The sequence below is a fragment of the Clupea harengus genome, chromosome 6, assembly GCF_900700415.2.
Source record: "Clupea harengus chromosome 6, Ch_v2.0.2, whole genome shotgun sequence".
Lineage (NCBI taxonomy): Eukaryota > Metazoa > Chordata > Actinopteri > Clupeiformes > Clupeidae > Clupea > Clupea harengus.
In genome coordinates, this window is record NC_045157.1 from 24,874,016 (window position 1) to 25,018,194 (window position 144,179).

The 144,179-nt window shown below is 41.2% G+C and overlaps 4 protein-coding genes, 1 long non-coding RNA gene, 3 other non-coding genes and 1 pseudogene across 10 annotated transcripts; 2 read left to right on the plus strand and 7 right to left on the minus strand.

The window, feature by feature from the left end:
- Positions 1–26,434: 26,434 nt before the first annotated feature.
- LOC105888979 lies at positions 26,435–39,962 on the minus strand (annotated as a pseudogene).
- A 10,908-nt stretch (positions 39,963–50,870) lies between these two features.
- Positions 50,871–55,290, minus strand: LOC105888980 (butyrophilin-like protein 2). Its single transcript, XM_042707938.1, has 4 exons — positions 53,666–55,290; positions 53,365–53,454; positions 51,359–51,454; positions 50,871–50,875 (listed from the first exon to the last, which is right to left on the minus strand). The coding sequence occupies exons 1-4, from the start codon at positions 54,006–54,008 to the stop codon at positions 50,871–50,873; spliced, it is 534 nt and encodes a 177-aa protein (XP_042563872.1). The 5' UTR covers positions 54,009–55,290.
- Positions 55,291–59,544: 4,254 nt separating this feature from the next.
- Positions 59,545–72,379, minus strand: LOC105888981 (the record flags this gene model as incomplete). The annotated part of the gene is made up of 16 exons (XM_031568633.2): positions 59,545–60,341; positions 60,434–60,476; positions 60,610–60,625; positions 60,728–60,826; positions 60,935–61,027; positions 62,119–62,211; positions 62,447–62,542; positions 63,197–63,310; positions 63,540–63,590; positions 64,015–64,131; positions 64,483–64,557; positions 65,056–65,148; positions 69,770–69,859; positions 70,223–70,312; positions 71,022–71,375; positions 72,031–72,379. Coding segments are annotated over 16 exons (1,881 nt in total), but the record flags the coding sequence as incomplete, so codon positions are not given.
- Positions 72,380–79,263, minus strand: LOC116220722. The gene is made up of 3 exons (XR_004163814.2): positions 79,063–79,263; positions 73,854–73,982; positions 72,380–72,709 (listed from the first exon to the last, which is right to left on the minus strand). It is a non-coding gene; the product is annotated as an uncharacterized LOC116220722 (long non-coding RNA).
- On the minus strand, positions 75,531–75,601 carry trnag-gcc. Its single transcript has one exon. It is a non-coding gene; the product is annotated as a tRNA-Gly (tRNA).
- trnag-gcc lies at positions 76,085–76,155 on the minus strand. The gene has a single exon. It is a non-coding gene; the product is annotated as a tRNA-Gly (tRNA).
- trnag-gcc lies at positions 76,638–76,708 on the minus strand. The gene has a single exon. It is a non-coding gene; the product is annotated as a tRNA-Gly (tRNA).
- Positions 79,264–93,206: 13,943 nt separating the features above from the next.
- Positions 93,207–104,187, plus strand: zgc:153993 (uncharacterized protein LOC767645 homolog). Its single transcript, XM_012814805.3, has 6 exons — positions 93,207–93,697; positions 95,258–95,306; positions 95,419–95,580; positions 96,849–96,981; positions 98,504–98,608; positions 103,245–104,187. The coding sequence occupies exons 1-6, from the start codon at positions 93,631–93,633 to the stop codon at positions 103,341–103,343; spliced, it is 615 nt and encodes a 204-aa protein (XP_012670259.1). The 5' UTR covers positions 93,207–93,630; the 3' UTR covers positions 103,344–104,187.
- Positions 104,188–119,211: 15,024 nt separating this feature from the next.
- On the plus strand, positions 119,212–124,341 carry fgf19 (fibroblast growth factor 19). Of its 3 annotated transcripts, none has more exons than XM_031569526.1 (4): positions 119,212–119,293; positions 122,184–122,296; positions 122,606–122,709; positions 123,187–124,341. In XM_031569526.1, the coding sequence occupies exons 1-4, from the start codon at positions 119,265–119,267 to the stop codon at positions 123,514–123,516; spliced, it is 576 nt and encodes a 191-aa protein (XP_031425386.1). In that variant the 5' UTR covers positions 119,212–119,264; the 3' UTR covers positions 123,517–124,341. The 3 variants fall into 3 exon arrangements, with proteins under 3 accessions (XP_031425386.1, XP_031425385.1, XP_012670272.1); XM_031569525.1 differs by having other exon boundaries at positions 119,244–119,293; positions 121,652–122,296; XM_012814818.2 differs by lacking the exon at positions 119,212–119,293 and having other exon boundaries at positions 120,490–122,296.
- Positions 124,342–144,179: the final 19,838 nt, after the last annotated feature.

Sequence of the window (144,179 nt, forward strand, 5' to 3'; positions counted from 1 at the left end):
AAAGGCATTTATATGTTTATGATTGTGTGATTCATTGGGATGTGCATGTGGGCTATAGTGGTTCACGTTGCTGTACTCACAATTTCGGAACAGCGGGCTGTCGGAAAAATGGGCTTTCGGAACATTGCCATGGAACCTTGGTCAGGTAATTGCCGAGTGACAGCTGATTTGACAGTACTGCTGTTGTTTTAAGCAAATAAAATGTGGATCTCCTTATACATGTTTAAGGAGGGGTTGTAAAGGTGCTCATATCTTCGGACCTCTTCTGTTATGTTTGTTCATAATCAACAAGAATAAGCTTGTGAGACAGTCTGCAGGATATTCATTAAAAACCGTGTCATTAGTATGAACAGTTGAGGCAACTTATCCCTCTTTCGTCTTCCGGGTCACGACCTGGCAGGGAGAGAGGGAGCATGCGCAAAGACGCAAAGTCCAGTTCCTTATCCAATTCACCGTTACATGCCGCAATAGTCGAACTATCAACTGGATCGGATCGAGTTATCCAGGGGTGTTAGTCCGACTATGTGCGGTCCGACTACGATCCGACTAAGGTGCTTACATGAAACGGATAATGCGATTTCAGTCCGACTAAGGCAGTTATTCGAATCCATGTAACCACAGTCATAATGTATAAACACTGTTTATAATGTTAGTGTTGAGTGTAACACGGTGATTTTAGCATAACAATTAGAAATTATAAGATTGCCCTCTTTACAACTACCACCATGGATAGCTTGCTCATCGATTGTAAGCAAGTGACTACGGCTAACATGTTAAATTAGATAATCTCGATGATGACAACAGCGCCAGCTTGCTTATTTTACCATATCATAACAGTCTCAATTTTGGACATTTATCTACCTAACGTTAGCTAGGCTAGCTTGTAGGGAACGTTACCTCATCTGTGAAAAGCAAGCTAACATTGGCCAAGTCAACGCCACAACTTACTTTCGTATCACTGTCACCAGTTGGAGGTTTCCCAAATAAATCAGAGATTTTTAAATATTTTGATGCACCTTCCTCCAGAAATCTTTTCTTTTTCTCTCTGAGCTTTTAAGCTCCACCTTTACGTTTTGGTGGCGATGACATGCTCTCACTCTCAAAAACAACTTTGTCTGCGAGCGAGTGACGCAAGTGTTGAGTAGGCAAGGCAAGGCAACGCAACTTTATTTATTTATTTATTTATAAACGCAGTTCAGAAGAATTTAAGAAGGAATTTCTTCTGAACTCCACTAACGATGTTTTAGGGCATTCATGAAAGTTTTCTCATCTGGGATTCGTTCTGAATTTAGACCAGAATTTCAGAACGCAAAATAACACTGGCCCAGGATTTTCTTAAATGCAATTCCTCAAAAAAACTACCAGATGCCCCACGGGGCCGCTCCGTGTTAGAAGGGCTAAGGGCTCGCTGCACACGTCACTACGGTTGCGTTCCCTTATAAGGAGCTGTATGCAAATCCCGGGGCACGAGAACGTGCGTTCAATTTAATCCTCATCCTCAATCCGCACAGCTGAGAACACTTTGGCTGTGTAAGAACCCATTTCAGGCGTTCATGAATCAGGTGGAGATCTTTTCTTACGTTGGTTTTCCGAAGTCCGTAAGAACATTCAGAAGACACTTAGGCACCATGAGTGTGAATACAGATCGCGAGGAGTAGTATACATTTCAGTCAGGGATTTTGCACTGCTAGAGGTGTAAGAGTAAATTATACGTGTTCTGTGAAGTCAAGAACATAGTTGGTGGTGCCCAGAGGGAGGGCCATTTGGTAATGGAAGTGGGCCGGTATTTTGGACCATCCCAACCCCGTTGGCTCAGCGGGGATTCCCCCGGTATCCCCGATGGCCAGTCAGCCCCTGGGGTGCACCATCGAATCTCTGAGTCTGTAAAAAAAAAAAGAGAGAAGAAATGTTTAGGCTGGCTCTGTCCTCTGTAGAATCATATAAACAGAAGCACCCACCCACCCCTATATCATCAAGAAGCAGAACACAAAATTAGAGGATGTGTATAACTCACTTTTCCCTCCATGGAAATCCCCTGTTGTGCAGCACCGACGCTCCACCGGGGACTGTGCTCTCACCTGTCCTGTTTACCCTGTACACATCAGACTTCACCTACAACACGGAGTCGTGCCACATCCAGAAGTTCTCTGATGACTCTGCTGTTGTGGGATGTATCAGGGATGGACAGGAGGGTGAGTACAGGAGCCTGGTGGACAACTTTGTGCAGTGGTGTAAGCATAACCACCTGTAGCTGAATGCCACCAAGACCAAGGAGATGGTGATGGATTTTAGGAGGTCTCAGCCTCCTCTGCTACCAGTCTCCATCGAGGGTGTCAGTGTGGAGGTGGTCAACACCTACAAGTACATAGGAGTTCATCTGGACAATAAACTGGACTGGTCAGCCAACATAGATGCCATTGTGACGACCCTGCCTCTTTTGGTTGCTGGGCTGGCGGTTTGTCTGTCTGTGTGTTTGTCTTGCAGATGCCCAGCAGGTGTGTTCAGCTCATCAGTGGATTGGGAACACCTGGGACCGGGACTATAAGAGCACATCCCACTGATTCCAAAGGAGATTGAAGGAGATTCTGACAGAGCTTCAGACAGAGATTCGGAGAGAGACAAGGCTCTGCTCGTGCCATGTTCATCTTTGCGTACTTTTCACAATACAACACTCCACTTACTGACCTAGCATGCAGGCATACACGCTAACGCTTACTGACTCACTGACTGCCACACCTCACCGTAGCTTGGGCTGTTAGTGTCCTGGCTAACTGTAATAAATCCTTAGTGTTTTGGCTTTTAAACTCTGTGAACGTCTGTTATTTGTCATGTCTGTGAGCCGGACATGACAAATTGGGGGCTCGTCCTGTTTGAATTCGGAAGTTAGTTTGGTGGTGCAAGTTAGCTGGTTGTCTAGTTTTGGCTGGGCAGGATTTGGAATACTGTTTGACCTAAGGAAGGTAAGTTGATGCGCTTGTGTAATGGTGTTGGAGCTAAATGCTATTTTCCCCCTGTTAGGCACAGCAGCGTTGCTCCTTTGAGTTTCGCTGGTTTGTTTTTTTGTGTAGTGTTGGGGTGAAAGCGGTTAGAGCTTTTGTCTCGGGAGCATGTCCGTGGTGGTGGGGTTGTTGCCAGTAACTGGTCGCTTCCTCAGGCCAGCGGTCACTAGTGCATAAATACCCACCGCGAGTAACCTCATGAAGACCAGGGTTGGAGTTAGGTAGTATTTTGTAAGCAGATAGAGGGGACGCTCTTGTTTGCCGTGTTACAGCCAGCGTGTTGACTACTGTGTTCCAATGGTCTGGGGTTTTAAGAAAAAAAAGGGGGAAGTGTGCATCGCAGGGCGCCCTGCGTTGCCGGTGGAAGGAGTTCTCCCCCTCGGTCAGTGGCAGTGACGGAGAGGGAAGAGCCTCACGTTTGTGACTCAGGCATGTTAGTGTGTAAATTAGTGTGTAAGAGTGTCTGTGCATCAGGCAAGTAAGGCAGTGTCTGTGTATCAGGCCTGCTGGGGTGTAAGAGTGTCTGTGCATCAGGCAAGTAAGGTAGTGTCTGTGTATCAGGCCTTCTGGGGTGTAAGAGTGTCTGTGCATCAGGCAAGTAAGGTAGTGTCTGTATCAGGCCTGCTGGGGTGTAAGAGTGTCTGTGCATTAGGCAGGTGGGTGTGAAAAGTAGTGTCTGGGATTCAGGCATGTTAGGTTGACTCAGGGCCCTGTTGTGTAGTGCCTGAGTCTGGGCGGGTTTGTGTCATTTTAAAACTGTGTGGTATTAACCTCTCATCTTCCTTATGCAGCTAAAATGAGCCCAAGGTTGAGGGGGAGTGTTGCTTGCAGGTGGTATGTTCCTTTTAAAAATTGTTTGTTTCTCGGGGTTCCTGTTAGGACCCCGTTCTTATGGGGGAGGGTGTGACGACCCTGCCTCTTTTGGTTGCTGGGCTGGCGGTTTGTCTGTCTGTGTGTTTGTCTTGCAGATGCCCAGCAGGTGTGTTCAGCTCATCAGTGGATTGGGAACACCTGGGACCGGGACTATAAGAGCACATCCCACTGATTCCAAAGGAGATTGAAGGAGATTCTGACAGAGCTTCAGACAGAGATTCGGAGAGAGACAAGGCTCTGCTCGTGCCATGTTCATCTTTGCGTACTTTTCACAATACAACACTCCACTTACTGACCTAGCATGCAGGCATACACGCTAACGCTTACTGACTCACTGACTGCCACACCTCACCGTAGCTTGGGCTGTTAGTGTCCTGGCTAACTGTAATAAATCCTTAGTGTTTTGGCTTTTAAACTCTGTGAACGTCTGTTATTTGTCATGTCTGTGAGCCGGACATGACACCATCTATAAGAAGGGTCAGAGCCGGCTCTACTTCCTGAGGAGGCTGAGGTCCTTCAATGTCTGCAACAAACTCCTGCGCATGTTTTACCAGTCTGTTGTTGCCAGTGTCCTTTTTTATGCTGTGGTTTGCTGGGGAGGCAGCATGAAGAAGAGGGATGCAGGGCGACTAGACAGGCTGGTGAGAAAGGCAGGAGCTGTTGTTGGCACGGAACTGGACTGCCTAACATCAGTGGCGGAGAAAAAGACCCTGAGTAGGCTGCTGACCATCTTGGACAATGACCACCACCCACTACATAGTACTTTTAACGGACAGAGGAGCATATTCAGTGGCAGACTCCTGTCACTGTCATGCTCATCGGACAGGCTGAGGAAGTCCTTTGTCCCCAGGGCAATACAGCTTTAGAACGCCACGCAGAAGGGGAGGGGGAGGGAGATGGACTTCTCTGCATGAGTCTACCTCAGTCTCCCCTCCTCTTCTCATCTCATCTCATTATATTCCATCCCACTGTCCATCTTTTTACTGGCTATACTAGCACATGACGATACTTTGCACAGACTGTACTATTTATATCACTTTGCACTATCCTCACACACACAAGCACAAGTACACTTTGCACTATCCACACAAGCACATGAACACTATCTCTCTGCACTCTTTGCACTACTTTCCTCGTGGACATCAACACTGACACAATCAATGCACACTGTAATATCTGTATAATATCTGTATACACCCCACTCCCTGTGAACATGTTCTCCCTATGTGTATTGTCTTTCTACTGTGATTTGTGGATGTATGTTTGTGAGTTAAGTTAAGTGTATAAACTACTGGATGACCTAAATTTCCCTCGGGATTAATAAAGTATCCATCCATCCATCCATCCATCCATCCATCCATCCATCCATCCAAACCATTCAAATCAGACATCCTTAGGAAAAGGGTTGGGCAACACAGATTAAAAGAGAGAAGAAACCAACCGAACTACTGTAGTGCCAAGGTGTACCCACACAGATCAACAATTCCGAGAGGAAAGGAGATATCCAAGGACATCAGGAAGAAGGTACTGACAGCCCATCAGTCTGGGGAAAGCTATAAGACCATCTCCAAAAGATTCCAGCTCCATCCTTCCACTGTAAGACAAATCATTTACAAATGGAGGGTTTTCAACATGAAAACTCTGCCTAGAAGTGGACGCCCATCAAGACCATCACCAAGAAGCACCAAAAGAATAATAAATCAGGTAAAAGCCAACCCGGACATCACCTCTAAAGTGTTGCGGACCTCTCTGGCAGCATCTGGAGTAAATGTACATGCGTCTACAATTAACAACACTAATTCCATGTTTCATGTAGTTTTTTGGCTACTCACACAATTCCCTCTAAACAAGTACATGCAATTGATAAACATAAACCTGACATTTCACATATGGAAAACTGGTGATGATAAAATAGAAAAATCATGGTAAAACAATGGAAAACTCTAAACTGCTCAAGGGGTTCACATACTTTCAAGCAGCACTGTATATGTATAGTCTTTCCTGTGGCAGCAGACGGATTGTGCATGCAAACTCTTGTAAAAAGTGTGGCCAGTTCTCCATTGCTGTGACTGGACACCGCCATTTCATGGCAGAGTGTATTGCCCTCTCTCGGAATCCATGCCAAAAGACAAATGGTTAGAGGAAATGAGGAAGCAGAAATGATAGTGTCAAGTGTGTTGTGCCACGAACTGAAGCTGTATTGTATTGTAAATAGTAAAAGATATCGTTTATTACATTTTGATTAATTAATCTGTTTTCTGTAAATAGTTGTGTGTAAAATGAATGTTTAAAAATGTTTCTGTTTTAATTAAATCTTTCAAAAATATTTATTTGCTTCTTTTCTCTATAAACAAACAAAGCTGGAGTACAAATGTCAAAGTGGGTGTTTTTAATGCCAATGTGTATTAAAACAGCACACCAATAATATTGCTAATAATATGACAGCGCACACCAATAATATGTTATTAACAAGTTCAGAAAAAATTATAAAACACTATGAAACAGATACAAATAAAAGAAAAGATCTGCATGCAATGAGCCCTTGGCAGTGGACATTCTGGTCCTTCAGGTATGTGGGAGAAGAATACAATAATTAGTACACATAAAGAATAAGAATATATGTGTATGAGATATATGTATATTGTTACGTGCTGGCTCAATGCACAAAACATAAAGGGGCCACGCAGAATGTATGATAATAATAATAATACGTTATTTAATAATGGTTACAGATATATATTATCTATTAATTATAAGCAAAACGTGTGGTGATTGTCAGTGTTGTGAATAGGAACCAAAGATGCAATGTAAAGTCAATTCAAGAGTAATTCAAAACAAACAACGACGATAATCCAAAATCCAACGATCCAAAACCAACTATCCAAAACCAACGAGTACTCCAAATCCAATCTCTATCAACGATAACGAAATGCCGGGAATCCAAAGCTCTCCCGACTGCCATCTGATTAGGGCTTTTGTAGCCCATCCAATCATGGGGTACACCTGTTTCCAATCACCTGTTGTAATGACAGAGACAGAACCGGCATGCAATTGTCATGGGGCGGGGCCTAGACCCGCCAGGGTCGTAACAATATATAAACTACATTTTCCTGTGTGTTCAGACAGCTAGAAATGCATTTATCAAATAAATATGGATGCAAAACAACCACTTGTTTCCTTTCCCCCCTCAGATCGGCGTATGTTCCCCAGCTTACATGCTTGCAGTAGGACTCACAGCCATTGAATTAATGTGTTTGAGAAGGGGACTTCTCCCCCTCATTCATTAATATGCCAATCTTTTTACATTTTGTCAATAGTGGGTGGTATATAGAAGCTATTTACCTAATTTCAAACAAATCAGCTGTAAGATGTCGCTACAAGTTACACCATGTTTCCCTCTGTTCCGCTGACATGGTTTGGTTTGATATCTTCAGAATTAATTCTGAATTTAAATCTTTAAATCATTGAAAATCATTCTATCTTTCACTACTTGGGGCAGTTTGCATGTTGTGTTTGGAGTCCGATGACCGCTGCTTGCAGATATTTTTTAATAGATGATAATGTATACCCCTGTCCTTTGCTTGCACAGGTGGTCAAATAGTGTTACTGATTCACACACCCTTTTAGTATACAGCTGACACAAGATAGTTACTTAAACTTTTGGAAACATAGGGATCTTTCCTATTTAGTGCTGTTTCAGTAAATAACCTTGGTTTATTTTAAGATTTTTAAGAATATAACCTTTATTTAACCAGAGGTTTAAAGACTGCTTTCTCTTTTTTTGAGGGAGACCTGGCCAAGATGGCATGCCATTTCGCTACATGAGTTTTAGAAATATCTTTGTCATCATGATCAATACTTTCCTGAAAAACCTGTTGTATGCAATTTGACACGTGTTGGATTATCCATGCACTGTAGGCAGTAGTGGGTCTTTGAATGTTATACCAAAAGGGTTGTCTTCATTGTAGTAGCGCCAAGTGTTTGGCAGAGATATCTGGCAATTTTGAGAAAGTTACTGTAAGAATAACATTTCTAGTGTTACTAATATTTCAATATAAACATTTACTGTATTGAAGCCACTTATAATTACTTAATATTTCATACTTCCATTGTCTTTGGATTGCAATTCATGATTCATACTGACCGAAAGATCATATCTCAGCAACTATTTGATGACATGAAACTTGGTATATGGATTCAGGACACCTTCCTGAGGTGGTGCAAAAATGTTACATCATTGGACCACTTGGAGCTCATTTTAGTTTTTGCCTACAACAAGGTAGGTTGTAAAAAGATTTTTGAAAAAGAAGCATCAACCCACATTTTTTTAATATTCCAAAATGTTCCATATGCAATGAACAATCAAACAGAATCAATGAGATCATTACATTACATCAATACAAGGCCTAATGTATGAAAAATGATTAAACAAACCTATTATATGGCAACGACAGTACGAGCGTTCTGATTGGCTAATGCGTAGTCATGCCACCTGCGTATTGCCCTCCTCAGCTGGCAATACGGAATTGCGTCCGATGAAAATTTAAAAATGAGCGAAAGCGATCAGTCTGAGTTTTACTATCCAGACGGAAATGAAAACATTAACAGCCAGGAGGAAATTCTGAAGTTTATAAAATAGCAGAAAAGTGTAAACACTGAGAAAAAAAACGACAAGGGACCTGAAAACATTTAAACGGTACTTACAGTCAATCAACAAGGGTCAAATAGAAACGGTTAACCTACAAGTTCCCGAGCTTGACCATTTGCTGGCAACGTTTTTCAAGGACGTCCACAAGGTAAATGGCGAAGAGCAATGTATAAAAAAAAATATTTTAAAAACATAATTTACGCATAGGCGGAGATCCCGGGGGGGGGGACAGGGGGGACGTGTCCCCTCCTACCCTCCCAACAGTCATTGTAAATACAAATAAATAATTTTGAATAATATAGTAATTAGGGTGACCAGACGTCCTCTTCTACCCGGACATGTCCGTTCTTTTTGAGACCTAAAAAAATGCGTCCGGCAGGGATTCCAAAATCGGCCGTGGATTTTGCCTTGTCGGATATTTGTGTTCCTCTGTGTATTTTAAAAATGAGTTATTACGTCCCTGCATGGGAAAAAGATGGCAAAACTCCGTCGCAGGGGGAGGGGGCGGGGTCATCTGCAATTTTCCTGTGCCCCCCCCCCCCCCCCAGGAATTACTCTCTGAAAGTTGACCATGTATTGTCCCCCCCTACAACGAAATGGGATATCCGCCCCTGAATATACGTAAATGACTACGCCTCCTTCCCCAATGAACACTTGAACTTAAAACAAACAAAAAAATTATTCAGACAGAGATCACATTTTGAAAGTACTTTGATTTCAGTCATCACTGTAACAGAAACTGTTAATAGCCTGTAATGCTCCACTTATTACATCATTACAGCTCCACATCACACTGCTCACTTCAACACTGCTCAAAACTTTGTTCAACTCCTACTGATGATTAAGGCAAGTATGACAAGTGACCAGCAAGTGACAATTTGACTGCCTGAATTCAGAGACATTACTAACCTCAAGGCTGCTCAGGTCAGATCTGTTGTCCACTAAGATTTTTTTCTGTTCCTTACTGTACGACTGCAGTTTGGGCTTGTTGGCCATAAATGTGTTAGTTATTCTGATTCTGAAGGTGGGACACTTTCACTGATGTCTTTTCCCAGAAGTGGTGAGCTCTCTTGTGCTGAACTGTCTCTTGGCTTTGTGAAGGCTGTTTGTACAACTCTTTGTCCATGATTCAGCAATGAATCATTCCCACTTCTAATTGTTTCACATGATTGTGTGTTTATGTGTACATCCACTGAAAGTGGTGACCCAGTAGTATGTCTATCTGTATCAGCATTTACTTAAACTTTACAGTTTTCTTCAGCCCTTTCTGGATTTGTGTCAGGGAAGTGTGAATCATTCTTTCCAACTTGTCAAGGTGAATTTGTGTCTATATCTTCTGGGACATTTCCAATGGAATGTATTTCTGTCTCTGCTTCAGGAGGAGGTTCTGGTGGACTGTTTAACATAAATGGCATCACAAACACAAATTAAACACCACCTCATGACTGGGCACTAAACAATTATTCCTCAATAAGATGGCATCACGGACATAAAAATACATGTGCACACCACCAGATGACAGGAGGAAATCATTCCTCAACAATAATGACATTTTATTTTTACAAGATTCACCCAACTTTCCTAGCATTCCTGCAGTAGAGAAAACTGTTGAAAGAATTCTTCAAATTAAAACCTAATGCTTATTGAATACTCAAGTAATTAAGATCCATAAGGTAACACGTGACTATATTTGTCAGTTTATGACCAATGCATTTCCCAAAACACTGGTTAAGCATAGTAGTGTGGGTAGTACCTGTGGCGTGTCTGATCCAGCAGGTGGAGGAGCAGACTGACTTAACATCTCATGAAGTTCAGATGGTTCAGCACCATCCTTCAAAAACTGTTAAGGGAAGAGTACTGTCATTTGATCATTCAGTACTGCAGTAATCATGTACTTAAGAAGTTTGACAAAGGTTGGAAAATTACACTAGTAAATACAATCTGCAACAAACAATGCCAGAATAATAGAAGATCAATTATGCAGATATAGAACGTTTACCACGCAATAACGAGAAAGTTGTAATGGACTTTCCTGTTCCTGTAAAAGCTGTTAGTTTAGCGCTCATAGACACGAAATTTCATTATCTTCCAACTCATTAGTTTCAGTATTTCAAGAAAGCAGTTGATGCAGAATCTGATATACATGTATGGAACATAATGTTACACAGAAACACAAATGAACATAGATAAAAAAAATGCAGTATGACAAACCTTTAGCCAACGTCGACAACCATATCTCTGAATTATTGCTACTTCTTGCTTAATTCTAGGGAAAGTAATCATGACAATAATAAAAATGACGGTAATGATACATGCCTGTGATGAGACCACCATTCATTTATTTTGTAATTTTCAACACAAAGATAAATCAGAAAAAAGGTACATACCGATTACGCCTTATTGTCCCTATATTTCATAAACGAAACAGTTATTTAATGTCATCCACAAAACCTTTATATCATAGTTATGCCAGGTTATTATTATTATTTTTTTTGATCAAATCTTTATTGATAATATAAAAGTAGAGATACAAAAAAAGTGCAGGTTTTACATTTTAGATCAATACAAAAACATACACAAAACAGAAACAGGACAGTTATCCCCACCCCTCCACCCCTCCACCCCTCACCCCCCCACCCCCCACCCCATGGCGACCCCCGTCCCACCCCAGGCCCTGGTCTCTCTCCCTCCAAAAAAAAAAAATAAGATAAATAAAAAGAATATATATATATATCAATATAAAGTATGATTACCTTCACTTAAGTATACTAATGCTGCACTCTTTCTTTAACCAAAGTGTAAGCTGCGTCCCATGCACGTGAAGTTTTCTGACTAGCTCCATGGACACGGGCCACAGATCTCTCCATCATAACTATGTCTAGGAAAGAGTTGGCCCACTGCTGCCATGATAAAGTGTGAGGCGGCTGCCATCGCAAGGCCAACATTTTCTTTGCTGCAGTGAGACTAGCCCATAGTATGCGCCTCTGCTGTAAAGTAAGTTCCAAGGAAGAGTCATCATTAAGTAAAAGTAAGGTTGGTGACAGTGGAATACTTACTTCAAGCATATCACTTAAAGTGGAGCATATATGTCTCCAAAAGGCAAACACATGAGGGCATTCCCAAAACATATGTAAGAAAGTCCCTGAAGCATTCAATGTACATAGGTCACAATTAGGAGATGTGATGATTTTCATTGCATGACGTTTTCTAGGAGTAAGATACATCCTGTGTATAAATTTAAAATGTATTAATTGGTTATTGCCAGGTTATTTTGTTAATTATAATTATACTCACAGTAAGCATGGCTCCATAGAGCTATCCAGCTTAAGACAAAGACACATTCAAATGGTAGAAGTATGACACGGAGGTCTGTCAAAGTCCCTCGTCCTTTTCCTAAAATGAACAGAACAACCAGCTTTACCACCCTCAGTAATAATATTATCATATGACGACTTATTTTATATAATATTTTCTAAGGGGCCAGGGTACACTAAGTATGCAAAAGGTCAATGTATGCTGCAGTATGCCTTTGGTAATTGTGGGGCCACTGCAGCAGATTTATTACTTTAGTAGTAATGATCTATGACTCAATATTACTGTTTGATTTTACTAACCATGCTGTTTTAACTTCATAATTAACTTGAATGTAACATGTACACAGTTTATATCAAAATATAGTTAATAAGTTAACTTGCCAATTCGTTTTCTATAGAATATAGTGAAAAAGAAGTGTCACTTGTACAAATTTATAAAATGTATGTGTTAAGATAACAGCTCTGACTGACAAGTCAAATTGTATGTTTTAATGGGACTACTTACGTGATTTCAGTATTAGTTCTGTTGCCAGGGTAATAGCATTTACTGCAACTACTCCAAAAGCTCCATACATGTAGAGAATAGTCTTAGGGGTTTCTTTGACAAATACAAAATCATTATTAACTTAACTTACAAGAGAGCACACAAGTTTTAATTACATAAGAGTTGTTATGAGAGAGTGCAAGCTATTTTGGATTACTGTTAGAGTACCTGATTCTACACATGCGGTGTTGTTCTGGTATGTTTGAATGTAGCATGAAAGGGTAAACTTTGACATGTGCACCAGCCAGTTTGAATAAATGATTAAAAAATGCAAGAAAGTTGGCGCGACTTCACGCGCTCACTCCATTACGTGCTTACAATGCGATTTTCTTGCGGTAGAACTGAAAACACTTAAACCACCATGATCACTGTTCACCAGTTTATTATTACCATCCATGGCATGTACTGCGGTATCCAGTATGTCATGCCCCATTTACTCCCTGTTTCCATATATAACCCTGGTTAATTCAAACATACATAGTTATATTGTGTGGACTGTTTGTCTAGTTTTTGTGAGTACTTTCAGTACGATTTGACTTTTGATTTATGTTTATTTTGTGTACATGTTTGGGGTCATTGGAGAGAATTCCAAGGTAAAATAAATAATGAACTATTTTTCACCGACTCTAGTTAGCCCACATCCTGACTTTGTCCCTCACAGGGTATGGAGGCAAAAAACATAACGAGAACCCTAAACAACCAACTACTGGTCAAATTAAGTATGGCAGTGTTCTTACAGCATAGTAGCCTGGAACTAACATAGTTGGTTATGAGATTATAACTTTTGTTAGTTAACATACTGATGGGACGCGGCACACCTACGGTGTGTTTTACGATCTAGTTTCACTTTCGGTCCTACCCCGAAGTAGCCTACAAAGTAAAAGGGGACACAAGGGTCTCTTTGGGGGCCGGGACTCAATGTTTTGTCAATGTGATCGGGGGCCTGGGTTAGGGTTGAGGGAACCGCTGTTTTATGTGTAACTGAAGGGCATGACGCCATGCTGTCCATGCTTTTTACAGTCATTGACTCAAACGTCTCGGTTACTTACGTAACCTCGGTTCCTTAAGCAGGAACCAGATATAACAGAATGGTACATGACGTCAGTCATGGACCCAAATCGAAGCATTTATCCATTCACGCCTGAAAGGCCGCGATTCGTCTGCGCTTTCTCCTGAGCCCGCCCCCTCAGGAGTCTATAAATTCACCAGCGCAACACGAATATATCCTTGGAAAGAAAACTGAGCAAGAAGTATCAAACCAAGGCAACACTGTACACGCTAAACTTGTTATATCTGGTTCCTGCTTAAGGAACCGAGGTTACGTAAGTAACCGAGACGTTCCTTATCGCAGTTCACTGCGATATAACAGAATGGGACCCTATATATTCCCGCGTGATAGTACAGTGGCAGCCAATCACACACACCAACTTTTTTCAAGCCTTTGCCCTCCTAGAGGTTCATACGGCAGCTGGCGGTGAACATTTTACAGGGCATCCTTTAACATAGGCGTCAGAGATCAGTGATCCCACGCCTGTAGGAAACAACCCTGGAATGGTTCATTTGCAACGTAACATGTAGACACTAATGAACACATACATCATTACATCGTTCTCAGGCCAGGGGATTCAGAGATCGCCTGCCTGCAGAACTCCTTGTAAGAAACTAAGTTATACCTAGGCGACAAGGATCAGTGATCCCTCGCCTGTAGGAAACAACCCTGGAATGGTTCATTTGCAACGTAACATGTAGACACTAATGAACACATCCATCATTATATCGTTCTCAGGCCAGGGGATTCAGAGATCGCCTGCCTGTAGAACACCTTGTAAAACTAAGTTCAGCCACATCTAACATATAGAATCTAATGAAAGTGTGGCGAGAACTCCAGCTTGCAGCTTTGCAAATATCTTCCACTGAGACACCCTTTAGTAAGGCCCAGGAAGACGAGACCCCCCGCGTAGAGTGCGCATGCAACTTCTCCGGGGGATCTAAAGACAGCTCTTATAAGACAACACGATAGCCTCTACTATCCAACGGGAGAGGCTCGGTTTTGATAGAGGTCTGCCTTTTGCACGTGCACCAAAGCACACAAATAGCTGATCTGATTGTCTGAAAGCTCCAGTGCGCTCTACATAACAGCGGAGAGCGTGTACTGGACAGAGCTTATTCAAACGTTCCTCCTCTGCTGACGCAAAAGGAGGAGGCGAGAAAACTGCTAATTCAATCACCTGATTGCGGAATGGGGTTGCCACCACTTTAGGTGTGTAAGCAGCATTAGGTCGCATAACCACTCTGTCACCAGCGATCGAGAACTGAAGGCACGATGGGCTGACGGACAGGGCTTGCATGTCACCAACGCACTTTGCTGACGTTAACGGCAGCAGCGCGGTCTTTAAAGAGACAAACTTTATGTCCACCGTCTCCAGGGGCTCGAATGGAGGCCCTGCGAGAGCACGTAACACAACCAGCAGATCCCAAGAGGGTATGAGGTGCCTCTCTGGCACCCTGAGCCGTCTCACCCCCGCCATAAAGCGTGATGCTAGTGGGTGACTGCCAGGAGAACTGCCATTAATGCCTGCGTGGCAGGCTGAAATGGCTGCCAGGTACACCTTGAGAGTGGAAGCCGCCTTCCCCTCATCAAACAACTGCTGTAGGAATTCTAGTATAACGCCCAGCGCACAGTTAATGGGGTCATGCTGACGCGCAGCGCACCACCGTTCAAAACTGCGCCACTTCAGCGTATACAGAGTCCGTGTCGACACCGCTCGGGCACTCTGTATCGTAGCCACCACCGCGTCCGATAAGCCTGACGATATGAGCCTGCACCTTTCAGGTGCCAGGCCCTGAGACGCCACGGCTCCGGATGGGGATGCCACACTGTCCTGTGCGCCTGCGTTAGGAGTAGGGTTGGGTACCGAGAACCGGTACCAATATGGAACCGGTTCCAATACAACCGGTACCTACCCGGACCGAAATGCAACGCAGATTTCGGTGCTTCATTTCGGTGCCTGAGCCAATTGAAAACGGTTGCTAGGCAGATTCCGCGGGGCACATGTAAAACTGCCCCAGCTCCCACTGTAAACTTTGTCCTGTGTCGCTCACGCTCATTGGTGTTTTCATAGCAACAGTCTTATGACAGTGAAGAGCATGCAGCATTTCACAGAGCAAGCACAAACAGAACTAGCCATCAACCTTTTAACAGAGAAAATACCGAAAGGTAAACGGTCAAAAGTGTGGCTGTATTTTGCACCAAAATATTCAAACATCGCGACGTGCAGCAAATGCAACAAAACAATTGCGTGAAAAGAGTGGAGAGAAGGCAAAGCGTCAACGGCAGATCAGCAACCGAAGACTGAAAAATAAACGGAGATGACAGCTATACTTAACCTACGGTAGTCTCTTAAAGGGGCAGTACACATTTTCTCGTACTCAGTGTGTTCAAGTAACAAGATTAACTATAAACAAGATAGAAAAGATAGGTATAAACAAATCATAAAATGGTGAAATTTCATGAAATAAATGCAAACAAAATAATACATTTTTGACTCCAAAGGCAAATATGCTCATATTTTTGCAAAAAAAGTTTGAAGCCAAGTGTTTTGTATGTATTTATATTTATAATATACTTTAAACAGTTAATATATTGTTCAATTTGAAGAAAAAAAATTGAATTGAACAAAAGAATTGCTGAAGTATTGAAGCTGTAGTGTGTGTACAGAGTGTGTGTGTGTGTTTTGTATTTATTTGTATTTATTTAAGTATAGTCTAAACTTTTGTTAACAGTTCATATATTATTTAAGTTTTAAGTTAAAAGGTGTTTTGTATTTATTTATATATATAATCTACTTTAAACAGTTCATATATTTGGCAATAAAGCCTTTCTTAAATGTCGTCAATCGTAAACATTTTTTTATTTTTGATAAAAGTATCGGTTCCGGCACCGTTTAGGCACCGGTATCGTTTTAAAAGTATCGGTTATGTACCGGTATCGGATAAAAACCAAACGATACCCATCCCTAGTTAGGAGGTCTCTCCGTAGAGGCAGCTCCCAGGGCTGTTGCACTGACATATTGAATAGATCCGCTGCCCACGGCTGGTTGGGCCAGTGGGGGGCTATCAATAACAATTCTCTGCCCTCGTCCGCTACTCTGCGCAGCACCTGCTGGAGGAGCGGAACCGGGGGAAAAGTGTATAGGCGTAGGTCTGGCCACTGGTGGCCCAGCGCGTCTACGCCCAGTGGGGGGTTGTCGCCCTCTAGCGAGAACCAGAGAGGGCAGCAGGTGTTCTGCCTGTTTGCAAACAGGTCCACCTGCGCCCTGAAAAAACGCATCCAGATCTGCTCTATCACCCGAGGGTGTAGACACCAGTCTGCTGCTTGAGGGTCGCCCCTCGACAACATGTCCGCACCGTAGTTGAGCTGACCTGGAATATGAACTGCCCTGAGGAAACGGACGTGAGCCGCTGCCCACAGGAGCAGGCGAGTCGCCCGGAGGGCACTCCGCCTTGACGGTTTATATACGCCAGACCACTCACTCTGGGCAGAAAGTGTCGTAGAGCCAGGACTACTGTCCGCAGTTCTAACACATTTATATGAGACGCGGCCTCTGTCGCAGACCACTGGGAGCGCGATTGCGGCCGATGCCATCATTCCCAACAGGCGTTGGCAGCACAGCGACGAGACTGACTGTCCTAGTCGGAACTGGTGCACACATGTTTTGATGGCATTTATTCATTCTCGAGACAGCCTGACCTCCATAGAGGTGGAGTCTAGAACCATGCCTAGGAAATGCGTAGTCTGGCTTAGGCACAGAACGCTTTTTTCCTTGTCTATTACAAAGCCTAGCCGATGCAGGTGTGCCACCACTAGATGGCAGTCTTGCACCGCTGTTGCTCTTGAATGAGAGCAACGAACCAATCGCCCAAATAATGGAATAAACGTAACTGCGTTGTCGTAATGGGGCGATGGCTGCATCCACGCACTTTATGAAAACCCTCGGTGCAAAGCCAGGCCGAATGGGAGTGCGTGGAACTGGTATGCTATTCCTCCGAACGCAAACCTCAGAAATCTCTGATCTCTGGGGTTGTTCGGGGCATGGAAGTAAGCATCTTTTAAGTCTATCGTGATGAATTAATCGTTTGGTCTTATGAACTGCACTAGCCGACGTGGGGTCAGCATTCTGAACCTTAGCGGCATGAGTGCTTTGTTCAATACACGTAGATCTAATATTGGCCTTTTTGGGGACAGGAAGTAACGGCTGTAGAAGCCTGAAGCTGCCTCCTCGGGAGGCACTACACTTATTGCTTCTTTTTTTTTTTGGAGCAGGGAGTCTATTTCATTTGTAGGAAATGAGACTGTCCCCGCTGCACCTGATTGAGCCACCCCTCCGAATGTCGGAGAGGGGCTTGTTTTGGGTAGCCGTGGCGACGCAGTGCCCTACCGAGGCCACGCAACGGCGGTGGCGGACGCCCCTGTTCCTGGCGTGCCCGCAGTCGGGGTAAGCCTGCCTGGACGTATTTTTAAATGAGAAAGAAAGTTAATGTCACGAGCACACTATCACACAACTGAATGTTGGGTAGCAAAAGCTAGCAGGCTAGTCAGAAACTGAGCCAGCTAACCAGCTAGGATAGCGACTAGTCGAATCTTGTAGCGCTCTGAGCTAGTGAGGGCAAAAAACCTGATTAGTTCACCAACTCGTAATGAGCAATAGGCACACAAAACTCTGACCAGGTAGCGTAGAGGATATACTCGGAGCTGGGGCTTCGTCCTGCGAAGTTTTCAAAGAGGATAGATTTGTGTTGCGCTGGTGAATTTATAGACTTATGAGAGGGCGGGCTCAGGAGAAAGCGCAGACGAATTGCGGCCTTTCAGGCGTGAATGGATAAATGCTTCGATTTGGGTCTATGACTGACGTCATGTACCATTCTGTTATATCGCAGTGAACTGCGATAAGGAACCCATAGTGATGTAAACACGGCACACCAGACACTGAGCATGTGTGTGAGTCCTGGAAACCTTGAACCTCACTACTAATTTAATGAGGCCATGGAATACTTTGTAGCTTGACAACCTGAATAAATACTGGCCATGAAGTTGTAATTAATGTATTTAATGACCCTAAGACCTCTGTTCTTCAGTTATATGACAGTTCCTATGTTAATTTTCCCTTTGTTGAAGGCTGACAGAGAGAGAAGAAAACTGTACCAGGTAAAGAGGGCGGAATAGAGTCAAGTAATATTGACAGAGCCAGGAGTTGGAGCAGCACAGTCACAGACAGCAATCCAGCCCGCTCTGGAGATAACAGGGATATCCAACAGCAACATTACAAGAGGCCATTCTCATTTCCTCATTGACAACTGATCCAAAAATTATAACATAAGTAATAACATGTAGTTACAGATATAACTCAAAATAAGTATTTTGTACTTTTAGGAGTTCTGGCCTAAATGCTACTCACCTTCATTTCTTTCCAGACTTTGATCAAAGAAGTAGAAAACTACAACACTCAAGATGAGACGCCTGAGGGCATACCAGCCCAACCAAAACAATTCAAACAATGCTAAAAAAAGATGTTTGTTTTAGTAGACATGCACATGAGTGGATAAGAACATAAAATGACACCTACCTGGCCATGACATTCCTCGACACATGTCTGTATATTCTTGTGTAAAACTAGCAGGACACTATTATTTCAGTATTAATATTTGATTTAAAATGAAGTTATTAAATAATATTATTTTAAATTACACTTAACTCGAAACAAAGTATTCATTTTGGTAAAGCTTGACTGAAAAGGATTATAATTGTGAGTGGTGACACAATGTTATTATTAATGTGAGCATAATATTTACCTGATTTCTTCATAAAAGGATATTTTTTGGTAACAATGTGAAGTAAAAACCAGCTGAATACAGGAATTACTACGATTCCAGCTAACATGCTTATGTAAGCACCTGCAAATGAGGAAAACAGTTTTGAGGGTTATTTGATGTTCTCTTGCATGACGTGTATTTGTTTTTACAGAAGTCAGAAAAGGAAAACATAAATATTATTACAAAAGGTACACATACTCCCACTGAATGTGAAAGACAGGAAAGACACAGTGAAGAAGTATAGAAGGTCCACACATTCTAGGACCTCCCACGGTGAATTGAAAACCCTCCCTGAAAATGCATATGAAACAGGTTACTTTTTTGATGTGTCTCATCATTATAACACAAAAACATCAACTTCCAATAATTACATTTTTACAGCACCAGAGATATTCTCTATGAACAGTTCCGTTATCTGTGTGTGAGCATGTGAGAATTTTTTTTTTCATACCTTCCTTCAAAATCATTCTACCCATGAGTAATGATGATAATCCATACGCCACACCGATGACCATCATGACCAATTCTTTATCTACAGCAATCCAAATACTATATGCGGTGACTGGAATGAAGAGGGACATTCAAATAAAGGACGTAAGTGATTTGTACCTACGATTTTAACAGCTATCACTGTGGGAGTCACTAACTGATAACTAACTGATGACACACTGGGCAGGGTTTTAGGCAACATGGCTGTAAAAGCTAAGAAAGTGAGGAATGGATTTTGCATAGCAAATGAGTCAATCTTATTGTGTACAGTTTAGCAGTAAATACAAGAGAGGATGTCAAGTTCTCAGTCTCCTGTCAAAATGTGAGACATGTGAAGGCCACCGATATGAGGGTACATTTCAGTCAGAATTATCTATAGTGTGCAGCAAAAAAAAACAGCATTTCTTTTAAGCAGCAGTGGTAAAAATACTCAATGATTAACCCTAGAGTATGATGATCTGTGCTCTTAATCATCTTTGGCCTCAGATCAGAGTCAGAATCAGAATTCTTTTAATGGCCAAGTATATTTACATATACAGGAAATTATCTTGGTGGTTGGTGCATAGGACATAAAACACATAACAAAAAAAATAGCAAAAACAAGAATAAAAGACAAATGTTTTACAAGATAGACTATTAAATAATAATAAATAATGTATTACCATTTGAATAAATACTGTTGAGGGTTAGGGTTAGGCATAGGCCATTACATTTTTATAGGTTGAATGAAGAAACAAAGGGAAAGTGACCGAACGCAACAACGCAACAAATCCACTACATTCAGACTGATGACCTACAGTAAACAACGCCCCATCTTCTCATCCATACTTTGTGTGTGTGTGTGTGCGTTTGCTGAGATCTGTATGTGAGTATGTGAGAAGGTGAATTTCCTCCCCCTTCTCACTGGTCGTAATGGAATAGTGCTTGAGACCATGGACACACACACACACACACACACGCCTAGTTAGGCATTTCACTAGCCACCTGTCCTTATTGCCTTCTGCATTAAGTGATGGCATGAGGGGTGTTGGATGTAAAGTGTGTTATGCATGTATGTCAATAATATGTATGGTGTGTGTAAATAGTGTAATCTGTGGTTTTGGGTGCATTACTTAACATGGTGGTGGGCTTATGTATATGTTAAATCTCACTTACTATGTTGTGTATACACTGTAAACCCAAACAGTTCTACTAACTTATTAACATTATGTATTCAGTACTTAAAACCTGGTATTTAGTTGACCCAACTTTAAATGTATTAGTTTTCTGACAAGTGAAGACGTTTTAATTGTATTGGAATGTATTTGTTTGAGTAAACATTGCCTGATAACTCATATCTTTTTAGTTTCATTCAAACGTGACGTCTGACGTCATCAACGTCGTTGCAGGACTAGTTCAGAACAGAACCAGAGATCTTGTGATGAGAGACGGAGACAGCAGACTTAATAATTGTATAGTATCAGTTAGACTTCTATAAGCATGTTCCTCCTGTAGAAGAGGAGTCGACCAACTTCGTAGGGTGACCATATTTGTGTGAAAAAGAGGACACTTCGTCGCGGGGAGGAGCGTGGTAGTGTGTAGCATACAGGTGACCCCGCCCCCTCCCCCTGCGACGGAATTTTGACATCTTTTCCACATGCAGATGTCATGTGCTGTTGTAAACGATGGAACTAGTGGAAGCGGCACGGTGCTCAGTGTTGCCAGATTGGAAATGGTAAAGTATCGTATTAAATGCTCAAAATGATCGTCTTTGGAGGATAATTATCGTGCATCTGGCAACACTGAGAGGCCGGTCGACCAATGACAGTTCTCGCTACAGTCAGAGCTTGTGCTAGAAGGTGGAACGTAAGGGAGATACCCTTTCCTAAACTTGTAAGGGCGTAAAAACTAGTTTGTGAAGGACCCAGAGAAACACAAATATCCGACGAGGCAAAATCGCGGACGATTTTGCAATCACTGCCGGACGCATGTCCAGGTAAAAGAGGACGTCTGGTCACCCCACCAAAGGAGATATTTTAGTAATCCTGTCGCTGCTAAGCGTCCTTATCTAGTAAGTAAACAGTGTTTTTTAGGTGTTTGTTGCGACAAAATTGCGGGAACAAGTGAAATTGCGATAAGAAGTGGCGAATTTCCCTCTTTGTAATTATTACTGAGTAATCACGTTTTGGCTGTCAAGTAGCAAGTTCAGTTGCACGACTGTTGGCACTGGCGGCTAGGAAGCTAAAGAGCTAAAGAGCTAGTTAGTGGGTTATTTCCCCCCAAATATGTTCATGTGCAAAGTAAACAACAATCAATTGTTTATGTTGAAAACAACTCATGTTCTACAGAAACACCATATAATTTATATCAGCATGCTAATGTTATATGTAACTTTTTAGCAGCTAGCTAGCTTCTATGTGTTTTAATGGATCTGATGGATAAAAGTGTTAGCGGCAAGCTAACAATAATGGTCGAGAACTTCAGTTAAGACCTACAATATTCTTTTTGCCCTGACAGCATTCGTGTTGCATATAAACAACAAACCGATTTGATGTAGACATATAAGAAGAGGAGTCAACCAAAGGAGATATTTTTGTGTACAGGCAGAAGGCATCACGGCAAGACAGCAGAGGTGCTACAGGTGATCCTCGAGGCTTATGACCTTCAGGTATGTCTAGGATTAACTGCACAACAGTGATCACATTTTGTTTGTTACTGAAACTTTAATATTAGTTGATACTATGTATTATTAATTGCCAGTTTTTTTTGTGTTTCCATTGAAACTCTCCTGGTAATTGTATTGATGGTGTTTTGCAGGAGGAAGAGGAGCCAGATTTTGATGATGCTCCTGTTGCTCTCCTTACATCGGGTCCCGACCCCTTCAGCTGCGAGAACATCTTTGAATTGGGTGCAGAGGATTTCGGAGGCATTTATGTTGTTGTTTGGCCTGACATATGCTTTCAATTTAGAATATCCCCAAAAAACTCACAGAACCTTTTTATGTGTCTGGATGACAACAAACCTCTGAAACCGTCCTTACTCACCTTAAAAAATTATTTGTTGAAATAAACGATTTGTTGTTGACTTTTTAACTTTGTAACGCTGTTCTTTAAAGCTTTGATGTAATCTTTTATTTTGTCAGTTGTTTTACAAGAAATATAAATGATGTGATACCTCTTAAGTTTTTCTCATCTCAATATGTGGTCAATGATTGAAAATAAGTAGTGCTCACTTGAAAAAAGTTAGCTATTTAAGTATTACCTACTCATAATAATCAAGCGGAGTTAACTTAAAAAAGTAAGCTTATTAATTACTAAGAATAATTAAGTTGAACTCTTTCACCAATATTAAGTGGTATTTTAAGGCTTAAAACTTAATTTTATTTAGTGTTGAGTGAAAATAATTTAGTACATAGAGATTAAAAGATTTAAGTATAAAAATATTTGAATATAAGTTCATAGAACCTAAAAATTATGAAAACGATAACAAAATAAATCAGTATAGCCGATGTATCATTTTTGGCCGGCGATCAAAGACGCGTTGCAGCGCCGTTTCGGACAGCGGGTGTTCACCGACGACGCACGGGAGAAGCTGGCCAACCGCTTCAGGAAGGAAGGAGAGAGCCTCGGGGCCTTCGCCGCTGACCTGAGGTTCTACACACGGCGAGGATATTCCACCTTTGCGGATGCCGAGCAGGAGGTGCTCACACTGCAGGCGTTTGTGCGAGGTCTGCGCCCAGAACGGCTCCGAGAGCACATTCGCCTGAACTTTCCTCACTCCCTGGCTACGGCGCTGGACGAAGCAGAGCGAGTGGAACATGTCCTCTGCGTCTCAAGACATCAGATACGGCAGGCGGACGTGACCGGGGAGATCGATGAGGACGAAGTGGTGACACGACAGGCAGCGGCGACCGACGCACATCGATACCCCAGACGGAGCCCCGGACAGCAGAGGAGGCGAGACGACGGCTGCTACCGATGCGGGGAACCTGGGCATGTGGCACGCCAATGCTTGGCGCCGGCACCACGGATCGCACCTCAGCAGCCGGCGTTAAACTGATAGAGGGTGGCCTAATGGGAGGATCGCCACCCTCGTCTATCACCATAGTTGGTCCGCGGACGCAGCGCCAGCCACAGACAACGAGTGGGAGGTCTTCGACAGACAACAGCTGCAGCAGATGCAAGAGCAAGACCCTGTCCTCACCAGGCTCCGTTCTTGGGTGGGAGAGGGGCAGCGTCCACCGTGGTCTGCTGTTTCCGCTCTGGATCCAGAGACCAAAACACTGTACTCGCAGTGGCCCAACTTCACCATCAGAGAAGGGCTGCTGTATCGCCGCTGGCAAAAACCATCTGGACAGCGCGAGACACTACAGCTGCTGGTGCCTCCCTGTGTGCGTGGCCAGGTGCTACGGATGAACCACGGCGCGGTGGGGACAGGACACTTTGGCATTTCAAAGACATTACACCGACTCCGGTCACGGTTCTACTGGCCGGGTTGCCGCCTCGACACAGAGCAATACGTGCATTGCTGTGACGCCTGCACAGCCAGGAAAGGGCCCGGGCGGCGGTCCCATGCCCCACTACAGCAATACCAGGTCGGGGCACCCATGGAACGAGTCGGCGTGGACTTCCTCGGACCTTTTCCCGTCACTGAGCGGAATAACCGCTACATCCTGGTGGCAATGGACTACTTCACCAAGTGGCCCGAGGCGTACGCCACTTCCGACCAGAGTGCCGCAACAACAGCAAAGTTCCTGGTGAATGAGATGTTCTCTCGATTCGGCGCCCCGGAGGAGCTGCACAGCGACCAGGGGAGGAACTTCGAGGCAGAGGTGTTCCAGGACGTCTGTCGGTTGCTGGGGGTAAAGAAAACACGGACTACACCACTACACCCCCAGAGCGATGGATTAGTGGAACGCTTCAACAAGACGCTGGCGGAGCAGTTGACCATCACCGGCAATCGACAGGCGGATTGGGACCTCCACATCCCCATGGTCCTGTGGGCGTACAGGAGCGCAGTCCAGGAAAGCACCGGATGCACACCCGCTGCCTTGATGTTCGGCCACGAGCTCCGGACGCCTGTGGATCTGGCGTTCGGACCACCCCCAGAGCCAGCGGTCGAGGGCGCAGCAGGACTGAGTTACTACTACCGGCTGCGCGATCAACTCCGGAAAGCGCATGAGCTCAACCGGGAGGCGCTGCACACGGCGGGTACACGGCAGAAGCACGCCTATGACAACCGCTCTACTGGACAAAACTTTGCCACTGGCGACCAGGTGTGGGTTTACTCCCCGCAGCGGAAAAGAGGTATGTGTCCAAAGTTGTCTAGCAAGTGGATAGGGCCATGTGTTGTGTTAGATAAGCTGTCGGATGTGGTGTACCGGGTGCAGCTAACAGGGCGTAGAAGAACTGTAGTCCTTCACCGTGACCGCCTAGCACCCTACCGGCCTTTAGCTCGCCTCAGTGGGGAAATAGAGACTGTGGGGGAATCGTCCACTGGGACTGTAACACCTCCGCCTGCAATGAGGACGCCATCGAACCACTCAGGGCGTACCCGCAGGGCCCCTGCTCGTCTTCAGGACTTTGTAATGCAGGCTTGGGTTCATGAGGACATGTAACCCGCCTGGAGGGGGCTATGTAGCGTAGCTCGGATTCCGCTACACGGACTGGTGTTGTTGTTATGCCGCGGTGTATTGTGGGAGTACTACACCGCAGCTGTTAGCTTAGCCACAGTGCTATCTGTTGTCTGTGTCCCATTGTTGTGTGTGTGGTTGATGTAGAATTGTTCCTGTTCTGTATTGATGTGTTTTGTATATATGACTGAAGTGTCAACCGTGTTTATGTGTTATAGATGTTGTGAATATAATCCTGTGTATTTAGTGTTAATCTTTGTACGAGTATGAATGAGTGTTCGAGAACCAGTAAAAAGTTCTAAAACCATTCAAACGTCTCGAGCCCATTCTTATCTTCGCCACAGTACATATATTATTATTATTTTTAAGTACTCTGAACTTGTTCAGGTTTACAGTGTAGGTGTATAGGACTAATGTGGGAAGGGCTTCACCCACTACACTGGTTGAGTCCAACAGGGTTGATAGGACCAATTAGGCTTATTAAAAGGGTGCCTCATTCCTTGATTGGGGGTGGGAAAGAAGGAATACTTACCTGATGCGAGGTGAAGTAAATACTGAGAATACTGTTGGAATACTGTTTAACTAGTTGACTAGTTTTGAGTACAGATTTATGTTTGTTTGTTTTGTATATATGTTTGGGGCTATTGGAGAAATTCCCCCAGCAAAATAAATAACAATATATATTTCTAAAGAAAGTATCATCTCATGCATGGTGTTTTTTCCATCTTCACCACTAACTCCAGTAGCATACCCCCCAAAACGTGGGATGACTGCCTCGGTCCCTCACAGAGAACCAAAGTTCTACCAAATGAAGCTGCCATATTGAGTAAAACCAGATCCTCTCCACCCACCAGTTTTTCATCAAGTCTTTGCTAATTCACCCTGACAACAGAACTAATTCAACTTCACACCTGACTGGCCAACCACATTATTCTTAAACAGTTTATCCTTTGATAGCTATGAATTATAATATGGATAGTGTTAGACATCCATCGAGTTTCAAAATATACTACGTACCAATTTTTTTTCAGGTGTCTTTCTGTTTCAGCAATTAATGTGAGGTGCATGTAGTTTAAACTGGCTTCATCAGACTGCTGCAGCTCTTGTGTATGAAAGTGTTACCTCACTGTGGTTGGATTTTCTCCCCCTATCATGTCGTGGAACTTCATACACAACAATGATCACAAACGTTTTTAAGATGATGTGAGATCCCTTTGTCACAAATACTTCACAGAAAAATTCTGAATATTTACCATAATACAAAATGCTGAGAACAATGAAGTACTCAAAGTGAAATGATCTCTTGATGATGGCCTTGATCATTTCTGTAGAAGCAACACATTAGGTTAATGTCAGATGTACCACTATAAAACATTAAAGCCAAGAGAATGATTTCAGAAAAATAATTTAGAAAGGAAATTTACTACATATCCCAAGACAAGACTAGTACCACATCATCCTTTACACCAAGAATAAGAGTGTAATTTATATATTAGATAGTGGGCCCTATCTTACAAAGAGCAGAGCAACGCCTTTGCTACAGTCAGACTGGAGCACGTGGTTTAAACTTTTTGAAATCAGTGAGGCTTGGTGGAATCCTGCAGAAAAGCATTCTTTCTTACTGGCAAATCCACTGTTATAATATCAGTCCAGCAATATGCAAGCACATCTGGATTTTAAAGGAAATGGGAGATGGCACTTTGATTGGTTTATTGCATGTTATGCCCAAAACACACCCTTGATTAATTAAGAAATTAAAAGCAACCTCTTTGAACCATGCGCCTGGTGCAGAAACTATTTATTTCTCCTGTGAAAGTAGCAAAAGTGGATTTGAACACAGCCTAAATGCACTAGCGCCACAAGTTTCAGGTGCGCTTAGATCGTTAGATAAAAATCCTAGTGAGTTTGAAACTAATAATCAGATGTGAATATTTCCTTAAAAATCACAATGTTTGATATGATTTTTTGTAATCTCCTGCATAGTGTAACATGACTGGTCTACATGTATTGTAAAGGAAAGTCTTGGTAAATCTTAATCATCAAAATTTTAAACTGTGAAATCAGGGATAGCTGCAGGGGACTGGTTCCTGTCTGTGATGTAAATTTGAGTAGGATGTTCCGAGTATCTAAAACTATGCACAATTTGCTGCTGAATTGTCAACACCAACCAACCACACAAAAAACGATGATAATAATATTGGTGCAGATAGGCATCCTGTGCTGGAATGGTTAAAGAATAAATGTCAACACTGAAGGCAAACTTACATAGGGTGGCGATTTCTGATGATTCAACTGATCATGTCCATTCTATACTTTTACTGTGCTGTCACACTATTATATTAGTGTTATTATACTATTATATTTTATTTTATGGTTAAGATATGGCCTAGAAAATGTAGGTTCCAAATATAATACTGAAGCCTTTGCTTCATCATTCTCAAACCTGGGAGTCCTTCCTGGTATAGATTAGTCTTGAACAGCAAATTGAAGCGAATCAGGTTGAGAGCTGAGCAGGTAACCACTTCAGTCCGGAATCCTACAACGGCAAGACATGAGAAAACAAAACATACAGCAGTAAAATTCAAATCATCTACCAACCACCAAATGAGTGGGGGCAAGTGAGTATTATAACGGTAAATACTTCTTTGATAATTTGACAACACTTACCCTCAATAACGCCCCATAACACAAATGCCGTGAACATAAGGACACTTGGACCAAAGACCATCACATAGTGCATCAAGGCTCTTTGGCTTATGTCTGTAGACAAGAAAATACTAATTGTTTATGTTGTTACTAAACCAGACCTTGTATGGCATCTTTTGTTAAACAGTTAAAGTTTTGCTTAGCTGCGTAAAAAAAAGTTTAAGCATGAGTTCAGCTGATATGCTTTTAAAACCATTATTATGATACTTAGACCATATAATGATACAAGAATGCCACTTGAAATGCCACTATTAACAAAGTTAGATCCATGCAAATATTCATATGCTATAACTGGTAAATGTTTTTATATCTATTTTATAACTATTCAACAGTCAACATCACATTCGTCAACAAATGTAAGATTGTTCTTCAATAATAAAGAATATAACTTTTAAACTTGTCATTGTTCGTTACTGTTGTCAATCTATTCAGTAGGAATCTTTGGTCTAAAACAGACCAGGGCAAAACAGGATAGGATAAAGGATAAAGAGCCTCATTTACATAAATTTGTGAGGGCAGCGCAATCAGCGCCTTCGCCAAACCGCATACAGCGCACAACGTGTTTGGTTCACGAGGTTACAGCAAACTTATACACAGTACAAGGCAGAAATACACTGCCTTCGGAGAAAAATGCTATCTGGCAGACTATTACAAGTAAAATCAATGAGTTGTCATCTACTCCCATCTTTTTGCGGCGAACACCCACTTTCCCTTATACCCTCCCATTAATGCATATGTATTAGACGAGAAGCGCAACTTCCCTCTATCCGCTTCAGCAGCGGGCAATCTGCAATTTTACCCAAGTGCACTGCGTTTGACTCTAAACATGCAGACCTGCCCTACCACACATTTATCAGATGGCTCAGCATGGGCAAAGAACTCAAGAATGTGGGACTTGAAGGGCCACATGTATCAAAGGTGCACACTAAAATCATGCTGAGCTCTTTTCTACAGATGAAACGGTGTTTGTAAAAAGATGCTTGTCGGGAAAACATGTGTACCTCTGCACATGCTCTCAAGGTGGTGTATGCATTTGTATTTTGCAGATTGGCAACACCAAGTGGAACTAACGATGATGCAAGCGGGCTAAACAGTCCGTGTATCACTGCGGTCAGGAATTCTCATGAATGTTTGTTTATTGTGTCTATAACGCCCTAACTGAACTGTCAGTAGCTGTCATGTCAATTGTATGGGAAGGGATGACCTTGTTGACTTGAAGGTATATTTGACAGTGCGGTGGACAGTATTAAAATGTGTTTCACAGCAATGCCAGGTTTTCCCAATATAATTGGTGTGATTAACTGTGATCATATTGAAGTACAGGCACCAAGAGAGGATGATCAATTTGTTCAACGAGAAACCTTCCATTAAATCAATATCCCAATTATTTCAGTCCACCACGGCCTCAGCTCTTACTCCAGGCATTGCAGGTGGCACAAGCACATCCCCACCTCATAGTGACCTACTAACAGATGGTGCTACAAGTGTGCTTCGCTCAAGCCTTGACACTGTTGCACCACTAAAAAAGACAATAAGAAAACAGAAAAGACTTGCCCCATGGTACACTGCCCAGACTCATGCACTTAAATTAATTACTCAAAAACTAGAAAGACAATGGCACTCCTTCAGACTTGAGGTATTTCATCTGGCATGGAAGGATAACTTTGGATATAGCTTGTAAGCTATAAAAAGGTACTTTCCGATGCAAAACCAACCTATTCTTCATTGACTGAAAATAATAAAAACAACCCAAGGTTTCTCTTTAACAACATCTAAAAGAAAAAGCACAATATATAATCAAACATTCTGTACCTATAACCTGTGGCAGTAACGATTTTATTACCTTTTTCAAAACCAACATTTTAACAATAAGAGAAAAAATTCAGTGTCCTTCCCCTCCGTGACCCTGATGATGTACATGTTAATAAGACCTATATATATAAGGTGTGTCTTGACCCATTTTGGGAATGGACGTTGGAAAATGTGTTACTCAGGTAGGCTCTGGTTGGATTTGGACGTGGTTCAGACAAAATCTGATTGGGTTCCAAAAGAAAAAAAGACAGACATTATGTGAACACTACATAAACTTACCTTTGATGTTCAAAAGGATCAAAGCAGAAACAAGTGCCACTATAATGGAAGAACAGCACAATATTAACACCCATCGTTCCATAGAGAAGAGACCTATGAAGAAGAAAAAATGGTTGAATCATAGCTATGTCAATTAATAACCATAGCTACCTATCTTTTTTCATATACGCTTTAGGTATTGTCTTGTAGAAACTGGGGCTTAAATGAACAGCTCTAGGTGACATTTTGGATTATCCTCATTTGTAGGCACAATTTGAACAAAAACTCTTCTACTAGAAAACTGAAAGTTGTAATTACACTTTCAGAGCCGGATGTACACTAATACTTGTCTAGACACATCCATGGTGAAATGTGTCCTGAATTATGGTGGAATGATTACAGCATTAACATTTTTAATGTCTAAACCAATCCAAACACCTCCTAAAGACAGGATGCTAAAAGTCCACAGATGTCAAGTAGTTAGGGGTGTGGCTTAGAATAAAAGTCTTTTGGCCTTTGTGAGAGGTGCTGCAGTAACGCCTGACCCCATGAGACTAGGCTGTCATAGACAAGGCACCAAATTACTGACAGCAACACATGAAGTCTATTTGCATACCGCAGAGTGTGGGAGTGACACACAGAATTTTGTATGCAGCAGATTTAAAATGAAAATCCCTATGAGAGAATGAATGTGGTTTTGGAAACAAAGATGACACACACCCATGGCAGTTAAATAACTGCTTGAGAAACCCTGCATTTGATTATGTTCATTAAAATGCACGTGTATGTCGTCTCTGTATAGTCCGTAGACCCATTATAACTCTAAGATATGTCTGTTGCTATCCCTCCACTACCAGCAAAAAATATCAGACTACAAGGGAAGTCACTTAGCTTAATGCATCACCAATTTCATAAGGTGAGCTGAAGCTAACAATAGCTAGCTTTACCAATCAGGGATTGCAAGTGTTCTCACAAGGATTGATAGCCACAATCTGGTAAATAAAATATATCAGAAGTTTTAGGTGCTAGAGCAGTAACGTTAAGATTACGAGTTGTCTGTAACCATGAATACCACTCTAGAGTCCCTTGTGTTGAGTGAGGCAAGTCACACGATGTAGTTCATTCTTTTTCTGCTTTAGCATAACGGTAGTTATGTTTCAATAGACCGACTTTTTATGCCTTCATTGTGAAAACGCATTCATTTTTCCATAGGGATTTTTCCATGCTGAACTTTTTGACAGACAGACAGACACCAATCAGTCAAGATTTGGAGAGTAAGCTTCAGCCAGTTAGCCAGACATCTTTTAAAAACATTGGACGATGGGTGCTCACTTCCAGCACCATTTCTAAAAAAAAGTCTATAAGGCACCACATAACATATGACAACAGGCACTAAAAGACAGTGTGCCGTCCATGCGGATTGGTGGATGTTGAAAACTGATGACAGTCACAAAGCCATTTCCAGGTGAAATGAGGAATGTTGTCAACATGCACGCATGAGGAGGCTCGTGCCAGAGGGCAGTTTTCAAGCCAGAAACATCCAGCAATTCACACTTTTGAGGCCATCTGTAACGTGGCGCTTAATTGGCTTTTCGTAGAAATGGTGGCGGAAGTGAGCACCCATTTGACAACATTTAAAAAAATGTCGGCAGTCAATTTGGTACTTCCATGGCGGAAGTAGCTAGCCTAGCATCGGCCATTGAAATGAAAGGGGGTGGTAATTCCTCACTCTCCAGGTCTATATAATATCTCCATAATAGGCATACCCATACTTGCTCAAATGTGTAGGCTGAATGTTGGCAATACTGTTGAGTTTTAGAAATTTTTTTGTGTGTGATGAACTCCTACCCTGCAGCATAACAGTAGTGTTTGCTGATAGAAGACCACTGAAGGCTTTACAGATGTACTCTCCTTTGTCTTCAGTCCTGACATCCTTCAGTCGCAGTGAGAAGTCGCCTTTGGGGATCTCTGAAGTGAAAAACTCTGTTCTGCCTTGGTAACTTGAATCTCCTGGATAAGTTTCATTGTCTTGAAAAAGCAGAACTAGCATGTGGCTTTCATCTGAGTCAACCTTGAACCAGGACACCTCTTCAGGAGGAATATCCACAAGAATCCACAAAGCAGTTCAGAATGACCTCTTCACCTGCATAGGCAGACACAGCATGGTCTGCTCCTGTCAACACCAAGCGCTCTGAAAAAAAAACAATTAAACATATTTATTCATTTTAAAATGATGAACTAAATAAGGGCAACTACCAGCTATAGGAAACTTAAACGACTATGAATGTTGAACTTGAACATCTAGACACAGGGCTCCAGACTCCTAGTTTCACTGTAGAAATGCTAGGTAGACGTAGCTTTGGCAAGCAGGCAAGCCACCGCTTGCAGATCAACCCCCTATTTTATCAGTCAGCTTTTATCACTTAATCACTTTTTTTATTCCATTTGTAAAATTTCTTGATCAAACTTTCCTATGTTCATCTTTCCAGCCACCACAGGAATCAACTGCGCAACACCACTGCTTTACCTTCAGATATTTCACTGCAAAATTATTCATTGTAAGAGGGTCAAATCAATTCCATTTAGTTTTTCTTCAAACATTGCTCTTTCACAGAAGCTTCTCACAGTCTGAGAAGGGGTTACAAAACTACTATTTAACTAATTAATACAGCAAAGAAAAACAAAAATACTTCTGCTAAACATATAAAGTGTCTGATCGTGTAGTGGAATTAATCATTAAGGCAAACCGACAAAGGCACACAGAGCTCCAAACAGGAACATCCTGAGGCATTCAGTAGGAATATAGAGAAATACTGATTCAAATAGAAAAATACAAATGAGAATTTTCATACCTGCAAAATTATTCAGTGTGAGAGTCAAATCAATTGAATTGAGTTATTCTCAAACACTTCTGTTTATACCTTATTTTGGCCTATTTACTTCACTACAGTTTAACACAAGCTGTCATATTAGGAAGAAAATCAAATTGTCACCAGTCCTACCCATTAGATATCACTCCCTCAATCAACTTGTGCGAAAGGAACACCTGTTTTTATATATTATATAAAAAATCTACTGCTACACTAGCCAATATCTTGTGATGTAAAGGTTCGAAGTTTACAAAATTGCGCATGTTTTTTAGATGCACGCCACATTTTGTGAACTTTTGTCCTCCGGGGGCTGCTACAACTGACACATTTCAGTATCTCAAGAACAGCATAAGAAAGATATGTGCTTATAGTTGGCTACATTATTTTGTCAGGAGGGGGCGCTGCGACTGACACATTTCAATATCTTTCAGGAACTTCTTAAACCAAAAGTGGGAAATTTGGTATGCTTATACTTGGCTTGATTTGCTCACATCTCTTAAATTTCTCTGTAAGCTCATTAATAATTAATTGCATATAGAAGGCATTTACCAAATTTCAAACAAATCAGTCATAAGATGTTGCTACAAGATGTTACACCATGGTTTCCTCTTTTCCTCTGACATGGTTTGGTCTATCTTCAGAACTCATTTTTACTTTAAATTCTTAAGGAATATTTACAAAATCATACAAACTTTTGCTACTGCATGTGCTTGGAGCCCAATGACTGCTGTTTGGCTATTTTGTATTGATGATCATGTATTCCCCTGTCCTGTGCTTGCATAAGCAGTCATATATTGTTACCGCTGCACACCCTATAAGTGTACAACTGACACAATCACAAACATAGTTCCTTACATTTTTAGAAGCCTATGGATCTTTCCTATTTAGTGCTGTTTCAGTAAACAACCTTGGTTTATTTATTAAAAACATTGGTGGCGTCTGAAATACAGTATATGGCAGTCAAAATATGGGAAAGGTAAGTAACTTCACATTGCTTTATAACCACCATTCACTGTGTCTTCACAGAACGCTGAACCATTTACTTAAGGTCGGAGTATTTTGCCATTCTTGGGACTGGAGGCTGTTTGTTATATTGGTTTTGTTGTGTTGCCCATACAGCGACTACTTTTGGCCTATTCTGACACTTAGCAGTCCATATTATACCATGCATATTGTTGACACCATTCACAGTAATTGTTGCAGTCATATGCACAGATTACATTGTTGAGTTCACTGCAGCCAAGGTTCTATTTGAACGCAAAGTTTATTTATAATAATTAGTGCTGTCAGTTTAACGGGTTATTAACGGTGTTGACGCAAACCCATTTTAACGGCATACATTTTTTATCGCGAGATTAACGCGAGTTTTTTTTTTTTTTTTTTTTAGATTAACATTCTTTTTGGCCTCGCAAACTGTGTAGTAGGCTAACGTTACGGTTTGAGTGAATGGTGAGCGCGATACGGCAAAATGGATGATAAAAAGCTTCTGAATGGAAAATTTACTTTTAAAAGTGGTGTTGTGCAAAAGAAGCGAGCTTCACTGTTGTCTGAAAATGTCAACAGGCAGCTGGCTGAAAGCAAAGAAGTAGTAGGCTTACCTTTTATTGGTAACCTAACTGTTAGGGTTCATTGTTTCTGAAATAAGAGGCCTGACTGCTATGTTCCCAGCAAACTTGGAAAAAAGAAAATATTAAGCCATGGTTTAACTGCACTATACGTTAAAAACGATACGATTTTGCATATTTTTAGTACCGATACTTCGTTAAAAAAGCACGCAATCAGAGCGCACTCACTGTTCCGCTCCCTGACAGGCTGCCTGCACACATTGACTGCAGGGGAGCTGTTGCCGACCATACTCGGCTTGTAGAGAAAAGAGGCCAGAAGTGAGATCTGGAAATACTTTGGGTACGAAGCAGACACCGAAGGAAAACCCATCGACATACACAGACCCGTCTGTAAAACCTGCTTCAAATCCAATTAGGCAAAGGGAGGGAACACGTTGAATATGGCTAAGCACCTATCATACAGACACCCCGAACTTTTCAGAGAGTTCAAAGAACGACAGGTTAGCAAATGTGATTATAACCATGAACACCCCCAAGCTCACCCATATACAGCCTAACACGAGTAGCCTTACTAGGGTGACCAGACGTCCTCTTTTACCCGGACGCATTTAGGTCTCGAAAAGAGGACATGTCCGGGTAAAAGAGGACGTCTGCTTTGTCTTGTGTTGTACTTGCTTGATGTTTGACTGTGTTATGAAAGTTGTAAACAAAGTAAGGAGATTTCAACAGGTTTGGCGAAGTTTAGCCGCTAGCAAGACATCTCGTTAGCGATGTTAGCAAGCTTGTTATAACACGCTTGTACATGCGTCGGAACCCGACGGGGCCCGACGGGTCGGGCCAGGTTCGGACAAATATTTAGAAATTATAATCGGGCTCGGGTCGGGCTCGGACACATCAGCGCGATAAGGCATTGAACATTCCATATTTAACATATCTTAATAAATAGTGAAGTCAACGTGTCTTTCACATGATGCAGAAGTTCGTTTTTGAGAATAAAATAAATCACATTTAGGATAACAGCCTTCTTCCCATGGCGGGAATTTGTTTATGTCCTAGCTGTGACAACGCCATTACAGGTGGCAAAATGGCATCACGGTCATCTGGAGAGTTTAAAACGATACTAAACGAAGCTCAACATTTGGGATTACTAGCAACAAAGAGAGGGGAAATCCTGATGTCAGAATTGACTTTGACACACAATGAAACAAGGAAAAGCTGTGCCTCAATTCTTTCAAATGCTGCTTAGATACTTTGCCTACACTCATCACTGCTCTCTGGCACATTACCTAAGTCCCTAAAAACAGCTGTTATAATGCCCCTACTTAAAAAGAATAATCTAGATGCTTCCATACAAAACAATTACTGGCTCATATCCAATCTACCATTTCTTGGCAAATTCATTGAAAACATCGTTTTTCATCAACTAACCACTACTTAACATCCAATGGCTATTTTAACAACTTTCAGTCAGGTTTCCCTGCTAATCACAGCACTGAAACAGCTCTCATTAAGGTTTTAAATGACATAAGCCTATCGTTAAAAACAATAAGGTTTCTTATTATAGCTATGTCGATGACACTGACATTTACTTAGCCCTTTCACCTTAAGATTATGGTCCTCTAGAATCTCTTTGTCAATGCAATGACCAATTTAACAGCAATTGATTGCAATCTCAGTTTTAACAACCATGTCAAAGCAATAACTTTAAGCTTTTTACCATCTCAAAAACTTTGAGGCCTTATGTCAAAACATGATTTAGAAAAACTCATTTATCTCCAGCAGGGCTCACTACTGCAATAGTCTTTTCATAGGCCTTCCTAAAAAGACTATGAACTTCCCCCCACATTTGACCCACATCAGTTTGCATACAGAGCAAACAGGTCCATGGAAGATGCCATCGCCATAGCCCTTCACACCGCACAGAGCCGCCTGGAACAACAGGGAACCTATGAAAGAATGCTCTTCATAGACTACAGCTCAACAGTCAGTACAATCATCCCAGACATACTAGTCAGCAAACTAGCTGCACTAGGCCTCTCCCCCTCCATCTGCACCTGGACAAATAACTTCCTCACAAACGGCCCACAGACTGTGAAACTCGGCTCCCAACTCTCCTCCACCATCACACTCAGCACTGGCTCTCCACAAGGCTGTGTGCTGAGCCAGTGCCGCTGCTAGCCATTTTGGTGCCCTAAGCATAACTCCTTTATGATGCCCCATGCCATTTTATTCAAACGAAAAAGGAAAATCTACTTTGTAAACACAGTACACAAAACAGCCAAAACATACATACACACAAGTATTGGGATGTGCAAAATCTTCTTAGAAATTAAATAGTCATCCATAAATACAAACTTAAAAGCAGAAGTATACAAGTAAGCAATCTTCTCCAATAAAGCAAAGACTTAGAAGCGTCATTCCATGTCAAGTGGGCTCCCACTCGACCGTCTCAGATTTGGCTGAAAAAAAATTCAAGGTTCTTCATACACTTCTTAATAGGTATAGTCCCAAATATTAGCTCTCTACTCCCAATAGTTTTGTCACAAAGGATGTTTTAGGGGTGAGGGGGTGCTCTACGCTCTGTTGCAGCATCTTTGAAGGCCTGTGGAAAGCTCAATGTTAAAGCTAAAGACTTGACATTATACACAGATTTTATACACAAACGCAGTTTAAGCTCTGTGTTATAAACTTACCTTTTGTTACCATTTGAATATGCGTCCATAGGCCATTGAGGGGCGTGTACAAAAATCCCATATTTTCAAAAAAATATTTTGAGAAAACGAGGCAGAACACCATCACCAATTTCTGATATGTTAAGAACAAATATCTAATCTTTCCAAAAGAAAATTGTTTCATGTTGGTAAATGCTGTAATTTTTTTTGCTATAGCATGCCAAAAATTGCACAAAATGTGTTTTCATCCATTTTCAAGCTTTAATATCTTCCAGACCATTCCTCACATAGGGGCAGTTTTTTATAGCTTTAACATTGAGCTTCCCACAGGCCTTCACAGATGCTGCAACAAAGTGTAGAGTAAAATTTGGAAAGTTTGAAGGAGCTAGCTTAAATACTTTTTCTAGTAATAGCAAGGGGCTCTTCAGAAAACGCTGCTAAAAAAGCGTCTTAGGTACAGGCACCCCCTCCCCCCTAAAATATCTTTTTGTGACAAAACCATTGGGAGTAGGGAGCTAATATTTGGGACTATACCTATTAAGAAGTGTATGAACGACCTTGAATTTTTTCAGCCAAATCTGAGACGGTCGAGTGGGGAAATGTCCTTAAATTGGTACGTTTGGCGTGGAATGACTCATATTTGAGTGTGCCAACATTAGCAATAACGTCAGCTAGTTCGAGGTGTATGCATAGGCTAACCATTAAATTAGCAGCACATTTCCCGTATTTAACAATGATTAAACATGGACTTACCTGAAAGTGATGCACGGGCATCATCTCGCAGTTTCAGACTCCTGTTGCCTTTTTGAGGCCATTTCGAAAAGTTCACCTAGCCTACTGTCAAAGTTCGTCATGCCACTGAGATAGGAAAGGGCACCAGCGGCGAGCTTGGGAAGTTGAGGGTGTATATGGGGGGGGGGTTGGGGGGGGCACCATCGTAACTTTTTTTGAGCAATTAAATATATCTCTTGTTCTGCCTGTTTTGTGATATAGATGCCTAAAAGGTGCCTAATATTTCTATACTGAAATAATATCAGATTATAATTATTATAACTATGATGATTTTTCAGTTGCCTATTTTTTGGTGCCCCCTCAGGACTTGGTGCCCTACGCACAGTGCGCGTTATGGGAGCGGCGGCACTGTGCTGAGCCCACTACTCTACTGCTTGTACACATATGACTGTACTCCTACCACCCCACTAACACAATCATCAAATTTGCTGATGACACTACGATGATCGGATTCATCTCAGGAGACGATGAATCAGCTTACAGAGATGAGACAAAGAAACTGGCAATGTGGTACTCAGACAACAATCTGTCACTGAACACTACAAAAACAAAGGAACTCATACTAGACTACAGGTGGTGGAGTGTAGACCTGGCCCCACTCCACATCAGTGGGGTCTGTGTGGAGAAGGTCCACACCTTCAAGTTATTGGTTATTGGGAGCTCACATATCAGATTAACTCTCCTGGTCTGCCAACACCTCAGCAATAGTCAAGAAGGCACAGCAACATTCCTCTCAATGAAAAACGTCTCCTTGAAGCGTATAACAAACTGCCAAAAATGGGTCGACGAGATGCGAAACCTGGTGTTCCTGTGCTTGTGTAGTCTACTCAAACAACGAGAAACAGTCGTAGCTGCTAGTGATAGAGACAGAAAATGGATGCGCACCCGTGGTTGAAGCTGACCTCAACAAGTGGATTGACAATATTAAAGCGATTTAAAAAGAGAGAACACGTTGTGTTCAAGAAACTGCACGGAGAGGCTAGCTGCTGAGGCACACAGGGTGCCATGCGATGAATGCTATATGAGTCTTTATCTTTTCAGATTGTTTGAATATAAGACAATATCGTGTAACCTTTGAGAGATATTTTAGCTAAGCATGGGCTATATAGAAATGTAAGAATAATATCCCTTTGTAAATCAACTTGTTTCCATTGAATACATTCACACAGGAAAACAATCTATCGGAAGGTATACATCATATGTCTGAATGTCTGGGTCTTTGAAATGCAATGTTTTAGTTATTTATCGGTATTGAATTGTTGTCCTCACTGACTGACAGAAAATTGCAATGAGGAGGTTGATAACAATATGGTTAATATTTGTGTGCATACAACACTATGCTACATGTCAAAACAATCCTCTTTTATTAACAGCTCAGGTTGTAAAATCTCGCTTCATGTGTAACCGCAAATCATAAAAAGTATAAGATTGTTTTTACTCACCAATTTCAATTTCAACTGCAATTTCATCGGTTTCCTCCTTTCTGTAAACGCCGCAACTGTAAATTCCAACATCGTCACTTGTAACATTGCGAAGAAGTATAGAATAGTTCCCTTCGGCAATCTCCCTCGTTCTAAAAAAGTGCGCTCTGTCCCTGTATGCATCGCTCTGTGATTCTGGTCTGCTTTGTCCTTCTTGAAACAGGTGAACAAGTTCCTTTGAGTCCGCCCTTCTCCATTCCACCTCCAGCTCATCAAGAGGTAAGGGGGTCTCCACAGAACAAGGAAGCTGCAAAACACCTCCTGGTTGGGCAACCAGGGGACTGATGGGGCCCCGTAATATCAATCCTATTAGCAATAATACAAATATTAGTTTGGTGATTAGTCAATTATAGAAAATGAAATTGTTGGTAGATGACATGGTAAAGAGACGTATAACCTGTCAGCATACCTTCGGAGAAGACGAGAATGGCGGCACTCAAAATACCTCTGAAAGACATTTTTTGTCGCAGCCCCAGTATTCACACCGATCGGATCTAGTAGCCTGCTATGGCAATGACACCAAACAATGAATCCGACAAAACAGCTACATGTGAGCATTTATTTTCAACAATTCCGTCCTGTAGTATAGTGTCGAAGGTGCTAGATCAAAAAACCATTTGGCTGCAATTACTTTCGCTTTCGTATTTCAACAGAATCATGTGACTGAACAGGCGGCGCCAACTGAGAATCACTGAGGCGATCACCTACAGTTGATTTGCTAAAGGGGCAACCAGCGTAATCCTAGAGGAGTAGCCTATTTTCCTGACCCATGTTATTAGCTTTGTTTTTAATTTGCACAAAGGCAACAGTAGTCAAATGTTAGTAATATTACCACATAAGCTTGGTAACCTTAAGGGTGGCAGACAAAAATGTGATCGCAGAAAATTACTTGATAGTCTTTCAGAATGTAAGGCAAAATCCATAAAGTAACATGAAAGTTTTTACAGATAACTGGGTGTATCTGGGAGTTTGCTATCGTGTGACGAGTCACACAATCCCAGATTCTCCTGGATATGTACCAGGAGAGCGGGGAGTCATTACTTGCACTGGTGAAATATCCTCTGGGGGTGCTTGCTTTTGCATTTCACACCTTTGGGCCACCAAGTATTCTTCAATTGGTCAAAAGTCTTACCTCGGATTGGTGGCACAATGTCTTGCCCCTCCTTATAAACCCTAACCCCATTGGTCAGACAGTAGTTGTTTATTATTATTATTATTATTATTATTATTATTATTATTATTATTATTAATAATAATAATAAACTATGTATTATTATTATTGCTGTTGTGTTCTTATGTAGGTTATAGTGATTGTCTAACAAATAGGAAAAAATACACAAATGCTGTTATTAGAAATGAATGAAATACAGTTAAATAGCAATTATTAGACATATAAACTAATAATGTAAAGCACTGTACAAATACACATGGCATATGATATAATGTAATACAACATAATGTAATATAACATAACAACATGGCTTTTAGTGGGCATAAAGGAATCACTTGTGAGCATTGTCAAGAAGGACCCAGCTCTGGTCTCCATTGCAAATCTATCCACATTAACACATGCATGGTAATTCACAAGGTAACATCAACATCAGATCTGCTGTTACTGTCCTCCATAGGGTAGCCTCTTCCTTTGATTGTAGACCAACTTTCACCGTATGAACATGCAAAACATGAGGCAAAGACAATTTGGACCACTGAAAAAAATAGAATGGCGAATATGCCTAAGATTGAAAATATCATAATGCTTTCATAGAAAGTCTTGAGAGAGCGAGAAAAAAAGGTTTTATTTATTATGTAACTTGAAACAGGACATTGAACAAATATATGGTTTAAGTTTAGGACATCAGACATATTCACCAACAAGAATAGACCTGAAACTCACCTTTTATAACGTAAGCATCCACATCCACAAACTGTTCAGTAGCCTAGTGTTGTTACAGCCTTTTCCTGTGGGGAAGATGCACTGGGGAGAATAAAGGAAGATTGATTAGAGGATCATTTAGATTTAGAATTCAAGTTACTATTATGAAACAATCATGATGATATGCATACAAATCCCCATTAGCCAAGCATACCTTGTCATACCTGGTGTTTACATCTGAGTGTCGTGGCTCTGAGCTGATGTTTTATTCTGAGAGGATAGTGAGGATACATGGGATTAGGTTTAGTAATGTACTTTAATATTATACCATGACCAACACGTATTAGCAAGGTTATCCATGTTAACTGAATTACAAAGACTTACTTTCTCTTTTCTCTATCCCTAAAGAAGATGTTATGTAAATTACACATAATTTAAGGTGATGAAAATATTACTAATACCATTAAATATTACACAGCTGATAGAATTATATAATTATATTCTATATAGCCTACATGGCGCCTGTACTTACAGTGGTGACCCAAAAACAGACACATTCACATGGCAGGACAATAACCTGCAGATCACTTAACATCCGTGCACCTGTCCCTGAAGTTGAATTATAACAGTACAGTACACAATCAGTACAAAAACAGTACATAATCAGCATCCATACTTCTACATTAATTCAAGTTATATTTCATTATTATAATTTCTGAATGATTAATTCTGTTGTCAGTGCAGCTGCATTGAACACTGGAAGGGCAGCAGCTTCAAATGTTTGGTCAGTCTTCGTCAATCTCACACCAAATAAGCCTTGGACCTTTGCAACCTTGAAAACCTAACGCAGTTAGCTTGTAATAAATTACACTGTCCAATGTATATTATGCACAATATTTGCCTTTCATTTTATTTGATTACACATACTCCACATTCAAAGCTTAGAAAACAATGTATATAGGCTAAAAACGTGAGCAGTATTTCAGCAGAAGTTATTTAGCATGCACCTATGGAAAGAACACAGTTCTGTGGAGGATGTGCAACCATTTTGAGTTTAGAGTTTGCAGATTGAGGCAGGCAGACATTCTAAATAATTAATCTTAAGCATTTCGAGTAGAAAACATACACAAGAGAAGTGATTTGCACCATCTGCAATATGTCCATAAAACATCTGGGACTGTAAAAAGACACACTATTTATTTAACTGTTAGCAAGGTTGACAATGTAGACCAAAAACAAGTATATCACATTTTAGGCTAAGTGCAGGTCATATTAGTAAAAGTATATTGATAATGATGTTGATGTTGTAAAGCACAGGATGCTAATTATGCTCTTTGAAGTATTTCCTGGTGTTGTTCAAGAAGGTGTTGTTCAAGTTGCTTCTGTACTCATTAGGCATCCAAAAATGCTTGGAAAAAATGCAAAGCAGTTGTAGCTCAAACTGGTCATTCTTGAGGCCGTGTATTAGTACTGGCTAGTCCCACTAGGAGGAGCTCCAGAGTCTGTTCCGTGACCATGGCATGACCACGGCATGGCTTCTGTGACTGGCCATGCCTCTGGTGAGCTCCAGGGCCTGTTCCTTGACAAGCTTTGAGAGCAGAAAATATAAAACAGTTGTTAAAACGGTTGTCTGTTGAGACGGGGGATGGAAAGATTCACCTGCTGTCCTTCCTGAGGCTTCTCCTGTAGAGACCACACAACATCACACGCTTGTTTGGGAGAGCTCAACTCACATACAGGTGGTCCCGTATGGAAAAAGTCTGTAAAATTCATATATGTTCATTTTTATATAGTATATACAATAACAGTTTGTTAACACACATAATTATGGCCCCTTTGATATACAGTAACATAGAAAAAATATATGTTTTATATATGATCTACGTTGCATGTTGAAGGCCATTTTGCCATTTTAGTATGAAATGTAGTATTGTACAAGTGATTAACATACAAGTGTGATTCTGACATGTTTTACAGACCTTTTCCATATGGGGTAACAGGAAGTATTCTCTGCTGTTTTGTCTTGCACTTTTTAGCAGTGATGTCATCTGATGTAGTGATGACAGGTCATGCACACGTTTTAGTGTTATTCAAATACACCCAGCCTTGCTGATTTTACTTTACTTTGACATGAAACATATATAGCTCTATCTCTTATTTAATGGTATAAATAAATTGTATCCAATGTTGTATGTGCAGTTAATCTGATACGCCTCTGTTAGTTCTTACTGATGGAGAGCCATGATCCATTAGCAAGGAGACAGAGTGTCCATTTCCTCAGCTGAAGGTATGTCCTACAAAGAAAAGCGTTCACTGTGAACCTCTCATTAATAATAACTTACGTCATTAATGACTTGTAAAATCAATCAAAATCTGTACAGGTTGAAATGCATCCAACCTGTTGCACATGTCCTCCATTCTGGATCTCAGAACAAGCTCCTCCCCTAAGTGGAATAAGCAGAGCCAAGTCATAATGATAATTATAGAAGGACATTAATACAATGACAAAACCTCAATTTAAACATAAAACCAGGTGAAATGTACAGCCACTGCTACAGCGAACAAACAAACAAACAAATAAAAACAGACAATGTTTCTCTCTTACCTGCCTCTCCTGCATGCCCCTATATGGTACAGTGAAATGAAACAGTTATTTCAAAGAGCAGGGAATGTATACAATTACAAGGTGTAAACAAGCACTCAAACATAACACGTGAACAATAATTAGGACTTACAGTAGTTGTAGATCAGCAGGAAAAACCAACCAGAAACAAAGAAGCATTCGAATGGCAGAATCACCAATCTCAGATCTGACATCATTGATCTTTTTCCATGTCCTAGTTAAACAGTCACAATTAATGCAGATTTCACAAAGACATCCTATTCAAATCTCTTCTTTGGTTTCATTCTTTATAGGATTGACTGACTGCTCTGAATGCAAATACACCCATGATGTGTACACATACGTGCTTTGAATATTAGTTCTCCCATCAGGGCCATGGCATTCACAACACACGGGACTGCAGCTCCAAATCCATAAACAATCAGGTGTGGCATTTCTGTAATTCAACAAAACCATGGTACTCAGTCACTGACCCTAAAGTGGCAAACAGGAGCCCAAATGCACCTTCTGTGTTCACGGTCTTTCTGACTTTATTTCATTAATTGTTCATTTGGCAGAGGATAGGAAAGTGTTCACAAATACAGAAAACTATCCATTATTAGTATGCGTACCTTGGAGATTGCTAGGATGCTCCAACAGAGAAAGAGCACTTAGCATTTTGAGGATTGTTGTCACAACCATAATTCCAGCACGCTCAGTGGGAAATATCTCTGAAATCAATAAATAATGTTTAAAATACGAGATGGGAGCCTAGTTAAATTATAGTTACTTTAAAGTGGTAGTAACTGTGCTAAAAAAAGACCTTACTTTCAACAGCATCCTGAACTTGACTTATACAGTATAGATATGAGATGATATATACAGGAACCAATATGGCCATGGTGGCTGTCCAACACACATCTGGGAACACAGAAGAGATTATTAATGTTTCACATCTTCACAGATGCATTTGTGTAAATAATGTCTGAGGTAACATCACAATATCCAAAACGGTGCTGATTTTGTATTTTGTTATTTGTCTTTGACCTCTGATCATATCAATTAAAGCTGGGATGGCAGCCATACTGGTGGACCTTGAACCAGTCCTTTGAGCACATCTGCGCTGTGCTACACTGAATCTGGGCCATAATACACATCCATGCCCTGTGAAACACCCATTCAGGCAGCAGGATACAAACATGTTGAAGACACGCTTATAAATTCCCCCACTACCTCACACATGGGATTGAGCCCCATCAATGTAGTACAACTGATCCAGTGTACCTCCCATCACTCTCAGTGAAGCTAAATCTCTTCTGAGGAGAGGACCTGGTTTCACTCCATGCATTGACTGATGATGGCATAGGTCAGTGTTTCCCAAACTTTGTACAGTCCCTTACCCCTCCAGACATTCAATCTCCAGCTACGTTTTTAACCATTTATCCATTTTCGTGGAGCAACTGGAATGAGCTCCCGCTTCTCTACACAGGGCATCAGCGAGTGGAATTCTGACGAGGGAGCTAACTGTTGTGCCTATGTTTGACTAACCTACCTGTAGCTATGTAATTATGTAATTGTGTAATTATTTCGCTGAACACTACAATGTATACATGTGTGTATTTTTGGCTTTGCGACTGCGCTATTCAGACTATTTAAGATGTCATGTCTATTTATAGGTCAGTTTAATCATAGATGTATATAAAGGCTAGATGTCTTGGGTGAGCGAACTGACTGGAGCAAGATGGCCGCCATGTGCGGACGTTCTAGACTCCGCCGTAAGACATCTAGCCTTTATATATATATCTATGAGTTTGAAATTGTAATGGGCTGTTTCACTTTGAAAATGCAAATCAAATGTTTCCCCCCGCATACCCCCTACGTCCCTTTGCGTACCCCTGGTGGTACGTGTACCCCAGTTTGGGAAACACTAGATATAAAATACACACACCCTGATATATTAGCCTGCAAGAGATGGTGTTCAACCCAGACCCAGGTCTTGGGCGTGTTATACACACTAACAGATACCACGCTCTGTAGACTAAAAATTACTAAACTAATACCTGTAGCAACACCACAATATATCCAGGGACTAAATGGATAGGTATGAAGCCTATCATATCAAAGTTTTAGAAGTTGTCATAAAAATACATTCAAACAGTACGGAATTCTATACTTACTTCCATGACGCAGCCTCTTCCTCAATTTGCGTATCAGTATCAGAGATAAAGGTTGAATTAGTGCATATAGAACAAGCACCATGCGGACAACTGTAAATGGAGAACAACATTGTGAGATAATTGAAACAGGCATATGTGTTACAAGGGAATTCAATGACAGAATTGCAAATGAATTCAAAGGTACATTGTGTAAAACAACATAAGGAATAGTTCTGCCATCATCTGGCTGCAACTAGTATTGCTTTAATAGATGTAATATACATGAATGCCATCATTGACATCGTTTTCTGCTTCATTGCTCTGCTTATCCTTATAATAGTTACCTTACCAGGACACTGTATACCCTCTTATTTGTTCTACAACCAATACTTTGAATGCTGGTCTCTTCCATTTTTAATAATAGTAATAATAATAATTCATTTTATTTGTAACGCACTCTTTTTTTATCCACTATTAATTCTGTACATTTAATATATACCTTATTTTATGTTTCATGGAATCATTTAGGCATCAAGTACGGGTGCTAATATGTTTTTTCCTCTGATACTTCTATGCATTCATCTGCTTGCTTCCGATTTTCTCTTCTCCTTCTCTCCTCACTTCCCTTCTGCCCCCCTCCCCTTTCTATCGCTGTCTCTCTATCCGGCCAGCTCCAAGCAGATGGGTCCCCCCTTTGAGTTGAGGTTCTACTCAAGGTTTTTTCCTGTTAACCAGCTCACGGTATGTAGATGTACTCTGCAACTACCACCAAAGTCAAGAATGTGAGCATACCTGGATTAAATGATGATGTTTTGATGGAAATGAAAAGCATCTGACACAGATGGCTGATCTCCATGAATATGAATGACCATATTTCCTTGGATCTTGTCCCTGCAAATTCAGACGTAACTTCTTATAAAAAATGTTTATAAGGGAGAGATAAAATGGTACTGCTGCAGTTGATACACCGACAAAGACAAACCAATTACAGGACAAAGATACTGTACCTTTAATCATACAAGCTAATATCGCAAATTGTAATGTTTGTCATAGCAACAATATATACCTACCTATTCCTGAACCATCAATACAGCACAGGGATGGACAGGTGGCCAGTGTGGTGACTAGAAAGTAAAACGTTCTGATCAATAAACTGTTTCCCACAGCGACAGATTCAAAAGTATTGCACATCCCCAAACAGAACTTACAGAACAGAACAGACTCACTTGCCTGAATTAACAGCAGTCTGAAATATTTATCAGGTGCTTTATTAAACAGCAATTTCATTTATTGTGCACATATAGGCCTATACGTTATTTTTATTTTATACACTTCCCATGAAGAATGTTCCTATATCCATCCAAGTTACTGGCAATGTCAATGATCTGATAAAGCAGAAATACAGATGACACAAGAAGGCAAAGTAAACAATGTGAAAGAATGAATCGCACAACGGCCAAATGATTCAAAGTCAAAAGCCAAGTGGCCTCAGATATTTAACAGTCTGACACAATTGCACACAATTGGTACATGAGACCACAGGTTTTCCTCTTTTCTTTTGAATGCATGGCCAAACTCCCAGATTGAGACACAAGAAGAAGAACCCTTATTAACCCCACTGCGTCACTTCATAACAGCAACAACATAAACTAAATCGATGTTGTTGAGAAGCTGGTTAGGAAAGGGATGACATTAACAAGCCATTGTTCGTAGCTTGACTGTTCTCTTCCTTGTACATCGCTTTGGATAAAAGCTTCTCTACTAAGAGTTACATATGTATTTGTGATAAGTTTAATTTCTATATATAAATGTATTTCTGTATTTGCAAATCCCTCTTTACACTCTGTACCTCCTTATGTGGGGAGAAAGTATCAACATCTCCTGTCTGTTGTATTAGACTTTGTAATTGCAGTTTTGGGTGTGTTCCCTGTTTATGAGGTTCTGCTGTGGTTGGTTTGGGAAGTAGCTAACCCCTTAGTCCTTAATTTCGTTGGTGGACTTTTGATCCTCGTTTGGGCTGCACCTACGTGCACACTATTTGTCATTGGGGGTATTTCTCTTTTCATTTCTATCTTGGTGACAGCACTTTTAAGCTGTCACAATTTTGTATCTTCATTTTTATTATTGTATTTTACAGAGTCTCAATGGGTCCATGAAACTCATTTGCTTGCTGTGTGTTTTCTTTAGCTGGCTGAAATTCTGTGAAATCAGTGGGGGTGAGTGTAACAAGGTTAAATATGTTTCCCTGAATTTCCCCACTAAAGTTGTGTTTCCCCTTCCAAGTTTGTGCAATTTCTGTGTTACACCTCTGTAGATCTAGGGTACAGTAGTAGGGGGCAGGGGGTGTGGCGTGGGTATGGCATGAGATGATTCACACACTAGGGACTTGACTTTTGATGTTACACCTCTGCCTCTTTTGCATACTGTGACGTAACCTCTTTTACCTCACAACACAACACAGAGCGGGAGAGCACATTACTGTTCCACTAGCACCTGCCAGCTGTTAAGCTAAGCTAGAGTTAGATAGCTTGGTTAACTGGCATGAGACCTTAACTATGGTTGTGTGGTGAATTGATGCCCTATTTTAGTCACTACACTGGAAATCTTTGTTGACAGTGCTGCCTGCCCCGCGTCTCGCTGAGGTTCAGCGCTCAGTATTCTGTAACGTGCTGTTTCATGTAGGAATGAATGAGAAACACACAGAACTTTGCTATGATTGATGGTTAACAATGATTCGTTATCTATTGCAGATTGTTTTTATCTGGCGTTGGGATTTCTTATGTGAGAGAGGCTTTAGTTGCATTATACCCTATGTGAATTGGCCTAATGCACATATTCTGTGTTGCACAAGCCCTGCACCATTGCTCATCAGCATCAGCCGCTGCATAGGTATGTACAGACTGGTAGTAAAACTTTGCTTGTTTGCTGAAGAGTGCTACTCTTTTGTAATTTGCTTCTCTGTCTTTGCAGATAGCACAGACCTTCCGACTGTTCTGGACTACGTTTCCAGAAAGCATCATTGAGCAACCACCATGGTAACCATGGAGAAAGTCTTCAAAATGATAGTGTAAAATGTGTTCTAAAATGCCTGTTTATTAGCCCTGTGTTGTTTAGCGTATTTGTGCACCGTTACCGTCTGTGTCCTGTAGAGAATAGGCCAAAGAAAGCCTGCATTTTGTTTCTGGTCAACATTTCAACAGTCTCTATCATTTAAGTTTAAAGGTTGTTCAGTGACACTCTTAGTTCCCTATCTTGGGTCGCACCGCTGTTTTGTATCTTCTTAATCTACGTGGTTTAGTTCAGTCTGCTAGCTGTTCCCCTAACTGGGCTCTCAGCTTACTCCATTTTTATTGTTTTTTTGTCTGTTGCCTCTGCCCGTATATCTTTGGTGTTATCCATTATTTATTTTTTTGCTCGAGATGTGCATCATTTGCCATCTGTTTGCATGGTGTTTATGTTGCACCTCCATTTTGTGCCTTGTGCTTGCCTAGTGTGGGAGTTATTGCTTTTGCATGAAGCTGTTGGTAGCTCCTTAATGGTGTTCTATGTCCTGTAGGCTTATTATTATTATTTTGCTATTTGTCTTTTCCACTGCTGTATTAGTCTGCTCTTCCTGTATATTATATTATTTTTCAGTTACTGGTATCATCGGGTGCTGAAACCCTATCTAGTTGTTTATTGTTTACTCAGCAGGTGTTGGGTGTCCCCTTGAGGGAGGCTTGTCACCTGGTGGTGAAACCCTTTCACTGCATGTTTGGTTTGTTGTTGGATGTGGACTGCTCTTTCAGTGGTAGGTGACTGTTCTTGCTGTGTGGGCTCATGTGATTGGTGTGGACCCCGGAGCACACCTCAAATTGGTCTGCCTCTCCTACCTTGCTTTTTGTGTCCTTCAGTTCTTTGGGTTTCTACCCCGTCTTGTGGATTTGCCCCATTGTTTTATAATCTGTGTTACTTTTTATGACTTTAAAAGAATATTATTCGAATACATATTTTGTACTCTGATTACCCCCCGTAGGCCTTCTCCTAGGCAGGAACTTCTTAATATCCATCCCCTTTCCCCCTTTATTCCTCAATAAACATTTCATTACATGTCTTCAGAGTGATGCATTTCAACCTGTGAGACCAATTGTTGGTGTGCCTAATATTTATGGTAATTTTCCCAGGGTGGCATTCCCAGGATCTATTATTGCCTCTTTTCTGCTTTTGCCACATACAGTACGCTAGCATTTTTAAAATTTTAAAAATCAATGACAGTACAGTTTCAGAAAAAAGCTACGTGGAAAGTAAAAATGTTGCCGTCTTACCAGCAATGATTCCACAAGCACAGGAGGCAGGTATCAGTCCAAAGAAGATGTAGAGCTCGCTCCTCGGAATGATAGTTTGTTCCAAAAACTTGATGTTTTTCCTATTGCTAAATGCAACTGAATGAGAAGATTTGTATGAAAAACTCAGGGCCTGAACTTAACCCATAATCAAACCCTAAAATTATTATGGTATGCTTGATATTTTGTTTTCTGGACTTCCAATAAAATAATGGAAGCAAAATGTAATCCTTTTGTACACATACCTGAATATACGACTGTTGTGATAGCTGAATATTGGACCAAGATGCTAAATAACTTGATTGTCTTCACTAAACATTCTGTAAACATCACAGACACAGACTCAGTTTTGGCAAAATGAATAAGTAATTACAAGCAATAAGAGAATAGGACATCAATAAGTATGAAATAGGTTAGCCTGAAAAGACAATATAAAATATTTATATACTTGGGAACTTATCCAGATGTGGAGTGGTCAACAACAAGCAGACGATCCGTGCGAGATTAACCGTTGCGCAAGTAGCAGCTTCATCACGAAAACCTGGAGTACAATTTAAATTTGTATCACATTCTTATTGAAATTAGACTCCTGGACCAGGTTACTAGACAAACTAGAGGTATTAATGCAGAGATACTGTATGGTACCTTTACAAGGTGACAGGCAAAGCAGGGATTCTAAAATATGTATGTGAAATGCCAGGCAGTTTTAAGCATAGGGATTCAAACTGTCAATTGATGGAACACAAATGCTTGAAATGCCTCTACGGTGTTTGATGTTAACAAACATTAAGGCAATAGTAAAATGTGGTGAATAGTTTTCTTTTGTGTTCATGAAACCCCATTGTAGCCTTTGTGGTACACTAACATAGCTAATACGTCCTGGTTCTGTATTGTTACGTACCCTCAATGAATCCCCACAGAATGAATGCAACAAAAATAAGGATGTTTGGACTGAAGACCAGTGAGAAATGCACTAGCATGACACCTCTGTCTGTCCCTAGGGATGGAAAAGTAGAGTCATGACATGATTTAACAGTACAACGTCCATTTAAAATCTAGATGCCTATAAGGTCAGTAGGTCCTTATGCATATGTGTGTGTTAACAGAATTATTTTTGGCACATGCACAATGATCTGTGTTAGTTCCTATACACTGATCTGGTATTTACAAAATGCCTGCCTATGTTCCATTGTTTTCCTATTCAACTATGGACATGAGGGATAGCTTGTTTGTTGATGAAAATGAGAAGACCTCAAGTCCTCAAACCCTGAACTATGAAATAGAAACAATTTTCTAGTGATTTTGTAAGGTATTTTTGTAGATTTAGCATGTGTTCAGAGATAGTTGGCTATAACAGATCAAGGAGAAATTAAAGGTACATTTGTACGATTTTAGGTGATCTATTAGCAGGAATGGAATATAGTATTCATAATATTATGTTTTCATTAGTGTACTGTATAGTTGTGTTTGATGTTAGCATAGACTGAGCCCGGCACATTTACATAGGGAGTGGGTCCTTTTTCAAGGAGTCTGCCATTTTACGCTGCCATGGGTCCACAGTAGCCCAGAACGGACAAACCAAACCACTGGCTCCAGAGAGGGTCTTTTGCATTTTTATGGCACAAGATGGCCACTGTAGCTTCTGCTACACACTTGGTGCAAAGGGAGAAGTATTCAGTTGGTTGCTAGTCGCTATCGCTATCGTTGTCTGACAGGACTAAAGCTAACGTAACATTCATCTTTATTACAGACCATTTTGAAACTTCCGTCTATAATAAAAAATCTTTTCACGTCAGATTTGCTCATATAGGCTATTGCTGACACTTTTTAAAACTGGTTTTGAAAAATGGTCTGATGCAAATAGATTAAACAGTGATAGATTAAAGTATGGCTTGTTGATGTCATCCCTTTCCTAACAACATCGATTTAGATAGATAGATACATTTGTATTAATCCCGTTAGGGAAATTCACGTGTAAAAGCAGCAAGGTAATAGGAAGAATTCTTTTTTTTTTAAACTGGAGAGCTGTCATAACTGGCTGCCACACTCGCTGCGCCATGGCAACCCATTCAGTTATTAAATAACGCCGGTCGTGTCCGTTGTTCTGGCTGGTCTAAAAAATTATGTCCAACTGGCTAAGTAAGACCACGAAAAACTATCCACATGTAGCTAAAGCAGCACACTATCCCAATACAAACAACTAAGCACAGTAGAAAATGTAAGTCAAGAAAAAGGAGCCACGTCATACATTTAGTTTATGTTGTTGCTGTTATGAAGTGAAGCAGTGGGGTTAATACGGGTTCAGCCTGAGGTTGCGAGGCGATCACGTGGGGCAATCCGATTGGGTTTGCGGATGGCGTGCATGCGAACACCAACCCGCGGCCAGATTTCGAGTTTACTCACTTTGGACCCCCGATTCCAAGGAGTGCGGATACAGTATGCGGATACAGTGGGTTCGTCTGCACGATAGGGCTATCCGGAGACGGTTCTCTCCGGGTTCAGGCAAACTAGACTTCGTCTGCATGGGGCCTAAGAGGAGGTTCGGTGTGTAGGGAGAACCAATCATCTCACCTCAATACACCGAACCTCATCTTGTTCATTTCTCATATTCTGTTAGTTCAAGACAACCGTATGACAGCAACTCATTATTCTTGGTTGCCCACCTCCATTAAGGAGTCTTGTCTATTGTCTAAATGTGCTAGACCTCAGCCAAATGTATGTGCTTTGTTGGACACATCAGCAGCAGGAGTAGTGCAGCTGTAAAAGCAGCAGCAGCATCTTAAAGCAGATTTAATCCACCAAGGCTAAAGTCATCACCATATCATAAACATCAATAAAGCTTATCAACATCTCATGAGTGGAGTGAAAGTGTCAAAAGCGCCACACATTATGGTGGTATAAGCCTACCTGTCTTTATAAAATGAATCAGAGATGCTATGCTGAGTCCAAAGGCAATCATACATAGCACCACAATCAGCTGGTGTGTAGTGGAGAGACCTGTGCCAAATATAAATATGGTGTCAACACATTTTTAATTAACAGCAATGCTTTGTTGTTGTTGTCGTTGTTCATTTGGCTGATGACGTTGTCGTTGTTCATTTGACAACTTGAGAAGAAAATAGGTCCATATTTTGTTTTAATATGTGTCATATATTGTTTAGAAGTCTTTGATTGAGAGGAGAACACCTCCAATAATATTACTACTCACCAAGACTTAGCAGTTCTACAGTGGTGTTTCCTAATAGAAGACCACTGTGAGCTTCACAGATGTACTCCCCTTTGTCTTCAGTCCTCAGATTCCTCAGTCTCAGTGAGAAGTTGCCTTTGGGGATTTCTGTGGTGAAGAACTCTGCTCTGCCTCGATATCTCTCATGGGAGGAGTCTGGTAGGACCTCACCATGTTGGTAAAGCAGCACTAACATCCCCTGGTCTGTCCTCCTCCATTTAACCTCCTCCAGTCTTTCAGGTGGGATATGAGAATCCACAGAGCAGTTAAGGACAATCTCTTCACCAAAATAGGCAAAAACAGCATGGCCCACTCCATGTACCATTAAATACTCTTAAAAGACATAAGGAAACATAAAAGACATACCAAATCAAGACGGTGAAGACGGATATCCGTACGCTCTAGAGATACTAACATCAATGGACCTCATTCGCAGACATTTTCTTAAGTGTCTTCTTCAATATCTTCTTTCAAACTTCGTAAGACCAACCCAGAAAGATCCCCGCCGGATTCATGAACGTGTGGAAATGTGTTTTTAAAACGCCAAAGTGTACTTAGCTGTTCACTGATTCTTAAATTAAACGCGCGTTCTCGCACACCTGAATTTGCAAACATAAACACCCTGCCAGCTCCTTATAAGGGCATGCAACAATAGGGCAATGTGCACACAGAATCCACAGACAACGCAAAAGCAACTTGAGAACTGATCAAAATCATGTCAAAGCGGAAAGCCAACACCGGTGGTGCACCAGCCAGTACACGCAGACCTAACTTTACCGGTGCAGAGGTGGAGGTACTGTTGCAGAATGTTTATGTGTCCATTCTATTCCACTATGGCTATATCCACGTGATTGAGTTTAGTGCTTATTTATTTATTCACTGCCATTTGCAGTGTTCGTGTAGTGCTTTTTTTTTTTTTTAAGACGTCACGATGCCTTGTAGAATCACTACTATAAATGTGAAGAAATTTCTTCTACATTCTTTTTTTTAACTGCGTTCGAGAATGAGGTCCACTGATCCTGTCTGTTGCCATTATGTTTGTTGTATTTGTCTAGGATTTAGGGGTTGAGGTTTCTGAATGTTGACATCTACACTTATGGTGAAACAAAAACAAAAAAAACAATGTTGTTGTATGATACATTACCTCATACAACATGAGAGCAGAATACATACACTCCATATCTATCAATAGTTTTGTCATTGTCTGCTCCAAGCTGAAGCACATGTTCTGGCTTCACTTTGAAAAAACTAATAATTTGAGTTGTTGGATTAGAAAGGAAATTAAAAACAAGCGAAAGACTTACCCACATTTTTTATTTCACATGTAATTTCACTGGATTCCAAATCTGTGTAAACCACACATCTGTAAAGACCTCTGTCACTGGCTGTAACGTTTTCCAGAAGAAGAGAGTAGTTTCCTTTTGCTATTTTGTCAGAAGATAAGTGGGCTCTACCCTTGTAGTTATAGTTCTGTGATTCTGGTCTAACTTCTCCCTCTTGGAACAGGTGCACCAGTGACTCTGAGTCTGTCCTTCTCCACTCCACCTCCAGCTCCTCCAGAGGCAAGGGGGTTTCAACAGAACAGGGCAGAAGAACAGAACCCCCTAGCTGGGCCACCAGAGGACTCGAGGGACCATGCAGCCTAAACCCTAAAAGACATTGTAGGCATGTCAATCATACATTAGCATTTGTACTAAATTAGTAAAAAAAATGTGTCAGGATTTACTACATTTGTTGCTACCAAATGTAAACTCCATATTAGAATATTGTGCTTTCACTATCCCCAATAATGCACATATAATTGACAGTAACTAAGGCCTTAACGAATTAAAGGAGCATTTAAAGTGAAATCACATTAGTGAAAACACATGCAGTGCGTTATTCAGAATATAAATATGTTTGGTAGAATGTGCTGAAAGCCTCACCATGAATTGCTGCAGCTAGAGCGACTAACACACTAGTGGAGACTTTCATGCTCATCTGCCCTGTTCATGAAAGACAGCGTTAGAAATAGAAATGCCACATTCTAGTTGATCGACCTTCTGAACTTTCAGTGCCCTCCACAATTATTGGCACCCTTAGTGAATATGAGCAAAACAGGCTATGAAAAAATATATCTTTGCTGTTTATCCTCTTGGTCTTTCAATCAAAATATTCACAAAAATCTTACCTTTTCATTGAAGTAAAATTATTGAAAGAAAAAAAAAACTGTTGACATTAAATAAATATTTTCCCCCAAAACATGTGTGCCACAATTATTGGCACCCCTTAATTTAATGTTTTGTGCAGCCTCCCTTTGCCAAGATAACAGCTCTGAGTCTTCTCCTATAATGCGTGATGAGGTTGGTGAACACATGGCACGGGATCTGAGACCATTCCTACATACAGTATTTCTCAAGATCGTTCAGATTCTGAGGTCAACATTTGTAGACTCGGCTTCAGCTCATCCCACAGATTTCATCAATGGGGTTTAGGTTGGGGGACTGTGATGGCCATGGCAAAACCTTTCTGCGGTCGGTGAACCATTTTTGTGTTGATTTTGTGGTGTGCTTCGGATCATTGTCCTGCTGGAAGGTCCAACCACGGCCCATTTTAAGCTTACTGGAGGGGGCTGTTAGGTTTTCATTTAATATCTGCTGGTATTTGACCATGTATCCTAACAAGATGTCCAGGGCCTTTGGAAGAAAAACAGCCCCACAACATCAAAGATCCGCCACCATACTTCACAGTGGGTATGAGGTGCTTTTCTGTATGGCTATCTTTCTGTCTACGCCAAACCCACCTTTGATGTTTGTTGCCAAAAAGCTTTATTTTGGTGTCATCTGACCATATAACTCGGTCCCATTGAAAGTCTTACTTACATTTGGCAAACTGTAGGCGCTTTAGTTTGTTGTTGATTGACAGCAGAGGCTTTTTTCTGGCAACCCTCCAAAACAACTTGTGTTGATGTAGGTGGCGTCTGATGGTAGTTTTGGAGACTTTCTGAACCCAAGACTCAACTAACCTCTGCAATTCTCCAGCTGTGATCCTTGGAGATTCTTTTGCCAGTCGAACCATCCTCCTCACGGTGCGTGGGGTCAATGTACACACACATCCTCTTCCAGGCTGATTCCTAACATCTCCTGTCGCTTTAAACTTCTTAATTATTTCTATGATAGTGGAAATGGGTATTTTCAACTGTTTAGAGATTTTCTTGTGTCCATTTCTTGATTTGTGCAGCTCAACAACTTTTCGTTGCACATCGTCACTGTGTTCTTGGGTCTTTCCCATAGTGATGAATGACTAATGGAATTTGGCCTGTCACCTCATATTTATACGCCAGTGGAACAGGAAGTCATGGTTGACCTCTTAAAAGTTCCTAATCAAACAGGTGAACTTAAAAATGTAAAACATGACTGGAAATATACTTCAGTTAGATTTTAATTATATGATGATTTTTCTAGGGATGCCAATAATTGTGGCACACATGTTTTGGGGGAAAATATTTATTTAATGTCAACAGTTTGTTTTTTTTTCATTAATTTTACTTCAATGAAAAGGTTAGATTTTTGTGAATATGTTGAGTGAAAGACCAAATGGATAAACAGCAAAGACATATTTTTTCATAGCCTGTTTTGCTCATATTCACTACGGGTGCCAATAATTGTGGAGGGCACTATATGTGGTCAATTATAATAAAAAAAGAGAGCCATCACAAAGTAAATCAATAATGCTTGAATAAACTATAGTGTTAGTAGGGGGAGCTTCCCTGTGACATGCTGAACAGCTGAAATAGCACTAAATGGCCCCGCCTGATTTTACTTAAGATTTTATAGTCCATGAAGTATACAAAAATGCAAAAACCCAACGTGATCTAAAAAGATTGTACTCACAGTGCACAGTATATTTGTGGAAACAGTCTGATAAAGGTTGTCGTTCCTAAGTAGTTTTGCAATGATGTAATTTCATGCTTACCTTCTCGTGTGCGCAGTGACTCTGTGACCAACCTTTGAAAACTGCACAAACCGGTTGAATAACTTCCTCATCTCACTGATACGTATGGCATTGTCTAAAGATCCGTTTAATTTCCCTTTTGGAGATTAACTCTTTGAGGGTCAACTCACTATAATCTAAAATAGCAGCCACAGTCCAGTTTCCAGGTGGTAAAAAAAACAATATTTCAAGATGTTATGTTGTTATTTCACAATATTAAGTCATAATTTCAAAATATCTCAAAATAACAAGACACATCATTGAATTTCATGATAGTATGTCGATATTTCGAGATAGTATGTCATTATTTAAAACTTAAGTTGTAATTTCAAGGTAATATCACACATATTAACGACGGTACGAGTGTTCTGATTGGCTAATGGGTAGTCATGCCACCCGTGTATTGCCGTCATCACCAGTCAATACGGATCCGTATTGCCCTCTGATTAAAATTTCAAAATGAGTGCAGGCGATGAGTTTTACTATCCAGACGAAAATGAAAACATCAACAGCCATGAGGAAATTCAGAGGAAGCGAATATTTGTTATTGAAAGTGATGATGAAGACTAGAAACTGTAGTTTGAATCACTTGTGTTGTTACTTTAAATTAAAGCCATTTTAGATGAGCCATGTTGTCTGTTTTCTATTGATCATTTTAACTTGAAGTTAGCAAGTAATTTGGTTGCTACGCAACACCTGAAACACATTGTGTCGTGAGAAGACTTGAGAGCTCAACAAAACAACATGTTTTCTATTTACAATTACCATTTCTTTGCATTTACAAAATGAAAGGAGAGAAAAATGCCATATAATAAACAACTTACTAACCTCGACCATTCGGTCATGCCGGGAAATATAAAAATTCGGCTTATCAACCTCGCTATCGCTCGGTCGATGCGTTAAAGCCTCAGTTTGATATTTCCTGGCATGACTTCATTCTCGGTTGGTAAGTAGTTAATAATGACTTAATATTTCAGGATATTAAGTTGTTATTTCAAGATAGTATCTTGTTATTCAAGATATCAAGTTGTTAAGTTATTTTCAGATGTTATCTTGAAATTACCACTTAATATCTTGAAATAACAAGATACTATTTTGAAATAACGACATACTATTTTGAAATAACGACATACTATCTTCAAATAACAAGAAAGTATCTTGAAATAATGACTTAATATCTTGAAGTAATAAGATAAAATCTCATAATAATGAATAATAAAATAATAATACCAATTTTTTTAAATCACATTCGGTGCAAAGCTTCTGTACCAGCTCACACTCCCTTCCCTCTAAATGTTTTTGTCAGGTAATGCTAATTTGAGTCCATAAATGCAATAATATTTTATCATAGTTTAGTAATAGTTTAAAATATCATATTTATACATCATTTTTAAAGAACTGTACTATTAGAATGACTGTTTTAATGGACCACAGTCTCGCTACACTCCAGCATAGCTGAAAGAGTTCCAGTTTTTTATTAATGGTATTATGCATCTTCAAACAATCATTCTATGACCCTGATGATTGCGTCCCCTAGCCTGAATAAGCTTTGCTTAACACTTGGGAGTCCAAGGCCTGTTAGACTCTTTTCTCCAGAGGAATATTTTACTTGGAAATGCTCTCCAAATTCCCTACTGCAGTTTTAACACAATATGCAGAACTAAGTACACAAATGTATGGGTCATATTTTATTCGGAAGGTCCCCTACAGACAAGCTTGAGATAGAGATGCTCAGATTATAAACAAACTATCTGTTCTGTTCACTACAATTTATGGTTAAGGTTAGGGTTAGGGATTGGGTTTGGTTTGGGTGATTTCAGTAAACAATAAGAAGGACTGACCTTGAATTTTAACAAACCGTAAAGTCTCTGTAGACTATACAAATAAAGTGTTTGCATGTGATGTCTCATTTGAAATACATCATTGTGTTTGCATGTACAATTATTCTCAGTTTGCTTATGTCATTATACATTTTTCAACATACATTTCATTACATTTTTCGTATCAGATATTAAAGTCACTTGACTGTACAGTGTTTTACTAAAATGAAAGCAATTTCTAATTCAGCAATCAGAGTTCCTTTTTTTCAGTTCAGTTCTCCTTTTGTGGTGCAACTGATTGGTAAAAGTTCCTTTTTTTCAGTGAATAACCAGAAACTCTCTGTAAAATGGCTAGTAGTCTGGACCAGAATGTAAATATATGCAGATTTACAGGTGAACATTTGGTTGATTTTCATCCTCTTCATGGCCCTCATATCCCTTATATCCACATACAGTATGGCTCTCAGTAAATGGAATTGTTTCTGTTAATCCTGTAATACAAGACAACAACTTGTTTCAAAGTTCATTAGACGATTCAAGTGGACAATAATTCCAAATAAACGTTTCCAAAAGTCTCCAACATTGTACAATGTCTGAGTCAATCTGGAAGTGCAAAACCAAATGAAAGACTGTCTCTTTTAATCTAAACTGTTAGGCTTTGGGCAAACAGAAACCTGCACAACATGTCCACAAGACCAGATACCAGGATTACAAAGATACAGATTAATGGAGTATGCAAACATACATGCTCTCAACATTTACAGGTGGTATATTTTCTGCTCTGAGACAGTTGTCATCAAACAGGGGTCTGAAGTGTGTAAATCTGGTCTGGCCATGACATGCATCTCATGAGTGTCAGCTGTGTCCTGCAATGAGAAACCTGTTTAAGACCTGTTACATGTCTGTGCATGTTTACGTGACTTGTCTTTCATTCCTTAGTGAATATATTGCAACCAACCTGTAATACGAGGTCTCTGTGCATCTCTAAGTTGCTCTCAGTCCTGATTGGGGATAGGGCAAGGACCAATACAAATTAGTCAATCGATAAAATCCAAAAAAGTGTTGGTATAAGAATTAGGGACTAGAGCAGGAGGTCGACTGATATTTTCATGCTTAGTTGATGAGAGGATTTACCTGTGTTTGTGTGTCCCTGTATTACATGGGAGTAGGGAAGATGGAGAGTCAGATCAATTAGTAGTCATAGATACAGTACAATTTGTTCTTTATCAATTTGGATTGATTTAACACTTACAGTAATCATGTATCTGCAATGTAAACCATCCAAACACAAAGACACATTCGGATGGAAGGGTGATGAATCTAAGATCAGGTACATTTTGATGGCCACCTCCTGAAAGTAGAAACATGTAACATATAACTGTGTGACTAAATTATTAATAATAATAAATTAATAAAATATTGTAATGTTAAGACAATGATGCTTCAGTTTTCATTTTACCTGATGTCAGGAACAATTTGGTTGCCAAACCAATAGAATTTACAATACTTAGTCCTGCAGCCCCAAACATAAATAGAATGGTTTGTGGTATTTCTGTAATTAAACATGGAGTGGATTAGGCCAGAATAAAGAGACTACAAATCACTCAGATCCTATAATGGAGTCCAACTTATAATAACCAAGCTCATCAACCACTACATTTTTTTTAAGCCCATTCCTAACAGGACATATTTCAGTATCAGGCCTTAATGAAATTAACATAAAATGAACGGTGCCCTCTGCCAGCACCAACTTTGCATTATTTCTTCTATTTCCTGTAAATTCACTTGTAGTGTATCCAAGCATACTTGGCAGTCAAGTGACAGTCAAGTGACAGTCACTATTATGTTGTTTAAGTCCAACAATGACAACTTTCCAGCCTAAAATGTAAAAAAGATGAAGTGGTTATGCACTGATTTTAGATAACTAACTTACCGGGTATGCTATCTGGGTGCTTTAACAGGGAGACATTCGCTAACATCTTTAATAGGGCAAAAACACACAGAAGCCCTGCACCTTCTCCAGGTGAAATTGCTGTAATCAGACAGGATAAGTGATTCTGCATGAGTTCTGGCAACATACAGCAATCATCTCGTAATCAAAACATTGCTATTTCAAATTAAATCACACTGCAATGAAATCAGTTTGTTACAGGTGTCTTATTGTGAGAGAAGTGATGGGATACAACACATGTTTACACGGTTGCCACACTGCAGTGCAATAGTTTTGGTGATCCTTTGTTGAAATCACACATAACTGCCTTTGGAAAGATGTTGGACTTGATATACTGACATACTATATTTCATTCATATGTGACAGATGTATGCAAGAAAACCTTTACACTCCTCTGGGGTTCATTTACTGAAAGCATTGTTAGGCAACCACTGTGGGATGCTAGATTTTAGGGATTGTACGAGTTTTTGCAATACATCTGTGACACATAAAACTAAAAATAAAGTTGTCATGAAATATTTTACTAGGAAAATAGATTACCTGAGATACATGGTATACATATACATAAAGTCAAACTATGCACAATTATGTGGAGCACTTTTGATCATATATAAATCATTTGCTATTAATGTTGCATTACTATCACCAAATCAGAGTTAAGTGATTGTTTTTCCAAATTAAACTGTCTTTACCTTCAATTGCATTCTGGACATGACCCAGGATATAAATGGTTATTACAAAATAAAAAGGCATCCAAATGGCCATGGTTGCTGTCCAGCAAAAGCCTGCACATAACAAACACATCATTTTCTTTTCCCTTTACAGTAACAAAAGTATACCTGTCCAGACAGGTGTTAAATGAAACTTCCTTGTACTTTGAACGAAGACCACTTCATTCATCAGGTAATGTTAGTGTGTGTGAAAGTGTGTTTCCCCAGTTGATTGGTTTTATGAACAGGAATTACAGCTCATAATACATAAGCCACCCTGATTCCTTTGCTATTTGCTATTGATACTTACGGCCCCACCATCGTGGCCTCTTCCTCACCAGTCTACGGATCAGTATTACAATTAATGGCAGAAGTGGAGCAATCCAAATACGTATTTGCCTAATGTCTGAAGGGGAGAAAGAACAATCTGGTTGGCCCTTGCTGGGTATCCCTAGCCTGTCTTTTGTAGTATACTGATGGTATCTTAAAGAGACACTTTCAGTGCTAGCTAAGTATGATCACTTTTAGTGCTAATTAAAGGTACAGTCCGCAATTCTAATCCAATGCACTACAAATTGTCAAATTCAGCTAATTGCTCCTCACAGTCCTCTTGCTGTCCGTTCTGTGCATACACTCAATAAAAACCCTGGTGTTCACACCCAGTCCTGGCTCTGTAAATGGGAAACAAAATAGCTCGGACTGAGCCATACACTCGTCCAGCCAATCAACATTTTGCCTCATGAGCACAGAGGGGAAGGGTGTAATTTGATTGGCTGTTGAGCTTGAATAACAACAATATGTCAGGACACTGCCATTTGCTCTGCTTGTGTTTTGTCTCCACCATATTCTTTTTGTTTGTTTTTGTGGACCATGGCTTTGTATTTTGTTTTGCCATGTGCTTCTGACCTATAAAGCACTTAAAAATTCATGAGTAGAGCACTACTCACATTCGAAGGAGCTTGTCACATCAATAATATCAAAAGTGTCTCAATAGTATCTTAGAGATAAAACTGCAAGACCAGGGCACTGTACAGGATTTCCTTATACATAGCATGCCTACCATGGGCGTATCTTTTAGTTTTAAGAGAGAGAAACAACATCTGAGCAATGCTGCTCATCTCTAGAAGTGTAAATGTCCAGACTTGTTTTGACGGTTCCAGTTGAGAATTGGGCCCTAAAGAACATTGGAAAATATTGAAAGGTGAAGTATGAGGTGGATAATTAAAGATATTTTTACTCAAATACAAAATGACTAATCCCAGCTTCAAATAAGAAAGAAACTTTCAAGATCACTGATCATTATGAGTTTCTTCAGTTTTTTCCCCAGAAATGTCCATATCATTTATCTCTTAACACGGTTGTATTAAATAAACATTCTTTTGCAAATAACACAAATCACTCACCTGGTTCAGACCTGGGAAGCATGCATGGTAACTGATACACTGATTCTATTTCTATAGAGATAAGGGATGCAGATCAGTACCTTTTTGTCAACACACCTATAGTAACCATTTAAAAAGAATTGACTTCACCAATCAGTATTTATACAAGTGATTATATGCTTGTAAATCCGTTCATTCATATTTGAAACAGTAAGTATTCTTTAGCTAACATGTTATATACTTGACCTACTTAGCAAAATATGAAGCTGGATGGCTTGAGTATTCCAAAATAATGTCACTTATAGCTGCTTTAACATGCATAAACAACCTCTCTGAATGTCTACTAACTCCCACCGGAATGTTATGGTCCTATTAGCTGATGCATTAGTTGATGTTAGTTTAGGAAACCTCAGTATCAAACACAACTCATTTATAGATTAATATACAGCTAGTTATTGCCAGCTATGTAAATGTGTGGGGATTTTATATTCCATACCTGTATAGATTGCACACAGACTGAAGAAAATTGTTGATCCAAAAAAGACATACAGTCGTATGTGAAACGGTCCATCCATGATATGAGAGCTCCATTTTAGCCTTTTATTGTAGGCATCTATGTGAAAAACAAGCATACTTATAAAAAAAATATCTGCTCTCCAACTTCAATGAAAAATAATCAGATACCAAATAACAAATGTGTGGGAATTGTAGAGAAACTTTAAAATAATAAATGTGACTTTCATGTGAGGTATAAATGTGCTACCTACACCAAACACTGTGCTCAACCAGCTTACTGTACTACATCATTTAAAGCCACACAAAAACATAAGAACAACTGTTAGTCAGTTAGCTCACTATGTCTAGGCTCCATAACACTATGTCTATGACTGGACCATTCATATACACTTCTGTAAGTCAAACCACCAAAGAAACCGCTGGTTCCTCTATTAGCTGAAGAACATACCTGAATATACAACCACAGCAATGACTGTGTGTTCAACAGTGACACTCACAACTCTGATCAGTTTTCGGAAAGAACCTGTGAAAGGAACAGAAATGCATTTTGTCTAAAACTACAAACTACACAATATATGTTTGATCAGCCTTTGAGACCATAATTGTTTTCAATCTTCACTAAAAGAAAAATGGATCTATTCATTCTTTTTTCAACCCGAAACTCACAGGCCTTGGCTCATTCTGTTGTGAAGAACAAGATTTTACATCTACTCAGTGTCTTGTGGGTTCCTGGATGGTGCTCTTATTGATAAATATGATCAAGCAGAGGTAAATAGCAAAGATTTACCATTAATACTTGTACTTCTTACAATTGATATACAGTCAACATCTGTTCCTTGTTTTACATAAATTCTTATGGTTGTATCATTACAATAAAACAAATAATAATGTGGGTCCAGCACTCTCTGTGTAACAAAAATATGAACATCATAGAAGGGTTAAGTGAAGTTCAGATAAGTGAATAAATTGTAATTAAATAAATGCTCTTATTCTATCCAGATCTACAGAATATGCGTCATACCATGAACTGCACCAAGATATGGAGTAGTGACAAGCAAGAAGAGGATCCGTGTGAGATTGACAACCGAGCAGGCAGCTGCTTCACTAAACAACCCTATGAAAATCAGAAATATGAAATGTTACGTTCCATAACATAACAATAGAATATACATTTTCTCATCTATAGGTGCAAAAGTGTAGTTATATTAATAATAAACAGCACAGGTTAAAATAACATGGCCAGTCCTACTCTATCCAAGATACAAGAGTTTTTTGGGCTATAGAAAATTCACAGGAAGTAGTGCATCTATGAATTTGTGGTTGATGAGGATAAAAAGTTAGTAATGAACTGGTTGTAAGGTCTGTGTTCTGTCCATGTCTAATTTCTGTGTTTGTCTCCCTTGTGTGGTCGCATGTTTGTTCCCGTGTCTAGTCCTCGTGCTTCCTTGTTCCCGCCATGTGCTTTCCCTGTGTTTGTTTGTCTGTGCCATGTGCCCTCTTGTTGTTGTCCGTGTCTCCACCCCTCACCTGTTCCCAATCTCCCGGGTTGTGTGTGTCATTGGGTTCACCTGTGTCCTGTTAATTCCCCTTGTTTAGTCCACCTGTGTCCTTGTCTGCCCCGCCTTGATTGTTCTCACCTGTCCCTCGTTATCTGTTGCCTGTGTGTATATATAGTCCTTGTTTTCTTGTTCCTCGTTGTGTCGTCGTAAGTTTGTGTTTGATGGTATGTTCCTTGTGTTTCCACTGCTCCTCGTGTATTCCTAGCGTTTAGCGCTTCTGCCTTGTTCAAGTGATTACTCGTGCTTCTGACCTCTGCCTGCCCTGCTACTATTCTCCTGCCTATTCCCTGTGTGGATTTGTTTGCCTATTTTTGGACTGCCTACCTGTGTACCAAACCCTGCTAGTAAACATTTATTCTTCTGAATCTACCCCTGTGCTGAGTCGTGCGATTGAGTCCTGCACAACACCCACCAGTCGTAACAGTACGACGACACCAAAGATGGACTCAGCCGACTCAGACTCAGTGCTCAGACTCAGTTTGAGCAAACAAGCCTCCTCTCTCTGCCTCGTGACAAGGGGAATAGAGGAGCAAGGGAGAAGTTCCCTGAAGTCCCTGAACCTGCTGTTGGGACAATTCGAGCAGCTCCTGGATCGTTGGGATTCCCTCGCTGCACCTCCCTCTCCAGCTCCGGTTCCATGCCGCCTGGATTCCGGCTCCAGGGTTTCAGCTTCACTCACCAATACTGCTCTGGCTTCAGCTCCGACTCCACGTCTCCTGCCTCCCGCCGTCAGGACAGCCGCAGTCGCCCTAGGAAGAGCTTCTGACGCTGTCAACCTCGAAGCAGCCTCTACCAATGCCACCATCAAAGCGGTCTCTGACGCCGTCAACGCAGCCTTTGGAGCTTCCACCCTTGAAGCTATCTCCGCCGCCTCGAAGCTGCCTATGCAGCATTGGAAAGATTTTCTGTCACACCCAAAGAAGCCTCTGGCGCTGCCTTGCTCGATGCAGCTTCTATTGCCATCGATGCAGCCTCTGCCACCCTCGAAGCAGCCTCTGACGCTGCCGCCCCTGAAGTAGCCTCCGTTGCTACCGCCCCAGAAGCAGCCTCTGATGCTGCCGCCTCCGAGGTCGTCTCTGCTGCCCCAGATGTAGCCTCCGTCGCTACCACTCCCAAAGCAGCCTCTGCCTCTCCCGAAGCAGCTTCTGATGCTGCCACCCCCGAAGCAGCCTCTGACGCTGCCGCCCCCGACGTAGCCTCTGTCGCTACCACCCCAGAAGCAGCCTCTGATGCCACTGGCGTAGCCTCCGTCGCTACCACTCCCGAAGCACCCACTGCTGCCCCCGACGTAGTCTCTGTTGCTAGCAACCCCGAAGCAGCCTCTGTCGCTGCTGTCCCTGAAGCAGCCTCTGATGCCACTGACGTAGCCTCCGTCGCTACCGCTCCCGAAGCACCCACTGCTGCCCCCGACGTAGCCTCTGTTGCTAGCAACCCCGAAGCAGCCTCTGTCGCTGCTGTCCCTGAAGCAGTCTCTGAAGAAATTGCTGATGGTGACGCCACTGAGGCCTACGCCACAGCAGAGCCAGCCGCCGCAGATCAAGCCGCCGCTCTCCCTGCAGACCGAGCCGTCGCTCACCCTGCAGACCCGGCCGTCGCTGACCCTGCAGACCCGGCCGTCGCTGACCCTGCAGACCCAGCCGTCGCTGACCCAGCAGACCCAGCCGACGCTCACCCAGCTTGTGCGTACCCTACAGCCAGCGCTGCCGACCCGGACCCCGCAGCCACCGCTGCCGACCCGCACCCCGCAGCTGACCCGGACCCTGCTGCCACAGCTGCCAACCAAGATCCTCCAGCATCCGTTTCCGATGCAGGCCCAGCAGCACCCTCTGCCGAGACCGGTCCAGCAGCACCTTCTGATGGCGTCGCTGCTGAGGGCTCTGCTGTTCCAAGCGCCCCTGGCCGGAGTGCCCCTGTCCCGAGCGCCCCTGGCCGGAGCGCCCCTGTCCCGAGCGCCCCTGTCCCGAGCGCCCCTGTCCCGAGCGCCCCGGTCCCGAGCGCCCCAGGCGCCCCTGTCCCCAGCGTTCCAGGCGTCCCTGTCCCGAGCGTCCCAGGCTCCCCTGTCCCGAGCGTCCCAGGCTCCCCTGTCCCGAGCGTCCCAGGCGCCCCTGTCCCGAGCGTCCCAGGCTCCCCTGTCCCGAGCGTCCCAGGCTCCCCTGTCCCGAGCGTCCCTGGCTCCCCTGTCCCGAGCGTCCCAGGCTCCCCTGTCCCGAGCGTCCCAGGCTCCCCTGTCCCGAGCGTCCCAGGCTCCCCTGTCCCGAGCGTCCCAGGCGCCCCTGTCCCGAGCGTCCCAGGCGCCCCTGTCCCGAGCGTCCCAGGCGCCCCTGTCCCGAGCGTCCCAGGCTCCCCTGTCCCGAGCGTCCCAGGCTCCCCTGTCCCGAGCGTCCCAGGCTCCCCTGTCCCGAGCGTCTCAGGCGCCCCTGTCCCGAGCGTCTCAGGCGCCCCGGTCCCGAGCGTCCCAGGCTCCCCTGTCCCGAGCGCCTCAGGCGTCCCGGTCCCGAGCGTCTCCGGCGTTCCTGTCAAAGGTGTCCTTGCGCCGGTTCCAGGCGTCCATGCGCCGGCCCCAGGCGCTCCGGACCCTGTCTCCAGTGTTCCTGGGTTCCCTGTCCCAGCTGCAGCAGACCCAGGGTTCGGTGCCGCCAGCCCTAATGAACCAGCGAGTCCAGGTGCCACGTCTACCCCAGCCACTGGCCCTGCAACCCCAAACACCAATCGATATCGCTGGCATCTATTTGTTGTGAGGGTTATTGTTGTGTTTATTGTTGGTCTGTTTGGCCGGTCGCCAAAGACTCTGCCCCTGTTTGGCCACCCACCCGGCCGGTCGCCAAAGACTCTGCCCCTGTTTGGCCATCCACCCGGTCGGTCGTCAAAGACTCTGCCTCTGTTTGGCCATCCACCCGGTCGGCCGCCAAAGACTCTGCCCCTGTTTGGCCACCCACACGGCCAGCCACCAGACATTCTGCCCTTGCTTGGCCGTCCACCCGGTCAGCCACCAGACCCTTCTTTCCAGCCTTCTGTCTGGCCCGGCCTGCCCGCCTGCCTTGCTCTGGACCCCCTCCACCCACCCTAGGTGGATTTGATCTGTTTGTTTGTGTGTTTTTGGGCTGTCTGGTCCGGTCTGCCCGCCTGCCTTGCTCTGGACCCCCTCCACCCACCCTAGGTGGATTTGATCTGTTTGTTTGTTTGTGTGTTTTTGGGCTGTCTGGTCCGGTCTGCCCGCCTGCCTTGCTCTGGACCCCCTCCACCCACCCTAGGTGGATTTGTTCTGTTTGTGTTTAGGGCCGTCTGGAATCCGGCCCTTAGAGGGGGGGTACTGTAAGGTCTGTGTTCTGTCCATGTCTAATTTCTGTGTTTGTCTCCCTTGTGTGGTCGCATGTTTGTTCCCGTGTCTAGTCCTCGTGCTTCCTTGTTCCCGCCATGTGCTTTCCCTGTGTTTGTTTGTCTGTGCCATGTGCCCTCTTGTTGTTGTCCGTGTCTCCACCCCTCACCTGTTCCCAATCTCCCGGGTTGTGTGTGTCATTGGGTTCACCTGTGTCCTGTTAATTCCCCTTGTTTAGTCCACCTGTGTCCTTGTCTGCCCCGCCTTGATTGTTCTCACCTGTCCCTCGTTATCTGTTGCCTGTGTGTATATATAGTCCTTGTTTTCTTGTTCCTCGTTGTGTCGTCGTAAGTTTGTGTTTGATGGTATGTTCCTTGTGTTTCCACTGCTCCTCGTGTATTCCTAGCGTTTAGCGCTTCTGCCTTGTTCAAGTGATTACTCGTGCTTCTGACCTCTGCCTGCCCTGCTACTATTCTCCTGCCTATTCCCTGTGTGGATTTGTTTGCCTATTTTTGGACTGCCTACCTGTGTACCGAACCCTGCTAGTAAACATTTATTCTTCTGAATCTACCCCTGTGCTGAGTCGTGCGATTGAGTCCTGCACAACACCCACCAGTCGTAACACTGGTGAATAGAAGGGCATCTGGCTCTATTGACCATGTCTTCATTTTATTTATATTGTTCACATAAGGTACAATGTCATACTTACACAAAACATTTATGTAAATTATTGTACAATAAATTATAATACTGACATTAAGCTAAAACTCGGTAAGCCAATACACCTATGAACTGATGAAACAGCAAGACATGTCTAAGGGTAGAAACATATTGGGACTTAAGACTTAATACCGACTTACCCTCAGCCAATCCCCACAAGATGAATCCACTGAATAACAGTACGTTTGGACTAAAAACCAGCAAGAAATGCACAGCCAATACATTTCTCCCTACAGATGAAAATAACATCATCATTTACTTCTATATCAGCTGCAATTAATCCATCTTTTGGAACATGAATTCTAAAATCATTCTAGTTTTTTGGGGAAAAGTTGATTAAATGAAAATGAAAGTTCATGCATCATTGCTAAGTAACACGAGGCAGCAGTAGGCTACACATTAATGAATCATATACAGAAATACACCATCTCTTACTGGCCTGATTCAGTATGGCTCTGAAATCTATCACAAGACCACAGACACAGACAACAGTAAACTTTGCTATGATAATTATGCTAATGGATATTTCTGCATAGATAAAAAGTATGCACTCCTAAATGTGAGTATGATGGAAACAAAAAGAGCAAACAAACCTCTGCTCATGAAATGGACAACAGCTACACTGCTTATCACAAAGGATGCAGCACAGCACATAAGTACTAGGTAATGCAGAGAGGAGAGACCTGTAAATCAAAGATGTTAGTTGGGAAAAAGGAACACGATTAATTACTCATGGTTAGCTAATAGTCATAATAGAAAATTGTAAGAATTGGGTTTAATAGTCAAGTATACCTTATTGATTAACCATGATTAATATTGAATATATTAATCTTAGGGTTTTTTACATTTTGACAAATCTGAAAACTGAAAAGTTTCTAGGCACTAAGTGGGCACCGAAGATCAAAGCTTTACAGCTCACTATCTTCAGATCACACAAAGGTCAGCTAGGACCTTATACATTTAAAGGTATGTAGGATTTAGGGTGATCTATTAGCAGAAATAGAATATAGTATTCATAGTTATGTTTTCATCAGTGTATAATCACAGGATGGGGAGCGGGCCCTCGTCCATGGAGTCCACCATGTTGCGCCGCCATGTTCCTACAGTAGCCCAGAAAGGACAAACCAAAACACTGGCCCTAGAGAGGACCTTTTAAGGTTTTATGACACCTGCCGGCACCGTAGGTTCTCCTACATGCTTGGAAAGGGAGAAGTATTCAGTCGGTTATAATCTGCTAGATGCCACTAAATCCTACTGTACCTTTAAGCTCTTGATTCGTCAAGTTAGTTAAGTCAATATATGACATCTTCTATTTGTTTCTCTGTTCTTCTATACAGGTAAGGGTTTCAGCAAAAAAATCCTCTTCTAATGGTTTGAGGAAGCATCACTTACCCATTTGCAGTTTGTCTATTTTTACAGTGCTTTTGCCAATAAGATTGCTGCTGCGGGCTTCACAGATGTACTCCCCTTCGTCCTCAGTTCTGACATCCTTCAGTCGCAGTGAGAAGTTGCCTTTGGGGATTTCTGTGGTGAAGAACTCTGCTCTGCCTCGATATCTCTCATGTGAGGAGTCTGGTAGGACCTCACCATGTTGGTAAAGCAGCACTAACATCCCCTGGTCTGTCCTCCTCCAACTGACCTCTATCAGTTCCTCAGGTGGGATATGGGAATCCACAGAGCAGTTAAGGACAACCGCTTCACCCATAGAGGCAGAAACAACACCTGCTCCGGTCACTACCAGGTATTCTGCCATAATCCAAAAAGAAGAGGAAAATCACAGACACGTTCACAGCACATTACACATAACACAAACAACATATGGTAAGGGCACATGAAATGATATACCCTTAACCTTCAGTGACATTGTACAAGGCTATTCCAAGATGTGTACACATGCAGTGCATTCCGTCCATGCAAATATTAATTACAGACCATGCAAATACCACAGACTTTTATTTGTGTTTTCAAATAATGAAATGGATGAAAAAGTCCTAATTTCGAGTCGTCAAATCCAATTCCAATGGAAAATGATAGTAATTATAGTCAAATTTAAATTCTATGTACACTTTATGTCAAATCAACACTACATATGCATGCACCTTTTTGCACAGTTTAAATGATCAATCATCTGTGCTGAAAAAGGAGCAAATATTTAATACTTCTTCTTTTGTCCTAACACAACAAAGGATTAACTCACAACAGAAAATCACATCACTTCTGCTTTGTAGCAGATATAATTTGACCACAATGCTCATACTTGGGTCTTTACAAACAAGCCTGCTGTTGACTTGAAAACCTCTGACCACTCACTTCCTGTTGGCAATGTCCAGCTCCATGATGGGGAGAAACTGAATTGGAAGGTTCAGGATCATTAAAAAAAAGAAAAAACACCAGTACTCACCAACCCCTTCAAGGTCAACAGTAATTTTGTGTGCCTCATTTTCAGTGTAAACTTTGCAACTGTAAATTCCAGCATCTTCTCGTGACACATTGTTGAGAAGTAGGGAGTAGTTTCCTTTGGACATGTCCACCGTGAAGAAGTGGGCTCTTCCCCTGTAGGTATAGTTCTGTGATTCTGGTCTAACTTCTCCCTCTTGGAACAGGTGCACCAGTGACTCTGAGTCTGTCCTTCTCCACTCCACCTCCAGCTCCTCCAGAGGCAAGGGGGTTTCAACAGAACAGGGTAGAAGAACAGAACCCCCTAGCTGGGCCACCAGAGGACCAGCAGGACTCTGAATTTGGAAGCCTAAGAACCACAAGGACATCAAACATAATTCACTTACAGTTTATCCAGCCAATTTCAGACATGTCAGCAAACACCATTTTGTAATGACTGATCTGAGAATATGTTTTAAAATTTCATGGCATATTACAAAAACATAAAAGACAAAAATTATTGTATAACTGTTAAAGTGTCACCTTGTACAACTTCAACCAAAACTAACAGCAAGCTCACATAGACTTCCATCCTCTTCTACCTGCCCACACACGATTTCAGGTTTTCACAGGGATAGTGCGTTCCCTTCATGACATTGCAGACATCATAGGCACAGGAATTGTGTAGACATTTTGGACCAAATCTAAAAATAGGAGAGTAAAATACCTTTACAATGATCATGGACATGGTAATAGTAGTAATATTTTATAGCCCACTTCTACATGTTCCACTGATTAAACAACCTTACAAGTTTTCAGTAGAAAAAATAACATTATGGCATAGCCTGACGTGAAATAAACATCTTGACTATTAGTTTGACATAGCAAAAATGGAGTAGAAATTGTTTTAATTTCAGTTAAAAGCAATAATACTTGGGACGCAAGTGGTATATTGAAGATATAAAATTGCTATGAGCATTTAGCTACAACAGTTTAGTTGAATGATTGCTTCAACACATCTGTTCACAACTAGATTAAACCTCTGTAACCATTACTTCATAGTTTCATTCTGCTTTTTTTCTAACAAAAGCCTTTTCTTCTAGATTTGAAAATAATGTCGGCCAACTGTAGTATGTGGTTAACAAAAATCAGGGCAAATCTATTACTGATACAATTTATCTGACAAACTAAGAGTAGAGTAGATTCACCTCTTGAAAGTGTGTGAATTACTTCAATATGCTGCACATAAAATAACAGAAATCACAGGTTGAAGGCTATGCCCCATACTTGCCAAAGACTTTTCTAGTAATTACAGTGTATGATATGTAATAATATAGCCATGATTACAAATATGAGTTGGACAAACATGATCAAATCTATTCTGAATATTACTTACCATAAGTAAGTAGTCTAGCATCTAAATATTCTCTACCCACACAGCCCCAATCCCCCAACTTCCTCCCGAGAGCACAAGTACAGGAAAATCCAGTTTGGTACGGACCTCCCCTAAAGCCTGTTAACCCTCTGAAAGAGTAGGCTATTCTTGGCGAATCCTCTATGAAACGCCAAAGATGTTTCCTTGGTTCAAGTTAGCCTTTTTGGACTAAGAGACTCTGGAAGGTGGCTTAGCGAAATAATCAGTTTATTCCCATGCGTAGCCAAGTAATCTTGGATGTTACAATCAAGGGTCATGAGAAATTTCTTCAATGTTCTTACAGAAATACGTAGGTTATATAGGGTAGAATTAACATATGGACACAATGGCATAACTCAATTATTCACAGGTATCTGTCTGTTGGAAATGTTGAGGTGTGGGCTACTCGGGACCCTTTGGTATGTGGGGGTTACCTGATGTGTTTGAAGTTACTCTTTAGAGGATGTGGGTGGACGATATGTCTGCCTGGGGAGAGTTTGAGGTGATATGTGTGTCTGGGGGTCAAGTTGTGGGGGCATGAGAGGAACGAGGTATTTGGACACCTGGAAGTTAAAACATGATGCGTGTCATTTTCTAAAAGGGGGATTTTGAAATGGTATTTTCTAACACCCTGTTGCTACCCATAAAATAAATGGAATAAATACACAAGAACTAAGGGAACCCTCGAAGACCAATAATCAGTGTAAACCAGCATCTAAATCAGTAATTTTTACATGAAACCATTGTTGTAGACCTGCCCTCTTTCAACCAAGATAGCACACATGTATTAAATACAATTTAAGACATAAAGAACATTGGATCATCCCTTTTAGTCACCATGGGTCACTATATACTTACATTGATCGCAATGAGGGGTCACAGGCTTTATCACGTTACTTGGAAAAAAGAACAGAACAGAACAGATACCCCCTGCTGCATTCATCTTGCAACTTGCAGAATGGACTTTGATTAACAATGTCCCTCTGTTTCAGAATCAATTGTACAAACACAAAAAGAGACTAGAATAGAATAAAAAGCCTTTATTGTCATTGTATAACTCCTGTTGGTGCCATGAGGGACATACATATACAACATATAACAAAACATCATATAACAAAAATACAATAAACTAAAAAAGGCAATGGGTGTGTGTTTTGAGTGTGTGCTTAGCAATGGGTCTGTGCTTTGGACCTTATTATTCTTATTCGTTTATGAGATTTTGGGAAGAAACATTTGTGTATTGTGTATCAGCTCGTCATATACCGTAAATCCTCAAATAAAGACCGGGATTCAATTAGAGGCCGGGCTTCAGATAGTAGCCGGGGGCGTGGTCGATACGGACAAATAAAGCCGGGGGTAAAAAAAGGTACCGGTAGCCTATTTTACTGTAGCCTACCAGCATCAGTCCATCCGCACAAAGCAGACATCACAATTTAATTAAATGCATTTCACATGTTCTCCACGTGTTTAATGTTGTTGGCTAATTTAATGGCTGTTTACAATAAAAAAAGAAATGTTTCAGCCTACAAGGCGAGGCGAACAGTTACTTGCCTAAACGATAGAAGACATTCCTCCAAAATACCTCTTTTTAATGATTTTGTTGCCGTTTCGTGATTTCCGCTAAGGCATTTTTTTTCTTCAGGCTCATAGAACTTTAACGTTACAGATGTTGCGTAGCAACCCATTACTTGCTGACTTCAAGTTACAATGACTTTCCGATACGTTAAATGACCGGACTTCTTGCGGAATGATATGAAAGATGTGAATTAGAAGCACAAAACCCATTGCCAATGACAGCGGTCATTAACTTTTCGCAGTGGTGAATATCAAGAAATTACAGACCTGCTAACGTTGGAGTGGCCCATGCAAATCAACTGAACTTTTTGGAACATTCTGAAGAGCCGTATAATAAGTAAGATATAAAGGCCTGCATCTAATACAAGCCTGCCCCAAATACAGGCTGGTGCGCTGTGCAGCCTAAGTAAATAAAAGCCCTGGCCACAATTTGAGGATTTACGGTAAGTCAAAGTGATCAGTACACATGATAACTGCAGTTATCTTCAGCTTGCTTACCATAAAACTAGATAATAATTTAGATAAAAGATCGAGATTGCATTGGCCGGGAATCGAACCCGGGCCTCCCGCGTGGCAGGCGAGAATTCTACCACTGAACCACCAATGCAGAACTGTGAGAAAAAAATGGTCATGTGACCTCGACGAACGGTGCTGTTTCAGCCTTCATCCACAATACAAACTTCTCTGTTAGTATTTCTCTTATTTACACTTACAGTAATCCAGAGGAGTAGTGATACAAGCATGGGCAAGTGTTTCCATAACATATTGAACCACAGACGGAGCTAGGGATTCACTGTCAAATTAGACTGATTATTACACAATTAAATCAGAGAATCAGACCGCTTCTAATTAAAACTATATTGATGAGAAAAAAAAAGATTTTCATTCCTTTGGCCAGGGATCAAATCTCAGTTGAAAGATTCCTGTGCATGCTATGCTTACTTTAAAATAAAAAAAAATTGATCAGCTCTGTGCATTTCCGTATGTCTATTGTCAAATTTGGCAAAGTGATCAGTACAAATGACAACTGCACTAAACCTCAGCTTGCTTACCATAAAACTAGATAATAATCTAGATAAAAGATCGAGATTGCATTGGCCGGGAATCGAACCCGGGCCTCCCGCGTGGCAGGCGAGAATTCTACCACTGAACCACCAATGCAGAACTGTGTGAAAAAAATGGTCATGTGACCTTGACGAACAGTTCTGTTTCAGCCTTCATTCACAATACAAACTTCTCTGTTAGTAATTCTCTTATTTACAATTACAGTAATCCAGAGGAGTAGTGATACAAGCATGGGCAAGTGTTTCCATAACATATTAAACCACAGACGGAGCTAGGGATTCACTGTCAAATTAGACTGATTATTACACAATTAAATCAGAGAATCAGACCGCTTCTAATTAAAACTATATTGATGAGAAAAAAAAAGATTTTCATTCCTTTGGCCAGGGATCAAATCTCAGTTGAAAGATTCCTGTGCATGCTATGCTTACTTTAAAATAAAAAAAAATGATCAGCTCTGTGCATTTCCGTATGTCTATTGTCAAATTTGGCAAAGTGATCAGTACAAATGACAACTGCACTAAACCTCAGCTTGCTTACCATAAAACTAGATAATAATCTAGATAAAAGATCGAGATTGCATTGGCCGGGAATCGAACCCGGGCCTCCCGCGTGGCAGGCGAGAATTCTACCACTGAACCACCAATGCAGAACTGTCTGAAAAAAATGGTCATGTGACTTCGACGAACAGTTCTGTTTCAGTCTTCATCCACACTACAAACTTCTCTGTTAGTACTTTTCTTATTTCTTTTCAAAGTTGAAAGTGGACATAACTACCATATCATTAATGCACTTTTAATTGACAGTTAGTGTACAGTTCACACTAGGTCTAACTAAAAAAACATTTTGTTGTGTGTCTAAACTGCAATACAGTTGAAAAACATCCCATTCTGTGTGTACACAGAACAGAAATAGATACAAAGAATAATACAATAAATAAAATAAAACATTGTAAAACACAACCATGCTCTTGACCGAAACCCACAATGCAGCCTCTGCACTGTACAGGGATACAGATATGAACAGTACATTTCATGAAACAATTCAGTATTTTCCAGGTAATCAGTTGGAATAGTTAAAATACCGTAATTTTCGGACTATAAGCCGCTACTTTTTTCCCACGCTTTGAACCTCGCGGCTTAAACAACGACGCGGCTAATTTATGGATTATGATACCTGTGACTATATGGTGGCTTTGTGGAGCTAGGATGCTAGCATGGATGCAGCCGCATGGATGCTTAGCTCCCCGCGATTTCTCAGTATCTCAATAACTTTACTAATGTCAAAATAACCACAGTCTACCGGCGTAGACAGAACACAACTCAAAACAGTTTACAACAATACAAATCCAGTCTTTTCAAGTTCTTTAGCTCACTGGTTTCAAACTAGCATCTTTCTTCTATCTCGCTGTTTTCAATCTAACGTTCTAGCTTCTGATTGACTCTTGCAACTGTGCTCTCTTAAAGCAACAGTGCACTTATCGTAACTGGCAAAACTAAGAATATGCATCACTATTGTATTACTTTTGATATTCATTTTAGCCTGTGTAAAGTTAATTTGTTTCAATGTACCGGTAGGCACCTGCGGCTTATAGACATGTGCGGCTTATTTATGTTAAAAATAATTTTTTTTTTTAAATTCAGTGGGTGAGGCTTATATTCAGGTGCGCTCAATAGTCCGGAAATTACGGTAGCTTAGGCTGAGGGCTAGGCAAATCACCTTTCACCTTAACATCTGCCATAGGACCTTTGTACTGCATGTACAGCATTGATAAGCGTTCATTGTATTTCATCATTGTATTTCATGTAGCCTGCAGAGATAAAATGTAGTGGCATTATGTAGGAATTGCTAATTGCTAACGAGATGCTAGCGGCTAAACCTAAATCCTTACTTTGACACTATGACAAACTAGTGAGTCAACAACTTTTCTAACACAGTCAAACATGAAGCAAGTGTAACACAAGACAAAGCAAGACGGCAAATAAGCTACTTAGTAGTTCGGCAGACAGTAGTAACCGGGCGGCTTCAGACAAACCTACATAACCCAGTAATATGCCTACGGACCATGGTATGGTAATGGCACAGAGGCGATTCTCCATGTTAAACGTCATGATGTAGCGGCCCAATTTTTTTAAGCTGTTATTTTAAGGTAAAACTGCTAATCCTAACCCTAACACTGAAGTACAATTCCTACATAATGCCACTTTAAAGCATACCTAACGTGTACCTACCTAACCTACCTCTATAGTGTCCAATTTGTCCTAGCCTAAGGCTACTAGTGGTGGGAGATTTGCCAGACACACCCTGCGGTCCAATATAGGCCTTCAAGACATGAAATACCACGTTCCTAGATACGAGTGATTTCATCCATTCGCTTGTAAAAACCAGCAAACAAAAACAGAAAACTTGTTTCGTATGTATTTCACAATGCAACGAGCGGCGAGAGCAGCCACGTTCAGTTAAATAGTTACGACCACTAACATCAATGTGCTAAACTCGGGACATTTTTGGGGAAAATTGTGTTAGGTCAATTATTTCTGTGTTGTTACAATGCTAATTGGCATTGTATTTTATATTGTTGGAAAGCCTGTTTATTTACCTTTACAATGATGTCCAACATGTAAGGATCATGCATTTGTGGGATGAGCAGCACAGCTGATTATGTGGGTAGGGGCCAAGTACAATTAGAAAGTAAAAACAAGAGTCAATACAAACAGAAGAATACACTGTTTAGCATTGGCAGAGAGTTTGGTCAAATCATTTTCTTATATGCTGTTCCTACCAACTTTATAAAGACTAACTTAATCGACAGTAAGCTAAATTGAACTCCAACAAGTGTGACAGTATAACGTTATCTGAATAAGCATATACACTAGTCTAAGCATTTTAAAGAAATTCGTGATGGAGGCAATACCATTACGCATTATTTTACGCTTTTCTTCGTGTAACATTTCATATGCAGTGCACAAAGATACAATTTACCATATGAAGAGTTTTGCCTACCTCCGTGATATTGGATTTGCCTGCGCCTGAATACTTCCCTCGTGGCTGGCTCTTAATTCTGAAACACAAGACACAGAATCCATTACATTATTAGTCTTTCATTTATATGTGAATGTCCTATGAATTACAAAATGTCAATGTAAGTGTTTGTCTTCGTCGAAAAGATACCCAGCTCGTTGCTCCCGGCGTGGAGAGTGGTCAAAGGTGAGTGATCCACGTGTTCCAAACCCAGCCGTTAACATTTCGCTCATCATCCTAACACATCACGTGTCAGCAACATTTACAGCATGGATTTTAAATTTACCTTGAATAAGTCTAATGAAAGACTATAAACAGATCTTTTCACTGTCTGTTTTGCTGAGAACCGCGCTTCTCACGCAGACCGTATGGCTGCTCTAACGTGATGACATGGTCGCTTGAATGAAAAGCAAAACCCAGATAGCAAGCATATACGGGTCCACCGGTGGATTTTGGTCGGCACCACGTCTGGTCCGCTCTCAGACCACCATCATCTTTAGTGTAACTGGGTGTGGATATTAAGAAAATAACATAAAATGTTTAAAATTTTAAGAATTTCTAAACCATGTCCTTGACATAGTCTAATTAAAATATCAGCCGCTAAACAGAAGTTGTTCATTGCTCTGTACGGCTCTCAAGTTGAACACTGTCTTGGCCTACTAATAATTACTTGCATTACGCACTGTAACATGTATAAGGATGTAAAATGTTGGTGAAAATTAATGAAGAAGTATAAATGAATAAAGAAAAAAAGCGAACAATAACGAACAATAAATATTAAAAACACCATAAAATATATGTTTCAGAGACCCTGGAAAATAAAGGATTTCTTTCCTCTACTCCTTTCATTATTTGTGTGCTGAATGTTTTCATGTTTTATTTACAATAACTGTTCCATACACTGTATTATGTAGACCCACACATGTATTATGTAGGTCTATATTAAGTGTTTTACTGCATTTGTTGCTAACATCAGTTTCAGTGATATGTTGTAAATTACTCATTAATTAACGGTGAAATAGTCCCGTGACAGTTGTGGAGTAATGGCGCCATCCTGTGGTTTGAAAAAACTTTCAAAACTCAATCCAAAACTATGCCTCCGTTGAGAAATCGCCATTACTGCGATTGGTATACATAGGCTACTTCACATCACATCACTTCAGATTCTGCTACAGGCCAGCCTAATTAAACTAGGTTAGGGTGTTTTTATTCACGAATAGATATGCCTACATCTCCTCCAACCAAGCCCAACATTCACAATGGTAGCATATGATAAGAGAGTAAAAATATAATCGTTGGACATTGGTGTGCAATTGAGTTGTGGCAGTTAGCAAAGTTGAAACTTCAATGACTTAACTTCGATCGAAAAGGCTAAACTGCTGAGTCAATTCTCTAATTAGGTCTAAGGTCGTGGGATGGATCCAATAAATGTCCTTCTTCGATATAGATCATATAGATTAACCTATTAAAACATATTGTGGCTAGATACCTAAAGTAGTTGGCTAGTTCATTCTTTTGAATGAAGAGTGCATTACAAATAAAATAAATTATTATTATTAAAGTTGTCTACTTTATGCCATTGGTTGACAGTGTACTTGAGGTGACGACACCGATTTTCGTCTACACACGGCATGGTGTTGCTTTGGTGACGATGATGCCATAATGACACGTTCCAGAACGTTTAAAGTAGAACACTTAAGAAAACGAAATCTTGATCAAACCTTATCAAAATCCCTTTTAGAGAGCGCAAACATTTAATCCTACCGAGACATTCAAAAGCTATTCAGTTGATTTGAAAGATGAAAGGCCACACTGAGGTAATTTATGGAAAGCAATTTAGGCCAGAGATTACAGAAGTACGTTTTTCTGCATTTTTATTGTCAACTAATCTCTTAAACTAATTGAACGAAATTCCATATTGTTAGGCTACTTTTAATCTTGGCTGTTTTTTTAAGTATTACTCAATTCTTATTACTATTTCTGAACACTGAATGTTTTCAAAGACTTTCCTTTCCTGCTGTGATCTACACCATAGAGTATTTTAGCTGGGAAAGGATGTTCCACGAGGAGTTTACAAAAAACAACATTATTTCAATCAAGCTCATTCATTCACTGTTTGTCAATTAGTGAGAATATTCTGTGTGTAACCCCTTGGGCTCTGACTGACAAATCTCTTGCAGAAGGAAATGCTGTTGATCTTCATGAAGCTTCTACAGCAGGGAGCCATAAAGCCCCATTTCTCTGTGCATGACATGATCGAGTATATGATCCGTCAGGAGAGAGAAGCCTACATGGAGAGGTCAGATAGAAAAACCACATCCTTTAAAATGTCAAAGTCTGCTAGAATGAGGGTGTACCAGAGAGATTGACCAGGAAGATCATTTTGTATTCCTCTTTTACACTTAGGTCCTGTCAAATGAACGGCACTGTCGATGGCAGTTCCTGTCTGGTAAGCAAAAGTGATCATTATAATGACATAATTATAATACTTTCCATCTGTAACAGATGACACTGTTTCAATGAATTGTTAAGAATTTGAACATTAAAGAATATTTGTATGACACCTTTAAATCAAGTTACAATGTTTGGGTAATATTATAATGTTTTCTTAATTTAGATGATGGAAGTGAAGGCACTTATTAAGCTGCTGGATATCCTACGGGAAATTGAGCAAGAACTGATGGAGGCTAAAGAGTCTTTGCCCACAGGCCTATTTGATCCGTAAGTCACCTTCAAAAGTGAGAAGTATGGTTTAATGTGCCATTCTGTGATTGAAAATAATAGTTTGAGGTTGTGTATTGTTTCCCTTCATTTCTAAGATTTCTGATTGTTGATAATATACTCTATGTGCTAATAAAAGAACATTTTACTTTTCAGTAGCGAGCCATCAACAGATAACAGCTCATTGAAAGCGGTTCAGATGGCCGTGAAGGTGATGGGCTACCGCTTCATCTACCGGCCATTTGGCCCAGAGCACTATCTCTCGGAGGTGGTGGTGGATGTCGTTTCCAGGCTGGTCCATCTCATGGAGACCAACCCAGCAGATGCTGCCCACCGTGCCCTGTCTGTGTTTCTGAGAGGCAAAGGCAGTGTTATTGCACTACAAGTGCTGAAAAAACTTCCCAAAGATCAGAACATTGCCTACTACACTCATCTGACTGCTCAAAGGATAGTCGAGTCAGTTCAGCGCAAACTGTTAAAGTCCACAGAGATAACAAGTTTGGACCCAGGAAGCAACAATGATAGACTAATAACTGAATTCACTTCAATTATCATAGCTAAAATTGAGAAGCTTTTCCGTCCACGCTGTCTGCCATTGGAGCGTGTGAACATCATCACCGTCCTTTTGAGGGCTTCTGAGAACAGACATCATGCAGACTCCATGAAGTTGGTCATTCATTCTGACACTGTGACGTGTGTCATAGTTCTTGTGCTGCACTTGATATTTTCAGAGGAGAACAATGATGTTGAATCGTTGCATACCTGGCCAATTGCAGATGAAGTGGTGGACAGACTTGCCATGTCTGGTGCAAGAGTGACCAAAACACACCACAAAGACAACTTCCATATCGAGCTAAGGGAGATAATTGAAATGGTTCACTCCATTTATGCCCAGCTACTTGATGGTTCTGGAACAAAGCTGATTTTACAGTATGCTATGTCGGCCAGGGCTAGGATGGCTTCTAAAGATTTCGCTTGCTTTGTGGCCGAGGCAATATTGAAGGCACACCAGGAAAGACCTGACAATGTAGTTAGTGCAATAGGGAAGGAGTTGCCTTGCCACAATCTGAAAAATGTGTTCAGAGACCTCTTGGCCAGATTTGTCTGCCAACTTTTCTCTGTCTCTTTCGCGGAAGATGGCCTCCTTAAATGCCTTCAGCTGGCTGAGCAGCTGTGTGCTCTGGTTCAGCGAGATGTAGAAGAAGTGAAAGATGCAACCTTCCCGTCTGGACTGGAGGAACTGCAAGAATCAAGTGCTAGTGTCATCCAAGAGATTGCGGTTGAATGTTACAGTGACTACTTGCAGGCCTTCCCTTCGAGAGATGACTGGGCAGTCGATTCATTTCTGAAAGATGAGGAGCACTGTATGCAAACATCTGGCATCATTATAACAAGCCTTTTTAATTATTTCAAAGCCCCTCTGATTCCCTGTGACAAAGAACAAGACCATATAAAAGATTCTGAAGCTACTCCTAGCAAAGAGAAACAAAAGGATGAACACATCCAAAGAAAGAATGGAGTGAGTACTTAAGATATTAATCATTACTAAGTGAAATACAGATTTGTGTTCCAGTTTCACCAATGAAAAATGACATCCCACTCTCCCCTTCACCATTACTGCTGTTACATGTGTAATGTATCAGGCATTATGATATTAGTGTTTTCTTTTATTTAGTTGTGAGAACTTTAATTGTTTATTTTTATATACTCAGTTACTTTTTTGTAATCACTCATTTCCCTTTTATGTGTAAAGTAGTTTTTGGATCTTTTATTATTGTCCAGACAAATTGGTGACATAGTAAAGGTACTGGCCTGCCTGATCATTTCTATTCAATTCTAAATTACGTTTGGAGGCCTAAGTTTTTTCTCTCTGCCCTTGTTTCAGTGTGTTGCATACATAACCTTGAGCATTGAGGAATGTGAGGAAGAGAGCACCCCACCAGGTAAGCTGAGAACTCAACTCATTACAAAACATTTCTCATTTTGTATGTATCCCCTAAATATTTTACATCTGTAGATGTAGTTAGCGCAATAGGGAAGGAGTTGCCTTGCCACAATCTGAAAAATGTGTTCAGAGATCTTGTGGCCAGATTTGTCTGCCAACTTTTCCCGGTCTCTTTCGCGGACTAAGATAGACTCCTTAAATACCTTCAGCTGGCTGAGTAGTTCTGTGCTTTGGTTCAGCGAGATGTAGAAGAAGTGAAAGATGCAACCTTCCGGTCTGGACTGGAGGAACTGCAAGAATCAAGTGCTAGTGTCATCCAAGAGATTGCGGTTGAATGTTACAGTGGCTACTTGCAGGCCTTCCCTTTCAGAGATGACTGGGCAGTCGATTCATTTCTGAAAGATGAAGAGAACTGTATGCAAACATCTGGCATCATTATAACACGCTTTTTTAATTATTTCAAAGCCCCTCTGATTCCCTGTGACAAAGAACAAGACAATATAAAAGATTCTGAAGCTACTCCTAGCAAAGAGAAACAAAAGGATGAACACATCCAAAAAAAGGATGGAGTGAGTACTTAAGATATTAATCATTACTGAGTGAAATACAGATTTGTGTTCCAGTTTCACCAATGAAAAATGACATCCCACTCTCCCCTTCACCATTATTGCTGTTACATGTGTAATGTATCAGGCATTATGATATTAGTGTTTTCTTTTATTTAGTTGTGAGAACTTTAATTGTTGTTGTTTTTTATACTCAGTTACTTTTTTGTAATCACTCATTTCCCTTTTATGTGTAAAGTAGTTTTTGGATCTTCTATTATTGTCCAGACAAATTGGTGACATAGTAAAAGTGATGGCCTGCCTGATCATTTCTATTCAATTCTAAATTACGTCTTTAAGTCTTTTCTCTCTGCCCTTGTTTCAGTGTGTTGCAGACATAACCTTGAGCATTGAGGAATGTAAGGAAGAGAGCACCCCACCAGGTAAGCTGAGAACTAAACTCATTACAAAACATTTCCCTTAAATGTTTTACATCTGTAGAGATAAAAACTGATCCGCCCATCTCTGTGACTTTCCCAATCTCCAGAGAAAATCAAGACCTCCAAAAAGGGCATCAGAGGCTTTTTTAAGAGACTGTGGAAGGCAGTGAACTGCTGTGCAGCCACCCAAGAGGTAGACTGAGGAGATGCAGTTAGGTCCAGAAATATTTGGACAGTGACACAATTTTCATGATTTTGGCCTTTTACGCTACCACAATGGATATGAAATTAAATAATCGAGATGCAATTGAAGTGCAGACCTTCAGCTTCAGCAGGGTATTTACATTAAAATTGGCGGAAGGGTTTAGGAATTGAAACAATTTTCATACATAGTCCCTTCATTTCAATGGACAAATGAATATAATCACAAATAAAATGTTCATTCTTAATAAATGCCTTGGCTGTCTTTCTTTTGTTTTGGTTTGGGTGCTACGCTTGATTAACTATGCTATGTCTCTCGGCTCATTAAATGACATAATGCATGACATTACATAATGCATTTTATCTTATATTTATATGATGACATAGAATCATACTAGATTAAGAGAGAAAAAATGAGCATTTTTATTAAAGGAACTTCACAATGGTTTACCACAAACATTACTGAACACACATGGCATTATGTGAAAGGAATTCATGCAATGTGGGTGGGTCTCCAACATGCTCGTAACAGAACTACATTGCACACTAAAGTTCTTAGCAATGGATTCTGAACGGGTATTCTACATGGTTGTATGGAAAGGAACAAATTGATGCAGAAACAGGTCTGGGTTTTACAATGATGATGCCACTTATATATGCCACAATATATTCGTGCAGTCATTCTTTTGGATCACTCACCAGATGTCTGAGAGGAGAACATCCAGATGGTCATAGTAAAATCTGGAACCATGTCCCACCAGTAACTGCCCTCTGATAAGCCGTATCGTCTCCACTGCTCTCACCCTGCCTTTTCTGATGAACTGAGGAGTATTGAGCTTACTGAATAAGGCCAACAGATTTTGCCCATGATATTAGCAGTGCTTTTTAAAGACCCCACCCTTGGTGACTGCAGGCAGGTAATGTGTGAGTGAAGCTTAACAACCCAAAGTGTAAGTAACACTGCACAATCAGTTTAATTCTGAATCATCTGTATCACTTCAATAGCCAAGGTATGTCAGTCAAAACTATGTGACCGTAGTGGGGAGTTTGTACCTGATTGCACATTACTGTAGCAAATGTGAATATGACCCAGGACACAAGACCTAAAGACAGCACATTTGGTACATATATGTTGGCTGGCAGTTGCCACTCATTTTACTTATCTCTGTGATAGGACAGATGATGAGGGATTGACAGTAATAGGGTCTGTTATGTCATTAAACCCCAGGTAATTCATTTGACAGATTTTAAGTCATGAGTCCAATTAACAGAATCAAATCAAGGAACGTCTGTTAGAAGAGATCCCTTTAAAAATCTAACTGGGGAATGTCAAAATAGCCAACTTCATCAGCTTTAAATATGGTCTTTCATGTTACCAGAGTTGTAACAGTATTCCTAAGAGCCTGGGAATTATTAGTCTACTTTTCATGTATGTAAATTAAATGTAATGTAAATGTAAATTATATATTTAAGGAATAAATAAACATAGCTGAAGAATACATGGAAATGTAAGAAAGATTTCAAATAATTTAAGAATGCTAGTGTTTCTAGTGGAGAAATGTCCACATCAGTATCAATTCAGCCTCAAGGCAAAAGGCTGCATCTTCGAGAGAAGTGAGTTTAAACTGTAAGGCAGGACACTAGGATATCTGTCACGGCACCACACCAGAGTGAAAAACCTTAAAAAAAAAGGTTTTCGTATGGGGGGTCTTCATCAGCACATCAGAAGAAAAATGATTCAATGTTTAGCCTTGGTCATGAAGCCCAAAGCTTAAAACCAGATGTTAATTGTTCACACACCAGTCCATCATCCTCAGTAGAGCCAGTTTCTCATAGTGTGAGCATGTAAGGGACTAATGAATGGACAAACATGTTATATACCTCACTTTAAACAAAAAACATCACGAAGTACAAACAAAAGATTTTCAACTAATAAGGCCCATAACCCAATTACAAAGCGTATTAATCAAATCCAAATAGCCATCTGATCCACCCTTCTCAGTATTTGCAATCACAACATGTGCATGGCAGGCGAGAATCCTACCACTGATCCACCAATATGCAGCCCGGCAGAGAAGAATGGCCAAAAACGCAGAGCTCGAGCTGTTGCCAAAGGCACAATAGAGAAGAATGGTCGAAAACGAGAAACTGCCGAGTTTGAGGTGTTGCCAAAGGCTAAACAGAGAAGCATGGTCGAAAACAAGAAACCGCCAAGATCGAGCTGTTGCCAAACACACAACTAGTCCTTGGCTTGTGACAGAGAGTTTCTTGGTTCTTTTCATGGAATGTGTTTCCGGAATTGGCCACCAAACTGCTCTCTAAGTGGGGAGGAGTCATTCGCTGAATTTGGCAAAGTGGATTAGAATCACAGACACTTCCTTTAAATCCAAATGTATCGGATTAAGGAATCTTTAACACACATACTGGCATGGTTTCACAGCAAATTAAGATAAAGTTGTAATACTTTGCACACTTTTTTGTGCCCTGTTAATAAACTCTACCTGGCGCTTGTTAAGAGGAGCTTAGGTGTGTAAAGAGAACCAATCATCTCATCTCAATGCACCCAACCTCATCTTGTTAATTTATCATATTCTGTTCAAGATATTTGTATGACAGCAGCTCATTACTCATTATGAGTTTCTTGGTTGCCGACCTCCATCAGGGGGTCTGGTCTACAATTTAACCTCAGTCAATGTATGAGCTTTGTTGGACACATCAGCAGCAGGAGTAGTGCAGCTGCAAAAGCAGATATAATCCACCAAGGCCAAAGTCATCACCATGTCATAAACATCAATAAAGCTTATCAACATGTTCTGACTGAGTAAACCTCTCAAAAGCACCACACATTCAGTCCTCAGATTCTTCAGTCTCAGTGAGAAGTTGCCTTTGGGGATTTCTGTGGTGAAGAACTCTGCTCTGCCTCGATATCTCTCATGTGAGGAGTCTGGTAGGACCTCACCATGTTGGTAAAGCAGCACTAACATCCCCTGGTCTGTCCTCCTCCATTTAACCTCCTCCAGTCTTTCAGGTGGGATATGAGAATCCACAGAGCAGTTCAGGACAATCTCTTCACCCATAGAGGCAAAAACCTAAGGGGGGTTGGGATTTCCAAGTATGTTCAAATGGATGTAAAATATATTCATGTTTGGTCTTGAATTGATCCTTTTGATGTCGGCAGCAGTCTGATCAGTCTGCTTGCTCTAAGGGGGTCCTGGCACTGAGCTCTGTAAAGCTTAAATTTTATCGTTTTAGTGCTATATTAATCAGTTTTCTTCTTTTTTATTCATTCATTTTATACATTCACCACAGTTCACTACAGTTACACTACAGATAAACGTATAGTTCAATATCAGTGTTATCGGTTGTATGGTGTATGTTATGTATGAGTGTGACAAAGTGGCAAATAAACATTTAAAATTATTATTTGGTCCAAATCACTGCTCTTTTTTTTTAAATGTTATCAAACTTGCATACATTTTTGACCCATGTGTGTAAACTTGATGTAATAATACAAAAACTATTTTAGTTCATAAATTAAGAAAGGAAAAATTAAAATAATGATTGTGGTAATCAAAAACAAGATATTGAATACTTGAATATTAAATGATGTAATAAATTGATTTCCAAAAATATAGCAAAGAAACACTCAGCCATGCATGAAATAACATTATAGGTCAATACAGGTCATTTTTGAGTTTGCATAGCTTGTGTATCAAAGGGTTAAGGTGTTGACTGGTGGCAAATGCATAGCAATGGGTGCTGAGGTACAAAAGCACTTGAGAGTGTTTGACTCTTCCCTCTTCTCTGTCTTGCTGCTTCTCCTCTCCTGTCTTTGAGTGTGTGGATCCTCTCTTCCCCTGCTCTCTTACTCTATCATTCTGTTTGTTTGTCTCTCCTTCACCATTTCTATCACTCATTCATTTGAGGTTTGATTATTCATCAATTGGTCATATCATTAGTTATTTTTAGTGGATATCTGACTATATGCAACAGTAATTCAGAGAGTACCACTGAGCATAAGACATAATTTCAAAGACTTCATGATGTGTTTTGGTTGCACAGTTTGCACTACCTGGTTTCAAACAGGAATGCCTAAATCCTGGAATAGCAGTGAGATTTTAGAGTAATGCTCTCCCGCATATCATCCTAAACCTTGGTGAGTTCCCGCCTTGACTATTGCAACGCCCTCCTAACGGGCCTGCCGGCTTGTGTGGTGAAACCACTACAGATGATCCAGAACACGGCGGCGCGTCTGGTGTTCAACCAACCGAAGAGGGCACACGTCACCCTGCTACTCATTGAGCTCCACTGGCTGCCGGTAGCTGCTCGTATTAAGTTCAAGTCACTTATGCTTGCCTACAGAGTGCTTGCTGGTTCTGCTCCCACCTACCTAAATGCTCTTGTAAGGGCAAATGTTACACTCAGGACACTGCGCTCGTCTAGTGAGCATCGTTTGGCACTGCCGTCTGTGCAAGCACGGCAATCCAGAGTATTCTCATTTGTAGTTCCACGTTGGTGGAACGAACTGCCTAGTACTACCAGAGCAGGGCCGTCCCTCTCTACCTTCAAGAAGCTTCAGAGAGCACCTCCCTTCCTAACTGGCACCTTGACTAGTGCTTAACTTGCACTTCAGCAGTTACATTCCTGCACTTCTTTTTCTTTCTATGTCGTTTTTCTATTTCTTATGTAAAGTAGTATTTATTGTTACACCAGGTTTTTATTGCTCTTAGCTTGACTGTTCTCTCCCTTGTACGTCGCTTTGGACAAAAGCGTCTGCTAAATGACTAAATGTAAATGTAAATGTACTTGGCCCACGCTCATTTTGCAAGAAATGTAAGCCATTCAGATGGGTTCTTTGCAGTCCATTATAGCTAAAGTTAGTGTGGAGAAGAAGTCTTTAGTCTCAGGTTCGAGGGTGATTCTAAAGCCCATTCTCCAGATTCGAATGCCCAATATGAATTTTAGAAGTCAGACTTTTAGCTCTGAACAAATACTAGCTCATCTACTTGCAGTTACATTTTATGCTTTTCATTTAGTTCCCAATAAACAAACTTCTTCCACACAGTATACAGACTAGGCAAACAGTTGACAAAGATATTTTCCTTCCATAATCACTAACTATGTCAAGTTACAGTTATCAAGTCATATAACTTACAATGCAAATTGTCAAATCATCACACTTTTGGACATCACCACATATATTTGAAATATGGCATTGGTCATATAATCGCCATTGCAAGGGAGATTTGGGCTAAAAAAGTCTGAAGTAATTAACTTGCCACATTTAGCTTAATATGGTTCTCATATCACTTTAAAGCTCTATTCCAACTCTGTATTTTACCTAAATGTTATGCTATCCCCAAAAATGTAAAGTAACAGTAGTATGAGCAGGGGCGGTTTGTCCATAAGGGCGATTTGGGCGACACACTGCCAAACGGGAAAAGGATATATATTTTTTATGGATCACGATGAACCACTTCCTGGAACCCAGATCAGGTTGCTAGTCTCTGAAGATGAAGCTCTGAAAGACCTGTTTACAAAACTCCTAACTAAATGCTGGATTGCAATGTTAATTCCATGAAAATGAAGGGTTACCGAGGTGTAGGCCTGACTAAAATCAACGGTAAACCAATACTTTAAGTTAAGGTTAGAACTGATAACTAATGTTATCTGTCCTCTAGTTAGCAACCACTTCCAAACACTTGACTTGATAAATAATACTTCTTTAGAGTATACATAATCTAACAAAATACTTCATGGTAATGCATTTCTATGGAAGCAGAAAGGGACGGTCAGTAAATTGGATTGTTTTACTCAGGGGCGTTTCTAGGATTCAAAGAAAGGGGGGGGCTTAGCCCCAAGGGGAGTGGCATGTTTGCGCGCGGCAATTTTTTTTTTTAAGGCCCATTTGCGGCCGCGGATATCCATTGTTTCAGACAGTTCATAGATTGGTTTAATCAGAAAGAGTGTGATTTTGCTCTGTAGTTTTGCTTGCATTCAGTATATGATAACACAAGAGACAGAATGACAGGGTCATAGTGAAATTTGACAACACAAATATACCAGCTGTGGTGAAATGACCTGTTCTGAGCACCAAAGCTGTCCTGTGGGTAGCTCTTCAGCTTAACCTGTCTGGGCCCTGTGTCTTTTTCACCTAAATCATTAGTTGCTGCAGCTGCAGCTGCTTGGTCTGTCTCTTCCTCTCTCTGACTCTCTGACTCTCTGCCTCAGCCTCTCCTTCTGCATGACCCTTTAAGATAAGTTCAAACATTGAAACATTAACTGATCAAAATCCAGAAGCCAATTTTATGACTTGGCATAAAAATATCATGTAATAATCTAGTTTAGGCTAACCCTTGGAGTAGCCTAGGCCTGACAACAAATGCCTATACATTTCTACCACAGTAGAAGAAAATAAAAAAAACTCCACTCATTTCCTTCTAGACCTGTAGACCACTAACCTCCATCACACCGGCTTCTTCAGCCCTGTCTATCTCCTGCTTCTCTCTCTCATCTGACTGGGCGGAGCTGCCACCTCTCCTAAAGAATGTTCTTATATCCATCTGGTCAATGAATTGGATGATATACCGGTACAATAGCGTTATGAGGGACACTATGACATTTAGTTTTCACTAGCATTAACTGTTTATAAATAACAACATTCTATAGGGACTGATAATATTGTTTTGAAATACTAGAGAGATATATCAATGCAAAGAATAGAGAGATGTCGATAGTTATTTCTTGTATTTCGAATTCGCTCGTTCACACTCTTGCTAACTGGTGACAGTTTCTAACAAAGTAGCAAGCTAGCTTAGTTTTAACATAGCCCACTACAATATTCGCTTTCATTTGCCTCATATCAAGTAAACCTAAAGCAGGTAACACTCGTTAACAACTACAGAGAGCCACATTCTGTAACTTCTTGTACTTACAATTTCACTCCGTGCATCATTTACTTTGAACTCCTTGTCTATAATACTGGCTGTCGTTGACGAGAGACGGTACTAGTTGCCGGGGTTTATATCGTAAAGTATGATGAAAGGCTATTGGATTATAATTTGAAGGGGGAGTAAACATACAAACCAGAACGCACGCACATAAGTAGCATGTTAGAGTTATAAATAACTTGTCCGTGTCAGAAACAATAGTTTAATTTTTTTTTTAATTTTTTTTTTTTTTTAAGCCAATAATGCCAAATGATTTAGGGGGGCTGAAGAACATTTTAGGGGGGCTTCAGCCCCCCTAAAATAGGCCTAACGACGCCCCTGGTTTTACTCAGTCATCTCAGATTATATAATTACTTCATACCTATCTTTCATATTTTCATACACCTACTCATGTACCTAAGTTTGTGTTTCGAATTAATTATGCTAGCAAGGAAGTCAATGACTAACATCAACTTTGCTTGCAACTTTAGAACAAAATTTCAAACTACAGAAATGACTTGATTTTTAGTTTTAATATTGGTTTTCTAATTGAACCTGAAATAGACGAATAAAACATGCATTGAGCACAGCGTCAGAGCTGACGTGCTCTGTGTATTTCATGCTGCATGAGACAACTCGTAATTGGTGTAGGCTATGAAAGTGAAGAAAGTTAACAGATTTTAGTGAGGAGCGTCATCTCACCAATTTGACACTATCAATATGGCAAAGAAAAGGCCTGACAGAGGGCATGGCTATATCATGGCCACATCACTGTGTTTACATTTGGCTCAAACGGCTGGAAGTCAGAGGGAAATTTCAAGTCAAAAGTTCCGAGTTGTCTCTAATGCACCATTATGCAGCGCTTGAAGTAACAGAACTTTTTTTCAGACTCGAAGGCATTCAAACCAAATGTGAACACAGTGATTGGGCCATTATCAATGCATTTTCTTTTTATTTGTTGGGTACAAACAATTGTTTTCTTGTTCATTTTGACTCACTGCTTCTTCATGCATTTTGTCATGCAGTTTAAAAGCTTCGTTTGATTAATATGTGATACAGACACATTTTCTGGCATATTGAATACTTCTTATTGGTAAAATGACGCACAGCGCGCCTCATTGAAGGCGGTTTGATTTATTTATCTCAGTTCCCAGTCGGAGTTCATTTATAGGTAGATAGAGAGAGAGAGAGAGAGAGAAAGAGAGAGTACTTTATTGATCACCAATTGCTGTATTGCAGCAGCAATTCACACAAGCTACAAAAAAACACATGTAACTTCGAGTGGCATTCTGTTGGAACTCGGAAACGAATCCTCTCCTCTTGGTTGTCTCCAAGCGATTGACAAAATAAAAGAGAATAGTTCAGACGAACTCTTGAAAAACAAAACTTTTGAAACGTCTTAACTCGGGAATTTCACTTTCAGCAAAAACGGGTTCCGAGTTGTTTCGAACCGGGCAAAACAAAAAAACAAAAAAAACAATAGACACATTTCCGCTCTACTTCCTTATTGCTAGGTAGCGAAGCCGTCTTTTTTAGCCATGCTTTGTTAATGTTAGTCTTTAGTTTTATCTGTATCATTGAAGTTGAAAACTTTGAGCCAGGTACGAAATATCGCGCGGTTATATTGTAGTCATTCGGTTACGTGACAACTATTAGTTATCTATCAAGTAGTTGAGCTGAAAAGTTAAGTTGGAAAGCAAGGTGGTTTTCAGATTAAAACTCCTTACACGCAAACTCGCGGACTCGCACAATTCTTACGTTCAAGGAAAATGGCACATTCAAGAAAAAAAGCGAAAAAGGATGAGGATGACCTGCGAGGAGCTACTGGCGGTGAAGGTACATTGATATTTGTCATCGTACTAATTCAAGTTTAAAGTTCTATGCGGTCTTGCGGTCAGTCTCCTAAGTTTAACAATTTATCTGAACTATAACAAAAGATTCCAATCCACACACATTTGTAAAAATCAAACTTTTGTTAAAGTACTGAGATTCAACGATAGAAGGCTACAGACGTTCACAGGAAGTTTACAAATGAGTGTGTTGAATTGTGAGTTTAAGACGGGTAGGCCTACGACTGAACTCCAAATTATTCAAAGGTGGGCACTCTATTCCAATCCACCACACTTTTTGTCAAATTCAGAATGATTCCTTTCGGTTCTCTAGCTGTCCGTTCAGTGTGTGCGTTTTAAAAAAACTGGTGTTCGTACACTTTCCTGGCGCTGGAAATAGGAAACATAGTAACTCTGACCAAGCCATAAACAACCCCAGCTAATCAACATCTTGCTTCAGGAAAGGGTGTTATTTATATACCTGTTTTACAGGTAAACCCATGTTACGGTCATCGTCATTTGACAAATATTACAGATGGCAGGTGCCTCTCATATGGATGACACTGTAAAGTACCTGGACTGCTTGCACACCAAACATTTGTAGTACTTAGATCTTAGTCTGTCAAAACGGTTTATGGCCACTTTTCTGAAACAGGAGGTAGATGCAAGACAAAATCTTCATAGTAATACTTTGCTGACCTACTTTTGAGATGTACAGGCTCACAATATCAGTGAATAAAGAGAAATATGAGCTGGAAAGTTTTGCTAACTTGGCTAATTTCACATGGCCAAAAGACACTAATTACCATGTTGGCATACTTTTATCATGGCCAGCTGATATCACTTCACAAAATACAGAGTTCAATCTTTGTTATACATTCTAAAAGCTATTTGTACTGTCTGAAATGATGGTCGTTAAGGCTGTCATCTGTTGGTCGCGAGGAGTGTTCAGGGATCGTAACATTTAGTGGCATGTTGTGTGATCAACAGTCATCACATACCACATTTGCAAATATTGTATTTAGCTCTCGTAGGTTTAGCATGCCACTGTGTCCTGGCATGTTAAGGACTGTGGTATTGACATTTTCTGTCGCTTATACGACAGGATGTAGTGGAACTGATGTTTTAGCAATATATCGGCCTACACTATCAGGAGGAAAAGAAGAACATTATATTGTTAATAATTTACAGAACGAAAGCATATTATGGATCGTAATTTCAGAAACATTCAAATGACCATGAAGTATGGAGGGTAAGTGTATGAAGTTGTGCATTATTACATTACGATATTTCAATATGGAAGTGGTGGAGGTGGGTTTTATGGTTAGTTGTTCAGTGATTTTTTTTTTTGGGTGGGGACTAAAACCCAATTAGGGGTTCTGGAGATGTCATCCTTTTTTAGTGTGAACTAAATCACCCAAAAAACTTTTACTTATCTTTATCAGGGGTGCCAATAACTGTTCCTGGTGGGACGTTTTGTTTTATTTGTTTTCCATTTGTTTTGTCATATGGACAGAAGAAGTCATAAAACACAAGTTAATTACATAACTGTCTCTCCTCTCTCTAGATGTCATAGATGACCAAATCATTGAGCAAGGAGCTGTAGTATTAAGAGGGTAAGTTGCTTTTTCCACATAATTTCCATAAATATGGGTTTTGTGTCAGTGTTGGTCCTTGGTCCCTTTATTTGTCACATCATTGCCATATTATATTTGTTTTTATCTGCAGATATGTAATACAAAGAATTCACACAGAAAATCCTGAAGTACACGTCAGCCATGAGATCCTGGGGGGAACTCCCTCTGAGGGAGATGATCCCCAAGTGAAAGAGGTGGTGTGTCAGCTACTCAAAATAGCTGATGATCTTAATCGCAATACTGAACTTCAACAGTATGTTTGTTTTTTTATTATTTTTGTGTATGGCCTTTGTCGTAGCTTCACATAATCTACAGCAGCGGTTCCCAAACTCAAGAATGCCGCGGCCCAATTTGAAATCTGAAAATCTTCTGCGGTCCACCCAAACCTTTAATCACAACTCTGATCAACACATAAACTAGGGATGATTAAATGACCTTAAGAATTTAACAGATTAAAAATGTATTAACCGAAAATGTATGTTTTGTGTACCATTTTCCCCGGAGCTCATGGAGCGCCCCATTTCACATTGTTTTGTTTGGTGGCGCCTTTTGTTGAATAAGGACAGGCGGACAAGAGCAGCCGTTTCGAGCGAGAGCCTTATTGTTTTATTAAATTGTTTGTGCTTCACCAATTAATGTTTCACATAACTAATGTGCCGCTAGAATTGTTCAAATAATACTTAAACTGAGAAAAAGACATATGTTTTGTATCTAGGGATTGTCTTCTGGTCCCACACTTGTAAATCCCAATAGGTACTCACTTGAGTACTTTCTACGAGTCCTTCTTTTTGTTTTCAGGGATTCATTTTCATTTTCTGAGGACTTGCTTTTTGAGGTTGATTCTCCAGCTTTCCTTTTGCCACCTAATAGCCACCGCTCCATTTTACGATTTTACCCACCAATGATGAGGTAGCCTATTCCGTCAACTAAGATTTCCCGCCAATGACGAGATACAAGACACGTAACAGATCAAAAATAGGTCAGATCAATGAAGAATAACACGTAATTTAAATCATAAAAATTGAAAATTAAAAACGTTTTATTTATTTATTTATTTATTTATTTATTTATTGTAAATGACCTCACGCGGCCCACCTGCAGTACCTTCACGGCCCACCAGTGGGTCGCGGCCCACACTTTGGGAATCGCTGATCTACAGGGAAGATGAACAGCAGCAAGGATTTGTGTCTTGTTATCTCATTAGCAACATGCATAGATCTTGTCCTCTGTTTCACCTCAAAGTTATGTTTTAGTCAATATAAGATGATATTTAAGTGTTAATCTTCAGTCACAAATGTTTATCACAGTTGGCTTGTATTATGTTACCATTAGGATGCTCTTAGTTCAGAGACATTCTTGAATTGTGGATATTGACGTTGAAATGAATTGCAGATTTGAAGTATTCTCAAGTCATATCATGTTTAACACCTTATTAATATAGCCAATTTCAAAATGCACTGTTATGTTTACATTGAAGCAATATACATTAACTACATTGTTACTGTCTCTTCCCCCCACCAGCCTCATTAATACTGTACAGGCTAACTGTGCCCAGGATGTGTTTGTCACAGTGGCCAGAAGCATCTTCTCAGATGGTATCAACTGGGGGAGAGTGGTTGCACTATTTCACCTTGCCTATAAGCTCATTCACAAGGTATTCACACTGATATTTCAAACATATCCCATGTCAAATAATAATATTTGTTGCAAGTCTGGGCTCTGAGAGCAGAAGAGGCAATGATGTCTTGGCTCTTTCCTGCATTCCTCAGCATTCCTCAGGTCCAGTCACAAGTGAAAGGGATCAGACAAATTGTCAGTCACACTCAAGTTTGTTGTTATAAATGTCTATCTCCTCTCCACAACATTCCAGCATATTCCATATATTTTCTATGTTGGTACACCGCTAACTAGGATGTTTCATCACACATGTACACAGGTACAGGAGCGGGGTGTGCTTGCACTAGACACTCTAGCAGTGGAAGAGAAATGTATAGTCCTATAAGCTATGGTATTATTAGAAATTGTTTCAAAGAATATAGTCTACTATTTCGGTCACCATTATTTGTGGTATGAAAAGGTAACAGTGGGAGGGGCTGTAACAGCTTGTATTCACTAGCACCATGTGGACAAACATTCCCACGATTGGTGTGCAGAGGTTTTTCATCAGTTATCAAGCACATCATACTGTAGGTACAATAGGTACCAGCCTCACATGGGCAGATAATAATGTAGGTAAAAAAGCACCAATTCATGTAAAGTTTACAGTTCCTATAAAAAGGATGTCCCCCCCCTCCCAATATTTTGTATGCTTCAGTTTCTTGACTGACTGCATGAAGCAGAAACTGTAGAAAATTACTGTCTATGAAACAGGTCTATGTCTATAGGTATCCTTTTCATGTTGTCAGACTTCTAAAATTATCAGTCTGTCAGTGGTGAAAACAACGTAGCCTACTTTGACGCAGATGCTTACCCCATGGGATAACATTGTTAAGCCATTTTAAATGGCTTAAATTCAGTTTAATTCACAAATACATTTATTTTAATACATCTAGGCACACGTACGGAGTCATTGATTTGAATGCAGCTAGGCACATGTACGGAGTCATTGATTTGATATTTGGTAGCTTGGGGCACAAACATAATATATGTGCATGTGGTTGACCGGTTGCTGGAAAAAAGAAAGCCAGACAACTAACAAGATTTTGTTCTGTGTCAGCCATTAGGCAATATGTATATTTGGGGGAGACACTGTTACCCATGTGTATCCTACAGAGCAGATTGTATAATGGCTTCAAACTGTATTTGGGTTGTAAGATTAGTTTACCTAACTTGTGAATGTAAATAAAAAAGCACATACAGTAAATGTGTGTGGTTGAATGTGAATTTGTTCGAATTAGTGACAAAAGATAAATTATTATTGATTATGGATTAGGATAACGCTCATTAGACACTCATATGTTCATCATGAGTGGCTGTACAAAACCATTTCTGCTATACTGTACCTCTAAACTGGTAAAAATCAGTGTTGTTAGAATTGTAAATTGGCATCGAGAGTAGAAAGTATTGTAGACCTATGCTTTGTTAAGTGTGACGGCTTGTTATAATTACTGAATATAAACATGTTCCTAAACCTCATTACTTTTCAAATGTTCATGTCTTGCTTTACCCCTCTCCAGGCTTTGACCCAAAACCGCTTTGAAATCATCCGCCACATCATTAGCTGGGTGCTCCAATTTATCAGGGAAAACATTTCGGCTTGGATCCGCCAGCAGGGAGGATGGGTATGTTTTTATGTATTTTATGAGTGTGATTAATCAACTTGTCAATGCTGCCAGTGCAAACATTTTGTATCTGTTGGCTTGCCTATCACAATACTGTAGATACCACTTTTGAGTTGGCAAATTTACCATGTGTGATCAGTGGTACAATGGTTAGTGTTGTTGAATAACAAGTAGCTGACCTGAGTTTCAATTCCTGGGCAATGAAAGATGCTCTTTAGATAGAGATGTTGCTAAAGTTGCATTTTTGGATCTTTTTGTCTCATTGATAGCCCATGACTTGCATATACAGCAGTAATAGTGGGATAATGTTATTTTCTGAAAATGACCGCCGGACTATACAATAGCCCGCTTATTATTCATTTACTTGTCAAAATGATAGAAGACATTTCTCCAAAATACCTATTTGTAATGATTTTGTTGCCATTTCGTGGCTTCCGCTAAGAAACAATAGTTCTTCACGCAGATAGATCTTTAAAGTTCCAGGTGTTGGGTAGCAACCCATTACTTGCTGACTTCAATTACGTTTCCATTACGTTAACTGACTGGACTACTTGCGGAATGATATGAAAAATGTGAATTAGAAGCATAAAACCTGTTGCCAATGGCAGCGGTAAACGTTGGGGTGGCCCATTCAAATCAATGGAACTTTTTGCAAAATTCTGAGGAGCCGGCGGGCCGGATGAAATCGCTTGGCATGCTGGATCTGCCCCCTGGGGAGGGAGTTTGAGACCCCTGCTCTAAATATTAGGTGGCAGTTTAAAAAAGCCAGGAATTACTTTCTGTATCTAAGAACCACCATAGGCCCAGGGTCTTGTTCATCGCCATCAATAATTTTCAGATAAGCAATATCAACATCATCTCCTAACTGTCACAATCTATGTTATGACTACTATACTCTAGATCATTTTAATATGGTGTCCCTTTCCCTGTCTCCCTGTGTCCCATTGAAAACTCACAACTTGCCCCACAGATTTGATTCTGTCTTTTAAAGGAGATGTTTCATGTTGTGTAGTAGTGTGTTTGACATTAGACACAACTCATTCAAAGTTGTACCTTTATCCTTTGCTTTAAAAGCCTAATCTAGATCCAGATTCTCCCTCCAATTTTAGACCAATCGCCATGCTCCCGTTTTTGTATCCAAAATACTTGGGAAGGAGTTTTTTTTTTTTTTTTAATTATAAAGTTCTCTGACTGAGAATAGGATCCTAGACCAATTACGGTTCCATGAAATGCACAGCACTGAGTCTGCCATCTAGAAAATCAGCTTGCACACAGCTGACAGTAGACCATATAGTGGCTGGAGCATTGTGTTATTAAAGGAATCACACTTCAGTGGTTTGCCTCCTATTTATCTAGCAGGACCTTTGTGGTCAACACTGATGGCATCTCTTCAAATGTTGCCCCCTCTTGTGTGGAGTCTCACAAGGTTCAATTCTAGCTCCACTTCTGTTCTCACTGTATTTATTGCCCCTTGGCCACATTTTTAGAAAGCATGGGCTCTCTTATCACTGCTACGTAGATTATACTCTGATTTATCTACGTTATCAGTTCTGGTCAAGATGATCTACAGCCCCTTTTTGATTGCTCTTAGGATATCAAATACTCGATCGGAAATGTCGCCTCAAACTTAATGAAAACGAGGTTATTATCTTTGGTTCCCCAACCACTAGGTTTGACATGGTTGAGTGTACTTGGTCCACTCACACTATACAAAAATACAAGTGGTTTACTTTATTGAAGATGCCTGCCCAATATGATGACATTGTATAGCCATTTTGCGGTTGCCTGTTGTAGTGTTCTAACTCAATACTGCAATGATTTTGTTGTCTGTTGTTGTTTTTGTTGTTGTCCCTAGTAAAAAATTTGACTCAAAAATATGGGAAAATAGGGCCCAGGTTAAAGTTTCTCTTTAAGGTACGCAGGTGAGCTTTTATTGGTTTTAACCTAGGTCAAATTTTATTTATGTTTAGTTATGGTTGGCTGACATAGTGCATGCAGATTTTAGTCACGATAGCAAGGGTGGCAGGGTACACAACAGTGCCCAACTGGCTGGTGACAGCCGCAACACGCGCCACATGCTCTAACCGGGGTCCGTAAAAGCCTTACTTCACAGTACAACATTCAGTGTGTAGCCCAGTTTTATTGATATTGGGAATTGTATGTGTTTAGTTGTGATGAGTTATGTTTAGTTATGTTGGCTGGCTTGGTGCATGGGGAATTTTAGTTTTACAGGCATAGTATGGGTGGCAGGATTCAATAGTAGTACACAACTGGTTGGCGACAGCCGCAACACGTGCTTATGTGCCGTAAAGGCCCTCCTTTACAGTACAACATGCTCTATCTGTAGCCCACTCTAGTAAAACACAATATGGCCAGAAAGAAGAGGTGAAGAATGTTGCAACAGGTGACAGGTTTTTGACGCATTATTCATGACTATGGGATGCACTAAAGAGGCATTTCTTTAGTCTCAATTTTAATATAGAAAGGGTGTCTGCATCTCGGATGCATCAGGAAGATTATTCCACAGGAGCGGGGACTTTTCTGATTTTGGCAACATTGCATAGATGAAAAAATTATCTCTTTGAGATCTGTTTTTTGTGTGAGTCACGTAGTAGGTCTTGGTAGATAATTACAGTCCAGTTCACTTTTAATTCTAATTTGTTCTTTGATTGTGTTTTAATGTTTTGGTGGTTCTATTCTGTTCTATTCTCCATATTTACAGTTGTATGTAATTGGTCCTTTTTCTTTTGTCCTTTTACTACTTTGATTTTAATTCTTACTACTTTTACTTACTTACTTATTTATTGATTTATTTACTTCCTAACTTACGTTCTACATTGTAGATTAATACTGAAGACATCAAAACTATGCAAGGACAAATATGGAATAATGTAGTTAACAAAAAAATGACACTCTCTTGGCATTCTCTCAATCAGCTTCATGAGGTCATCCAACAATGGAAAATACAAATATAGAAAAGCCATTGAATGAGAAGGTGTGTCCAAACTTTTGACTGGTACTATATATATTCATATAGTTTCCCTCTCATTTTTCTTGTTTTTATTTGTTTGTTATGCGGTCTTTTATTCTTTCACTTGTATTGCTTTTGTATATGTTTTACAATGTATAATATATATGTTTAAAAAGGTTTTATATGATTTTTAATCTTATTCTAGATTTTAGTCTCTTATTGTATTTTTGGGAGCCAAGCAGCAAAGCGCTAATCTCTTATTCGTTATCATCTTTTTCTTCCATCTTCTGCCACTGGAGTCTAGGGCAGCCCTTAGAACCATATGGTCAAAAGTTTTTAAATTGGGCACACTTACTGGGGACAGTCCTGTGATTATTTTCATCAGATTTCATGCCTTCACCTCGAGTACTCTAGCGCCATGAAGTTGGAGGAGCATTTATGCACGTAACTTTGAAGCGCATGCCTGTTGAATTCCTAGGATCAAGCGAAGTGTAATGCTGTAAATGTGCTCCATTTTGGATTTTCCACAATGTTGGATTTGGATTTTCACAGGCCACACATTTTGTAAAATGTTCCCGCAATTTGGCACGAATGGCTAAAAGTACTGCTTTTCTCAAGGATGCAACTGTAGCAGGGTTAGATGTGGAATTCATTGAATTTTCCCACCAAAGTTGTGTTTCCTCTCCAAAGTTCATGACATTTCTGTGTGCATTTTTATTCTCCCATGCGTCTCAAGTGGTGGGTGTGGCATCAGTTTGTCCCCAAGCAGGGGAGCTTAACATATTATGTTACCTCACCTCTGCCTCCTTTGTGCCATTTCCCACGACAGAGGTATGAGGTGTCCTGCTGTCGGATGTCTGTTTCTTCTGTCTTATATCTTCAGGCATAAGTCATCTAGCATCGAGTTATGCATATTATGCAAGTTATTTCAATATTCACTGTAGATCGGTAGTTTCCCACACTACAGCATGCTTGAGCTGTTATGAGAGGCTAATTACCTAAGCATGACGATGTAGCTTGTTGGACCTAGCAACTGCAGTACAAATGATTTTGCTTCATTATCGTAGGTATTGCAGATCTCTTTTGTATTTTTAAACGTTGTTTGCCTTTTTTGTTTGGCACGCAGTTGTGGTGGCTGGCAGCCCAACCCTGCTCCCACAGCAGTTCCTGGGTCGTGTTGTTAGCTTTATGTCTGTTTTGTGTACTGTCCTGTGGCAGGGGAGTCGTGATGTGTCTGGACCCCTCCCTGCCTGATGTGTCTATTGTCTTTTCTTGAAAATCAGACCATGCAATAAAAACAACCAGACCAAGACTGGTTGTGGCGTTGCGTCTGTCTATTTCAACACAACGCAACGCAGAGAGAGGGGGAGAGCAAACACTCCTATTACAAAGCCCTCTTGTTTGAACAGGAATTGGAATTGAAATTGTCAATGCACAAACATATTCTGTTGTAAATATCCAGTGTGAGTGATCACATCATGCCCTGTCAATGACACATACACTAAGAGCGTAGCAATTTTGGGTTCTGTCCAAGTGGAAGGACCGATTTAAACATATAGTGTGAGTTCATGTATTTTACAAGATAGATCCAATTCAGATTTCCCCCAGCTTTAAAATAACATTGCTTTAGGTTGATGATCATATGGGAATGTTTGTGTTTTTCAGGAGGGTGTTATTCGCAGTGTATCAAGGTGGCGTACAGTTTCCATCCTATTTGCTGCGGCTTTCATCACAGCTGTGGTGTATTGGAGAAGAACCCACTGAATTCAGGTCGTACCTCACCTCTGCAAAGTCAAGACAAGACGGCAGGCTAAGAATTGGAAATGTCAGACTTTCTGAAATGCAGGAAACACTGTTGTCTTTCATTTAATGGTGACGTTATCGATTTTCTTTTGTGTTTTATTGATTATATACTGTGGTGATTTGGAAGGATGGATGGTACCAGCAGATGTTTATTCATATGGCTGAAAGTGAACCATTCCCCTAGACTGTCTTTTTAAATAGCTTTTTATACTGTACATACTATTCATTTTCTGTTTTGTGAACCAGTGGTGAATGGAAATTGAATTACAGGGACACATTAACTTATTTAATAAATCATAAAAGCAAACATAGTGCCTTCTTAGTGCATTTATATGAAGCATGTAAACAGGTGGTGCAAAAAAGGAATGCTACAGACAGCAATGACACCACCTAGAAAACCTGAACAGGACAAATGATAAAGTGACAATGGCATGACTAAAATTCAGTCATCATGGGGAAACATTATGCTCTCATGACGTAAGTGGATATAATTAGTAAATAAAGTCATGAGGTGAAATGTTATGAAATGTGTTAATCTACCTTGTGTTAATTGTTTGTTGAGCAATAAATTGTGGTTTAGGCATATATAAACAGTGAAATATGACAATGGCATGACTAAAATTAAGTCATCATGGGGAAACATTATGCTCTCATGACGTAAGTGGATATAATTAGTAAATAAAGTCATGAGGTGAAATGTTATGAAATGTGTTAATCTACCTTGTGTTAATTGTTTGTTGAGCAATAAATTGTGGTTTAGGCATATATAAACAGTGAAATAAAGCCAGCAGTTGTTAAAATAATACACACCTAGCTGTAACACAACGGTTTGTCCTTTCTTCACAAATGTGTACATTGTTGGCTCTACGTACAGCGCCTTGGAAAAGTATTCAACCCCTGAAAGTCACCATTTTCAAATTAAAGTTACATATATTATTATTATTATTATTATTATTATTATTATGATATAATCAGTGTTTTCATTTCGAGCATTTATGCTATATTTTCTAGTAGAATAGAGAGTAGAGAGAAATGCTACTTAAAGGCCTACAAGTATCGACATTTATGACAGGACGGCTATACACTATCATCATATGTAGCAAATTAAATAAAATGTACTGCCACAATTGATCAAAGGTTTGTTTAACGTAACCTGATGAAGACCTGAGGGTCAAAACTTTGCATTTAGGCTGTGATAATGCAGTTGATGTCTCTGGTTACCATAACAAGTTACGTTAACGTACAGTTTGGTAACAAGCTACTTTTGCTGGAAACTAGCAATAAAAGACTAACTAGAAACTTTTAGGACCCATCCAGTTTAATCCACAAAGTAATATAGACGACACATTGAAAGTGTCATGTCATGTAGCCCAGGCTATTTCACTGCTCTATTCGGCACATTACCTCTTCTTATTGCTGCTTACAGTGGTTAAGCCTCAATTGAATATTGGTGATACATTTAACTGTCATTAACATTGCAGAAAAACAGAACTGTTTGATGAAAATGTCATGTTATCTTTAAAGTACATATTACAGATATGGACCGCTTATGCTCCATATCTACAGTGTGTCATAAAATGTTTCCAGTCAAATATCTCCGGATTGACGCCTATTTCACCCAGTGTGATCACTGATTTGCTGCATTTGCCTGTAGCTACAACTCACCTATGTACACTTTACTGTAAGCAACGTTTTATGTAGGCTACCTTTAAAATCAAACCAAGGTTTACAGGTTTATTATGCAACCTAAAACAGTAAATTGAACAAATGTTTGGTTTAAATTTAGGACATCAGACTTATTCGGCAACAAGGATAGATCTTAATATAACTTCAGCATCCACATTCACAAAAGCCATTTGCATGCCATTCTGTATCTTCTGGTTTTGTTGCAGCCTTGTTGAAGAAAGAAAGGTTGGTCAGAACCTCATTTACATTTGGAATCCAAGTTACTGTAAAGAAATTATATGCCAACAAAACATGTTACCCTAACATACATTTGCAGTGGATCATAGTAGGGTTCTCTATAAGGATTCCTGTAAAAAGTTAATTTAGTTACTTTTGTTAAATTCAATTACATTAAGGCATAGAGCAGGTAGACCACAAAAATGAACTTAACGCAATAGAGTTATTTCCGGCTTGTTTAATCCTATTTGGAACAGACACTTCTTGCACCACTCAGTTCTTTCATGTTCGAGTCGATCCCGTCCTATCGCCATAATATGAATTTCAGTTATCTTTTTTAAAAAGACATTTAGCAGGGCTAACATTCCCAGCTATATGTTTGTTTTCATTCAGACTTGATGGAATGGTTTAAATTAGTGCTGTCAAACGATTAAAATATTTAATCGCGATTAATCGCATTTATGTCATAGTTAACTCAAAATGAATCGCGATTAATCGCAATTTTTTATCTATTCTAAATGTCCCTTCATTCATTTATTTATTTTTTCCATCATTTTATTTTAATTGTAATGCCCTTATCAACATGGAAAAGTGGATTGGCTTGCTTTATGCAAATGTTTTATTTTATTGAAAACCAGCATTGCCAAATAGGGCGGTACAAAGTAAAATTATAAAGTGCACATTTCAGTCAAACAAGGACTCAGCCTATAGTGCAGTTAAACCATGGCTTAATATTGTATTTTTTTTTTCAAGTTTGCTGGGAACATAGCAGTCAGGCCTCTTATTTCAGAAAGAATGAACCGTAACAGTTAGGTTACCAATAAAAGGTAAGCCTACTACTTCTTTGCTTTCAGCCAGCTGCCTGTTGACATTTTCAGACAACAGTGAAGCTTGCTTCTTTTGCACAACACAACTTTTAAAAGTAAACTTTCCATTCAGAAGCTTTTTATCATCCATTTCGCCGTATGGCGCTCACCATTCACTCAAACCGTAACGTTAGCCTACTACACAGTTTGCGAGGCCAAAAAGAACGTTAATCTTAAAAAAAAAAAAAAAATGTCGTTAATCTCGCGATAAAATAATTAACGGCGTTAAAATGGGTTTGCGTTAACGCCGTTAATAACGCGTTAAACTGACAGCACTAGTTTAAATGCTCAGCGTGTAGGAGTAGCACCTCCATTACGCATTCGAAAACTCCAGGGTTCTGTTGTGATCCATCATCAAATAAGCCAGTAGGAGAATATATAGGCTAGCTAAAATACGCACTATAAGCAGGTTATGATGTAGGCCTACAGTTTGTTTAAAAAAGCCTAGCAAATTACATACTGGATAGTCCCCTTCTCCAGTACAACTTTCCCTACTGGTTACTTTCACACTATGGCATGAAAGCACACAAGAATGATTGGAGTAGCCATCTACCTTAGATCTGAGTGGGTGGTTTTAGAAATGACAGTGAGTTTTTTTACAATCTGGGCAAACAAGCAAGACTCCTGTTGGCTTACTTTCATGGTTGTTTCACCCCAAGTTAAGGACAATTGCATATCCATCAGAATATGTAGCCTAGTTGGGGGTCTTTGATTTAGACCGTTTCTATTGTGTCTATCTTAATTTGCGTTGTAGGACAGTGCATTGAAATAAAGGCTATAGTTGTATTATACAATACACATTACATATATTAGGCTAGGTCTATTATACTATACATAAATCACCTAACATGTTTGTGTAGTTATCAACATATAGGCCACGGCCTTAAATGATTAGGCCTACATAAAGGCTATCTGAATACAAATTACAGTGATCAGAGTTTGTATACGTCACATCATTTGATAACAGTTTATATTGACAGTGCTTTGGCATTCACATGAAGCAATAATGAAGTTGTATAAAACACACTACCTAAACGTCAGCCTACTTCATGTTCATTTATCATGCCCCAGCTGATAAAATGTGCTGTACAAGGAAGCCACCACATCATTGCATTAAGATCTCAGCACAGTTTAAACACAAAGGTGTATTGATTATTTTATTCATCATATGGACCGAGCATTAGTTCACAGTAATGCGTCTCAATAGTGAAGATGACAACTGAAATCCACCTAATCTAAGCAACAGAAAAATGCTACAGTGAAACGATAGAATTGTCATTGAAACTACAAAACCCTTTAACTCACACGGTTCTGTTCACTTCGCACATCACGCACAAAGTTGGTAAGAGCACACCGAAGTACAGACAGTGGTTCTGACGCTTTCTGAACACCCTTTTTTAGATTGTCAGTGTGGCGACTGAAATTCATGTCACATATTTGCTTTCCTGACTAAACCACATTCTTGGAATACCCCCCAGAGCAGAAGGATACAACAACAACAAAGCTGCCTTCGTGAGCACCTTCACTTGAGTTTTCAAGCAGACACCTTCCTTCATCAGTGTTTCACTGAATTAGCCCCACGACACCTCTAGAAGGCTTAACAGTGGTGTCTGGCGTCTGAATCAGTAACCCAATAAAGTAAACAATGTGCTCACACCCTGAATACAACACCATGTCTGTTCTTATAGCTGTCACAACAATACACTGTGGAACTTGAAGTTGTCTTCCGACATCAGCCAGCAATCTCCAATCTTACGCTTTGCCCCATTTGCTAGTATTGTTTTGTATATGCAAGGTGTACCCTTTTCTGTCCCTCTTGCAGAAAGAAATTCTACTCTCCCTTAAAACCTGATTATGTCTCCCCGTGTAGTGACCCTAGGTCAGGCTAGTTTTACACCCAGACAAAATATGTTTTAATGAGCCGACATCCAAACACAACTTACAGCTTCACCCACCCACTCACTGACTGAGGTTCTGGAAAGACATCATAAGTGGCTCCAATGATGAATTTAATGCAGTTTAGCCCAAAGTTCTCTCCAGCTGATCTTCCTTCTCTCAACGCCTTATGGTCCCTTGCGGTGCACCCCATTTAGTGCCTGCAGTCGATTGGCCTACCGTGTGGTGCTGGACTGGGCACTCTAAAGAGAGCGCCTCACTTCGATAATCAACTACAGATGTGACAGTTAAAACACTGACTATAGGTGTGACAGTTAAAACACTGACTACAGGTGTGACAGGTAAAACACTGACTACAGGTGTGACAGGTAAAACACTGACTACAAACATTTTCTTTACAGTTATTGGGGTGAACAGATGCAGCTTCCACAGAAGTTTCCCTTTAAGTGAAATCATTACCTCACACACTCAGAGACCCTGTATCTACTAGGAATTTAATATTTGCAATCTTTGGCTCCGCCTTCTGATAACACACAACCAGGTCTGAAATTCAACAAAGAAGATTGTCTTCATCTCATCTTTCACATGTTTTACGTATGAAGAAGGGACTGATTTGATGCCTAACCAGGCCTGTCTGACCTAAGTTATAAGGTATATCTGGGGTTGGCATTACAAACAAGCACACCTTATTGAACAATTCAATTTAGCATTTACGAGGTGCAATCAAAAAAGTTCTCAGACTGTGCCTATAACAAGCTAAACCCAAATCTGATTTAAATCTGGCCGCTACCCCCTTTCAAGCAGTCCCCTTATGCAGAGATACATCGCTCCCAGCATTCCTGCCACACTTGGAACCGTCCCTGGAAGTCCCATTCTGTAAGTGCACTAAGCACCATCCGTGATCTCTTCCACAGTGTCAGAACGGCAACCTGTCAGCTTGAACTTCATTTTCGGGAACAGAGAGAAGTCGCAGGAAGCCAAATCTGGCTAGTAGGGCGGTGGGGAGCGGCAATTTTGTTATTGGGGGAAAGAAACTTGCACGTTTTCAGTGCGCTGTGAGTGGGCACGTTGTCATGTTGGAGAACCCGACTGTGCCACAGTTCAGGTTGTTTGCGCATTGACTCGGCATTGACAGTCTGACCCTGACCATGGCTTTTGAAAGCCTTTCAAGGGTCTCCGTTGCCAATTCCAAAATGTTATGTTCGCTTCGTAACAATAACAATGGTTGATACGATCCCTGACTGCTATGAGACCAAACTGAGGGAATGAGGTTGGCAAGCATACAAGACCAGTGGAAATAGGTGTTAGAGGCTTTCTAGCTAAATAAACCACAACGCATCTGTTGCATTTGGGTTTTTGAGGATTGGCACTCAGAGGGGGGATTTCTGAGGCTGCTGAAAAAGCAAGCCAGTGGTTATGGCTGACAGGGTCCTAAGGTGACCAGGGTTCGTATCCTGAACAGCACAAAATCTTTTCGAGATGTATTTTGAGGTGGATGGTATTGACATGTGTCTTAACCCTTCGTGAGTAGGAAGGGGGTGGGTCTGGGATGCCAGACGACACGGTTGAGTCTTCTGGCGGTGGCGTGGGCCTAATTCATTGAAACACTAACAAAGGAAGGCGCTCACTTGACAACCTCTGAAATGTTCATGATGGCATCTTTTTTTGTGTCAGCATGTAGTGCACTCTGTTGTGTAATAATGCTTAGGCTAGGTTGTTGGCAGATTGTTCATTTAAGTAGGTGATGGTCCATTTAAGTAGGCAATGCTGAATAATAAAATTCACAAAAGAAAATCACGCATTGATTCAAACTGCGTGTTTGTTATATTTAACGATTAATTACTTGCCTGTATTGCATAGACAAACTGACAAAGAAAACTGTACTAACAGCGCTCCACTGAAATCACATTGAAGCACATTCTTTGACGTGAATATTAATGAGTGTCAATAGATGTAATCAGATTAATTTTTTTGGTCAACTAACCATTTGAGGCGTATTGAGGCATGTAAAGATGACAAACTGTGGGTTCCGGGAAGCACTTCTCTTCCATCTGTACCTGTACCTGAAGATATTGACACTGTCAGACATTCCTCCTGGCTCTGATTGGTTGTTTTGATTTGGTCACGATGGATTGGTGCAAAGTGCATTAGGAGCACCAGGTGGAGCCAGAGGAACCTGATTTTTTTCACAGATAATCTGTGTTATGTACTGCTGTCAAGACATAATGACTGCAAGCAAATATCACAAAAAGTTAATTTGATAAGGGTTCCCTATTGCAGCTTTAACACATCCTTGCACGTCTACATTTATCTTATCCTGCACAGTTACTTCAGCTCCTCAACAACTTATCTATGTCTCTTAACATGTATAATAATAATAACTATATACAGTGGTGGCCAAAATTATTAGAACACCTGATAGATCTGAAAATATTGACCTTTTTTTTGCCTCCAAAACATGATTTAATTTCATAATGTTCACGAAACATGCAGATGCTTGCTCTGAGCACAACACATATCAGATGAAGTGAATCCTACTGTTTTTATCCACTTTTAACTTTAATATTTGGTATGTCCACCTTTTGCAGCAATTACAGCAGCACAACTCTCTGGCAAAGTGTCAATATATTTCCTGAGAACTTCAACACTAATGTTATCCCATGCCTTCTGAAACTCAAGCCAAAGGCTTTCCTTTGAATGTACAATAGATCTGTCCAGTTTATTTTCCAACTCGCCCCAAATTTGCTCAATGGGGTTGAGGTCCGTACTTTGAGGGGGCCAGTCCATCATTTTCAATGTTCCAGCAAATTCCTTCTGTCGCAGGTAGTTCTGGCAATAGTTAGAAGAATGTTTAGGGTCATTGTCCTCTTGGAAAATAAATCCAGGCCCAATAAGACGACTCCCAGATGGTATTCTGTGCCTCACCAGAATGTGGTGGTATACTTTCTTATCCATGATGCTATACATTTTCACTAAGTCACCTGTTCCTAAGGCTGAAATGGCCCCCCACACCGTAATAGTACCCCCTCTGTGTTTAACTGTTGGCAAGACAAACTCATTTTTATATCTCTCCCCCTCCCACCGTCGAACTTACACTCTTCGCATGTTGCCAAACTGTTCAAACTTGGACTCATCAGTCCACAACACTTTATACCAATCTTCTTTTGTCCATTTCTTGTGTTCTTTTGCACATCTGAGGCGTTTCACTCTATTTTTCTCTTTCAGTAATGGTTTCTTTGTTGCTATTCTGCCAGTTTCCGACACACAGTTCTTGAAGACACTGTTGCACCATTAGTCATTGTGGTGTTGATCTCGTCACACAGTTCTCGTGAGGTCTTTCTTTGGCCGTTAAGACTGAGAATTTTAAGATGCTTCACGCTCTTTTTTTCTACCTCTCCCCTTTCGGTTCTGGTGTAAATTGGTGGCGTCATTGCGGTCTGAAGTGTACTTTACAGTGCTTGGACTGCATCTCAAGTCCTTGGCTATGCGGCGGTTACTCTAGCCAGCATCAAAATAGGGCTTTTATTCAAACCCGTTGTTCACTTGTTAGCTCCTTCTTCACCTTAGCCATGTTCAAAGAGCAACATGTGCTTCAAGACTACTTCTAGAGGCTTTACATTTATACCAATTGGTGGTGTGGCCTCAGTGACAAAACCCTGATGTTACCAATCACTTAATAAGCAGGATAGGCCTTGTACATTCAAAACAATCACACAGCTGTGTCCTAAGACTCTTGCATTACCATCAATTTAACCACAATCACACCTTACAATGATTACCCAAGTAATTTGGCTTCTTCTGTGAAGGAACATGATTGTGTGACATTGACAGTGAAATAGGTCTAGCTTGTTTTTTGTAAGGAAAATTACCTAAATCTCCTTATGATGGCTCTATTCTATGGTTTATAGAGCATAGTGATGACTTTGTAGATATTTCATTCGTTTGATGGGTATTCTAATGGCCAATTCAACAAAAACAACTGAAACCTCTTAAATATGCCAAGTGTTCTAATAATTTTGGCCACTACTGTAGATATAAAAAAATAATATGCAGTTGGTACAGTGGGGGGAAAATGGAAATTGGCTGGTCAGGGTATAAATGGCATGTATTAGGGAACACTCTGTAATGTTTTTTTTTTTTTTTAATTCACTTCCTTTTAGTTAAAAAAAAACCAGGACCGTGGCGCTAAACAAGCAAGTCAAAATGACTAAATACAAAAGGGCACTCTAAATGCCTGTTTATCTAAAACTCTAAGTTATCTATTTGCCAACCAGCACTGAAAAGTCAACACATGCTGAGGAAAGACTATTCTGTCAAAATGTTCACGCAGTCAAAATTTTGTAAAGTGACATTGATCTCTGTAACACTGTAGTCTGATGCCATGTCCATGTTAGTACAGCTGTGACAATAGTGAGTGAATTCCCAGAGTTATGATGTAATACATGAACATTATTCCTTTTATGGCACTGTCAGACTAAGCAATCATAAATAGCAATGTATAACTAGATTGTGTTTTTTTGTTATGGGTCAGTAAAGGAAATTGTTAAAGCACTTAAGATATGTTTTTTTTTTTATTATTACACCTGTTTCATTATTCATCATTCAGTGATGGTTCTAGGTATGGATTTGGACACTACAGCCTTTCGTCATAGTCTTTCAGTAAGTGTCTTTGAAAATCTCACTGTAGATGTTATATAAAAATTGATAAAATATATAAATTTAATGGGCAACAGTTAATTTTGTCTCACAAATAATAAGAGTGGATCGTATTTTTATTATGCAAATACAGCAACTACACTGAAGCACAGAGTAGATTTGTGAGAGGACTGAGTGTAATGTTTCAGTGTGTTTACCTTTCAAATTCAATGACTTACTTTTTCCTAAATATAACCTTTTTGTAAAACTGTAAGAACTGTTAACTATGCTAACTATACAAATGTGAGAAATATTAACAATGCAGAATTTTCCAGGGATATCCCATCCTATTAAGTGATGACCCCTAAAGCTTGCGTACCTTTATCTTTGAACTGCAATACCACTGATTGTACAGAATGCTCTCTGGCATTGTACGTTGCATGTGGGTTTTATCTCCTGAGTATCTGAGTCTCTACTCTGTCATCCCTAGACTGAGCTGCAGTAGTGGACACAGATTGGCCTGTCTCCAGCAGATCCAGCTGAGTAAATGCACAATACTCACATTGGACATGGGGGGGGACAAATTCAAACCCAATTCACCTGTCAAACATTCTTCACTTCTTCCTGCTGGCCATCTGGCCATATTGTTGTGTTTAGCAGGAGTGGGCTACAGACAGCACATGTTGTACTGTGAAGGGGGGCCTTTATGGATCCCGGGTACAGCATACGACACATGTTGTAGCTGTTGCCAGCCAGTTGTGCACTCTTATTGTATCCTGCTACCCTTACCATGCCTGTATAACTACAATTCCTCATGCACCAAGCCAGCCAACAGAATTAAACATAACTTACCGCAACAAACACATATAAAATTCCCAATATCAATAAAATTGGCCTACAGACAGCGCATGTTGTACTGTGAAGGAGGGCCTTTATGGATCCCGGGCACAGCATACGATGCGTGTTGCGGCTGTCGCCAGCCATTTGGGCACTATTGTGTATCCTGCCACCCTTGCTATCCTAACTAAAATCCGCATGCACCATGTCAGCCAACTAAACATAACTCATCAAAACTAAACAGGAAGAAAGTAGCCGGCAGAGGAGGAAGGGAACCATTGTAGAGGGTTTTCAAGATAACAAGCAGCCAGAGCCAGGGAAGATGATAGTACGAGACAACAACATCTGGCAAGTCAGCCACAGCTATGTGAAATGCACCCCGAGGCGCAATTGATGGGGAGAGAGAAGGCTGGCGTTGTCTCCCCCTTTTGGGTACCCAAAATTTGAATAATGTTGTCAATAGCTCAGTTGTTTTAATACTTTACTTGTGATTTTAGGAACTGATCTCCGCTTGTTGTGCACAGGGCACATATAAGTTGGTAGTTCAAGGTGAATAGTGGGGGAGGGTGAAGTACAGAGATAGGGGGCTCCTTACTTTTGTCATTTAACTCATTTTTACTTGGTGTATTTTACTTGGTGTATAGAAACATTTTATTTACTTACTACAATCGCTCCCTTTTGTACAATAAAAATCTGTTTGATAGATAGACAAAAAGCACAGCCCAACGGGCACTGGGGCAAACTAGCCAGGGAGACAGCTACACCTCGTGGGGGCTACGTGAGATATGACCTTACTTCCTGTATGGGGGCTTCGTCGCCAATATCGATTGGCTATGATGGGTGCCTTTGAAAATCAACAGCCATATAGATTTTATAGCCTTTGTGAGGCTTGGTCTGAAGATCATCTGTGCCAATTTTGGTGAAAAATGTGGAAATATTTTACATTGCAATAAATCAACCCATTTTTATTTGGCAATCAATATGGCAGAAAATCCAATATGGTTTAGGTAGATGTAAAATTTCATCAGGTTTCATGGATAAGTAAAGTTGGGTGTAATCAGCATAGCAAGTAAGGGATAATGTATTGTCCGGAGGTCATTATCCAAAAATAAATCCCGACAGGGCGAACAGCACTCCGACGCGCAGCGGAGTGATTTATTTTTGGATAATGACCGACGGACAATACATTATCCCGCTTATTATAAGGTTACTTGCCAAAAACGATAGAAGACATTCCTCCAAAATACCTCTTTTTAATGATTTAGTTGCCGTTTCGTGATTTCTGCTAAGAAAAAATAGTTAGCAAATAGAACTTTTAAGTTTCAGGTGTTGCATAGCAACCCATTACTTGCTGACTTCAAATTACAATGAGTCTGTTACGTTAAATGACCGGACTACTTGCGGAATGATATGAAAGATGTGAATTAGAAGCACAAAACCCGTTGCCAATGACAGCGGTCAATATCTTTTCGCAGCGGTGAATATCAAGAAATATTCACCTGCGAACGTTGGGATGCCCCATTCAAATCAACAGTACTTTTTGGAACATTCTGAAGAGCCGTATAATAATGGAAGTTAATGCCATGTTTCCTTATGACAACACCTACGGGTAGCATGTGCAAGGAGAAGAGGTCCCAGGACAGAGCCTTGGGGAACACCGTAACTTACTCTGGTGTGATTGGATGCCTTATTATGGACATGAACAAATTGATGACGATCAGAAAAGTTAAGACGTAAACCGGGATAGGCCACAGCCTTTGATGATGTTCAAGTCTCTGTAATAAGATATAATGATCTATAGTGTTGAAAGCAGCACTAAGGTCTAGAAAAACCAGTATTGAAGTGCACCCATGATCAGATGTGATTAGTAGGTCATTCAGAACTTTGACTAAGGCCGTTTCAGTGCTGTGATGGGCTTTAAAGCAATATCGGAAGTCTTCTTCGATATTGTTTTTATGTAGAAAGGAAGTACGTTTCGTGACTTACTTTTTCAAGTATTTTTGACAAGAAAGGGAGGTTAGATATGGATCAATTCCGATGGTGAACAGAGTTCTAATTGTATGTTGAATGTGATTAGGTGATGATCTGAGGTAGAACAATAGGGTGTTCAATTTCTAAGTGTTTTAATGTTGCAAAAACCAACAATATATTATTAAAGAAGGAATGTATTGTATTAATATGAATCAGAAAAACCTTACTTACACCTTCTCTGGAGTTTTAATTCACTTCCAAAAATAGAATAATGAACGCAAAAGTAAACTGACCAGCCTGCCGTCCCTGGCTTCATGCCCATGCTGTTTAAGGATTAGACAGGAACTGAGTGGGCAACCCATCCACACAAAGGCTTTTTCAAAGACAAAATAGACGTAATTTTCCTTGAAAAAGCTTCATAAAAATAAAATGAACAAATAACCATCCTTGCTGTATCTTTAACGTTTGCAAGCTGGCGTTTAATTTTGTCATAGTTTTGTACACACGACATCAAGGTAACTGGACATTTTAATCTTGACAAAACATAATTTTCGTTAGACTTGCTGTGCTAAGACCTTTCTCAAGCTAGCTAGCGTTGTTAAAGGAAGATAATGTAATGAAATGACTGCATGCTAGCTAGTGTTAACTTCATGTCAGGTTGCCAGCCCACAGGAGGGCAGCATAAGTTGGCCCAACGTTGATATTGGTTGGAATTGGAATTCCAACACTGAACCACCATCAAACCAATAATGGTCACACCACTGATAGTAAGTTGTTGTGATGTTGGTTCGACGTCAAGAAATGTAACAGATCCCAAAATGCAAATATGTAATTAAGGCGTCACAGCAGTCTTTTTAAAAATTAAACTCCTTAAGAGGTCCAACTCACGCAACCCAATTACAAAGACACATCACACAGCAATCCTGCTCTGTTTGTAAGGTTAAGATAGTAAAACTGTAGTCCTGTCTCGTAAAAATAAAGATCTTGTTGCTGATATGCTTAACCAGGAAAAGAATGGACTACATCGTGTCACTTGCCTTATGCAACATGAGGGGCTATCCCTGGTTAAAGACAACTCTTAACTCACACCCTGCGGTTTCTTATGAAACTTAACGTTACAGCTCAGTGCTTAAAATATCTGATTTATTTTATTCTCTAGATTATGGTCAAATCCTTAGGTAATCGGTGTGATTCCTTAAATTTACTTCATGGTTGTTGTGAGAACACTTGAAATCCCTGATCGTTGAAGCTAGCTATGGTTAGCTTCTGCTCACCTTGTGAAATTGGTGACTTGCATTGTAGTCTGTTATTTTTTCGCTTGTAGCAGAGGGACAGCAACAGACATATATTCAAGCGATATACTGGATCTACAGTCTATACAGTCTATACAGAGACGACATACACATGCATTTTAATGAACATGATCGTGTGCAGGCTCTCTCAAGCAGTTATTTAACTACCATTGGTCGATTTTCCAAAAACGTCATTCATTTGTTTGCAAAAATAATAAACCACCGCATGCAAAATGCCGATGGTCACTCCTACACTCAATAGGGGAAGATTTATGTCTACTGTCAGATTTATTTCGCTATCAGATTTATTTCGACTGTCTATTAGGACTGCAGTTCCATATCTAACCCAAGATGTACATGGGGTAACTGAGGGGCACTGTGGAGTTGCTGTGGGCAGAGATGTCCTTTGTCCCACATGAAACCTACACAAGTGTAGCGGAACAGGAGAGCTGCAAACAAGGTGAACCCAATTGTTGTTTCACAACTTATAAAAACATAACACTAAAGAAAAAAATATTATCTGATTTCACAAATTTCAGAAACAGAATCAGAATCAGAATCAGAATAGTATTTATTGCCAAGTAGGTTTACACCTACCTGGAATTTGTTCTGATGTATAGGTGCATACAGTAAACATAAAAACATACAAACACAGTAAGTACTACACATAACATAAAACATAAAAACACAGTAAGTTCTACACAAACACAATAAGTACTACAATACAAAAAGCAGGGCAGGAGTGCAAAAGTGGATGTGCAATGTGCAGTGTGCAATGTAGTGTGTGTTAACATAACACAGGCTTGAGGTGTGGGGGCGGGATGAGAGTCCACGTCAGGTGGCCTTGTTACTAAGGCCAACGGCAGCCGGGAAGAAGCTGGTTTTGTGGCGTGAGGTTTTGGTCCTGATGGACCGCAGCCTCCTGCCGGAGGGAAGGACCTCGAAGAGTTTGTGACCCGGGTGTGAGGGATCGGCCACAATCTTACCTGCCCGCCTCAGGGTCCTAGAGGCGAACAGGTCCTGTAGAGATGGCAGATTGCAGCCAATCACCTTCTCGGCGGAACGGATGATACGCTGCAGTCTGCCTTTGTCATTGGCAGTGGCAGCAGCGTACCAGACGGTGATGGAGGAGGTGAGGATGGACTCGATGATGCAGGTGTAGAAGTGCACCATCATTGTCTTTGGCAGGTTGAACTTCTTCAGCTGCCGCAGAAAGTACATCCTCTGTTGAGCTCTTTTGGTGAGGGAGCTGATGTTCAGCCCCCACTTGAGGTCCTGGGAGATGATGGTGCCCAGGAAGCGGAAGGACTCTGCAGTGTCGACTGGGGAGTCACTCAGGGTGATGGGGGTGGGTGGGGCTGGGTTCCTTCTGAAGTCTACGACCATCTCCACTGTCTTCAGAGCATTTAGCTCCAGGTTGTTCTGCCCACACCAGGTCACCAGATGGTCAATCTCCCACCTGTAAGCGGACTCGTCCCCCCCAGAGATGAGCCCAATGAGGGTGGTGTCGTCCGCGAACTTAAGGAGTTTGACGGACTGGTGACTGGAGGTGCAGCTGTTGGTATACAGGGAGAAGAGTAGAGGGGAAAGAACGCAGCCCTGAGGGGAACCGGTGCTTATAGTCCTGGAGTCAGAGACATGCTTCCCCAGCCTCACGCGTTGCCTCCTGTCAGACAGGAAGTCTGTGATCCACCTGCAGGTGGAGTCAGGCACGCTCAGCTGGGAGAGCTTGTCCTGAAGCAGAGCCGGAATGATTGTGTTGAAGGCAGAGCTGAAGTCAACAAACAGGATCCTGGCGTAGGTTCCTGAGGAGTCCATTTCGGAGAACTTTCACGACCATAACCTACTTACATGCTCATATAATCAATACTACAATGTTTGTTACATTGATTGGTCACACTGGTGCATAACTGAAACTAGCCTCTGGGAAACATCCTTCCTGGCACCAGAATAGGTGATGCTAACTGGTTGAAGCTAATCCTCAAAACCTGACACTCTAGCACTGGCTGTTGTAATGTATGGGAGTGGTAATCTGTCACTCTCCCAAGAATAATATTATACCTCCATGATCGACCAATGGAAGGACAGTCTCATAAAGCCCATATAGGGAAGTTCACAAATGTGAAGCAGTTTGTAAATGCAGGGCCTTCTTTCTGTAAATAAATACAGTGGTAAAATATGAAAATTGCATATACATCTATTTGGGGATTTCTATTACATTTATTTAAAGGAGACCCCTTTTTCCACAAGTTGATGCAGTTCCTTGGGGTCTTAATGAAATGTCTGTGACATGCTTTGCTCAAAATACCACAAGGATCAAGCACCACAACACCCTGCTCACTCTATTTAAAACAGCCATGTTCAGAGTGGCTGGTTTGAGTGCCTGTTCCTTTAAATGATAATGAGCCACTGCTCAACCGGCCCCCTCTTCTGCAGGTAATGTCAACAGGAGTAGGCCTCCCATGCCGCTGCCAAGTTAGTGGATGTCTTTGGATTTCACTGATGTCCGGAGGTATTTCACTTGCTTAATAAAAAAAAAAACTAATTTAATAGTGGTGTTGTGTTAACTTGGTGATTATGTCAGGGAACTGTTGACGAACTGTCCTGGTATGAACAAACTCAGCTTTGAGATGCGTTGTTGCAAACTCACTGATGTATGGAGCCGTTCAGCTAGCATGCTTCCAAATATCCTTTTTAAAAAGCAGCATTGTATTTTGTTATCTCGGGTAATCGTGGTGTTGTGTTAATTTGGTGATTGGTTGAAGGTTGACAAACCTTTTCTGATACGAAAATACAAGACAATGTGCAGAAACTCTGCTGATGCTTTTCACTATACATTTTAAATGAGCCTATGCATGATATTCATAATGTCATGATCAACAACATCTGTGGATCTAATCTCAACATATTTCCATACAAAACACAGCTAGCCTAAATTAACACAATGTGTATGGATGTTTCAGATTGGATGATTATTAAAGTTAAATTACTGCAAGGAACTATTTGCATGCTATGCAAAGAACGATTAGCATACCATGCTAGCCACAGTGTGCTTAACACAGCCTAAAGTTACTTATGTAAACAACTGAGGCTGTAACATTAGCTTGCTATGCAACGGTGATCTATGCCTATCCTGTTGGCTGGATTATATTACAGCTACGTCTTCATGCTACCAGTGATAAGAATTGCTAAATTAACTAATATTCCATTATATGAAATGTTCTGAGCAATAGAGGAGTCTGACGAGTCTGTTAAACGTTATGAAGGATACATTGAATGTTGCCTGACATCGGTAAAGATAGTTTGTGATTAGCTCGAATTCTGCAAGCTATGCAAATGTGGTTCACTTAAGGCTTTACTAAGAAAAATATTGTGCTTGCAAAAAAAAAAAGCAGCAATATGGAGTTCTCTTCCAAAACTAGTAAGCCAAGTACCTAAAAGACATGAAAAAACCTTGCAAACACCACCAACTGCCCAGCTGACAGTGATAAAAAGGCTTGCCAACATACTAACTGGGGTCTTCTGGTAGTATAGCTGGCAATGTCATGCATGTGAAAGCTTTTCTTCCATTTTTGCAGGGTGTTCCAGCCCGGTACACAAAACTACATTAGGGCATATCCTGGATGGCTAGTGGGGAAGACACATGTGTTTATCTGTCCTTCACATGGCCATATGCTATCAAAATGAATTTGAGGATGGTCCCAAAACTAGTTGCCTATAAAACCATACCTCAAAAAGTGTCAAATTGTTGCATAGTGTTACTTTAAATTCTCAAGATGTGGGTGGAGATACTCTGATGGGGGGCAGCATAGTTCTAATGAGAGCCATTTGTAACATTCCAGCTGCAGCCAAATCTGAATGAAAGAAATCTTACGTAAACCCATTCAATGGCACTTCTCATCTACAAAGAAGAATTCTCATCAATAATTAAACACTTGATGAGAAACCATGATACCAGCACGTCTAGGTACACAGCTTGTTTTCGCCACTGACTCGCTTGTAAATGTTATTATAAGGGTCTGACAGCATGAAAAGAGATCTCTACAGAGATACACCTGTGTCTGTTTACCTCAATAACTGTAAAGAAACTATAGAATTGACTGTCAATTCTGTGTTTTAACTTCCGATCTCTGATGTAACACTCCATTCAGTGCCTACGATTGGCCTACCGTGTGGTGCTGGAGTGGGCACTCAAAGGAGAGTTCCTCCCTTTAATAAACGACCACAGGCACTGAGTGGGGTGCTGAGGAATTTAGTGCTGTTTGATTGTCTTGGTAGCCTAAATTTAGATGCATTAAGCTGTTAAAATGTTCAGCATGTTGTTGGGCTATCCTCAATCAGTGCGCCAAATTTTAGAACTTTTTACCATACAGTTGCATATTTTAGTATATTTTGCTGCATGGCCCTTATAAACATAAAAAAACACTCAATAAAAGGCTAAACTATTAAGAGTACTTCAAACTGTGTTGTGTCGGCAAGGCAGCACTTGCATAGAATCAACTGTTATAGTCTCCTGGAAAGGCTAAACGCTACTATGGATCTATTACACTTAATTTCGCCCACAGGTTTTATCATGAAGGCGTTACAGAGCACACAAATAGTCCAAATTGATAAGCCTATGTAACGAAAGAGAGTCTCGTGAAGATATAGAATTTTCATGAATGGAGTTGTTTACTCTAAATTACTGTTTAACTCCAGTGTTCCACCAGAGTGATTCACAAAAATAGCAAGTTAGAAGGAAATGGCCTTCTCGAACATTACAAATCCGCTTTGAAAATCGGTCTGCAATAACGGAACATGATGTTGGCGTTGTGCACTGTTCACTGCCAGATTTGGGTAAGGCAATTTTTTGATTTTCATTTTTGTACAGGTTGAAGGCAAGCTCTCTGGCAGCCGACGCGCAGCCAACTCCTACGCCTTCTTTGGTGGCTGTAGCCTAAATGTTGCCAAACTAAAGCTACAAGGAATAACCAGGATAGTATTGGCCTACAGCATCAAAATCAAGTAGAAATATTGATATTTCTTGAGTTGGTAAGAGTAAGTTACGACGTTCCACAGGTAGCCCAAAGACAAGTTTTGACAATCTGGAACTTGATCAGTTCGTTATCTCCTTAACTGTTGTTGGCTACTTTGTGGGGTGTGTTGTGGTGTGTTTCTCAGAACTGGTAAACTGCTTATTGATTGGACTGATAAGGTTCGCAGATAAAAGGCAAAGGACGAGCTCATTGTGGATGAAAGTTTTGACTCCAGCGTGCAGTTAACTTGTGTTCAGTTAATTACATTTCGGGGGATTCCTTAATAATGCCAATTATGATATCTTTAACGCTGTGCTGTATTAATATCATTCATGTATTAACGGTAGTGTCCCTCCCTTTGCCCGACTCCGGCCCGCATTTGGGCAGTGACTGGACACAGCCTATTAGGCTAAAGCATCTATATGCTGCCAGAGACGGACTTCATCTTCAAATTAGAAAGGATGGAAACGTGGATGGATCTCCTCAACAAAGCGCTCTTAGTGAGTAATCGGCTGTAGGCTACATTAGTAAGTAGGTTACTGGCAGCACGAACCAGATAGGCTAGCCTGAGTCATAGTACGTTCATTTTATTTTATTCAAGCAAAGACTGTTTGGCAGCCTACCGTACACTGTTCATTCTGCTATGTAATTCGTAGCCTATCAGACCTACCTACCTGTAACGTAACCACGTAACTGCTTTGTGTGTGTGTGTAGTGCCCTAGCTTTACGATGGATGGCCTATGTGATAAAAAATATATATTTTCTGGGCGGAATATTAAAAGTTAAAATTTACATTATCTACGGCTCAGGTTTGATGGAAATACGTCCTGTTGATAACGGCTGTGTGGCCATCAAAGGAATCGCAAGTTCTAAATTCTTGTGCTTGGAGAGAGATGGACGACTGTACGGATCTGTAAGTAGCTTTTTTCATGCTTGCAGCAATTCAAATGAGCAAGAGCAGATGGAATGTTTTAGGCTGATGGTATCAAGAACACCTGGCTGGCCATTAGTTTGTAAGTCTGTGTTGATTCTGTTACAGCCACAACATTCTGTTTCCATTAATGCACGATTACCTATTCTTATGACTTAAAGTCATGGATCATTATTTGAAGAATGTAGATGGAATTGATTTTAAAACATTAAAACAATAAGGTGACAGCTGTGTTACAAGTGCAACCTTTGCCCATTGTGCATGTTTGCACTGTTAAAGCTTCATTTAAAAGAAACAGCATAAACAACCTTGGCCTCTGTATACCTAATGCAAACAGCTCTCGAAGAACTTAAAACACGGCGGTCATTTAGTGACGACAGAGAGCTTGTCACACGTATTCCATGTACAGTCTTTCATCATCGCTGTCAGTCTTATCTTTCTTTCTACACATCTTTTTAGAACAGTTACGTGAGAGATGACTGCGCCTTTGTCGAGCAGATCCTCCCAGATGGATACAACGTCTACAGTTCTAGGAAACATGGCACCCTGTTAAGCCTGAGTGTTGGGACCAGAAGCCAGGCCCGTGGTCATGATAAGGGCCTCAGCAGTCATGCCCAGTTCCTGCCCATGGCCAATAATTTGAAGCATTCACAAATCTACCAGAGTGACTCAGGCTCTCTCTCTGAGCACCATCAGAGCATCCCATTAAACCTGCAAATAGACAGCATGGACCCTTTTGGAAAAGTTTCTCAGATCTACATACAGAGCCCCAGTTTCAACAAAAGATGAGTAATACTCTTCAGTATTGCTTCATAAAATATTTAAGCATTCCCAGTGAGGACAATGGAAGGCAAAGAGGGCTCGGATCCAGATAAAACAGGGCTGGGTTGAGAACATTCCAGTTGGGCATGAGAATATTGCAGACTGGGACACAACTCCTCATCAGAACCAAGTGAATGACTCCAGTGTGTTGATATTGCATGGATTTTCTGACGGATCTTTTTCCAAGGTTTCTACTGTATTTTAGATGTACTGTTGTTTTTCCATTATGTTTTTCAAGGGAAATTCTTAGTTTCCCCAGAATGGAGCAGTTAGTCATCTCATTTGTTGTCTGACTTTTTGTTCTAAACATGTACATATTTTCAAGTCTGAATATCTGTAAGCATTTTTGGTCTGAGACCATCTATGAATGGAGGGGTATTCATGCATCTATGATCTTTGTGTTAAGATGTATTACATTTTTAAAAATGCACGGTTACATGGTTATGGTTTTGTCAAATTAAGCTAATTGTTCCTTACAGTCCTCTAGCTGTCCGATCTGTGTGTGTGTGATCCAGAAACTCCAGTGTTCGTACACCGACCTGGCTCTGTAAATGGGTAACAAACAAAGTAGCTCAGTGAGCCATAAACCATTCCAGCTTTTCAACGCATTGCCTCAGGAGCATGGAAAGGTTAGGGTGTAATTTGATTGGCTATTGAAATCAAATATCAACTACAACCAGAATCGCAGACTGTGCCTTTCAACATAGTCCGTGATGCTAATTTATTCAGCACACCAGAAATCATTGTAAAAAAAATTCTCTGAGAACCTTTAAGTGTATGTGCTTTTGCATAATTTTTCTGATACAAATAGCCTCCAGTTGTACATTCATGATGATTAACCCAACCAAATTAATCAAGGATAAATATATGATATATATACTGTATATATATCAACACCATATATTTATCCTTGATTCATTTTAATATATATACTGTATATGAGAAACTGGGTTTTTTTGTAACACTTTTAGGGATTATGTATATCATATTCATAGATCTGTATTAGTGACCAATAAGGTCTATTATTACACCTGTATTTACCAATTTCCTTTTCTCATTGAATAGGTAATTTATCTCGCTGGCATATCCTTCATAACAAACAGGTTGATCTCAATCTCAATTGACTGTAATTTCCCGACTATTGGCCCAGGTATACACATTGATTCTGTGAAATTTCTGCAGTCCTGTGGTTAAGATTCGGATGCAATCTATACATGGCAATGCATTTTTTCCGCCTGGAAGTTTATAACGCACACAGTAACTCTGCCAGGTAGAATGTTTTCATGTTTTCTAATGACAATGCAAAAAGGATGAAATCAATTATGTATGGCTTTTTTTTTTATATAAGACACAGTTTCTTTAAACATACTTGTGTCTGAAATACCCATCCACATCTCTTTTAAAAACATGAATATCTCAACACTTCCAAAGACATTGTGCACATTGAATCATCATCCGAAGCATTATGCATTGCCAATTTAAACCAAACTGATTTCACATCTCTATAACCACTATCTTATAGAGGCCTTTTCCATAGCCTTAGGACAACATTAGGCTCTGATTGAGATCTCCGTCTTCTGAGAACACAAGGTGATTTATTTGTGAAGTGAACAACACTCAATCATTTTTAAACAAAGACAAAGCATGTCCTAGTGCAAATTAACTCTAAAAAAACCAAGCCATGTTTCTACTGCTGGGTCAGATTCCAGTGTTTTATAGGTCTTGGGGTCTGCAATTTGTAGTGTGGCACTGGCTGCTGTGGCTGAAATGGTTCCTCTGTTGATGTTATGTCGATGGAATGCCTCAGCCATTGTGTGAACTTTACCAAATGTTTTAAGGACTGATTTTCTACTATACATTTACACAAATAGGAAACAATTTCTTAAACAATACCTGTGCTAAAACTGCCAGGTAAATCAAGTAAATCATATTACTGAAAGTACTTGAAGATATTAATGAGATGATTTTCAGAGAGTTTACTGACACCTACAGTTCAATGATAGACTTAGATGATACATAGACTTAGGCACTTAGATGAAAATAGTCTAAAGCAATGTTTAATGAGCTGGAAATAAAGGCCCACAGAAAATCTGCAATTGTTGAAGTTACTGTTATTAAATCCACTTCCATAACACTAAAAAATGGCTAGTTTGGCCACAATATATAAATAATTTCCTCTTGTATGATGGAGAAGGTGAGTCTTTTTCTCCCTGTGTTTTTTTTCTTCTTCTTTGATGTGCAGACAAGAGGTGGGTCTGACTCGCTTAAACTTGTTGAAGATGAACAACCACCCACGTGGTTTAAGCCTATAGGCAAATTCTATTTATTTATTTATTATTTAGAAATGTTTGGAGTAACATGCACTATAGCAGTAGCTATGCCATGTACACAGGCAAAGCAGGGTTAACTAATGATAGCAGGAGCCAGATGTTAAATGTTTCTAAAAACCTCTAAGATTGGTAAAAATGTGTAATGGCAGAGGGGTCTATGTTACTTCAAAGCACTGTTGAGGCATTTGCTTATTTCTGAATGAGCAACATGTCATTCCTGTGACAATAGTTACAACCTCCTTCAAAATGTATTTACCTAAGTCTTGTCTCTGTCCTACAAGGTGTTGCCACAGGAAATCTCATTCTTTTTCCAACTCTGTGATAATTTTCTCCTGCCATGTTATTTTCTCCTGAAGGAAATCCATCCTCAAGGTCATCAACGCCAAACCTAGAAAAATGAGTTATTCACATGAAAATGATGAAATAATTAATTTAAAATAAAAAAATTATAACATACAAGTCAAACTTTCCTAAGTGGCAGACATACTTGCACCAGAGCCTTGACTGCTACAACTTGACCTGGACGAGGTGTGAGAAATGCGCACCGTTTAGACATGTTTATGGTCCTTGAGAACACAAACAAGTGCTTTAGCATGGCTTACAGATAATCTCATGAATTTACTTCCAAATGAAAGCTTAATTTAAAATGGACAAGGTAGCAAGGTTATCTAAGTTAACTAATGCATTCCTTAAATAACCATTGATGGCTAACATTAGCTAGGATGTTTGTGCTAGCTAGCTTAACATAAAAGTAGGGTATGGTCTTAAACCCTAAAACAGTTGTTATGCTGATGTTAAGATCCCTGTGAACTAAGAGACATTTTTCATTGTGCCTCCTGCGTGTGTTGTGTTATGCCACGGGTTTCCCCCTGTCAGGGGCGGTGCGTCCCATTGGGCAAGTCGGTAGACCCAAACAAGAAGGCCCTGTATGTGCCATTTGGGAGTCACAGTTTAAATTTGGTTATTTGTGATGCGGCACAGTCATAGACAGTCTGTGAACTCTTTGGTGTCCTCCAGAGATTGTACAACTTGTTCAGCTCCTCTGTGCAACGGTGGGAGATTATGCAGGAACATGTACAGATGATGACTGTCAAAAGTCTGTCTTCAACCAGATGGGAGTGCAGAGTGGACAGTGTCAAAGCTCTCCGGTACCAAATGCCTCAGTTTGTGGAAGCCTTGGAGGCACTTATTGACCATGCCATGGACAAAAGACCTACAGATTCTGAGACTGTGTGAAGCACTTTTGAAAGACATACAGACCTGGAGTTTCCTTGTGAGTGTTATTGTTTGGTATAACATTCTGTACCAAATAAATCACATCAGCAAACTCTTTCAGAGTCCAAAAATCTCAATAGAGACCCTGAAAAGAGAGACAGATGGACTTGGAGAAAGTCTGCAAGAGTACAGAGAAAAAGGGCTTAAATCAGCGCAGACAAATGCCAGGGAGATGGCAGAGGAATAACTCGAAGATGCCTGTATGAAGGAACAGAGGAGACAAAGTTCACCCCTGTAGAGCGTTTCAACAGGGAGTTCTTTTTACCTCTCGTTGATACAGCCCTTTGTAGCATTAGACATCGATTTGCTCAGACAGAGACATATTTCGGTCTTTATGGGTTTCTTTATTCAGTGGAGAACATGAAAAAAGCAGTGCATTAGCTGCCAGAAGATGGAGGTGGAAACAGAGGATGTTGATGGTCCTGATTTGGAACTGGAGATAAGGGCTGCAGTTAAAGCCTTTCCAGACTGCATGTCCTCCCCTTCAGAAATGCGTGATTATATATACAAGGAGAACGTACTGGATTGTTACCCCAACCTAAGCATTGCACTCCGATTACTTCTCACACTGCCTGTCACTGTTGCCTCTGGGGAAAGGAGTTTTTCTGCCTTGAAACTAATCAAGACATATCTGAGGTCCACTATGGCTCAGGAGCGACTGTCAGATCTGGCAGTAATATCCATTGAGCAAGATGTGAGGAGAAAGCTAGACATGGAAGATGTCATCACTGCATTTGCCAATGCTAAAGCACGAAGAATCAGGATTTAATCCTGCACTCAACACTCACACACAGTAAGTGGCAGTTATAACTCCTTTCAATTCATGCCATTTTCATTAAAATGCTATACTGAATGCTAACGTATATGCTCTTTCTCTCTTTTTGTCTGCTTTTTCAGGTATTTGCTCGCCTCCTGTACAGGTTGAAGAATGGGGAGCTGCCCCTCCTTTGCCCTCCAACTCCATCCCCACCTTGGCCCACTCTTTTCACCCAACCCCACAAGACTGAAACACATGTGTACAGACACTCACACACACACTCACATCCACTTGTCTCCCTTTCACTCACTCATTCGTCTCCCTTTTTCTCACACACACTCACACGTCTCCCTTTCACTCACACACACACACTAACTACGAGGGGTACTGGTGAGCGTGACACCCCTTCTGCCCTCCTCAGAACAACGTACTTCTCTTTCTGCCATCCTGAAGTGGGGGGCCCAACAACAGGAGGTGGCGGCGTTGATTGACTCGGAGCGGAGGAGAACTTCCTCAATCTCCTGCTTCGTGGCTCAGTGGGGATTACCGACCGTACGACTCAAGACTCCAATGGTGGCCAACATCACACACGTCAGTGCTCCGGTGGGTCTCTGCCTCTCCGGTAACCATCAAGAGGAGATGAGCTTTTATGTTATCGACTCCCCAAATGCCCCTCTGGTTCTTGTCCACCCCTGGCTCGCCAAGCATAATCCCCATATCGACTGGAGAGGCATGAGAATTGTGGGCTGAAGCCCATCCTGTCTTTCAAACTGTCTCATTCAAGCCCAGACCCGGTTGCCCCAAGCCTCTGGATCTCCAGAAGAGTTTCCTGACCTGTCAGCTGTTCCCCGTGAGTACATGGATCTTGAGACTGTTTTTAGTAAATCCAGAGCCTCTTCGTTACCCCCCCATCGCCCCTATGATTGTTGCATTGACCTCTTACCTGGCACCCCTCCCCCCACCCAGAGGTTGCTTCTATTCGCTGTCACGGCCTGAGACAAAGGCTATGAATGAGTATATCAGAGAGTCTCTTGCAGCGGGCATAATGCGGCCATCCTCCTCCCCCGCAGGAGCTGTTTTTTTAATTTTTTTTGTGGGCAAGAAGGACGGCTCTTTGCGCCAGTGCATCGACTATCGGGGCCACAACGACATTATGATCAAGAATCGCTACCCTCTACCTCTAATGTCCTCGGCTTTTGAGCTACTTCAGAACGCATCAGTGTTCACTAAGCTTGATCTCCGGAACGCCTACCATCTCGTTCGTATCTATGAGGGAGATGAGTGGAAGACAGCCTTCAATACCACCTCTGGCCACGCTAAATAGATTCGCGTTTGTCTATTTAGATGACATTTTCATTTTTTCCAATTCTCTGTCCGAGCATGTCTCCCATGTACATTCTGTCCTTCAACGCCTGATGGAGAAGCAGCTCTTTGTGAAGGCTGAGAAGTGCGAGTTTCATCAAGAAACAGTCACCTTCCTAGGATACGTGATCTCTCCCGGAACCATCCAGATGGATCAGCAAAAGGTCGAAGCAGTCCTGGAGTGGCCCCATCCTTCCACCCTCAAGGAGCTTCAAAGCTTCCTCGGATTTGCAAACTTTTATCAACGCGTCATCCTGGCTGCCCCCATCCTGATCCAACCTGACCCCAGTAGACAGTTCATTGTGGTCGATGCCTCCGACATTGGCGTTGGAGCTGTGCTCTCCCAACGCTCAGCCAGAGATAACAAGATCCACCCCTGTGCCTTCTACTCACACCGTCTCACGCCTACTGAGCAGAATTATGACGTCGGCAATAGGGAATTGCTGGCGGTGAAGCTAGCTCTGGAGGAGTGGAGACATTGGCTGGAGGGCGCCTCTGTGCCGTTCCTGGTCTGGACTGACCACAAGAACTTGCAGTACATCCGCACTGCCAAGAGGCTCAACCCCCGTCAAGCCCTCTGGAGCATGTTTTTCTCCCGATTCGTCCTGGTCACAAGAATGCAAAGGCCGATGCGCTGTCTCTGCGGATACCATCCTCTCCCCTAATTGTGTTCTAGGAGCGGCTCAATTTAATATTGATCTATTGTTACTGCCGCTCAACCTAATGAGGTAAAACCCAGTCAGTGCCCTACTAACCGTCTTTTTGTGTCCAGTTCTGTAAATTAAATTACATGGTTTACCTGTAGAGGTTGTTTCTGACAGGGGCCCTCAGTTTACGTCCAGTTTCTGGAAGGCTTTTTGTAATCTTAATGGTGCATCTGTCTGTCTATCGTCTGGTTTTCACCCGCAGTCCAACGGCCAAACCGAGAGGGCGAACCAGCAGTTGGAGACGGTGCTGCGATGCTCTTGGAGCCAACAACTGCCCTGGGCGGAATACGCCATAAATTCCCATATTACATCCTCCTCGGGCCGGTCCCCCTGCGAGTGTTCCCTGGGTTATCTACCACCTCTGTACCCAGACCAGGAGAGGGAGGTGGGCGCTCCTTCTGCTGAGGCATTCATCCGTCGCTGCCGCCGGACTTGGAAACGCACACGCTCTGCACTCCTTCGCTCCTCTGCCAGGATGAAGATCCAAGCAGATAAACACCGCTCCCAACCATCTCCTTTTCGCCAGGGGCAACGGGTGTGGCTCTCCACCCAAGACCTCCCCCTCAAGACTGACAGAGCATTCACACCTTTGCGTTGGAATGCGTTGATCCGTTAAGTTCAATTTGAATGGGGTGTCGTCATCCTTTGCCGAACTGAATTGTGGCTCCGTTCAGTTCGTCAAAAGGTTGACGTTACCCCATTCAAAGTGAATGGGGATCCGTCAACCCTGACGGATCAACGCATTCCAACGTTTTTCGTGTGAAAGGTCTCTGAGTCCCGTAAGCTCTCCCCCCGCTTCATCGGACTGTTTCCCATCGCCAGAGTCATCAGTCCCACCGCTGTTCGTCTCAACCTCCCTGTCCCCCTTCGCCGCATCCACCCCACCTTCCACGTTTCCCGAATCAAGGCATTTATTTGTAGCCATTTGCACCCTGCCTCCCCCTCCCCCCCCACGTCTCATCGATGGTTCCGAGGCAAACACGGTGCGATGATTGCTGGATGTAGGCCGCCGTGGCCGAGGACTCCAGTCTCGCTTCATCCTATGCCCAGCCCTCCGCAAGGACTTTCACCGCCAGTTGTTAAGAATCAGCCTGGAAGACGACGTGTGTGTACATTGACCCCACGCACCGTGAGGTGGATGGCAAAATAATCTCCAAGGATCACAGCTGGAGAATTGCAGACATTAGTTGAGTCTTGAGGTCAGAAAGTCTCCAAAACTACCATCAGACGCCACCTACATCACCACAGGTTATTTTGGAGGGTTGCCAGAAAAAAGCCTCTGCTGTCAATCAACAACAAACTAAAGTGCCTACAATTTGCCAAATGTAAGTCAGACTTTCAATGGGTGGGTTGTATGGTCAGATGAGACCAAATAAAAAGCTTTTTGGCAACAAACAACAAAGATGGGTTTGGCGTAGACAGAAAGATAGCCATACAGAAAAGCACCTCATACCCACTGTGAAGTATGATGTTGTGGGGCTGTTTTTCTTCCAAAGGCCCTGGACATCTTGTTAGGATACATGGTATCATGGACTACATCAAATACCAGCAGATATTAAATGAAAACCTAACAGCCCCCTCCAGTAAGCTTAAAATGGGCCATGGTTGGACCTTCCAGCAGGACAATGATCCGAAGCATACCTCAAAATCAACACAAAAATGGTTCACCGAATAAAGGTTTTGCCATGGCCATCACAGTCCCCCGACCTAAACCCCATAGAAAATCTGTGGGATGAGCTGAAGCCGAGTCGGCAAGTGTTGACCTCAGAATCTGAAGAGATACTGAATGTAGGAATGGTCTCAAATCCCATGCCATGTGTTCACCAATCTCATCACCAGGGGCGGCTCGTCCATAAGGGCGATTGGGGCGACGCACTGCCTAGGAAAAAAATAAAAACTCCTTATGTATAAACGCAATATTCTTCGCGTAAATGTAAATTTAAATGTAATAATTTTTTTTCTGTCGGATTCTACCACTAGACCGTCTGATCTGCCTCTGTATGTCATTGTCGAATCAGGTAACAGTCGTTCAGTCAGCCTAAAGTCGTGCTTCAAATGGCCCCACCCCTTCTGGGGCGAAATGAAAATCGCCCCAGACCTCTCCCATTGACTCCCATGTTAAATCCATTTTTTTCACAAAACAGAGCTCTCAATGCATTCTCTATGGCTTCCGGGAGGGCTCGCCCCTCCTGGTCTTGTCATAAGTAGTGGACGTAAAAGCCTATACGAACGTCATACAGCTTCGACGGAGGCATATTCTGTCAAGATGGCTGCCCTGTCCAGTGCAAGAACTCGATTCGCTCTTTGACAGAAACTCCTTTTTAGTCGGCGTACTAATGACAACAAAACAATTAGGACTTCCTAGACCAAATGTATCCATTCAACAGGTTTCTACAAAGGGAGGGAAATCCTACATCCAAGAATTGGAACGAAAGAAAATTGCGGTCGTGAAGTGGCTAATGCGGTCTGTATTTCATATACCACTGTCACTTTTCATAGGTTTTACAGTGTGTTTCACAGTTCGCTTCTTGCACTAACACTGAATAATTTGTTATGTGATGACTTATTTTGCTTTTGTAAGCCAATACTTACAAGATCAGTCAATAAATATTGTTGGTTTTGACTTATGTTACCCCTTCTTTATGATGTTACTGGACATATCATGTGTCCTGTTAAGCTATGTTACATCATACAACATTTGAGACACGTGGATAATGAAAAAGTGGGATAATTTAATGTGGAGCCACATCATGTTTGCTTATGAAGGCTCCTGGATGCAACTTTCTTCCATAGCTTTCCACCTGTAACTTGCTACTCTAGCTATGTAGCAAGAGGGGACATATTACTGTTGTGTGCATGCCAATAGTGGACAAAAAGGTAGTGCTGTATGAGTTAATCAGCTAACTTAATGTACCTACTGAATGGGTCGCCTTAATCATTCAAAAAAAAATTGCCCCCCCTGAGAATTTTTTCAGGAGCCGCCACTGCTCATCACGCATTATAGGAGACGACTCAGAGCTGTTATCTTGGCGGGAGCGTGCCTATGTTCCCACAGCCCTATGTTCCCACATTTCTAAGAGTTTTTTTTAAAAATGAGGTCTTATGTTCCCACATTTCTAATATTCATTACAAAATTAGGGCGTATGTTCCTACAGTTCATCTAACCCTAACCTATAACCCTAAATAATAACCCTAACCTGCGGGTGGCTCCGCGATTTTTTCAAAATGGCGATTTTTGTACCTTTTTTTTTGCAACATGAACATGCAAATCGACTGTATAATTGTGGAGGAATTGATCATTTACTTTAGGCATGCATTTGTAGGTGTTTTTGTCCTGTTTGCTCATATTCACTAGGGGTGCCAATAATTGTGGGCGGCACTGTATATCCTGCACTCCCTTCACTCCGTGTCTGGTCTCGCACTACGAGTACTACATTCCAGTTCCCGCATTCCTGACGTTGAGTATCGCCATAGTTCGCACCCGAGTTAACCCTTGTTTGTTTCATAGCCTTAGTTATCGTTTTGTTCATAGTCTTGCCGAGTTTGACTTGAGTGTTTTGTTTTACGCTACGGCGTTTAGTTTAGAGAGAGTTCGACTCTGTCATTTCTTTTCTGCGCCTTCCGTGCCTGTTTCCTGAGTTTCTGCCTGTGCCCCTCCGTGGGTTTGTCCACGTGTATCTACGTGTGAGAGGATCTGTTCCTCGTCATCTGTGTTCCCTGCAACCTGTTGGTCTGTCGTGTTTGTTCCCTGGCTGTTCGTCCACAATAAACTCTGTTTCCAAGAACTACATCTCTGTGTCCGTCAGTTCCGTGACACCAGCATGCTCCATTGCGTCACACAGTTGGTCAAATACATCCTTGGCTGTGGTACGGCCTTGCATTCTTTTTACACAAAGTAATTCCGCTGTTACTTCAAACTGGTTGTTAACACAGCGGGAAAAAATCGCGAGCTAAGTATTATCATTTGTCAGTACTCTCTTCCAGAGCCACAGAATACGCACTCAAACTTTGGCCTTTGACACGCAGCTAGATTTATTTTCTGATAATGACCGCTGGACTATACATAATCCCGTTTATTATTCGGTTACTTGTCAAAACGATAGAAGACAATCCTTCAAAATACCTATTTTGAATGATTTTGTTGCCATTTCGTGACTTCCGATAAGAAAAAATAGTTCTTCACGCAGATCGATCTTTAAAGTTCCAGGTGTTGCGTAGCAACACATTACTTGCTGACTTCAATTCAGTTTCCATTACGTTGAATGACTGGACTACTTGCGGAACGATATGAAAGACGTGAATGAGAAGCACAAAACCCGTTGCCAATGGCAGCGATAAACGTTGGGGTGGCCCATTCAAATCAATGGAAGTTTCTGCAAAAATCTGAGGAGCCGGCGGGCCGCATAAAATAGCTTGTCGGGCCGGATTTGGCCCAGTGCCGGAGTTTGAGACCCCTGGTCTACATCATCTGCAGGGAGAGGAGTTGAATAACTGTTTTGGTCTTGCCTGTGTTTTATGGACATGTTCTTGGTTTTCTCTTTCTGTCTGTTAGCTGTCTGTCTCCTGGATTGAACTTTGCTGCTTGGACTGTGTTACGCCCCTCTACACCCCCATTGGCTTTGCAGTGGCAGTGCAACAGCCTTTCAGAGCATTCACACCTACGTGTTAGAATGCGTTGATCCAACGGATGTCGGAGGAGGAGTCTGGCGCGTGGGGTTCTGTTGATACCAGAGACGTTATAGTGAGATTGACAGGTCAACAAACCAATCACGCCACTAGCAAGCTGCTTACCTTGTAAGCAGTAGCATGCTAACGTTAGGTAGGGAGCTCAGACACCTCGCAAATCCTATCAGACGTATTTTTCAGTTACAATAAAGGGGTTTTTACATTGTACAGTGTCTATTTCTCTGTAAAAAAAAAATCTAAGTCAAACAAACAACTTTTAGGTACAAATACGACCATCTATGGAGTTTGGTCGCCATCTTTTTTTTTTGAGCTTGCCGCTTTTTAGACATGAGCATATACGGGATCTGATTGGCTAGCGCCTGTGCTGTCAGTTATGCATGAAAGGCAATTTGATTGGCTGACACATGTATTGCCTGACGAAAAGTTGAACATTCTTCAACTCTTGCCGCAAGCAAAGCATGAAACGCAACGCAAGGGAAGCCAACGGAGCCACAATTCAGTTCGGCAAAGGATGACGTCACCCCATTCAAAGTGAATGGGGAGCCGTCAACCCTGACGGATCGACGCATTTCAACGCAAAAGTGTGAATGCTCTGTTTGGGTGGTAAATGGGCATAATTAGCTTGATTGTCCACACCTGAGGAGGTGTGGATAAAAGCCAAGCTGTTGGCCTTCAGAAGGGGGCCTTGCATTTTCACCATGTTTTTGATGCTGGTTATGGTTTTTTGTGCTTTGCATTAACCATAGCCCCTATTTTTGTTTTATTAAAATAAACTTCTATTTTTTTATACCCTGTGTCTGTCTCCAATTTATATTGCGGCTCAGGAGCCAACATATTATCAGGGGCTCCTACGGGAGCTTTTGGACCAGAATGCAGAGTTTTTGTATAGGGTGAGTGAAGAGGCATTGTGTTAAGGAAACTCTCATAGTTAGAGTGCTTCAGCTGGGTGGCTGTGCTGCCTTTCCACTTGTTTGTTATTTTTCTTTGTTGTTTTTGTTTATTGTGTTGGGTGGTGTCATGCATCATTGTATTTTGTTCCTTACCGACACCCGTAGTGAAAGACTGCATTGCATTAGGGGAATCGACGTAAACCGTTTTGTAAAGTAAAAGAAGCACTGAAGTAAACTCCGACTCTGTAATTAAATTGCTACCACGACAGACAACTGGCGACAAGGTCGGCGAATGCAGGTGTGTTTGTTAAACTAGGAGGACCTGTTTAAAACTTTATGTGGCTGCCACTAAGACTGGCATGCTAGCAAGCTACCCAACAGAATATATGAGTGTGGAGGAGACGACACGAGCGGTAAAGGAAAGAACTGCGAGTACAGCAAATTCAACAGATGGGAAGGAAAAGTTACTGCAATTTAAACTAAGGAGTCGTGAGTTAAACCTGGCAACTGTGAAGAGATGTGTGACTAAGAGAAACGAGTGAATTCTGCATGAAAAAAAAAAAAACTATTGGAAAAAGTAAGCAGAAGTTTGAAGAAATGGCTGGGCTAATCGGGAGCATTGGTGCTTTTGTTGAACAGATTGAACAATGGAGTGCGTACACAGAACGTTTTGGGTACTTTGTCCAAGCAAATAGTATTGGCGAGAAGATAGTCCCCACGTTTCTTAGCGTGATGTGAGTGTCACAGGTTTAAACTGAGACCCTTAACTCCACCCGACACAGGTGGATATAAAACCTCTCCACACAGAAGACCAGGACAGTTTGTTTAAAATAAATATCTTTATTTATTGCCCACACCGAGCAACATGTATAAGGTCTCCCACACCCTCCCCTACTCAGCTCTCATGGGGCAAAGAACCTCCCTCACCTTGTCAATGGGGGTGGGCATAAGCTTGGAACCCGAACAGGACAAGTCACACAACACACATGGTAAACATTAACAACCTCAAACAATCAGGCAATGCAGACAGTCTACCTAGGGCACCGCAAGGGAAAAGTGAAGGCACTCTACTGCACTCTAAAATACTTGGGCACTGCAATCTATTTCCAAGACCCACGCTAGAACCTAGCCCAACCCGCACCCCCTTAACTTGGGACCCCCAATGGCGATGGAAATGCAGGAGGGGCAAGGAGACAGACACACAAGACAGAAAACAAGAAAGTTCAAAAAGTGGGGATCGACCCTCGAATCCCCACAAATAAAAGAAAATCAAAAACTGCCGCGCATGCGTCACAACGACAGATCCATTTTCAATCATGGAGGAAAGCGACGAAAGCCAGTTTTATCAAAACATGACCAGTCCTCAAACATTATTTAAAAACGAGGAAGATGTTGTCACAGTGGAAAAAACAGATGAGGTGGAGGATCAAAAAGTCTCTCCCCAGTTTCGTTTTGAAGGGTACGTACGTTGTACAGCACAACTAAATGTATTACTCACACGTAACTTCTTTTTATGTCCAGCTTTAACTAGCTAACCGAGCTAATTCCGGGCCATTTACATTTTTCTGGGAAATGTGTATCAATGTACACTGTCCCTTTTTAAATAAACGCATAAACAAACAAACAACAGCAGTAAAATGAAGACTGCTCAAATAGTCTGAGCCAATTAGCTTAAAAAGGGTGAAAGGTGGAAGTAAATACAACACAATATCAGATGCATTATAAGGAGCACTTAAACCAATGTCCTACATGGCCCTGTTCATATCCCACTGTATCCTGGTAGATGGGAGACTCTTTTACGCTGGCCCATCACAAACATGTATGCGAATGGTGATGATGACGGAGCAGGAGAGGACAGCTTTGCTCACCGAGCGCCACGATCGAAGCAACCACAACGGGGTCAGGGGAACCCGCAACCGTGTGGTTGCCAGTTATTACTGGCTAACAATACAACAGGATGTGGAGGCCTGGGTAAGAATTATTCTGGGATATGATATTCCATGCAAAGTTTTCGCTGCTTTTGACCCATCTGAGAAGTTGGTGTCACAAACACGCACACACACTCACACTGAGTTGTAAGCTCACAGGTGCAGACATTGGGATACAACCCTGTCCTCTATCAATTTGCTTTTATGTAAACTGGTTTCTGATATAGGTCAGGTGCTGTCATGCCTGTCAGGTCAATGACCCAATCAAGACTGTGGCACCCGTCCTCCACCCAATCAAGCTAACATTTTGCTGCCATTAACTTGAGAGTAATATGCACAGTCCTCCATAGAACATTGTTGTGTGTGATGCCAAAGTGATTATGCTACACAAGGACATGCACAAGTGCCTCCTATTGACCTATGGACTACTGAAATCACAGGTGTAAGACTGCTGAACAGTGCTGGGGTTGGACCTGATGGGCCCCCTCACTGAGACGGAGAACCACAATCTGTATATATTGACCTTGACAGACCTCTACAGTAAGTTTGTGGTGGTGGCTGCTCTACCTTCCAAATCCGGAGTGGAAGTGGCAAAAGCCATTAGTGGCCCGCCCCCAAAATTATTACCGACAGAGGCAGGGAGTTTTCCAATGAGGTATGAGTGGTATGTTTTTAATATAATTCATGGGCTTGTACATATCGACAGTGTACAGATGCTTGATGGATTTTGCCTTTACCTGTCATTCGTGTATACTTAGGTCAACCATGAGCTATTTGACTTGTGGAACATCCAACAAGTGGTCACAAGTGCCTACCACCCGCAATCAAACGGGCAGGTAAACCTGGCTGTATGTTATTGAAATTGTGTCAGTAGGCATTATATAGAGCATGTGTGAAATATGTTCAAAATATTACACAGGATGAACGCACAAATCAAACAGTGAAAGCTGCACTCCGGCGGTATGTGAATGACCACCAGGACGACTGGGACCTGCACCTACAGCCAGTGGCTTATGGAATAAACACCGCCAAACAGGTCTGTGTGTTGTACACCAGCACTTTGTATGTTCAGCCTTAAATTTGGAACTTTGGTTGGTGGCAAAGTTGACAAACTGCATTTTCACAGTTCCACACCTATTTACTTTTCTTTTTGCTGCAGGGATCAACAAAATACACACCGTTTGGGTGTTTTTTTTTTTTTGCGCAAACCTGGGAAACCAGGAGTCATAAATCTGTGCCCCATGGGCGATGACTTCGAAGTTCTTGACCCAGAGGAACATTTGGAAGAAAAGATTCATGAATCTGTTGAGCTAAACAAAAAGGTTAAGCATGAGACCATGAATGGAGATACCATACTGGATGTATGTAACATATTACATATAACTAAAGTTTTTTTGTTGTTTGGTAGGTTCTCGCCAACATTGAGAAGGCACAAGAACAGCAAAAAAAAACCTACAGTGCCATAAAAAGAAAGGGCTGCAGGACAGCCATTTTGAAGGAAGGAGACAAGGTCTTAATGTCTGGGCAAAAAAAAAAAACCTTTGGGCAAGGCCTGACACCACTCCACCAGGGGCCCTTCAAGATGGAGAGCCTAACAGAAAAGGGGGTGGCCACTATCAAAATCAACAGTGTTTCCAGGCAGAAAGTCAACATAAATCGCCTGAGGCCATACCAAAGGAAAAAAGGTTATTTATTAAGTGAAAGTTTTCAGTAGCCTTGCTGTAGTGAGAATGTCAATACTAACTATTTAATGTCTTCATATACAGACGCGGATTGTGGTGTGGTGAGGATGGAGCACTGCTACGCCGACCTCGGTCCAGTGGCTGCAACCATGTGAGCCTCAACAAACCAAGCTTGTAAGTCAGATACTATGTTGTTTATCAAATTTAGCCTCAGACTGTTAGGTATGGCAGCTTTTAGATTGCAGAAAAAATGTAGCTGCTGTCAATGCCGCAGTAGTATCACCATTACATTTTTAGCAATTATACAGCTGAACTACGTACTGGACAGAAATGGCCCACCCACTGAAATCATAATTAAAGATGGCAAGACTTTCCTCACCAGAGGACTTCTGGACCCTTGGTTGGAGCCAGTGTCTGGAGTCCAATGTGAGTTTCATAGCAATTATTTCAGTGTACTGTGGTTACAGTTGATTACACAAACATATATGGCTTTTGAAGTATGTTTTTTTTTTTTAAATACTAGATTGGAAATGCCTGTTTGAGGGTGATCGAAGAGGCTGCGGAGAGAAATGTATGTTATTAATTACGTTCTTTTGTAATTGATCTCTTTTCACTAAGTATGTAATCTCAGATTTAACCCTGCCAGTAGGTTGGAGACATGTTTCTAAAAGCATCAGAGATGAGAAAATGTTATGTGATTAAACCATTAAAACCTGCTTTTGCTAATGCAAACAGAACAACCTGAGACAGAAGGATATAATAATCGTTCCTGCTTGGAGCAGACAGGATGGGGCAGCTGACCACTACCTCCTCTGTGTTGAGTATAATTTTTCATTTTTCTACCACTTTAAGAATAAGATATGAGATTTTTAATGCGATAAAATGTAAGGAAAATGTGTTTCGTTAACCTATTGCAGGTCTTATTGGTAGCTCAGCGGCAGGGGTTGTACCTCGACTCTCTGAATCCCAAAGGATTTGGAGACGAGTCCTACCGAAACCTATTTAGGTTGTGATAATAGCAATAGTTTTTGGCTTTGTTCTATGGCCAAGCATGTTCCTAGCCCTCACACATTCCTGAGTTCCAGAGGTGGTCCTGTTCTACCACTTACATAACCCATTAATGACCAGAGAAATATGTTTGTGATATTTCGAGTCACACACAAATTCATCTTTAAAATATAGCTGCAAGCAGCGATGCGGATTCCTCCAAAGATTGCGAACCAGGGGAAAATGTATATTCTTCACAATTCGTCACTGTATAGAAAAATCCATGCTGCAGACTTACCAATGGGATATTCAATTTGAAATGCAACTAGAAAATGCATTTCCTGAAGGAAATACCAGTGCATGAAATGCAAAAGTTAAGAAAGGAAGAAAAGAAAGAAGAGTGAAAGAAGGAAAGAAGAAAGGAAAGAAGAGTGGAAGAAGGAAAGAATAAAGGAAAGAAGAGTGAAGAAAGGAAAGAAGTATCTTGCTGAAGAAGGCTTCGACAGGGAATTGAACTAACAACCTTCTGATTAGTAAACGACTTCTCTATCTCCTGTACCAAAGCACTGTCGCCCGAGGTAGTATGCGCGCTAAGGAGCAGAGAGGGAGACATTACATCGGAAATCACGCTAGCAACTAGCGATTTGCTTTATATCAATCATTTTTGAAGATATGAAGTTGCCTTTGCACATGGGAACATGTTGTAGTGTCTTCCACGTGCATACCAAGTTTGGTGTTGATATCTGAATGATTTGCTATGACTTCAATTCCTGTTTGGCTGCTTTTCAGCTGAATTTGAGTGGCTGCACCGGACAAACAGTTGTGAGGATCAACAAACAAAATGTTTTTTTGTGAGGCTTGGTCTGAAGATCATCTCTGATGATTTTTAATAAGATTTGACAAAAAATGTAGGAGGAGTAGGCTTTCAAAGCATTTTGATAAAACCGGAAATAGCGGACAATCTATATAACCGGAAAATGACGATGATGTGTTTAATTCGTCTTGATCCAAGGAATCCAACGGTACCTCATTTTTGAAAATCGGTCAAACGGTTCAAAAGTTAGTGTTAACAAAAGTCCAACTTTGACCCGTTGGTGGCGCTAGAGTGGGCTAGTGGGAGACATGAAACTTGGTGTAAGTAAAGAAGGGACTGTCCTTAATGAGTGCCAAATTTCAGAAAAAGTTACCATACGGTTCTAGGGGCTGCCATTGACTCCCATGGTACAAGAATACCTGACGGAGGAATCCTAAATATGACATGGTAGTTGGGGTAGATATGAGCAACAACAATTCTTAATTTGTTTTCCAATTTTAGTTTGTCATTAATGGGTTAAGAACACATAGAATGTTCCGTGGCTGGTTTCCCCGGTAGCCTTGTTCCCAGGCTACAAAACAATATGGTCAGTGTTCTTACTGTGTGTATGCTACTGTATTTATTAGACAGATGGCATGCTCCATTGAGGCGGGACAATGGACGGAGAAGACTTTGTGCGGATCTCGAGGTGTTTACAACAAACTCCACAGGGGCTCAATTCTTTTTTTACTTTGTGGCGCCAAGATGGCGGCGCGTGAACAACGCGAGGCTCAGCGTCTACCCAGAATCTGCAAATTAGTAGTTTTCTGCCTGTTAATCTCGAGTCTGTTCACTCAGAACAGTCTTGCCTTTACCTCATACACCCGTCAGCAACTTTTGGACATCGGATCTTGCGATTTCGACAACTTTATCGACAGTCACCGGCTCATTCCAGAGATCACAAAAACAGCGGTGGCTACCAACCCGGCTACGCCGACCGGAAGTGCTCACAGGCGGCGTCGAGACCGTAAACAAAGGCGGGGGCAACGAGGAGGGCTAAGAGCTAGGCTACGGCTAACTCCTCACCGGCTATCTCTACCCAGCCTTTTCCTCGCCAATGTTCGGTCTCTGGCGAATAAAATGGATGAACTGCGGCTGCGGATCACCACTAACAAACGGATCATGGACTGCAACGTCATGATTTTTACAGAAACATGGCTCAACAGCGGCGTCCCTGATAGCGCCATCGAGCTAGCGGGGCGCTACATCCTCCGGGCGGATAGAACAGCAGAGGACTCCGGTAAGACCAGAGGCGGTGGACTATGCATCTATGTCAACAAAGACTGGTGTACGGACACTGTTATCATCGAGAGTCACTGCTCTGCTAACATTGAGTACCTCATGGTTAAGTGTAGACCGTTCTATCTGCCTAGAGAGTTTACATCAACTGCTGTGACTGCAGCTTATATCCCCCCGGATGCTAACGCTAAGCTGGCAATGAAGGAATTGCATGCTGCCATTAGCAAGCAACAAACTTTACATCCGGAGGCAGCCTTTATTGTTGCGGGTGACTTTAATCACTCCAACCTGAAGACTGTACTCCCCAAATTTCACCAGCATGTCTCCTGTCCCACGAGAGGAGACAAGACTTTGGACCATGTCTACACTAACATGGCTGATGCTTACAAAGCTGACCCCCTCCCCCACCTAGGTCAGTCTGACCACCTCTCTTTGTTTCTTCTCCCGAAATACACACCACTCATCAAACGTGTGAAACCCACAGTGAGGACAGTTAAAGTGTGGCCAGAGGGAGCAGACTCTGCACTACAGCACCGGTTTGGACACACAGACTGGAGTGTGTTTGCCACCCAGGCCACACTGGACTCCCACACGGACATCAACGCCTATGCCTCATCTGTACTGGACTTTATCAACACCAACATCAACAGTGTCACCACCCTCAAACAGATCACCACTTTCCCTAATCAGAAGCCATGGATGAACAGGGAGGTCCGCCTTTTGCTGAAGGCACGCGATACTGCTTTCAGATCAGGTGACACCCAGGCCTACAGTTCATCCAGGGCCGACCTGAAGAGGGGCATCAAAAAGGCCAAGCACAGCTACAAACTCAAGATTGAAGAGCACTTCAATAACAACTCTGACCCCCGACGCATGTGGCAAGGCATCCAGGCCATAACGGACTATAAACCCACCAACACCTCCCCCAAACCGGCGAAGCATCACTCCCTGATGAGCTTAACAGCTTTTATGCACGATTCGATAGGGACAACCAGGAGGTGGCCATCAAGGCTGTACTCACTACAGACAACCAGCCCCTCACACTCTCCTCCACCGACGTGTGTGCTGCACTGAGCAGGACTAATGCACGAAAGGCTGCTGGCCCTGATGGCATCCCTGGACGGGTGCTCAGGGCCTGTGCTGGGCAGCTGACTGAGGTCTTGACTGACTTATTCAACCTGTCACTGGCCCAAGCAGCTGTCCCCACGTGCTTCAAGACCACCTCCATCGTGCCGGTGCCAAAGCACTCCAAAGCAGCGAGCCTTAATGACTTTCGCCCAGTTGCACTCACTTCAACCATCATGAAGTGCTTCGAGAGGCTGGTCCTGGCTCATCTTAAAACATGCCTACCACCCACACTGGACCCCCTCCAATTCGCCTACCGCCAGAACAGGAGCACGGAGGATGCCATCTCCACGGCACTACACTCCGCCCTTTCCCACCTGGACAACAGTAACACATATGCGAGACTGTTGTTCATAGACTTCAGCTCTGCATTTAACACCATAATCCCCTCCAAACTGATCACTAAACTCAGTGATCTAGGCATCAACACCTCCCTCAGAAACTGGATTCTGGACTTCCTAACCAACAGACCCCAGTCTGTCAGGTTAGACAACAACACCTCCTCAACCCTCATCCTGAACACTGGTGTCCCACAGGGCTGCGTGCTGAGCCCTCTCCTCTACTCCCTCTTCACCCACGACTGCACAGCTGTACATGGTTCTAATACCATTGTAAAGTTTGCAGACGACACAACGGTGATTGGCCTCATCAGCAACAACGATGAGTCGGCCTACAGGGAGGAGGTTCAGCACCTGGCAGAGTGGTGTGCCAATAACAACCTGGCTCTCAACACCAAGAAGACCAAGGAGCTCATTGTGGACTTCAGGAGGACCAAAGGTGGCGCACACACCCCGATCTGTATCAACGGG

Coding starts and splice junctions, on each gene's coding strand:
- LOC105888980 (XM_042707938.1), bottom strand. CDS start 54,008: ATGGTACATGGAGTGGGCCATGCTGTTTTTGCCTATTTTGGTGAAGAG. Junction 53,455..53,665: donor TGTAGAACTGCTAAGTCTTG/GTGAGTAGTAAT, acceptor TATTTGGCACAG/GTCTCTCCACTACACACCAG. Junction 51,455..53,364: donor GATTCATTTTATAAAGACAG/GTAGGCTTATAC, acceptor TTCCATCCCTAG/GGACAGACAGAGGTGTCATG.
- zgc:153993 (XM_012814805.3), top strand. CDS start 93,631: ATGGCACATTCAAGAAAAAAAGCGAAAAAGGATGAGGATGACCTGCGA. Junction 95,307..95,418: donor GGAGCTGTAGTATTAAGAGG/GTAAGTTGCTTT, acceptor TTTTATCTGCAG/ATATGTAATACAAAGAATTC. Junction 95,581..96,848: donor CGCAATACTGAACTTCAACA/GTATGTTTGTTT, acceptor TCCCCCCACCAG/CCTCATTAATACTGTACAGG.
- fgf19 (XM_031569525.1), top strand. CDS start 122,083: ATGCCAATTATGATATCTTTAACGCTGTGCTGTATTAATATCATTCAT. Junction 122,297..122,605: donor TCCTCAACAAAGCGCTCTTA/GTGAGTAATCGG, acceptor TCTACGGCTCAG/GTTTGATGGAAATACGTCCT. Junction 122,710..123,186: donor ATGGACGACTGTACGGATCT/GTAAGTAGCTTT, acceptor ACATCTTTTTAG/AACAGTTACGTGAGAGATGA.